The 144,179-nt window shown below is 47.5% G+C and overlaps 2 protein-coding genes across 5 annotated transcripts; one reads left to right on the top strand and one right to left on the bottom strand.

Annotated features, from left to right (window-relative positions):
- The first annotated feature begins 23,883 nt into the window (after window positions 1-23,883).
- Window positions 23,884-62,626, top strand: LOC143808016 (deoxyribodipyrimidine photo-lyase-like). Of its 3 annotated transcripts, none has more exons than XM_077290215.1 (11): window positions 23,884-24,109; window positions 35,330-35,409; window positions 42,281-42,750; window positions 42,958-43,103; window positions 43,183-43,365; window positions 43,501-43,659; window positions 44,003-44,201; window positions 46,543-46,695; window positions 54,760-54,881; window positions 56,477-56,636; window positions 62,220-62,626. In XM_077290215.1, exons 3-11 carry the CDS (start codon window positions 42,342-42,344, stop codon window positions 62,372-62,374), a joined length of 1,686 nt encoding a protein of 561 aa, XP_077146330.1. In that variant the 5' UTR covers window positions 23,884-24,109; window positions 35,330-35,409; window positions 42,281-42,341; the 3' UTR covers window positions 62,375-62,626. The 3 variants fall into 3 exon arrangements, with proteins under 3 accessions (XP_077146330.1, XP_077146333.1, XP_077146332.1); XM_077290218.1 differs by having other exon boundaries at window positions 23,992-24,109; window positions 42,286-42,750; XM_077290217.1 differs by lacking the exon at window positions 23,884-24,109 and adding an exon at window positions 24,183-24,204.
- Window positions 62,627-85,413: 22,787 nt separating this feature from the next.
- On the bottom strand, window positions 85,414-143,906 carry RUBCN (rubicon autophagy regulator). Of its 2 annotated transcripts, XM_077290213.1 has the most exons (21): window positions 143,767-143,904; window positions 132,540-132,693; window positions 131,113-131,196; window positions 124,435-124,591; window positions 122,431-122,537; window positions 113,649-113,802; window positions 109,200-109,652; window positions 108,638-108,682; window positions 106,936-107,019; window positions 106,612-106,727; window positions 103,291-103,486; window positions 102,592-102,693; window positions 98,988-99,036; window positions 94,609-94,741; window positions 92,112-92,257; window positions 91,961-92,025; window positions 91,286-91,524; window positions 91,131-91,192; window positions 90,888-91,041; window positions 88,722-88,812; window positions 85,414-88,519 (listed from the first exon to the last, which is right to left on the bottom strand). In XM_077290213.1, the coding sequence occupies exons 1-21, from the start codon at window positions 143,802-143,804 to the stop codon at window positions 88,359-88,361; spliced, it is 2,790 nt and encodes a 929-aa protein (XP_077146328.1). In that variant the 5' UTR covers window positions 143,805-143,904; the 3' UTR covers window positions 85,414-88,358. The 2 variants fall into 2 exon arrangements, with proteins under 2 accessions (XP_077146328.1, XP_077146329.1); XM_077290214.1 differs by lacking the exon at window positions 108,638-108,682 and having other exon boundaries at window positions 143,767-143,906.
- Window positions 143,907-144,179: the final 273 nt, after the last annotated feature.

Raw genomic sequence — 144,179 nt, 5'->3', positions numbered from 1 at the left:
GGGGTACTGTTGTGAATTCTGTTTTTGGGCTCCCTCTGGTGGTTACTGGTGGTACTGGCTGACTTTTGTCTTGCACCTGTTCCCATCAGGAAACTGGGAGTTTCCTATTTAGTCTGGCTTCTCAGTCATTCTAGTGCCGGCAATCAATGTTACCAGAGCACCTCTGTTGCTTGCTACCTGCTCCAAGTCTGCAATTCAGCTAAGTTGGATCTTTGGCATTTTTTGTGTTTGTTTGTCCAGCATGCATTTATATTTCTCTTGCTGCTGGAAGCTCTAGTGATCTGAAATTACTACTCCGGTGTCATGAGTTGATAACGAAGTTAAAGTAATTTCAGGATGGCTGTTTAGGGTTTTGAGGTGACCGCGAAGTCCTCTTTTGTATTTTCTGCTATCTAGTCAGAGGGCCTCTCTTTGCTGAATCTATATTCATACTGCGTACGTGTTTTCCTCTTACCTAACCGTTATTATATGTGGGGGGCTACTATCACTTTTGGGGTTTCCCTGGAGGCAAGCCAGGTCTGTGTATTCCTCTACTAGGGGGTAACTAGATCTCCGGCTGGTGCGAGGTGTCTAGGGATAATCGTAGGCACACCCCCTGGCTACTATTAGTTGCGTGTTAGGTTCAGCGTCGCGGTCATCTGAGATTCCATCATTCCTAGAGCTAGTCCGTTTTTGCCTGAGTCCCTGCCATTGGGAACCATGACAACCTGTCACATTCACCCAAGTTTATTGTGACATTCAAACCACTCCCCTTTAATTTCTCAGTGCCACACGCTTGCTCCTGCCAGAAGGCCCTGGTCACCACGACTACTCGTCCTTTCAGCGTCATCCTCCCCTCCTACATCAAGGTTAGTTTGACTGCCTAACCACTTCCCCTGAATTTCTCAGCGCAGCCGGCTTGCTCCAGCCAGTAGGCCCTGGTTGCCGCAGCTACTCATCCCTTCAGCGATGTACTCCCCTCACACCTCTTGATACGTCAGAGGTGGGTGGTGACAGATGACATGGGATGCTGAACCCACCGCTTCCGTTTCTCAGCATGGTGTCCACAAGCGCCCACAATTTGCCGATAGGTAATAACGCCTATTTAAGGACTGCATCACCCCCTCCTCACATGCACACCTCCAGGAAGAAGCCATTAAGCGAAAAGTATGTCTGGGTTTCCTACCCTGTGAATAAATCCCACTAAGGTAGATATCTAGTCTAATATATAATTGCCTAGAATTGCCTACTTCCTGCAATTTGTGCCAACTTCCGTGGCTTTGTCCGGAGCTAATGTCCGGAGCTAATGTCCGGAGCTAATGTCCGGAGCTAATGTCCGGAGCTAAGTGACGTCACCAGTGTCCTACAACCAGGCAGAGCACAGGGGCCCCAGGCAGAGCACAGGGGCCCCAGGCAGAGCACAGGGGCCCCAGGCAGAGCGCAGTGGCTCCAGGCAGAGCGCAGGGGCCCCAGGCAGCATATGGGGCCCCAGGCAGAGCGCAGTGGCCCCAGGCAGAACGCAGGGGCCCCAGGCAGAGCGCAGGGGCCCCAGGCAGAGCGCAGTGGCCCCAGGCAGCATATGGGGCCCCAGGCAGAGCGCAGTGGCCCCAGGCAGAACATGGGGCCCCAGGCAGAGCGCAGTGGCCCCAGGCAGAGCGCAGTGGCCCCAGGCAGCATATGGGGCCCCAGGCAGAGCGCAGTGGCCCCAGGCAGAACGCAGGGGCCCCAGGCAGAGCGCAGTGGCCCCAGGCAGAACGCAGGGGCCCCAGGCAGAGCGCAGGGGCCCCAGGCAGAGCGCAGTGGCCCCAGGCAGAACATGGGGCCCCAGGCAGAGCGCAGTGGCCCCAGGCAGAACATGGGGCCCCAGGCAGAGCACAGTGGCCCCAGGCAGAGCACAGTGGCCCCAGGCAGAGCACAGGGGCCCCAGGCAGAGCACAGGGGCCCCAGGCAGAGCACAGTGGCTCCAGGCAGAGCACAGTGGCCCCAGGCAGAGCACAGGGGCCCCAGGCAGAGCACAGGGGCCCCAGGCAGAGCACAGGGGCCCCAGGCAGCATATGGGGCCCCAGGCAGAGCACAGGGGCCCCAGGCAGCATATGGGGCCCCAGGCAGAGCACAGTGGCTCCAGGCAGAGCACAGGGGCCCCAGGCAGCATATGGGGCCCCAGGCAGCATATGGGGCCCCAGGCAGAGCACAGGGGCCCCAGGCAGAGCACAGGGGCCCCAGGCAGCATATGGGGCCCCAGGCAGAGCACAGTGGCTCCAGACAGAGCACAGGGGCCCCAGGCAGCATATGGGGCCCCAGGCAGAGCACAGTGGCTCCAGACAGAGCACAGGGGCCCCAGGCAGCATATGGGGCCCCAGGCAGAGCACAGTGGCTCCAGGCAGAGCACAGGGGCCCCAGGCAGCATATGGGGCCCCAGGCAGAGCACAGGGGCCCCAGGCAGAGCACAGGGGCCCCAGGCAGAGCACAGGGGCCCCAGGCAGCATATGGGGCCCCAGGCAGAGCACAGGGGCCCCAGGCAGCATATGGGGCCCCAGGCAGAGCACAGTGGCTCCAGGCAGAGCACAGGGGCCCCAGGCAGCATATGGGGCCCCAGGCAGAGCACAGTGGTCCCAGGCAGAGCACAGGGGCCCCAGGCAGCATATGGGGCCCCAGGCAGAGCACAGGGGCCCCAGGCAGCATATGGGGCCCCAGGCAGAGCACAGTGGCTCCAGGCAGAGCACAGGGGCCCCAGGCAGCATATGGGGCCCCAGGCAGAGCACAGGGGCCCCAGGCAGAGCACAGGGGCCCCAGGCAGAGCACAGGGCCCCAGGCAGCATATGGGGCCCCAGGCAGAGCACAGGGGCCCCAGGCAGCATATGGGGCCCCAGGCAGAGCACAGTGGCTCCAGACAGAGCACAGGGGCCCCAGGCAGCATATTGGGCCCCAGGCAGAGCACAGGGGCCCCAGGCAGCATATGGGGCCCCAGGCAGAGCACAGGGGCCCCAGGCAGCATATGGGGCCCCAGGCAGAGCACAGTGGCTCCAGGCAGAGCACAGGGGCCCCAGGCAGCATATGGGGCCCCAGGCAGAGCACAGGGGCCCCAGGCAGAGCACAGGGGCCCCAGGCAGCATATGGGGCCCCAGGCAGAGCACAGGGGCCCCAGGCAGCATATGGGGCCCCAGGCAGAGCACAGTGGCTCCAGGCAGAGCACAGGGGCCCCAGGCAGCATATGGGGCCCCAGGCAGAGCACAGGGGCCCCAGGCAGAGCACAGGGGCCCCAGGCAGCATATGGGGCCCCAGGCAGAGCACAGGGGCCCCAGGCAGCATATGGGGCCCCAGGCAGAGCACAGTGGCCCCAGGCAGAGCACAGGGGCCCCAGGCAGAGCACAGGGGCCCCAGGCAGAGCACAGGGGCCCCAGGCAGCATATGGGGCCCCAGGCAGAGCACAGGGGCCCCAGGCAGCATATGGGGCCCCAGGCAGAGCACAGTGGCTCCAGACAGAGCACAGGGGCCCCAGGCAGCATATGGGGCCCCAGGCAGAGCACAGGGGCCCCAGGCAGCATATGGGGCCCCAGGCAGAGCACAGGGGCCCCAGGCAGCATATGGGGCCCCAGGCAGAGCACAGTGGCTCCAGGCAGAGCACAGGGGCCCCAGGCAGCATATGGGGCCCCAGGCAGAGCACAGTGGCCCCAGGCAGAGCACAGGGGCCCCAGGCATAGCACAGGGGCCCCAGGCAGCATATGGGGCCCCAGGCAGAGCACAGGGGCCCCAGGCAGCATATGGGGCCCCAGGCAGAGCACAGTGGCTCCAGGCAGAGCACAGGGGCCCCAGGCAGCATATGGGGCCCCAGGCAGAGCACAGGGGCCCCAGGCAGAGCACAGGGGCCCCAGGCAGAGCACAGGGGCCCCAGGCAGCATATGGGGCCCCAGGCAGAGCACAGGGGCCCCAGGCAGCATATGGGGCCCCAGGCAGAGCACAGTGGCTCCAGGCAGAGCACAGGGGCCCCAGGCAGCATATGGGGCCCCAGGCAGAGCACAGTGGTCCCAGGCAGAGCACAGGGGCCCCAGGCAGCATATGGGGCCCCAGGCAGAGCACAGGGGCCACAGGCAGCATATGGGGCCCCAGGCAGAGCACAGTGGCCACAGGCAAAGCACAGGGGCCCCAGGCAGCATATGGGGCCCCAGGCAGAGCACAGTGGCTCCAGGCAGAGCACAGGGGCCCCAGGCAGCATATGGGGCCCCAGGCAGAGCACAGTGGTCCCAGGCAGAGCACAGGGGCCCTAGGCAGAGCACAGGGGCCCCAGGCAGCATATGGGGCCCCAGGCAGAGCACAGTGGCCACAGGCAGAGCACAGGGGCCCCAGGCAGCATATGGGGCCCCAGGCAGAGCACAGTGGTCCCAGGCAGAGCACAGGGGCCCCAGGCAGAACATGGGGCCCCAGGCAGAGCACAGGGGCTCCGTGTGCCCCAGGCAGAGCATATGGGGCCCCAGTTAGAGCACAGTGGCCCAGGCAGAACATGGGGCCCCAGGCAGAGCGCAGTGGCCCCAGGCAGAACATGGGGCCCCAGGCAGAGCGCAGGGGCCCCAGGCAGCACACGGGCCCCAGGCAGCATATGGGGCCCCAGGCAGCATATGGGGCCCCAGGCAGAGCGCAGTGGCCCCAGGCAGAGCGCAGTGGCCCCAGGCAGAGCACAGTGGCCCCAGGCAGAGCACAGTGGCCCCAGGCAGAGCACAGGGGCCCCAGGCAGAGCACAGGGGCCCCAGGCAGAGCACAGGGGCCCCAGGCAGCATATGGGGCCCCAGGCATAGCACAGTGGCCCCAGGCAGAGCACAGGGGCCCCAGGCAGCACACGGGGCCCCAGGCAGAGCACAGGGGCCCCAGGCAGCATATGGGGCCCCAGGCAGAGCACAGGGGCCCCAGGCAGCATATGGGGCCCCAGGCAGAGCACAGTGGCCCCAGGCATAGCACAGAGGCCCCAGGCATAGCACAGGGGCCCCAGGCATAGCACAGGGGCCCCAGGCAGCATATGGGGCCCCAGGCAGAGCACAGGGGCCCCAGGCAGCATATGGGGCCCCAGGCAGAGCACAGTGGCCACAGGCAGAGCACAGGGGCCCCAGGCAGCATATGGGGCCCCAGGCAGAGCACAGTGGTCCCAGGCAGAGCACAGGGGCCCCAGGCAGAACATGGGGCCCCAAGCAGAGCACAGGGGCTCCGTGTGCCCCAGGCAGAGCATATGGGGCCCCAGTTAGAGCACAGTGGCCCAGGCAGAACATGGGGCCCCAGGCAGAGCACAGGGGCCCCAGGCAGCACACGGGGCCCCAGGCAGAGCACAGGGGCCCCAGGCAGCACACGGGGCCCCAGGCAGAGCACAGGGGCCCCAGGCAGCATATGGGGCCCCAGGTAGAGCACAGGGGCCCCAGGCAGCATATGGGGCCCCAGGCAGAGCACAGGGGCCCCAGGCAGAGCACAGGGGCCCCAGGCATAGCACAGGGGCCCCAGGCAGCATATGGGGCCCCAGGCAGAGCACAGGGGCCCCAGGCAGCATATGGGGCCCCAGGCAGAGCACAGTGGCCCCAGGCAGAGCACAGGGGCCCCAGGCAGCATATGGGGCCCCAGGCAGAGCACAGTGGTCCCAGGCAGAGCACAGGGGCCCCAGGCAGCATATGGGGCCCCAGGCAGAGCACAGTGGCCCCAGGCAGAACATGGGACCCCAGGCAGAGCACAGGGGCTCCGTGTGCCCCAGGCAGAACATGGGGCCCCAGGCAGAGCACAGGGGCCCCAGGCAGAGCACAGGGGCCCCAGGCAGCATATGGGGCCCCAGGCAGAGCACAGTGGCCCCAGGCAGAGCACAGGGGCCCCAGGCAGCATATGGGGCCCCAGGCAGAGCACAGTAGCCCCAGGCAGAGCACAGGGGCCCCAGGCAGCATATGGGGCCCCAGGCAGAGCACAGGGGCCCCAGGCAGCATATGGGGCCCCAGGCAGAGCACAGCGATATTTTGGACCACTGTGCGGTGTTTCAGACCCCCTGTGTGATGTCTGGGGCCCCGTTCTTAAGTATATTAAAGATTAAAGTAACGTATATTAAAGTATATTATAGATCAAATTTGACACGTTTATGAGCACCATTGAGTGATATACTCAAGAATGACATAATTTTTCAACATTTTATGGTTTCAAACTGTAAACACTCAGAGTTTTTTTTACTTCAACCAGAAAACCTTAACGGTTCATAAAAAAACTTGACTGTTCAGGATATGATAAAAGTCATAGTATTCTGAATCTTTAACTTATAAAGATACCTTTACATGGGGTGATTATTGGTTCCAGAGAGGCTTTCGGCCGATAATTGTACACATGGCTGGTGACAGGACAATACAATATAAACGTTCAAAGGTAAACACTGATAACATTAAAATCTAATATATAATTGCCTAGAATACTACTTCCGGCAATTTGTGCCAACTTCCGTGGCTTTGTCCGGAGATAATGTCCGGAGATAAGTGACGTCACCAGCGTCCTACACCTGCTCAGGGTGGACAAAGATATATGCCTTCGTGGTGCGCGGCACTTTTCTGATTGGTTGCCGCCTGCCGCGAGCGACCAATCAGAAACGTGCCGTACTGTGACACACTCCGCCCGCCATTTTGGTGTGATTTTTGAATATTTACCTCACAGCAAGTTTGTACTGCGTGGAGGCGGTCCCAGTGACGTCGCTCTTCAAGCTCCTGCCGAATTTCGTCAAAAAAATGATAATACCATTTACCAAAACTATATATATTTAGTTGTGAAGTGGTTCAGTGACATTTTCACACCAATTTTGAACTTTTGTTTGGTGTTTTCTCTATATACTGCCTATTATTCACTGACTGTTATACTGAGAGACTGCCGTTTATTAACCTCTTCTTTGCCACACTGGGTATATTGCTCTATTATTTGCCACATAAGGACATTGTCCATTATTGCCCAGCAATTTCTCTGCAATATAAACTGCCTATTTATTAATATCTGCATTCCTGCAAAGAACTATTGCCTATCATTAACTGGCTATTTTCCTACTACCTGACACTGCCTCTTATTAACCTGTTGTTTGCCACCACCACGTTTAAAGCTGTTTAGCTTAGCCAACATGAGCTCTAATAGTAAGGATACTAATGACACACAGCCCAAAGCTGCTGATGGTGCACGTAAGATTAGGTCTGATATAAAGTATACTAATAATGCAGAGCAAAAAGACGCCGATGCCGCACGTAAGCGCAAACAGCGTGCTAACAAGAGTACAGAGGATAGATGCAAGCGCCTGGATACTGTTAAGTATACTAATGACACAGAGTCCAAAGCTGCTGATGGCGCACGTAAGATCAGGTCTGATATAAAGTATGGTAATGATGCAGAGCAAAAAGCCGCTGATGCCGCACGTAAGCGCAAACAGCGTGTTAACAAGAGTAAAGAGGATAGATGCAAGCGCCTGGATACTGTTAAGTATACTAATGACACAGAGTCCAAAGCTGCTGATGGCGCACGTAAGATCAGGTCTGATATAAAGTATGGTAATGATGCAGAGCGAAAAGCCGCTGATGCCGCACGTAAGCGCAAACAGCGTGTTAACAAGAGTAAAGAGGATAGATGCAAGCGCCTGGATACTGTTAAGTATACTAATGACACAGAGTCCAAAGCTGCTGATGGCGCACGTAACATCAGGTCTGATAATAAGTATACCAATGACGCAGAGCGAAAAGCCGCCGATGCCGCACGTAAGCGCAAACAGCGTGCTAATGAGACTACAGAGGACAGACACAAGCGCCTGGACACTGTTAATGCTGCTTGCAATAAACGCATTACTAATGAGTCTTTTGAGGACAAAACTAATCGATTAAGTAATAAAGCTGCTGCTGCACGCTCTCAACGTTGCAAACATAATATTTCCACGTCCTCAGTTATAGATTCTGCCCACAATACAGCTTCGTTGTCTCCATTCATAGAATGTGTGCAGCCTGAAGCTCCTTTAACCATTGGTAAATCTGCACATAAGCGTAAACACTGTCCTACTTACACTCCAAATGATAAACGCCGTCGCCTGCACACCGTTAAGTCTGCTTATAAGACATGCTTCACACCTGACTCTTCTAAGGCAACAAACAAACCATTACCAAATGCAGCTGGTGCACGCCGTGAACGGCGCAAAAAAAACGCTTGCACCTCCATATTAATAAACCCTGACCACGATACACCTTCCAACTCCTCAGTGATTGAATCTGTGGACAGTGAAGATCCTCTACCAGGTCCACGTTTTATATATGTTGGCTTACAGAAACATTCCAATGCTCCGTTACCACAACCTGTACCTCAACATCCTACAGGTTTTACTAATGATGACAGTACCATAGTAGAACACTCCTGTCCTGTGTATTTATGTGAACATTGTCAAGCATTACATTTTAATGCTGAGATACCAGCAGATAAAAATTTTACTCTGTGTCTTCACAAGAGTAAAGTGCATATACCTATACCCCAATATCCCGAGGTCTTTAAACGATTGCTGACAGGGGAGAGTGAGTTCAGTAAGAATCTCATGGAAAATATTCGTAGTATTAACAGCTCATTTGCTTTCGCCTCCATGGGTGCCAATATATCCCCTCCACCTGGACATGGCCCTTACTGTTTCCGTATACATGGACAAATATATCATCGTACTGGAACCCTACATCCCAGTGATGATCAAGTTCCAGCTTATGCCCAACTGTATATTTTGGATACCGCTACCGCGAATGAACAACGTTTAAACTGTGAACAAAATCAAAAATGTCATCCCACTTTGATGAGTATAATTGCTCTTCAGTTAGACAATGTGAATCCCTTTGTTGCTGCCTACAAAATGTTACGAGATGTGGAACATGAAGAACATCTTAAAGCTGAAGCTAATGGCACTCTTATGCCAAATATCATCATGGCCCTTAAACAAGATCGGAATCAAGACCCTCGCCGATATAATAATCCAACTGTCAATGAAGTTGCTGTCGTATTTGAAAATGACAATGGAGAGCCACCATTTAATCGTGATATTTTAATACATTTACAACCGGACCCCAAAAATCCTTTGGCGCCAAGAACACAACAGGTCAGCATTCTACACAGTAATTTAGATGCTTTACTCTATCCTTTATTTTTCCCTTACGGAGACCAGGGCTGGCATGATGGCCTCAAGCAACAAGGGCAAAGTCCACGCAGAGTTACACAACTGCAATATTACTGCTATGTGCTGTCTGTCCGTAATCAGTTTAATCCACTCCTGAATGGTGGCAAACTCACTCAGCAGTACTTAGTGGATGCTTATGTGAAAATCGAGGCAAATCGCCTAAATTATATCCGTCAACACCAAAAGGATTTGAAAGTAGAGGATTATTGTGTACTCCAGGAACATCTCCAGAAAAAATCCATTGAGAAGGGCATCCCCATTGGAAAAACGGTCATTTTACCATCTTCGTTTGAAGGCAGTCCCAGGAATATGCAGCAGCGGTACCAGGATGCCATGGCTATTGTGACTAAATATGGTCGTCCTGATCTATTCGTCACCATGACCTGTAATCCGAAATGGAATGAGATTACTGAGAATTTGGAACCTTGGCAGCGTGTGGAACATAGACCTGATTTGGTGGCACGTGTTTTCAAAATAAAACTGGAAGCACTATTAAAAGACATTAACAACGGATTATTTGGGAAAGTTTGCGCTATGGTTCATGTAATTGAATTTCAAAAACGTGGCCTTCCACACGCTCACATTTTGATTATTATGGACAGCAACTCCAAATTAAGGACTGAGGAGGACATAGACAATACAGTGTGGGCTGAAATTCCCAATCCTACCCACTACCCTCACCTCCATAAAATTGTTCTCCAGCATATGATTCATGGTCCGTGTGGAGAACACAACCCAAATTCTCCCTGTATGGATCTGGGGAAGTGTACAAAAGGTTTCCCTAAAGATTTGCAACCAAGAACCATCATAGCTAAGGACGCCTATCCTACTTATCGCAGACACTTTGGCCCATCTTTTCAACACCATTCTAACATGATTGACAATTCGTGGGTGGTTCCATATAATCCGTTCCTGCTATTAAAATACAAGTGCCATATAAATGTCGAAGTTTGTGGTTCCATTCAGGCTGTGAAATATTTATTTAAATACGTCTACAAAGGACATGATAAAGCCAATCTTGAAATCTGCCAGACTAACATCCAACATGATGAAACACACCAATTCATGGATTCAAGATATGTCAGTGCACCAGAGGCAGCTTGGCGAATATTCTCATATCCAATGCATAAACAATCTCATAGCATCATTCGCCTTGCTGTACATCTACCGCATTCTCAGCTACTCTATTTTCATGAGGATGACTCTATTGGAAACATCAAACAAAAGCTCCATCAAAATTCTACACTTATGGCCTACTTCAAGCTTAATCAGAACGACCATCATGCTCATATTTATTTATACCGTGAAATTCCCGAAAACTATGTTTGGAAAGAAGGTTCTTGGGAAGTTAGAAAGCGAGCAGGTGATTCTGTGATTGGACGAAAGTATACTGTCAGTGTGAAAGACCAAGAACGCTACTATTTAAGATTGTTATTGTTACATGTGAAAGGTGCAACCAGTTTTGACAGCATAAAAACTGTACACGGAGTCACACATGAAACCTTTAAAGATGCGGCATTAGCTCTTGGCTTACTATTTGATGATAGGCTGTGGAGAAATACATTACTTGATGCCAGTATTCTCAACATGCCAGCACAGCTACGTGACATGTTTGCCTACATTTGTATTTTTGGTCCTCCAGCTAAACCTCGGGACTTATGGGATGAATTTAAGGAACACTTTGTAGAAGACTACTGCCATGCATACCACTCCGACACTCTGGAGTGTGTCAATTGTGAAGGCTATGCTATGACAGATGTCCAACATGTTCTTAAAGCTCATGGCAAAACTTATACTGATTTTAATTTGCCACGTCCAGTCAAGAAACAACACCTCCTCCCACAGTATGATAAAGATTATGAGTTATCAGCAGCTGCTGAAATGAAAGCTACTCTAAATGAGGACCAACTTTTTGCTTTTGATGCTATCACTCAAGCTTTAGAAGACACTAATTCTACAGCAAAGTGTTTTTTCCTTGATGGTCCTGGTGGCAGCGGAAAAACGTACCTATATCATCTACTCCTACATCAGCTAAGAGGACAAGGAGACATTGTGTCACCTGCTGCCACTACTGGAATTGCCGCCAACTTGCTACAAGGTGGACGAACCATTCATTCTCTTTATGGGATTCCAATTCCTGTGAATGAAACATCTGTTTCCAGGATTAAGAATGATACCGATGCAGCAAAAGATTTGCACAGCACTAAACTTTTTATTATTGATGAGTGCACAATGCTATCCAAATATGCATTGCATGTCATTGATAGAGTTTTACGTGATGTCATGACAACAAATGTAGCTCACAAAGAAAAAACACCGTTTGGAGGTAAAGTGATTGTTTTTGGAGGCGACTTTAGACAATGTCTTCCTGTCATCCCTCATGGGACAAGAACTGATGTTGTAGAGAGCTGTATAAAATATTCACAACACTGGCAACATTTTCCTCGCCTGCCACTTATTAACAACATGCGCTCCATTGATCCTCACTACAGCAGTTGGTTGCTTCAACTGGGAAATGGTGAACTATCTAATGAACATAATCTTGGAGATGATGTAATTGAAATTCCTCCAGACATGGTATGCACTGGCTGTTTAATAATTGAAATTTTTGGAGATAATCTTTGTATTGATGTGAATGACACCGAAAGCATAAATACAGCTGCATCTCATGCAATTTTATGTCCAAAAAATGAGGACGTTGAGAAAGTCAATTCCCAAGTCATGGATTTATTGATAGGTGACTATACTGAATATATCAGTGATGATTCCATCGATCCTGATGAAGCTGATGACCTCGATCAATACCCACTTGAGTTTTTGAATTCACTAACACCAACTGGAATGCCTTCACATCGGCTGAAACTTAAAATTGGCACCATTGTCATGTTATTACGTAATCTGAACATGAACAAAGGTCTCTGCAATGGTACGCGGCTCATTGTCACTGCCTTACATGCCAATATCATACTGGCTAAAGTAATTAGTGGGTCAGCAGCAGGAAATGTGGTATTCATTCCACGAATTGATTTGTGTCCATCAGAGACTGGATTACCTTTTAAATTAAGACGGAGACAATTTCCCATCAAGCCCGCATTTGCAATGACCATAAATAAATCTCAAGGCCAGACCCTCCATCGAGTTGGCATTTATCTACCAGAACCTGCTTTTGCCCATGGTCAATTGTAAGTTGCTTTTTCCAGGGTGAAGCAATGTTGCAATGTGAGGGTTAAAGTGGTTAATACACCACTTCAAGGACAATTATTGGCTGATAGTACTAAAGTCTTCACACGTAATATTGTGTACAAAAATATTTTTGTTTAAAGTTACTTTTCTTTTTTTTCATTATTCAGTTTTTCTAATAACATAGACAGCAATAGGTAAATTCTATGTATAGAGATAAGGAAAAAAAACAAAAACAAAAAAAAATTAGTGTAGCCATAGACATATAGATTTTAAGTACTTATGTAGGAAATATGTATATAACATACGTACTCATTAGCATATAGGGTTAATAACTATATCATATCTACATAAATTTAGAAATATGATATATCAATACATATTTTTATAGGTAAGTAGAACACATATTAAGTACAAGATGTAAGATGTGTATCATCCAAATGCCTGTATTTGGTGATAGGAACCTGTATTTGAAGCTCCAGCAGTATAGCTGCTGAGAGATTTCATTTTGTTTTTAAAAAGGGTGAGGTTTTTGTGAACAGGTAAGAGACGGGTGGGATGGCTGTTCACACACATCTCTATCTCCAGGTGTGTTCTGTACATAGAAATAGATATATAGATAGGTACATATTTAGATAGATAGGGAAAGAATAGAGATTTTGCTTTCACATCAACATTTTTCTGCTATTTGGAGAATTTATGGTGGAAAAAAGGCTATTTCTGCACTTCCTGCCTAAGGGCTGACCCACGCCACTCTTGCTGTAAGTTGCATGCAATGTATACGGAATTTGTACTTCACTTGCGGCAGGTGCGGCACATGTGGTTTCTGCAGTTTTCGCCACAAAATCTCAACTTACCAGTGTTTTTGTTGTGGCTGCATTTAATGCAATTGCCGAAGCCGCGTTTGCCGCATTTACTGCAAGTTAACTCCAAGCTTCATCTACATTGCATGGCACTTGCTGAAAGTGTGTTGTAGGTCAGTTGTTTGGTGCCAAGTGTGGAAGTTGTATTGTTTTTAACATTACTTCTGCAAATATCAGAAACATGCAGATGTGAAAGAGGTCTGAGTATTAAGAAATAGGAATCAGTTAGTTAGGACCCATCAGTTCAAAGGCTACCGTGACGTGGTTGATGGGCATGTTTATATTAGCCCATCGGTGTACTATGAACGTTGATTTCTTAAATTTTACACTTCTGTAAAAATAAACACAAAAAATTTGGGTACACAAAAAGGCTTTTATTTCTGTTGTACCTATTAGAATTATTTAAAATGAAGTCTTAGCTAAGCCCAAGAGATGATTAAAAACGTTTCATACCAACCCATCAGATGTAAAATTACTGTGAAAATACCTCATGGGCACACAAGTATGCGCCAGTATGGGTACTAAGAGCCCTTCCACATAATAATGAAATATTTTAAAATGTCATAGAACATACCAATATGCATAGTTATTGATACATATTATTTATTATTTACATTATTGTTCTTAAGCAAAGAACCGTTGTTGTGGCATTTGCCACAACACGCAAAGTTGTCGTCTGATGTCTTTCATCCCTCTCCTCATAAGCATGTTCATGGATCCTGTGTAACTGTACCTTAAATAACAAGAATTGTCAAGAGCTGGTGAGTGCAGCCATTTTTTGTTCTTTCTTACTATTATTTATTAATTGTATTATTCTTACATTTGAATAAATAAAGTATATATGGATTCTAGACTCCCGATTCTTTAGAATCGGGCTGCCATCTAGTCAAATATAAATGGTTCACGAGACTTTCCAATACTTGCCTGTTTATATGAATGAAGCAGCAAGCTTTTTGGTTAAATTTCCCCTTTTTCTGCCTTTTATTACGTTTATACATTTCTCCATTCTACACAAGCAATCTCACTGCATGCAGGTTATATTGATATATCCTATCTTTTTCTAATGCACTGGCACTGTATTATGTATTTTCCTTGCTGCAATAGCTGATTCTGGATATACCACCTATTTATCCCTGTTTGCTTGGTTGTGTATTATTATTTCACTCAAGGTATCCTTTGGCTGTTCTTTTTCTTCTCTATGGATATGCTCAACTATATTTGATTGCACTTGCACTTTATTAATCTTGGAGTTCCTGTATGCACTTGGACTGCATTTAACTAAACTAATTGTAACTGACGACTTGGGGTTGCTTACACTCCTTTGCACATGTACTCACAATGGTGAAATCTATTTCTGATACCTCTTAGATGTACAGTGAAGAGTAAAAGGGTAACAATGTTTTAAACTTTTGACTTTCAGGCTCCATATCTCATTATCCACTTCTGCTTTGAACTTGAGACTGACATAATTTTCTAGACAATCACCTTGGGGGTATCTCATATTTAAATTTGACTTGCAACGATTTAGCATATGATTATGGTTATGCAGATTCTTGTCATGTTGCTGCATTGTTGCTGGTTTGCTCCTCAAGATCTAAATTAAAATTTTTATTATTTTGTTAATATTTTGTAAATCCACTTTTGGCTTTCAACACCGCCTGAATCCTTCTGGGCATGCTCTAGATCACATTCAAACATGTGTCAAACGAAATAAATTTGATCTCAGGTCTCTTCTTTACGTTCCCAAAGTTTGTGCATACTGGTCGACTCGGGTATGTATACAGTTTTTTCTTCAATTCTACCCACAAGTGTTTGATTGCCTTGAGGTCTAGGGACTGTGAGGGCCATTCCAGCACCTCTACTTCATTGTCATTGAACCATTTATTCTCTAGTCTCGAAGTATGATTCATGTTGTTAGAACACTATGTCATCCTTTTCACAACCATAGTACTTGAGTGTACGAAGTAACTCATTTTGTAGGATACTCATATATAGCTCAGCATTGAGACCACCAGCGATCCTGGTCAAGTATCTAATGCCTTTGGCTGTGAAACAACCACATATCATCAGGCTTCCTCCACTGACATTTCCTTCAATTTCTCAATCCCTTAGCCCAGGGGTGTCAAACTGCATTCCTCGAGGGCCTCAAACCATGCGTGTTTTCAAGATTTCCTTCTCATTGCACAAGGTGCTGGAATCATTCTGTGCAAGTGATTAAATGATCACCTGTGCAATACAAGGAAATCCTTAAAACATGACCTGTTTGCAGCCCTTGAGGAATGCAGTTTGACACCCCTGCCTTAGCCCCTTTTTTCCGTGTTTCTTTCAGATCCATTTGCACCTAAGTCTATTGACTTTTGTGTCATCTCTCCAAATCACCCATTTCAAATCTTTAAATGTCCACTTTTCGTATTTGTTTGCATACTTGAACCAAAGCTTCTTATGACAATATTGAAGTTGAAGCTTCTTCCCCTTTTTCAGGCCACCATTCCAGACTTGTGTAATGTGCGTTGCATGGTGCTTGCATTGACGCCTGTGATTTCACCATTATGAAGCATACAAGCCACCACCACTGTCGTGTTTGTCGCGCCAGAACTGATAGACCTTGGGATGAGCTGACTTGTTGACTCCTATATTTTGTCTGGATATCCACCTTTTGGCTTTTGAATGGATGGACGGGCTTCATTTTGCATTCTTTCCACTGTCATGGTACTGGCCAAAAGAAGGCTATCGATAAGCTGGCTAATGCTGTTTCTCTTTTCTTTGGAAATCGTCTTCATGGCTGCGCCTTGATTCAAACCAATGACCTTTCTCTTGGGAATCACCCTAGTAATACACTGAGCTATTAGGGAATTTGAAAACAGGTTGTAATTTGTAGTATTCAGTAGAGATGGGCGAACCTGAACAGTAAAGTTCGGCGTCTGTACCAAACACCTACTGTACGGGCACAGACACCAAACATGGACTTCACCAGAAAGTCTGTGTTAATGTTCGGGTTCGGCTGCCTGCACACTGCTTCTGATCGGCAATTAAATCATCCCCGCCCGTCAGAGAGCCACGATTCCCATGCTGTCAAAAGCATGTATCTCTTGCTCATGTGCTCTAACTAATCACCATCTTCTTAATAAGTGACTCCTATAGGCTCTATGTGACTTTTTGATTGATGATTTTTTATATGGTATATATATTGCCTAATACGTCTAATATGCTGTCCATATAGGAGGCTTAGGACTGTTTGCATTTTTGCACACCCAGATTATTTCTATTTTTCCCCCCATATGTATACAGGCACATGCTTTATTGTTGGCACTGTTGTTTCTAAACTGCTTTTAGATGTTTTTAATGTTTTTGTCCAGTGTTACACCATAATAAAGTTGTATTTTTTGCACCAATCCATGCTGTCTGGTGATCCCCATTTTATATGGCCTTGCTTTTTCTTTCTTTTCTTCATATGTTGTCCATTTAAGGTCAAGGTTGGATCCCAGTTCTCTATTTATTCTGTGGTGCCCCCATATTATATTATTTTCCCATGCTGTCAAAAGACAGCGCAAGTGCTTAGCTGTGAACCGAGGTATAAAGTTTATATCCAGTCACTGGTATCCCACTGCTCCCATCATCCGAAACCTGCTGCCGCTAATAACAGCGAGAGCAGGAGCGGCAGATGGGAGTATTCATCAGCCGCTCCTGCGCTGTAAATAAATAATTTTTAAAAACCCAGCGTGGGATCCCCCTATTTTTGATAGCCAGGCAGGCAAAATTCACAGCTGGGGGCTGCAACGCTCAGCTGTCAGCTTCAGCAAGGCTAGCTATCAAGAATAGAGGGGTCCCCACCTGTATTTTTTTACTTATTTAAATAATTTTAAAAAATGGCGTGGGTTCCCTCCGGTTTTTGACAACCAGCCTTGCTAAAGCAGACAGCTGTGGGCTAGTATTCTCAGGCTGGTAAGGGGCCATCAATATTGCCTCCCCAACCTAAAAATAGCAGCCCGCAGCTGCCCAGAAAAGGCACATGTATTAGATGCACCAATTCTTGCTCTTTGCACAGCTCTTCCCACTTGCCCTATAGCGGTGGCAAGTGGGGTGATAGTTGGAGGGTTGATGTCACCTTTGTATTGTCCGGTGACATCAAGCCCCAAGGATAGTAATGGAGAGGCATCTATAAGACACTGCCATTACTAACCTCTTAGTCACATTGTATGAAAACACAGACACCAAGAAAAAAGTCCTTTTAATAAAAAAATCGACAGACTCCTTTAATAATCTCAATTAAACCATACTTACAACCTTGCCTAATTCCTCCGAAGCCCTCATTCTCCTGTCATAAAACAAAAATAATAAACCAACAATATACCATACCTGTCCATCATTCTGTCCCACACCGTAATCCATGTCTGGGGGAAAACAGTTTTCAACCTGGACGTTGCCAAGATGTGACCGTCCAGGCTGAGGACCACTGGTGACTGAACTGCTGCGAGCACAGTGTCAGTGAATAGCGGTGACATCACTGAGGCTGCGTTCCCAGTCGGGCTGAACTGGCGTGCCCTTGAGACATCCCTGCTAGCACCGTGAGAGTTCTTCTCACAGTGCTAGTGGGCATCTCACTGAGGTCATGGCAGTTCAGCCCGGCTGGGAATGCAGCCTCAGTGACGTAGGTGAACAAAGGTTACTTCAGGTTGTAGGTCAGAAGAGGTAGGTCTTTAGGTTCCTTTCGAAGTTTTCCACAGGTGAGAGTCTGATATGTTGGGGAAGAGAGTTCCAAAGTAGGGGAGGTACATGGTAAAAATCTTGTATGTGAGTGTGGAAAGAGGAGACAAGAGGGGAGTAAAGAAGGAGATCTTGTGAGGATCGAAGGTTGCGTGCAGGTAAGAACTAGGATACTAGGTCACAGATGTATGGAGGAGACAGGTTGTGGATAGCTATGTATGTCAAGGTTAGGGTTTTGAACTGGAGTCTCTGGGCAATGGGGAGCCAATTAAGGAATTGACAGGAGAGGCCGGGGAATAGCGGGGGGATAGGTGGGATTAGTTGGGCAACAGATTACAGGATAGATTGGAGAGGTGCGAGAGTTTTAGAGGGGAGGCCACAAATCAGAAGTTTGCAGTAATCAAGGTGGGAGATGATGAGGACATACACTAGTGGTTTTGTTGGTTCTTGGTTGAGGAATTTCCGGATCCAGGAGACATTTTAGAGTTGGAGTGAAAAGGGCTTGGATTTGTGGTTTGAAGGAGAGATCAGAGTCCAGGGTTACTCCGAGGCAGTGAGCTTGCGGGACTGGGGAGAGTGGGCAGCCGTTTACGTTGATGGATAGGTTTGTTGGGGGAATTGAGTGAGATAGTGGAAATATGATGAATTGTGTTATGTTCGTGTTAAGTTTTAGAAATCTAGTTCAGCATAAAGATGAAACAGCTGACACACATTGTGGAATTCTTTTTAGTAAGGAGGTGATATCTGGTCCAGAGATGTACTGTATATCTGTGTGTCATCAGCAAAGAGGTGATACTGAAAGCCGTGGGACTCTATGAGCTGTCCCAGGCCAAAGGTGTAGATGAAGAAGAGCAGGGTTCCTAGAACCGAATGTTGGGGACACCGACAGAATGGGGGCAAGATGAAGAGGTGGTGTGTGAGTGGGACATGCAGAATGTCTGGTCTGTTAGATATGAGGAGATTCAAGATAGGGCCAAGTCTGTGATGCCAAGAGATGAAAGAATCTGTAGTAAAAGGGAATGGTCCACTGGGTCGAAGACAGATGACAGGTCCAGGAGGAGGAGGACGCAGTAGTGTCCCTTGGATTTAACAGTTAGCAGGTCATTGGTGACTTTCGTTATCACGGTTTCAGTGGAATGGTGAAGTCGGACCAGATTGTAAGGGAAGAGGGAGTGGGAGGAGAGATGAGAGGATAGTTCAAGATGGACTTGTTGTTCACGTAGTTTTGAGACATAGGGTAGAAGTGATATGGGGTGATAGCTAAACAGAGAGGATGGGTCAAGGGAGGGCTTTTTGAAGATGGGTGTGATTGAGGTATGTTTGAAGCACGAGGGGAAGACACTAGATGTTAGTGATAGGTTGAAGAGATGGGTAAGGGTTGGGATGAAGACTGTGGTGAGGTTTGGGATGAGGTGGGATTGGATTGGGTCAAGTTCACAGGTGGTGAGATGTGATTTGGAGAGCGTACTCTTTGGAAGTGCCCCTACTGAATTATGGGTTGTATATAGGTTCTGACTGACATAGAAGAGGAATGCGATGGCGCTGGATACCGGAGGAGATGGCAATCAATGAGTATATTAACACACTGACACTACATCATTTACACAGGTTTTGGTAAGAAAATAGTAAATGAACGGCTTCTTTATTGGTAATGCAAAATTACACTTAGGCCGGCCTCACACTTGGCGTAAGACAATACGCCACGTATTATACGTCCGTACTACGGCCGTAATACGGAGAAATGTTCCCAAAATAGTGATCCGTAGTCAGGGTGTGTCAGCGTATTTTGCGCATGGCATCCTCCGTATGTAATCCGTATGGCATCCGTACTGCGAGATTTTCGCGCAGGCTTGCAAAACCGACATCTAATGGATTTATGTGCTCAAATGTTCGGGAAAACATATATACAGTATATATATATATATATATATATATATATATATATATATATATATATATATATATATATATATATATATGTCATTGAGACACATATATATATATTCTGTATTTAGATTTCATTCAGCGCGATATCTGTGAACAGCCGGTAATTCGATTGCCGGCTTTTCATTTCTCCTGCACAAACCCGACAGGATATGAGACATGGTTTACATACAGTAAACCATCTCATATCCCCTTTTTTTTTGCAGATTCCACACTACTAATGTTAGTAGTGTGTATGTGCAAAATTTCAGCGCTGTAGCTGCTAAAATAAAGGGTTAAGTGGCGGAAAAAATTGGCGTGGGCTCCCGTGCAATTTTCTCCGCCAGAATGGTAAAGCCAGTGACTGAGGGCAGATATTAATAGCCAGGAGAGGGTCCATGGTTATTGGCCCCCCCGTGGCTAAAAACATCTGCCCCCAGCCACCCCAGAAAAGGCACATCTGGAAGATGCGCCTATTCTGGCACTTGGCCACTCTCTTCCCACTCCCTGTAGCAGTGGGATATGGGGTAATGAAGGGTTAATGCCACCTTGCTATTGTAAGGTGACATTAAGCCAGATTAATAATGCAGAGGCGTCAATTATGACACCTATCCATTATTAATCCAATTGTAGGAAAGGGTTAAAAAACACACACACACACATGATTACAAAGTAGTTTAATGAAATAAACACAGCGGTTGTTTTAATAATTTATTGCTCTCTCAATCCTTTTGCAGGCCCTCGCTTGGCAAAATAATAAACGCACAAGATACATACCCTCAGCTGAACCGTCACGTCCCACGATGTAATCTATCTGAAGGGGTTAAAATAATTTACAAGCAGGAGCCCTGCTAATGCAGCGGTGTGCTCCTGCTTGTAATTCCCCGGCGAATGAATGAAATGTAGGTCATTGACCTACATTTCCTTCAGTCGCGGTGATGCGCCCGCTGGTGGATGTCCTCATCTGACCTGGAGCGTGGGAAAATGTTCCCAGGCTGCAGTTCATGAGAACATCCAGCAGGGGCGCATCACCGCGACTGAATGTAAGTATAGATCACTGCTTTCCTTTCAGCACCCGGGGATTACAGACACGAGCGAGTGGTTTATCGCAGCTCGTGCCTGTAATATTAGTTAACCCCTTCAGATGGATTACATCGTGGGAAGTGATCGGACATCAGAAGGTATGTATCTTGTGCGTTTATTATTTTGCCAAGCGAGGGCCTGCAAATGGATTGAGAGAGCAATAAATTATTACAACAACCGCTGTGTTTATTTCATTAAAATACTTTTAAATCATGTGTGTGTGTGTGTTTTTTAACCCTTTCCTACAATTGGATTAATAATGGATAGGTGTCATAATTGACGCCTCTCCATTATTAATCTGGCTTAATGTCACCTTACAATAGCAAGGTGGCATTAACCCTTCATTACCCCATATCCCACCGCTACAGGGAGTGGGAAGAGAGTGGCCAAGTGCCAGAATTGGCGCATCTTCCAGATGTGCCTTTTCTGGGGTGGCTGGGGGCAGATGTTTTTAGCCACGGGGGGGCCAATAACCATGGACCCTCTCCTGGCTATTAATATCTGCCCTCAGTCACTGGCTTTACCATTCTGGCGGAGAAAATTGCACGGGAGCCCACGCCAATTTTTTCTGCCATTTAACCCTTTATTTTAGCAGCTACAGCGCTGAAATTTTGCACATACACACTACTAACATTAGTAGTGTGGAATATGCAAAAAAAAGGGGATATGAGATGGTTTACTGTATGTAATCATGTCTCATATCCTGTCGGGTTTGTGCAGGAGAAATGAAAAGCCGGCAATTGAATTACCGACTTTTCACTAACACCGCTGCGTATTTCTCACAAGTCACACTGCTGGTCCGTGTGGAATACGTATTTTTCTCGCCCCCATAGACTTTCATTGGCGAATTTTTTGCGCAATACGCTGACAAACGCAGCATGCTGCGATTTTGTACGGCCGTAGAAAGCCGTATAATACTGAACCGTAATATACGGCTAATAGGAGCAGCCCCATTGAGAATAATTGTGCCGTTTATTTTGCGAGTTTTACGGACGTAATTTCTGCGCTCTTACGTCCGTAAAACTCGCTAGTGTGAGGCCGGCCTTATAGAGAGCAGTGCAGTGTAATGTAGTTCCATAAATATTTCCTTCCAGGTGGAGGGTATAAAGCTGATCAACAGAGGTGCTGGGTGTCAGACCCCCATCAATCATTTTGATATATCCACTGGATCAGTCAACAATGTAATTTGCCCAGAGAAGTCACTTGTGTCTTGTTAGACTGTGGGTCACTATATCACCCTCTTCATACCATGTGATGTTCCTGTGTAACTATAATAAGAAGCAATGAAATCTCTCAAGAGCTCTTGCAGGATGTGCCATTTATGAGAGACTGCCATCTGCTGGACACACTAAATTAAGCAGAATCAAATTGTCCTGGAAGATTTGCAGGGGTACCGACTTTGTGTGCTGGACCTGATCACGTGAAAGCTCACAGACACAAAAAGAGGACTTAAAAATCCTCCAAAAAATTGAAAAAAGTCACAGAGAAAAAAGCAGAGATGATTGCCTGCTGAAGCATCCAAACAAATGCACTATCAGGGTGCAGCGGACCCGATTAACTAATACCTTACATACATTGATATGTTGTTGTTTTTTTTTTTTTTGCACTTTATCTAGCAGGGCGCAGTCGGACCAAGATGGCTCTGTAAACTGTAGGCCTCTATTCACACAGCATGCATTTTGTAGCACTGGGCGGCCAGCCTGTATGTGCGTTAGTAATAGGCTGTAGACCAGATGCTCTGCATTGCTTGTGTGAACAATGCCACATACAGACTATTATCGCTTATCTTTTTGTGCATTAATGCCAAACAACCAACACTGGATTGAAAGTGGTTGTTTCATCGGTATTTTTTGCACCTGTGTTGTTGCCATCATTAATCGGGTCCGATGCGCCCTGCTGGTGCATTTGTTTGGAGGCTTCAACAGGTAATCATCTCTGCTTTTTTCGCTGTGACCTGATCACGTGACCCACAGGAAGCACTTTTTTATTTTTATATATATATAAAAGCCCTGCCTGACAAACTGCAGGCAGATTTGGCGCCAGAGAAGAGAGTGGAGCAGACGTGCTCCAGGGAGGTCACTGAGGCCAGCGTAACAGGCCTCAACGGAGAGTCCACAATATTAAGGTGTCGGCCATCGCCTGACAAGTCCCGGAATCCGCATAGGAGCACTCCGAGTTCTGCCTATGCTAGATGGCACCAGGTTTCATGTCCCACTTCAGTAAAGCTCAAGTGACCGGAGGTCACCCATCAAGAGCTGAGGCCTAGTCCATGCCATTCCAATCTTAAGAGACTTGCGTCGATGGTCAAGACTAGAAATTCCATGAGGAGACTGCAACAGGCAGGACGCGCCTGCGACTGTGGAAGGACAGTGTATGTGAGCAGGGCCATCACTTCCATCTATCCTGTATGGTACTGGGGTCTGCTGGGATTAGGGTCTCAGGTTGGAGGGGGCTGGTTGGTGTGTGGGAAGCTCAACGGGCTTTGAGAAACTACACCAGAGAGACACTTGTGGCTTAACAGGATGAACCGGTGACCTCTGCTGGGGCCAGATTTGCAGAGAATTAGCTTACGTGGTGGCTCCTATGACTGGGCGCACCACTGTTGTGAACAGAGCATTGATGTTTAATAGAGAAAGACTTCCTTTGCTTTTCCAAATGTATTGTTATCCTTGTTTGAATGTTGATCTGCCTAGCTACTAACAATAATTGTTTAGAGTTACTTTAAATCACTGTATATAAATAGTACTACAATCATTCCTGACTGTTCCTCCTTGTGCCTCTGTGAGTGGCATCCAGACACCTGCATTACATAACCAAATGGCATTTACAATCGGTGAAAAATCTGGCCCTGGATGGCCCACAGGTGAGCCCATGGTCTGGTGCAGCTCCAGCTTACAGGTACAGACTATCAAAAATACATAGGTTCCAAATTTCCAATGGTGAAACTTGGAATACACTGGTTTCATCGGCACGGCTGCCACCGGGAATTCCAGGACCCCATACAGGCAAAATTTTTGGGCCCCCTACGCAGCGTAGTCTCCTCATGAGCTTCTCTCTTTCACCGGCAGGTGTCGCTGTCCGCCCATCATTTTCCGGAAATGAGTTCACATGACGTCATCCTGAAAGCCCCCTATCCTTCGCGTTATGTAAGGTGCTGTGGCGCCGCCGTGTGAATGTTACACAAGGAGGAGCAGCGCGGACGGTAAATACCGGGGACGGGAGAGAGGAGCGCACGGCTGCGGGGCACAGAGACCGTGCATAGAGACGTGCGAGCCTATTCCTGCAGCGCTCCGCACGGTACACGGGGATGTGCAGTGTCCCCTGTCACCACACACACAGCAGCCTGCTCTGCTCCGCCGGCGGGGTGTACACGGGGATGTGCAGTGTCCTCTGTCACCACACACACAGCAGCCTGCTCTGCTCCGCCGGCGGGGTGTGCACGGGGATGTGCAGCGTCCTCTGTCACCACACACACAGCAGCCTGCTCTGCTCCGCCGGCGGGGTGTGCACGGGGATGTGCAGTGTCCTCTGTCACCACACACACAGCAGCCTGCTCTGCTCCGCCGGCGGGGTGTGCACGGGGATGTGCAGTGTCCTCTGTCACCACACACAGCAGCCTGCTCTGCTCCGCCGGCGGGGTGTGCACGGGGATGTGCAGTGTCCTCTGTCACCACACACTCCGCAGCCTGCTCTGCTCCGCCGGCGGGGTGTGCACGGGGATGTGCAGTGTCCGCTGTCACCACACACACAGCAGCCTGCTCTGCTCCGCCGGCGGGGTGTGCACGGGGATGTGCAGTGTCCTCTGTCACCTCACACACAGCAGCCTGCTCTGCCGCCGCCGGCGGGGTGTGCACGGGGATGTGCAGTGTCCTCTGTCACCACACACTCCGCAGCCTGCTCTGCTCCGCCGGCGGGGTGTGCACGGGGATGTGCAGTGTCCTCTGTCACCACACACAGCAGCCTGCTCTGCTCCGCCGGCGGGGTGTGCACGGGGATGTGCAGTGTCCTCTGTCACCACACACACAGCAGCCTGCTCTGCTCCGCTGGCGGGGTGTGCACGGGGATGTGCAGCGTCCTCTGTCACCACACACACAGCAGCCTGCTCTGCTCCGCCGGCGGGGTGTGCACGGGGATGTGCAGTGTCCTCTGTCACCACACACACAGCAGCCTGCTCTGCCGTCGCCGGCGGGGTGTGCACGGGGATGTGCAGCGTCCTCTGTCACCACACACACAGCAGCCTGCTCTGCTCCGCCGGCGGGGTGTGCACGGGGATGTGCAGCGTCCTCTGTCACCACACACACAGCAGCCTGCTCTGCTCCGCCGGCGGGGTGTGCACGGGGATGTGCAGTGTCCCCTGTCACCACACACACAGCAGCCTGCTCTGCTCCGCCGGCGGGGTGTGCACGGGGATGTGCAGTGTCCTCTGTCACCACACACACAGCAGCCTGCTCTGCTCCGCACGGTACACGGGGATGTGCAGTGTCCCCTGTCACCACACACACAGCAGCCTGCTCTGCCGTCGCCGGCGGGGTGTGCACGGGGATGTGCAGTGTCCTCTGTCACCACACACACTGCAGCCTGCTCTGCTCCGCCGGCGGGGTGTGCACGGGGATGTGCAGTGTCCTCTGTCACCACACACACAGCAGCCTGCTCTGCTCCGCCGGCGGGGTGTGCACGGGGATGTGCAGTGTCCTCTGTCACCACACACACAGCAGCCTGCTCTGCCGTCGCCGGCGGGGTGTGCACGGGGATGTGCAGTGTCCTCTGTCACCTCACACACAGCAGCCTGCTCTGCTCCGCTGGCGGGGTGTACACGGGGATGTGCAGTGTCCTCTGTCACCTCACACACAGCAGCCTGCTCTGCTCCGCCGGCGGGGTGTACACGGGGATGTGCAGTGTCCTCTGTCACCACACACACAGCAGCCTGCTCTGCTCCGCCGGCGGGGTGTGCACGGGGGTGTGCAGTGTCCTCTGTCACCACACACACAGCAGCCTGCTCTGCTCCGCCGGCGGGGTGTGCACGGGGATGTGCAGTGTCCTCTGTCACCTCACACACAGCAGCCTGCTCTGCTCCGCCGGCGGGGTGTACACGGGGATGTGCAGTGTCCTCTGTCACCACACACACAGCAGCCTGCTCTGCTCCGCCGGCGGGGTGTGCACGGGGGTGTGCAGTGTCCTCTGTCACCACACACACAGCAGCCTGCTCTGCTCCGCCGGCGGGGTGTGCACGGGGATGTGCAGTGTCCTCTGTCACCACACACACAGCAGCCTGCTCTGCTCCGCCGGCGGGGTGTGCACGGGGATGTGCAGTGTCCTCTGTCACCTCACACACAGCAGCCTGCTCTGCTCCGCCGGCGGGGTGTGCACGGGGATGTGCAGTGTCCTCTGTCACCACACACACAGCAGCCTGCTCTGCTCCGCCGGCGGGGTGTGCACGGGGATGTGCAGTGTCCTCTGTCACCACACACACAGCAGCCTGCTCTGCCGTCGCCGGCGGGGTGTGCACGGGGATGTGCAGTGTCCTCTGTCACCTCACACACAGCAGCCTGCTCTGCTCCGCCGGCGGGGTGTGCACGGGGATGTGCAGTGTCCCCTGTCACCACACACACAGCAGCCTGCTCTGCTCCGCCGGCGGGGTGTACACGGGGATGTGCAGTGTCCTCTGTCACCACACACACAGCAGCCTGCTCTGCTCCGCCGGCGGGGTGTGCACGGGGATGTGCAGTGTCCTCTGTCACCACACACTCCGCAGCCTGCTGTGTGCCGCCGGCGGGGTGTGCACGGGGATGTGCAGTGTCCTCTGTCACCACACACACAGCAGCCTGCTGTGTGCCGCCGGCGGGGTGTGCACGGGGATGTGCAGTGTCCTCTGTCACCACACACAACAGCCTGCTCTGCCGCCGCCGGCGGGGTGTGCACGGGGATGTGCAGTGTCCCCTGTCACCACACACACAGCAGCCTGCTCTGCTCCGCCGGCGGGGTGTGCACGGGGATGTGCAGTGTCCCCTGTCACCACACACACAGCAGCCTGCTCTGCTCCGCCGGCGGGGTGTGCACGGAAATGTGCAGAGTCCTCTGTCACCACACACACAGCAGCCTGCTCTGCTCCGCCGGCGGGGTGTGCACGGGGATGTGCAGTGTCCTCTGTCACCACACACACAGCAGCCTGCTCTGCTCCGCCGGCGGGGTGTACACGGGGATGTGCAGTGTCCTCTGTCACCACACACTCCGCAACCTGCTCTGCTCCGCCGGCGGGGTGTGCACGGGGATGTGCAGTGTCCCCTGTCACTACACACACAGCAGCCTGCTCTGCTCCGCCGGCGGGGTGTGCACGGGGATGTGCAGCGTCCTCTGTCACCACACACACAGCAGCCTGCTCTGCTCCGCCGGCGGGGTGTGCACGGGGATGTGCAGTGTCCTCTGTCACCACACACACAGCAGCCTGCTCTGCCGTCGCCGGCGGGGTGTACACGGGGATGTGCAGTGTCCTCTGTCACCACACACTCCGCAGCCTGCTCTGCTCCGCCGGCGGGGTGTGCACGGGGATGTGCAGTGTCCCCTGTCACCACACACACAGCAGCCTGCTCTGCTCCGCCGGCGGGGTGTGCACGGGGATGTGCAGTGTCCTCTGTCACCACACACTCCGCAGCCTGCTCTGCTCCGCCGGCGGGGTGTACACGGGGATGTGCAGTGTCCTCTGTCACTACACACACAGCAGCCTGCTCTGCTCCGCCGGCGGGGTGTGCACGGGGATGTGCAGTGTCCTCTGTCACTACACACACAGCAGCCTGCTCTGCTCCGCCGGCGGGGTGTACACGGGGATGTGCAGTGTCCTCTGTCACCACACACACAGCAGCCTGCTCTGCCGTCGCCGGCGGGGTGTGCACGGGGATGTGCAGTGTCCTCTGTCACCTCACACACAGCAGCCTGCTCTGCTCCGCCGGCGGGGTGTGCACGGGGATGTGCAGTGTCCTCTGTCACCACACACACAGCAGCCTGCTCTGCTCCGCCGGCGGGGTGTGCACGGGGATGTGCAGTGTCCTCTGTCACCACACACTCCGCAGCCTGCTGTGTGCCGCCGGCGGGGTGTGCACGGGGATGTGCAGTGTCCTCTGTCACCACACACACAGCAGCCTGCTGTGTGCCGCCGGCGGGGTGTGCACGGGGATGTGCAGTGTCCTCTGTCACCACACACAACAGCCTGCTCTGCCGCCGCCGGCGGGGTGTGCACGGGGATGTGCAGTGTCCCCTGTCACCACACACACAGCAGCCTGCTCTGCTCCGCCGGCGGGGTGTGCACGGGGATGTGCAGTGTCCCCTGTCACCACACACACAGCAGCCTGCTCTGCTCCGCCGGCGGGGTGTGCACGGAAATGTGCAGTGTCCTCTGTCACCACACACACAGCAGCCTGCTCTGCTCCGCCGGCGGGGTGTGCACGGGGATGTGCAGTGTCCTCTGTCACCACACACACAGCAGCCTGCTCTGCTCCGCCGGCGGGGTGTACACGGGGATGTGCAGTGTCCTCTGTCACCACACACTCCGCAACCTGCTCTGCTCCGCCGGCGGGGTGTGCACGGGAATGTGCAGTGTCCCCTGTCACTACACACACAGCAGCCTGCTCTGCTCCGCCGGCAGGGTGTGCACGGGGATGTGCAGTGTCCCCTGTCACCACACACACAGCAGCCTGCTCTGCTCCGCCGGCGGGGTGTGCACGGGGATGTGCAGTGTCCTCTGTCACCACACACACAGCAGCCTGCTCTGCTCCGCCGGCGGGGTGTGCACGGGGATGTGCAGTGTCCTCTGTCACCACACACACAGCAGCCTGCTCTGCTCCGCCGGCGGGGTGTGCACGGGGATGTGCAGCGTCCTCTGTCACCACACATAGCAGCCTGCTCTGCTCCGCCGGCGGGGTGTGCACGGGGATGTGCAGCGTCCTCTGTCACCACACACACAGCAGCCTGCTCTGCTCCGCCGGCGGGGTGTGCACGGGGATGTGCAGTGTCCCCTGTCACCACACACACAGCAGCCTGCTCTGCTCCGCCGGCGGGGTGTGCACGGGGATGTGCAGCGTCCTCTGTCACCACACACTCCGCAGCCTGCTCTGTGCCGCCGGCGGGGTGTGCACGGGGATGTGCAGTGTCCTCTGTCACCACACACACAGCAGCCTGCTCTGCCGTCGCCGGCGGGGTGTACACGGGGATGTGCAGTGTCCTCTGTCACCACACACTCCGCAGCCTGCTCTGTTCCGCCGGCGGGGTGTACACGGGGATGTGCAGTGTCCTCTGTCACTACACACACAGCAGCCTGCTCTGCTCCGCCGGCGGGGTGTACACGGGGATGTGCAGTGTCCTCTGTCACCACACACACAGCAGCCTGCTCTGCCGTCGCCGGCGGGGTGTGCACGGGGATGTGCAGTGTCCCCTGTCACCACACACACAGCAGCCTGCTCTGCTCCGCCGGCGGGGTGTGCACGGAAATGTGCAGTGTCCTCTGTCACCACACACACAGCAGCCTGCTCTGCTCCGCCGGCGGGGTGTGCACGGAAATGTGCAGTGTCCTCTGTCACCACACACACAGCAGCCTGCTCTGTTCCGCCGGCGGGGTGTGCACGGGGATGTGCAGTGTCCTCTGTCACCACACACACAGCAGCCTGCTCTGCTCCGCCGGCGGGGTGTGCACGGAAATGTGCAGTGTCCTCTGTCACCACACACTCCGCAGCCTGCTCTGCTCCGCCGGCGGGGTGTGCACGGGGATGTGCAGTGTCCTCTGTCACCACACACACAGCAGCCTGCTCTGCTCCGCCGGCGGGGTGTGCACGGGGATGTGCAGCGTCCTCTGTCACCACACATAGCAGCCTGCTCTGCTCCGCCGGCGGGGTGTGCACGGGGATGTGCAGTGTCCTCTGTCACCACACACACAGCAGCCTGCTCTGCCGTCGCCGGCGGGGTGTACACGGGGATGTGCAGTGTCCTCTGTCACCACACACTCCGCAGCCTGCTCTGCTCCGCCGGCGGGGTGTACACGGGGATGTGCAGTGTCCTCTGTCACTACACACACAGCAGCCTGCTCTGCTCCGCCGGCGGGGTGTGCACGGGGATGTGCAGTGTCCTCTGTCACTACACACACAGCAGCCTGCTCTGCTCCGCCGGCGGGGTGTACACGGGGATGTGCAGTGTCCTCTGTCACCACACACACAGCAGCCTGCTCTGCCGTCGCCGGCGGGGTGTGCACGGGGATGTGCAGTGTCCCCTGTCACCACACACACAGCAGCCTGCTCTGCTCCGCCGGCGGGGTGTGCACGGAAATGTGCAGTGTCCTCTGTCACCACACACACAGCAGCCTGCTCTGCTCCGCCGGCGGGGTGTGCACGGAAATGTGCAGTGTCCTCTGTCACCACACACACAGCAGCCTGCTCTGCTCCGCCGGCGGGGTGTGCACGGGGATGTGCAGTGTCCTCTGTCACCACACACACAGCAGCCTGCTCTGCTCCGCCGGCGGGGTGTGCACGGAGATGTGCAGTGTCCTCTGTCACCACACACACAGCAGCCTGCTCTGCTCCGCCGGCGGGGTGTGCACGGGGATGTGCAGTGTCCTCTGTCACCACACACACAGCAGCCTGCTCTGCTCCGCCGGCGGGGTGTGCACGGGGATGTGCAGTGTCCTCTGTCACCACACACACAGCAGCCTGCTCTGCTCCGCCGGCGGGGTGTGCACGGGGGTGTGCAGTGTCCCCTGTCACCACACACACAGCAGCCTGCTCTGCTCCGCCGGCGGGGTGTACACGGGGATGTGCAGTGTCCTCTGTCACCACACACACAGCAGCCTGCTCTGCCGTCGCCGGCGGGGTGTACACGGGGATGTGCAGTGTCCTCTGTCACCACACACACAGCAGCCTGCTCTGCTCCGCCGGCGGGGTGTGCACGGGGATGTGCAGTGTCCCCTGTCACCACACACACAGCAGCCTGCTCTGCTCCGCCGGCGGGGTGTGCACGGAAATGTGCAGTGTCCTCTGTCACCACACACACAGCAGCCTGCTCTGCTCCGCCGGCGGGGTGTGCACGGAGATGTGCAGTGTCCTCTGTCACCACACACACAGCAGCCTGCTCTGCTCCGCCGGCGGGGTGTGCACGGGGGTGTGCAGTGTCCCCTGTCACCACACACACAGCAGCCTGCTCTGCTCCGCCGGCGGGGTGTGCACGGGGGTGTGCAGTGTCCCCTGTCACCACACACACAGCAGCCTGCTCTGCCGTCGCCGGCGGGGTGTACACGGGGATGTGCAGTGTCCTCTGTCACCACACACACAGCAGCCTGCTCTGCTCCGCCGGCGGGGTGTGCACGGGGATGTGCAGTGTCCCCTGTCACCACACACACAGCAGCCTGCTCTGCTCCGCCGGCGGGGTGTGCACGGGAATGTGCAGTGTCCTCTGTCACCTCACACACAGCAGCCTGCTCTGCTCCGCCGGCGGGGTGTGCACGGGGATGTGCAGTGTCCTCTGTCACCACACACACAGCAGCCTGCTCTGCTCCGCCGGTGGGGTGTGCACGGGGATGTGCAGTGTCCTCTGTCACCACACACACAGCAGCCTGCTCTGCTCCGCCGGCGGGATGTGCACGGGGATGTGCAGTGTCCTCTGTCACCACACACACAGCAGCCTGCTCTGCTCCGCCGGCGGGGTGTGCACGGAGATGTGCAGTGTCCTCTGTCACCACACACACAGCAGCCTGCTCTGCTCCGCCGGCGGGGTGTGCACGGGGGTGTGCAGTGTCCCCTGTCACCACACACACAGCAGCCTGCTCTGCTCCGCCGGCGGGGTGTGCACGGGGATGTGCAGTGTCCCCTGTCACCACACACACAGCAGCCTGCTCTGCTCCGCCGGCGGGGTGTGCACGGGGATGTGCAGTGTCCTCTGTCACCTCACACACAGCAGCCTGCTCTGCTCCGCCGGCGGGGTGTGCACGGGGATGTGCAGTGTCCTCTGTCACCACACACACAGCAGCCTGCTCTGCTCCGCCGGCGGGGTGTGCACGGGGATGTGCAGTGTCCTCTGTCACCACACACACAGCAGCCTGCTCTGCTCCGCCGGCGGGGTGTGCACGGGGATGTGCAGTGTCCTCTGTCACCACACACACAACAGCCTGCTCTGCGCCGCCGGCGGGGTGTGCACGGGGATGTGCAGTGTCCTCTGTCACCACACACTCAGCAGCCTGCTCTGCTCCGCCGGCGGGGTGTGCACGGGGGTGTGCAGTGTCCTCTGTCACCACACACACAGCAGCCTGCTCTGCTCCGCCGGCGGGGTGTGCACGGGGATGTGCAGTGTCCTCTGTCACCACACACACAGCAGCCTGCTCTGCTCCGCCGGCGGGGTGTACACGGGGGTGTGCAATGTCCTCTGTCACCACACACACAGCAGCCTGCTCTGCTCCGCCGGCGGGGTGTGCACGGAGATGTGCAGTGTCCTCTGTCACCACACACACAGCAGCCTGCTCTGCTCCGCCGGCGGGGTGTGCACGGGGATGTGCAGTGTCCTCTGTCACCACACACACAGCAGCCTGCTCTGCTCCGCCGGCGGGGTGTGCACGGAGATGTGCAGTGTCCTCTGTCACCACACACACAGCAGCCTGCTCTGCTCCGCCGGCGGGGTGTACACGGGGATGTGCAGTGTCCTCTGTCACCACACACACAGCAGCCTGCTCTGCTCCGCCGGCGGGGTGTGCACGGGGATGTGCAGTGTCCCCTGTCACCACACACACAGCAGCCTGCTCTGCTCCGCCGGCGGGGTGTGCACGGGGATGTGCAGTGTCCCCTGTCACCACACACACAGCAGCCTGCTCTGCTCCGCCGGCGGGGTGTGCACGGGAATGTGCAGTGTCCTCTGTCACCTCACACACAGCAGCCTGCTCTGCTCCGCCGGCGGGGTGTGCACGGGGATGTGCAGTGTCCCCTGTCACCACACACACAGCAGCCTGCTCTGCTCCGCCGGCGGGGTGTACACGGGGATGTGCAGTGTCCTCTGTCACCACACACACAGCAGCCTGCTCTGCTCCGCAGGCGGGGTGTACACGGGGATGTGCAGTGTCCTCTGTCACCATACACACAGCAGCCTGCTCTGCTCCGCCGGCGGGGTGTGCACGGAAATGTGCAGTGTCCTCTGTCACCACACACACAGCAGCCTGCTCTGCTCCGCCGGCGGGGTGTACACGGGGGTGTGCAATGTCCTCTGTCACCACACACACAGCAGCCTGCTCTGCTCCGCCGGCGGGGTGTGCACGGGGATGTGCAGTGTCCTCTGTCACCACACACACAGCAGCCTGCTCTGCTCCGCCGGCGGGGTGTGCACGGGGGTGTGCAGTGTCCTCTGTCACCACACACACAGCAGCCTGCTCTGCTCCGCCGGCGGGGTGTGCACGGAGACGTGCAGTGTCCTCTGTCACCACACACACAGCAGCCTGCTCTGCTCCGCCGGCGGGGTATGCACGGGGATGTGCAGTGTCCTCTGTCACCACACACACAGCAGCCTGCTCTGCCGCCGCCGGCGGGGTATGCACGGGGATGTGCAGTGTCCTCTGTCACCACACACACAGCAGCCTGCTCTGCTCCGCCGGCGGGGTGTGCACGGGGGTGTGCAGTGTCCTCTGTCACCACACACACAGCAGCCTGCTCTGCTCCGCCGGCGGGGTGTGCACGGGGGTGTGCAGTGTCCTCTGTCACCACACACACAGCAGCCTGCTCTGCCGCCGCCGGCGGGGTGTGCACGGGGATGTGCAGTGTCCTCTGTCACCACACACACAGCAGCCTGCTCTGCCGCCGCCGGCGGGGTGTGCACGGGGATGTGCAGTGTCCTCTGTCACCACACACACTGCAGCCTGCTCTGCCGCCGCCGGCGGGGTATGCACGGGGATGTGCAGTGTCCTCTGTCACCACACACACAGCAGCCTGCTCTGCTCCGCCGGCGGGGTGTGCACGGGGGTGTGCAGTGTCCTCTGTCACCACACACACAGCAGCCTGCTCTGCTCCGCCGGCGGGGTGTGCACGGGGGTGTGCAGTGTCCTCTGTCACCACACACACAGCAGCCTGCTCTGCTCCGCCGGCGGGGTGTGCACGGGGGTGTGCAGTGTCCTCTGTCACCACACACACAGCAGCCTGCTCTGCTCCGCCGGCGGGGTGTGCACGGGGGTGTGCAGTGTCCTCTGTCACCACACACACAGCAGCCTGCTCTGCTCCGCCGGCGGGGTGTGCACGGGGGTGTGCAGTGTCCTCTGTCACCACACACACAGCAGCCTGCTCTGCTCCGCCGGCGGGGTGTGCACGGGGGTGTGCAGTGTCCCCTGTCACCACACACACAGCAGCCTGCTCTGCTCCGCCGGCGGGGTGTGCACGGGGATGTGCAGTGTCCGCTGTCACCACACACACAGCAGCCTGCTCTGCTCCGCCGGCGGGGTGTGCACGGGGATGTGCAGTGTCCGCTGTCACCACACACACAGCAGCCTGCTCTGCTCCGCCGGCGGGGTGTGCACGGGGATGTGCAGTGTCCTCTGTCACTACACACACAGCAGCCTGCTCTGCTCCGCCGGCGGGGTGTGCACGGAAATGTGCAGTGTCCCCTGTCACCACACACACAGCAGCCTGCTCTGCTCCGCCGGCGGGGTGTGCACGGGGATGTGCAGTGTCCCCTGTCACCTCACACACAGCAGCCTGCTCTGCTCCGCCGGCGGGGTGTGCACGGGGATGTGCAGTGTCCTCTGTCACCACACACAGCAGCCTGCTCTGCTCCGCCGGCGGGGTGTGCACGGGGATGTGCAGTGTCCCCTGTCACCACACACACAGCAGCCTGCTCTGCCGCCGCCGGCGGGGTGTGCACGGGGATGTGCAGTGTCCCCTGTCACCACACACACAGCAGCCTGCTCTGCCGCCGCCGGCGGGGTGTGCACGGGGATGTGCAGTGTCCCCTGTCACCACACACACAGCAGCCTGCTCTGCTCCGCCGGCGGGGTGTGCACGGGGATGTGCAGTGTCCCCTGTCACCACACACACAGCAGCCTGCTCTGCTCCGCCGGCGGGGTGTGCACGGGGGTGTGCAGTGTCCTCTGTCACCACACACACAGCAGCCTGCTCTGCCGCCGCCGGCGGGGTGTGCATGGGGATGTGCAGTGTCCTCTGTCACCACACACACAGCAGCCTGCTCTGCGCCGCCGGCGGGGTGTGCACGGGGATGTGCAGTGTCCTCTGTCACCACACACACAACAGCCTGCTCTGCGCCGCCAGCGGGGTGTGCACGGGGATGTGCAGTGTCCTCTGTCACCACACACACAACAGCCTGCTCTGCCGCCGCTGGCGGGGTGTGCACGGCCGCAGCCAGGTCTCCTATGTTGTGGTGATGAAGTTCCACATCTTTCTAATAGACGTTGTGTCTTGTTTTTAAGATCTCTGCTTCCTGTCAGTGACTGGGACCTTGGTGACATCCAGAGGCTGAGAGATCAGTGACGTCCGCCTGACAGCCCAGGTAATGCCGGAGTGTACCTGTAAGGGTGGGAAGAATGGCCTCTAAGGGGCCGCTCACCAGATAATGCCGTCCATCATCTAAAAAGAACATGTCACCAGAAATAACGCTATTGACTGGCAGAGATGGGGTTAATCTGCAGGGTGGTAGTGTGACTAACCTGCCTGGCGCCTTCATGTAGCCGAACGCTGCGAGAAGAACCTAAATGTTCTGCCCCCGGAGTGTTCCAGATTCAGGCAGGGGGACGGCATTGGCGCGGGTTCAGACACTAATCTGCTGCTGTCTCCCCCCGACCCTGACTGACACCCCCTCTGCATTAGGGACAGCTGTCAGACAGGGCAGGGGGGCGCCATCACAGTGGTGACTGAACCCACGCCGCCCCTGTGACTCAAACAGGAACACGGGACAAAGTTTATTTCTCCCTGCAGCGTTCAGGTACATTCAGGTTAGTAACGCTATTAACCTGCAGATTAACCCTATATCTGCAGGTTAATAGTATCTTTTTCTGGTGGCCAGTTCCCTTTAAAGGGAACCTGTCACCCCCAAAATCAAAGGAGAGCTAAGCCCACCAGAATCAGGGGCTTATCTACAGCATTCTGTAATGCTGTAGATAAGCCCCCAATGTATCCTGAAAGATGAGAAAAAGAGGTTAAATTATACTCGCCCAGGGGCGGTCCCGGTCCGGTCCGATGGGTTTCACCGTCCGGTCCGATTGGTGTCACCGTCCGGTCCGGTGCCTCCCATCTTCATCAGATGACGTCCTCTTCTTGTCTTCACGCTCTGGCGCAGGTGTACTTTATCTGCCCTTTTGAGGGCAGAGCAAAGTACTGCAGTGTGCAGGTGCTGGGCCTCTCTCACCTTTCCCGGTGCCTGCGCACTGCAGTACTTTGCTCTGCTCTCAAAAGGGCAGATAAAGTGCGCCTGCACCGGAGCCGCAGCGTGAAGACCAGAAGAGGACGTCATTGTAAGAAGATGGGAGGCCCCGGACCGCGACGCCGATCGGATCACACCGCCCGCCCAGGTGAGTATAATCTAACCTATTTTTCTCATCTTTCAGGATACATCGAGGGCTTATCTACAGCATTCCAGAATGCTGTAGATAAGCCCCTGATGCCGGTGGGCTTAGCTCACCGTCGATTTTGGGGGTGACAGGTTCCCTTTAATGCACAACTACAGTATTTTTTATTTCAGTACTTGAGTGGTGCCACTACTCTAAGGTCCCTGCCCCTAGTTTTATCCGTACTAGCCTCCATCTTCATCTCATCTTCTGCAGATTATGACCTGACAGGTGGCTCAAATGTTTGCTGGGTGAGCGTCACTACTAGTGATGAGTGAGCGTGCTGGGATTAGGTGTTATCTGAGCATGCTCTAGTGCTAATCGAGTATTCTCTGAGTGCTGGAATAATATGTTCCAGTCCCTGCAGCTGCATGTCTCCTGGGTGTTCAATAGAGGCAACACATGCAGGGATTACCTGTTTGTTAGACATGCAGCCTTGACAACTCAAACATATTATTTGAGCACTCCTGTAGTGAAATGTTTAAATATATATGTGTGCAGTGAACTATGGGTTTATTGTCTGACTAGTAATACTTTAACATCTGTCCTGAAGGCTGCAGTTCTCACCCAGGTGTTAATATGTATTTTCCTGAGACAGCAAACTTCTGTCTCCAATCTCACCAGGGGGTCGTGCTGGGAATCAAGAAAGAGAGGAAGCGCTTCACACCTTTGGCTCTTTGGAAGAGAGATGTCAATTACAGCTTGACACTACCTGTGGGAAGCTTTACACAAAGAATCTCAGAGAAAATATATTCATTGGGGGCGCGGCCATGGTCCAATTAAAAACAAGCAATTAGAATATCAACTTGAGGGGCTGGTCTAGAAATATGACCTCCAGGGTGACTATAAATTTGGCTTGTATACATTCAAAATTGTTCACATGTGAGGACAGCCTGGGAAGCTGATGTGATCCAATCCGTATTCACCCCCCGTCAGGGAGCAGAAGTAGACTACAAGTTAGCTATTTCTGTATGTTTTCTCGTGTTTATTTTAGGCTACTTTCACACTAGCGTTAACTGCAATACGTCGCAAATGCGTCGTTTTTGCGAAACGCCGCATCCAGCAAAAGTTTTTGCTGGATACGTTTTTTCGTCATAGAGTAACATTAGCGACGCATTTGCGACGCATTTGCGACGCATTGCCAAACGGTGAATCCGTTTTGCGACGCTTGGGCGTATGGTAGCGGACCGTCGGGAGAAAAAAACGCTACATGTAACGTTTTTTGCTCCCGACGGTCCGCTTTTTCCGACCGCGCATGCACGGCCGGAACTCCGCCCCCACCTCCCCGCACTTCCCCGCACCTCACAATGGGGCAGCGGATGCGTGGGAAAAATGCATCCGCTGCCCCCGTTGTGCGGCGGGGACAACGCTAGCGTCGGGGACCTCGGCCCGACGCACGGCGACGGGCCGAGCCCGACGCTAGTGTGAAAGTAGCCTTATACTGTTTTGCATACCTGTATGCATACCATATTTTTATACCTTTTTCTTTACTGTAAGCACTGAACCTTTTTGTATTAAAGCATAAAACTTTAACAGTTGAACCTTGTATGTTCTAAAGAATCCATAGCCTAAGGTGTGTGAGCCTTATGAGTGGTAGACAGTATTAGTAATATTTCCGGGACTCATCACCCATGTATTCGGTGAGTGGTGGCAACATGTAGGAGCGGGTGTGTGACCTGGGTCGGTGTGTGATTTATGCTCCCATTACAGCATAGGACAGAGGTTGAATGCTGGACTTAGAGTGGGGAGATAGATTAACCCTTGCAGGCACAACCCCAAGTCACGTGCTGAGAGCGGGCACGTGATAAATTAGTGACAGCACGGAGAGGGATCCGTGACAACTCCGAAGACACTCTATTAGCACTTGAGCATGCTCAGATAACACCTTATCTCAGCACACTCACTCATCACTAGTCACTACTCAATGTAAGTGAGAACCAAATCGAGTCTCCCATAAACTTGCATTGAGAGCTTGCGACCATTACCTCTGACTTCTGGTCAGTTAGAAGCTGTGGCCACAAGATGGCATCACGGGATCGTAAAGGCGCTGGGCAGTGGCGGACACTGACAGCTTTGGGTCCCTGTGCAAGAAATGTGTCTGGGCCCCCCTCCCTGCCCAGCATCATACCTCCCAAGTTTTGAAGATGGGAAAGAGGGGAAAAGTGTGCGGCGCGCCGTGGCAAATTTTAGGCCACGCCTCTGGCCACACCCATTCATAACTAGTCACACCCATATCCACGTCCCAACCACATCCATTTAGCACTGCTGATCACACTGTTTTATAAAGAATAATTATAAACAAAAAAATATGGCCACACAGTGCTCCATACTGTGTATTGACCGCACATGATGCTCCATACTGTATATTGACCGCACATGATGCTCCATACTGTATAATGACCGCAAATGATGCTCTATACTGTATAATGACCCCACATGATGCTCCATACTGTATAATGACTGCACATGATGCTCCATACTGTATAATGACCGCACATGATGCTCCATACTGTATAATGGCCACACATGATGCTGCATACTGTATAATGACCGCACATGATGCTCCATACTGTATAATGGCCACACATGATGCTCCATACTGTATAATGGCCACACATGATGCTCCATACTGTATAATGGCCACACATGATGCTCCATACTGTATATTGACCGCACATGATGCTCCATACTGTATGACTGCACATGATGCTCCATACTGTATAATGGCCGCACATGATGCTCCATACTGTATAATGACTGCACATGATGCTCCATAGTGTTTAAAAGTTTAAAATGGGGCCCCAAATGCTAGCATATTGCACATCATACAGAAGCATTTCGGTTGTATTTACCTGCGCTGATCTCAGGCCGCTAAACGAGTGTGATCGACAATACTGAAGTCATGGACGCTTGTTTGCCTGCCTCTTTCCACCATCTGAGAAAGAATGAAGGGCACAGAACGATCACTAATAGATTACTACAGATCACCATACAGCATCATGTTATCAGCAGCATATCTACAGTTTACACCAGGCGATGTGCTGCTGAGAACAAGGATTTTTATTCCAGCATAAACAATCCAATCACCCAATGAATATGCAGCATTTTGCTGGTTTAGTATAATACACCCCATAGTCCTCCATATAGTATTATACACTTCCCATAGTCCTCCATATAGTATTATACACTTCCCATAGTCCTCCATATAGTATACAGCACTGACCACAGTAGTATACAGCACTGACAACAGTAGTGTACAGCACTGACAACAGTAGTGTACAGCAGAGCCCACAGTAGTGTACAGCAGAGCCCACAGTAGTGTACAGCAGAGCCCACAGTAGTGTACAGCAGAGCCCACAGTAGTGTACAGCAGAGCCCACAGTAGTGTACAGCAGAGCCCACAGTAGTATACAGCAGAGCCCACAGTAGTATACAGCAGAGCCCACAGTAGTATACAGCAGAGCCCACAGTAGTATACAGCAGAGCCCACAGTAGTATACAGCAGAGCCCACAGTAGTATACAGCAGAGCCCACAGTAGTATACAGCAGAGCCCACAGTAGTATACAGCAGAGCCCACAGTAGTATACAGTAGAGCCCACAGTAGTATACAGCAGAGCCCACAGTAACAGCACAGGGCTCAGTAGTATACAGCGCTGCCTACACAGTAGTATACAGCACTGCCCACAGTAGTATACAGCAGAGCCCACAGTAGTATACAGCAGAGCCCACAGTAGTATACAGCAGAGCCCACAGTAGTATACAGCAGAGCCCACAGTAGTATACAGCAGAGCCCACAGTAGTATACAGCAGAGCCCACAGTAGTATACAGCAGAGCCCACAGTAGTATACAGCAGAGCCCACAGTAACAGCACAGGGCTCAGTAGTATACAGCAGAGCCCACAGTAGTATACAGCAAAGCCCACAGTAGTATACAGCAGAGCCCACAGTAGTATACAGCAGAGCCCACAGTAACAGCACAGGGCTCAGTAGTATACAGCAGAGCCCACAGTAGTATACAGCAGAGCCCACAGTAGTATACAGCAGAGCCCACAGTAGTATACAGCAGAGCCCACAGTAGTATACAGCAGAGCCCACAGTAACAGCACAGGGCTCAGTAGTATACAGCAGAGCCCACAGTAGTATACAGCAGAGCCCACAGTAGTATACAGCAGAGCCCACAGTAACAGCAGAGGGCTCAGTAGTATACAGCACTGCCCACAGTAGTATACAGCAGAGCCCACAGTAACAGCAGAGGGCTCAGTAGTATACAGCACTGCCCACAGTAGTATACAGCAGAGCCCACAGTAGTATAAAGCAGAGCCCACAGTAACAGCACAGGGCTCAGTAGTATACAGCACTGCCCACAGTAGTATACAGCAGAACCCACAATAGTATACAGCATGCCCATCCCCCCTCCCCTCCTCTCCTCTCCTCTCCTGAGAATGGCCCCACAGTCCAGTAAAAAAAAAAAAAACACAAGCTACTCACCTCTCCACACGTGCCCGCGCTGCTCCCTGCTCCTGTGTCAGTGGCTGCCGCTGCTCTGCCTGGGACACAGTGAGTGCGCGCGCACCCGCTGTGTCAGAGGCAGAGCGGGGAATGATGGGAGAGGGGGCGTCGTCAGGTGACGCTCTTTCCTCCATCATTGCATTGAACTGTACCGGCAGACGCGGCGCCGGTATAGTTCAATGCGGCGGGGGAGTCGGCGCTGGCGGCAGGCGGGCCCCCCTGCCTCACAGGGGCCCCATAGCGGCTGCGTGGCTTGCCGCTAGCTGGGGGCCCCTGGGGAAGTGGGGGCCCCAGGCAGCTGCCTGGTCTGCCTGCCCCTAACGCCGGCCCTGCCTGCAAGGGCCCCCCTCCACCTCCGGGCCCCGGTGCGGCTGCACCGGTTGAACCGGCGGTAGGTCCGCCCCTGGCGCTGGGAACAGATGAACACAGCAGCTGGTGAGTATAATATCCCGGAATTTCCACTCCAGCCCTGAAATAAAAAAAACCCAACAAAACACTGGCAATATGCTTTAAACCTCGGCATTTTCTGCTCTATGATATGGTGCCTGTATGGTGACAGGTTCCTTCTAAAGGGTTTTCTTACAAGGTATAAGATTTGTGATAATTGTTTGGCTCTGTCCCAGGACCCCATACAGCTGTGGAAGCTGGCACATTAGATTACTATTGTGTGTGTACAGTGGGGTGGGTACCTGCGGAATATGTGCAACATGCAGGGCTCTTTCACCTGGGAACCATTACCCTACATGTATATGTGTTACATTTCTCCTAATGCTTATTCCTCCAGATGACTAAGACCGACACATTTATACTGCAAATTCCAGGAGATTATTTTTGCCCAGTTTGATCTGCTGAATCTGACTAGTTGATCTCAGGGGGCCATATTGTTAGGACCCATGTTATAGATGGGGGACGCCGGTGCTGAATTCCTGCTTCTTATGGCATCCTGATATAATTGTTGGCCATCTATTAATTTCAGCAGCCATTCGTTTTGGTCTGTAGGACTTTTCAGGATTTTCTTTGTCTGGGCCTGCCAGTCATACATGTATTTAGTCTTCTGTGCTTTTTATGGATAAATTGATATGATGAAACTCTCCGCCCAGTTACTGGTTAAATGTGTGTCAATGATATCTGCATCGGTATCATGGTCTACTCGATCTTTTAATGTTTTTTTTAGAGATTTCCCCTCCCCCTAGTGAATGAATATCTAAATTACGGTATCTAATGTACAGAAATTGCAAATGTAATATTTAGGAGAATTTTCCTTTTAAATGAATGTGTTTTTTGTTTGTTTTTTCATTTTCTACTAGAAAAGCCAAACTGTTTCCACGCTATTGGCATCTTATTCTTCCCTTGACAAAAATCCGAACCATGTCTCAGAAGGCAAAGGCTCCAAAGGGAAAAAGGGGAGGAAGTGAAAGCGAGAAGTCTGGTGCCAGCCAGGAAGATGACGCCAAGACCAAATCAAGCGCTGCATCCAAAAATCAAGGAAAAAGGAAACCCCAAGAAAATAAGAGGAAGTCTAAAGTAATAGCTGATGCGAGTACCAGTGAGGCCCCAGATGGCGATGCCAAGAAGAGGAAGACGCAAGAGAAAAAAGCTGTTAATATAGATGGAGATCTGCTGGAGGCAGTGAAGAAGGCTCGCTTAGGTGTTGCGAACTCTGTGTCTGACTTTAAATTTAACAAGAAGAGGGTACGGTTGGTGTCTCCAGAGGCGGACCTGAAAGATGATGCCCTGGGCATAGTGTATTGGATGTCCAGGGATCAGAGAGTTGAAGGTACATTTATTATTTCCCTGTAGCAACCATTAGATCTTATATTTAGAAGACTCGAGAAATGACCGCATCCATCTCATGGGTTGTAATGAGTAACTCTTCCACTTTTTTTCTTAGTGTGGACACCTCTCCCTTTAAAGTGTTTAATTGTTCCTAACTTGAGATGTTCTGAAAGACACTGACAATTTCTACTTGTATCCCACTTTTCAGATAACTGGGCCTTTCTGTATGCTCAGCGCCTGGCCCTGAAGCAAAAGCTCCCACTGCATGTCATCTTCTGTTTAGTTCCAAAGTTCTTAGAAGCCACCATTCGACACTATGGCTTCATGCTGAAGGGGCTGCAAGAGGTGGCGGAGGTATGACTAAAAGGAACATGAGTAAGGGGGATTTCAAATATGGTGGACATCTTAATCATCCAGAATTTCTTTGTTTCAGAATTGTAAAGGTCTCAACATTCCCTTCCATTTGCTTATTGGATATGCAAAGGATGTTCTCCCAAGTTTTGTGAAAGAACATAGGATTGGTGGGGTGGTGACTGACTTTGCACCGCTGCGCGTCCCCTTGCAGTGGGTGTCCGATGTCTCTGAACGTTTACCGAAAGATGTTCCTCTTGTGCAGGTAAAACATTTTTTTCTTTAGATGTAGTGATAAATGCACTTAAAAAAAATAATGGTCAAACAATAATCCATCACACTTATAATGTGTGAACCCACCCTAGTAGTTGTATGTGTAAAGACTTTGGTTCATTTCCAGGTGGATGCCCATAATATTGTCCCCTGCTGGGTTGCTTCCAATAAACAGGAGTATGGAGCTCGTACCATTCGGAGAAAAATCCATGACCAGCTCTCTCAGTTCCTCACTGATTTCCCTCCAGTCATTACTCATCCATACAACTCTAAGCTGGTGGCTGAGGTTAGTATTGACGTTGGGAGGTTCACAAAGAAATAACCAATGCACCCAGGGACACTTATTTCTAGTATTCGGCAGAAGGTGGTATTTCCTACATTGAATGGTATGGGAAAAGTATCGAAAAAAAAAAACACAACCCCAGTTACAACCTGGTATTTTTTCTACTTTTTTGAAAATATATCAGAATAGATAACTGTAACCTTTTCCTCTCGTTTTGTTGGCTTTCCTTATGATGTGCTTACAATTCAGTAGCTCTTTTATTGATAAATTGTGTACTTAATACATGGCAATCAGGGTTAGGAGTTAATTATGTGTATATGCCTTACCGGTCATCTTTCTCCTCCAGCCCATAGACTGGGATAAGTGCTGTGCCAGTTTGGAAGTAGATCGTACAGTTAAAGAAGTAGAATGGGCAAAACCAGGCTCCAAGGCGGCAATGACCGTGCTCCACTCGTTTATATCGGAACGGCTAAAATCTTTTAACGCTGACCGAAACAATCCGAACTGTAAAGCTCTCAGCAACCTGTCTCCATGGTTTCATTTTGGTGAGTTATTTAAAAACATATTGTATTTTCTTTTTATTGCCATTTTACAGCAGGGGCATTGCTAGTGTTCTTATAAGATCCCAAATATAGAATGTATATCAGACAGCACATATCTACAGGACAACTTTGATAACGCAGCAGGGTTAGCAGCTCGGCTATGTGTTTGATAGCATACCTCTAAATAATGCCCAGATGCAGTGATTTACAGGGGGCACATTGTCTGCTTAGCAATACCTTCAATATCCGAGTCAAGATTTCCATCCATGATTGTTGTACATGCACAACACCCTGTCCTTCTGCTTCCCCTAAGTTCCTTCTTGATGCCACTACACTTCTTGATAGTACTAATGCCTCTACAATACAGTAATATTTCCTTCATTGTGGCAATCACAAAGTAAAATTCCCATTTTTGTTCCTGAGTTATAGTGCTCTGCCCCAGAGACCTAGTACCCTTCTTTTTGTCTCTGCCAGTAATTCCCCCTACAGAGTAATATGACCCTTTGTCCATCAAAATAATAAAACATTCATTGTTCCCTGCAGTAATAGTTTCCCCATACAGTAACAATTTGCCCCCTTTCTTGTAGTTATCTTTTACCAATGGGGATGGCATGAGAGCACTTCAGGCAATAACTGGCTGCAGCGGTCACACGTCCATGTGACAAGATTTTTCCTTTAAGGGGTTTTCCTACAAACAAAATTCATTTTAACTAATAGATCTTGGAATAAAAAAATTTCCACAATTGGATGTGTGTAAATAAAATGTTGCAGTGCTGAAATCCCATCTCCACTATGCGTACAAAGGCGCAGGTGGCAGACCTGCGTATACGCACATGCGGCGCATCTTTCTAGACCGCAACATGTCTATTTATCTTGTGGAGACGCTCAGTCTCCGCAAGATAAATAGCAGCATCCTATGTATAAGATGCGGTTATTCTGCATGTGTTCAATGAACACAAGCGGAATCACTGCGTGTACAAAAGCCAACAGCGCTTTGGATGGAGCAGGTATCTGCTGTGTCCAAAGAGCTGCCTTTATGAAACGTGGAAACATCGGAACTTGCAAACATACCCTAACAGTGTTACGCTATTATCATAATGTGGAGCTCCACGAAGGCTGGTTTCACACTAGCATTCGGCAGGGCTGCGGACGAAAGCCTTCTTCCTCCGTGAAGCCCCGCCTACTGCCGCGCCTGTTCCTTCAGCTCCGCCTACGTCTGCATACGTCCCCTATCACTAACATTGGGTACGCAGGCCATACAGATGTATGCGGATCCCTCGCATGCGTCATCTTGGCGCTGCGCTGACCTGCATCAATCGCAACATGTTGCATTTTGTTGTGGTCTGCGCAGCTTCATTGGTGACCATCTTGCTGTCTGTATCCAGTAGTAACAAGTAGAATTGTTAATAAGCTGCAGGCTATGTCTCAATCTCTGACTTGGTACCAGTACAAAGTAGGTAATACTATGTATTTCTAAAGCCGCTCTGTTGCTCATGTGCACGGTATGTATCACAATATAACACAATGTTCAGCTTTTCATGAATATAGCAGCTTGTAGATGATTCACCACCCCACAAATTTTGTATTTCACAAGCTTTTGCTTTAGGGCTTCATCATTGATCATAACTTAACCCAAGTCCCTGTATTTCCTACATGAAGCCCCCTTCAGACTGTTTGGGACATCTGGAAGAATATTTGTCCGGAGAAAAAAAGTGGGTGCAACTGTTAGTCCTGTAAACGTATGTGCCCACAATCGAGAATAGCAGCGTTTTGGATACCACACTTGCACTGCGTCCAAAACGGCGTGTTCTACATAAGTGCCGACTGTGCTTCTATTTGACGCTGCGTAAACTCACCCGCTGTGCGGATTTACGGGCCGCAGCATGACCATTTCTGTTGCGGAGACGCTAGTCTCCGTAGCAGAAATATCCACAGTAGAATATATTGGATGCAGTAAATTCTCATTGTTCAGTGAACACGTGGATTTAAACCAGCGTTTTGGATTCAGCGAAAATACCCTGCATCCAAAGTACTGCTATTTCCTGATCGTGGGCATGAAGCCTTAAGCATCCTGAGACCATTAATGTCTGTGGTTGCTTTTCATCCAGGGCAGTGGGCTCCATCAGGCCTATCTTGCTGTGTAAACAACTAACAACCACCTAATGAATGAGCAAAACGCTCACGTGTCGTCCTGTGCATTGCGGTGCATCATCCTGTGTATAGTGGACTTGCACTGCCAAGATGTATGGCAGGCTGTATGCGAGCTAGTATGGATTGCCTAGTGCGCATTGTTTGCTTCTGCCTGTGTACTGTATACATGCATATTTCTATGGTTGTTCCTCAGGTCAGCTGTCAGTGCAGCGAGCTATCCTGGAGGTGCAGAAGTACCGCAGCAAGTACAAGGAGTCTGTGGACAGCTTTGTGGAGGAAGCTGTAGTGAGGAGAGAGCTGGCCGACAATTACTGTTTCTACAACAAAAACTATGACACGGTGCAAGGTACGGATGTACTTCTGATATCAGACGATATCACTTTGTTACATGTTGTGTGTAGGGGTTTCCATTAAAGACACATGAAATAATCTGGCTCGCAGCCCTGTACTGATGTGAAATATGAAAGCGCTATGTAAGCATAATAAATAAATTTAAAAAAAAAATACAATCACTGATAACATTTCAGGATTTTACAGTGATTGCAAAGTGGTCATATTGTATTCTGTGCCACCCTAATGTAGATCCCTATCTACACACTTCTCGGGAATCTAGGGAATAAAGTGTTGCGTTGTCCTTATGTCTTTCATTTTATGGTCCATAAGAGACTTCATACCAACTTTCATATTTTTTTTTTATAGTTAATTAATATGTTTATTATGTCACTTTACCTTTCAAAAAGTCAACTTATTAAAACTATTTTTGTCCTTTTGTATAGAAGTTCAGACAGTCTTGTCTTGGTCGGATGACACTAAAATACACGTGGAAGGTCTTAGCAAAACCCCATCCACATGTAGCGAAAAAATCAAGTATAGAAATTGAGTCAAGAGTCTGTTTCGGATCTTCCTCCTGTAGTATAGAAGAGTGAAATACATGTAACACATGGAGACTTTGGATTGGTGGCAGGATTTGTGTTAGCGTTCTCTCTGGCCCGCTATTGTGTATGCAGTGTTCAGCAGGGTGTGACGAGGCATTTATAACTTTTATTCTAGGAAGTGCCCACTGTATGTATAACGGGCAATACAACAATCTGACATGTTACGTATAAGAGCTAAAATGTTGGGGATAAATCTGTCAGTCTACTGTTGATTTACTCCAGCAGGACCAGAATTATGAATACAACTCTGAGATACAAAATACCAAGCTAGGATCAGTAGTAGATTAAAGAAATACATTTAGGGTATGTGCACATGTCCGGAATGCATGCAGAATTTTCCTGAGATAGACCTGAGGTTTTCCGCAGGAATTCTGCATGTGTTTTTTTTTTTTTTGCGGATTTTTTGCGTTTTTTTCCGGACACTCCAAAACAATGGGAAATCCGCAAAAATAATGAACATGCTGCTTCTTGTCCCGCAATGCGTTTTTTTGTGTGGAAAAAAATGCATCATGTGCACAAAAATTGCGGAATGCATTCTAAATGATAGGATGCATATGTATGCGTTTTTTATAGCGTTTTTATCGCTAAAAAACGCAAAAAATCCTGAACGTGTGCACATACCCTGAAAGGGTTATTTAAATGCTATCAGTGTTTTGCTACCCCACCAGCTATGTATTACTTACTGGGCTCTTTGCTGTAGGTTTGATATTTTCCTGCTAGTAAAATAAAATCACTATCAGTTGTAAAGCTGTTTCTATGTAGTCCTCCATATTCAGGAGCTCTGTATAACCCGGCGCCTACAACTGATTGTCAGCTTTCTGCCTATGCACAGTGTACACAGACAGCTGCCAATCTGCACTTTTTAACGGGGTTATACAGAGCTCAGCATTTAGGGAACTGGTAGATCTGCAGATGAAATGCTGATCTTATCAAAACTGCAGCAAGCAGCCCAGTGAGTGACAGTGCTGTAATCAGTGTTTCTGTCCCTACATAATGCTGCCCTTAGAGAGGTAAGCAATATACTGGTGATACATTCCTTTAACCCCTTAACGACCGCCGATACGCCTTTTAACGGCGGCCGCTAAGGGTACTTAAACCACAGCGCCGTTAATTAACGGCGCTGTGGAAAAAGTGAATAGCGCCCCCCAGAGTCGGATTTTCTCTGGGGTCTCGGTTGCCGAGGGTAGCCGAGACCCCAGAGAACATGATTCGGGGGGTTTTTACCGACCCCCGAGTTGCGATCGCCGGTAATTAACCGTTTACCGGCGGTCGCAACAAAAAAAAAAAAAACGCGATTTGCCGTTTAATTTCTCTGTCCTCCGATGTGATCGCACATCGGAGGACAGAGAAATGTGGTCCCCGATGGCCCCCAATAGCCCCCCAATACTTACCTACCTCCCCCGGTGCTCCTCGTGTCTCCCCATGGGCGCCGCCATCTTTTTTCCGGGAAAAAATGGCGGGCGCACGCGCAGTACGCCCGCCGCCCGGCACCCGGATGTTCTTTGGGGTCTCGGCTGCCGGGGGTAGCCGAGACCCCAAAGAACATGATCGGGGTCGATTTGCACCGACCCCTGCTTTGCGATCGCCGGTAATTAACAGTTTACCGGCGACCGCAAAAAAAAAAAAAAAAAAAAAAAGCGATCAGTTATTTCTCTGTCCTCTGATGTGATCGCACATCAGAGGACAGAGAAATAGGGGGATTCGGGGACCCTAAAATACTCACCCGGGGTCCCTGGGTCCTCTTCTGTCTTCTCCTGCCAGCCGGCTTTTTCATCATGGCGGGCGCATGCGCAGTGCGCCCGCTATCTGCTGCCATCTGCCGGCCGGCAGGAGAAGACAAGTTGGGGCTAAAATTAGGGTTAGGGTTAGGGTTAGAGTTAGGGTTAGGGTTGGGGCTAAATTTAGGGTTAGGGTTAGGGCTAGGGTTAGGGTTAGGCTACTTTCACACTAGCGTTTTTTGGCTTCCGTCGCAATGCGTCGTTGGAGAAAAAACGCATCCTGCAAAAGTGCTTGCAGGATGCGTTTTTTCTCCATTGGCTTGCATTAGCGACGCATTGCGACGGATTGCCACATGTCGCATCCGTCGTGCGACGGATGCGTCGTGCTTCGGCGGACCGTCGACACAAAAAAAACTACATGTAACTTTTTTGTGCGACGTGTCCTACATATTTCAGTGCCACGTGCCACGTATTTAAGTGACACGTGCCACGTATCAAAGTGCCACGTGCCACATATTTCAGTGCCACGTATCAAAGTGCCACGTGCCACGTATCAAAGTGCCACGTGCCACGTATCAAAGTGCCACGTGCCACGTATCAAAGTGCCACGTGCCACGTATCAAAGTGCCACGTGCCACATATCAGTGCCACGTGCCACATATCAGTGCCACGTGCCACATATCAAAGTGCCACGTGCCACGTATCAAAGTGCCACGTGCCACATCTTTCAGTGCCACGTGCCACGTATTTAAGAGACACGTGCCACGTATCAAAGTGCCACGTGCCACATATTTCAGTGCCACGTGCCACGTATTTAAGTGACACGTGCCACGTATCAAAGTGCCACGTGCCACATATTTCAGTGCCACGTATCAAAGTGCCATGTGCCACGTATCAAAGTGCCACGTGCCACGTATCAAAGTGCCACGTGCCACGTATCAAAGTGCCACGTGCCACGTATCAAAGTGCCACGTGCCACATATTTCAGTGCCATGTATCAAAGTGCCACGTGCCACGTATCAAAGTGCCACGTGCCACATCTTTCAGTGCCACGTATTTAAGAGACATGTGCCACGTATCAAAGTGCCACGTGCCACATATTTCAGTGCCACGTATTTAAGTGACACGTGCCACGTATCAAAGTGCCACGTATCACGTATTTCAGTATTTATGGATCGGGTTGAGATTAGGGTTAGGGCTGTGTTGGGGTTAGGGTTGGAGTTAGAATTGGGGGGTTTCCACTGTTTAGGTACATCAGGGGGTCTCCAAACACGACAGCCAATTTTGCGCTAAAAAAGTCAAATGGTACTCCCTCCCTTCTGAGCTCTGCCGTGCGCCCAAACAGTGGTTTACCCCCACATATGGGGCATCAGCGTACTCGGGATAAATTGGACAACAACTTTTGGGGTCCAATTTCTCCTGTTACCCTTGTGAAAATAAAAACTTGGGGGCTAAAAATCTTTTTTGTTGGAAAAAAATATATTTTTTTATTTTCACTACTCTGCATTATAAATTTCTGTGAAGCACTTGAGCTTTCAAAGTTCTCACCACATATCTAGATAAGTTCCTTAGGGGGTCTAGTTTCCAAAATTTGGTCACTTGTGGGGGTTTCTACTGTTTAGGTACATTAGGGGTCTGCAAACGCAACATAACGCCCGCAGACAATTCTATCAAAGTCTGCATTCCAAAATGGCGCTCCTTCCCTTCCGAGCTCTGCCGTGCGCCCAAACAGTGGTTTACCCCCACATATGGGGTACCAGCATACTCAGGACAAATTGGACAACAACTTTTGGGGTCCAATTTCTCTTGTTACCCTTGTGAAAATAAAAATTTGGGGGCTAAAAAAATCTTTTTTGTGGGAAAAAAAATATTTTTTATTTTCACTACTCTGCATTATAAACTTCTGTGAAGCACTTGGGCATTCAAAGTTCTCACCACATATCTAGATAAGTTCCTTGGGGGGTCTATTTTCCAAAATGGGGTCACTTGTTGGGGGTTTCTACTGTTTAGGTACATTAGGGGTCTGCAAAGGCAACATAACGCCCGCAGACAATTCTATCAAAGTCTGCATTCCAAAATGGCACTCCTTCCCTTCCGAGCTCTGCCGTGCGCCCAAACAGTGGTTTACCCCCACATATGGGGTACCAGCATACTCAGGACAAATTGGACAACAACTTTTGGGGTCCAATTTCTCTTGTTACCCTTGTGAAAATAAAAACTTGGGGGCTAAAAAATCTTTATTGTTAAAAAATATATATTTTTTATTTTCACTACTCTGCATTATAAACTTCTGTGAAGCACTTGGGCATTCAAAGTTCTCACCACATATCTAGATAAGTTCCTTGGGGGGTCTATTTTCCAAAATGGGGTCACTTGTTGGGGGTTTCTACTGTTTAGGTACATTAGGGGTCTGCAAAGGCAACATAACGCCCGCAGACAATTCTATCAAAGTCTGCATTCCAAAATGGCGCTCCTTCCCTTCCGAGCTCTGCTGTGCGCCCAAACAGTGGTTTACCCCCACATATGGGGTACCAGCATACTCAGGACAAATTGGACAACAACTTTTGGGGTCCAATTTCTCTTGTTACCCTTGTGAAAATAAAAATTTGGGGGCTAAAAAAATCTTTTTTGTGGGAAAAAAAATATTTTTTATTTTCACTACTCTGCATTATAAACTTCTGTGAAGCACTTGGGCATTCAAAGTTCTCACCTCATATCTAGATAAGTTCCTTGGGGGGTCTATTTTCCAAAATGGGGTCACTTGTTGGGGGTTTCTACTGTTTAGGTACATTAGGGGTCTGCAAAGGCAACATAACGCCCGCAGACAATTCTATCAAAGTCTGCATTCTAAAATGGCACTCCTTCCCTTCCGAGCTCTGCCGTGCACCCAAACAGTGGTTTACCCCCACATATGGGGTACCAGCATACTCAGGACAAATTGGACAACAACTTTTGGGGTCCAATTTCTCTTGTTACCCTTGTGAAAATAAAAACTTGGGGGCTAAAAAATCTTTATTGTTAAAAAATATATATTTTTTATTTTCACGACTCTGCATTATAAACTTCTGTGATGCACTTGGGCATTCAAAGTTCTCACTACACATCTAGATAAGTTCCATGGGGGGTCTAGTTTCCAAAATGGGGTCACTTTTGGGGGGTTTCTGCTGTTTAGGCACATCAGGGGCTCTCCAAACGCGACATGGCGTCCGATCTCAATTCCAGTCAATTTTGCATTGAAAAGTCAAATGGCGCTCCTTTGCTTCCGAGCTCAGCCATGCGCCCAAACAGTGGTTTACCCCCACATATGGGGTGTCGGCGTACTCAAGACAAATTGTACAACAGCTTCTGGGGTCCATTTTCTCCTGTTACCCTTGGTAAAATAAAAATTTGGAGGCAAAAAGATCATTTTTGTAGAAAAAATGCGATTTTTTTATTTTCACGGCTCTACGTTATAAACTTCTGTGAAGCACCTGGGGGTTTAAAGTGCTCACCACACATCTAGATAAGTTCCTTAAGGGGTCTAGTTTCCAAAATGGTGTCATATGTGGGGGGTCTCTACTGTTTAGGCACATCAGCGGCTCTCCAAACGTGACATGGCGTCCGATCTCAATTCCAGCCAATTCTACATTGAAAAAGTAAAACGACACTCCTTCTCTTCCAAGCTCTGCGGTGCGCCCAAACAGTGGTTTACCCCCATATATGGGGTATCGACGTACTCAGGAGAAATTGCACAACAACTTTTGTGGTCTAATTTCTCCTGTTACCCTTGTGAAAATAAAAATTTGGGGGCAAAAAGATCATTTTTGTAGAAAAAATGAGATTTTTTATTTTCACGGCTCTACGTTATAAACTTCTGTGAAGCACTTGGGGGTTCAAAGTGCTCACCACACATCTAGATAAGTTCCTTGGGGGGTCTAGTTTCCAAAATGGTATCACTTGTGGGGGGTTTCCACTGTTTAGGCACATCAGGGACTCTCCAAACGCGACATGGCATCCGATCTCAATTCCAGCCAATTCTGCATTGAAAAAGTCAAACGGTGCTCCTTCACTTCCAAGCTCTGCGGTGCGCCCAAACAGTGGTTTACCTCCACATATGGGGTATCGACGTACTCAGGAGAAATTGCACAACAACTTTTGTGGTCTAATTTCTCCTGTTACCCTTGTGAAAATAAGAATTTGTGGGCGAAAAAATCATTTTTGTGAAAACAAATGCGATTTTTTATTTTCACGGCTCTACGTTATAAACTTCTGTGAAGCACTTGGGGGTTCAAAGTGCTCACCACACATCTAGATAAGTTCCTTGGGGGGTCTAGTTTCCAAAATGGTGTCACTTGTGGGGGGTTTCCACTGTTTAGGCACATTAGGGGCTCTCCAAACGCGACATGGCGTCCGATCTCAATTCCAGCCAATTCTGCATTGAAACAGTCAAACGGTGCTCCTTCACTTCCAAGCTCTGCGGTGCGCCCAAACAGTGGTTTACCTCCACATATGGGGTATCGGCGTACTCAGGAAAAATTGCACAACAAAATTTGTGGTTAAATTTCTGTTTTTACACTTGTGAAAATTAAAAAAAATGGTTCTGAAGTAAAATGTTTGCAAAAAAAAGTAAAATGTTAATTTTTTTCTTCCACATTGTTTTAGTTCCTGTGAAGTACGTAAAGGGTTAATAAACTTCTTGAATGTGGTTTTGAGCAGCTTGAGGGGTGCAGTTTTTAGAATGGTGTCACACTTGGTTATTTTCTATCATATAGACCCCTCAAAATCACTTCAAAGGTGATGTGGTCCCTAAAAAAAACATGGTGTTGTAAAAATGAGAAATTGCTGGTCAACTTTTAACCCTTATAACTCCCTAACAAAAAAAAAAATTGTTTCCAAAATTGTGCTGATGTAAAGTAGACATGTGAGAAATGTTATTTATTAACTATTTTTTGTGACATATCTCTCTGATTTAAGGGCATAAAAATACAAAGTTTGAAAATTGCAAAATTTTAAAAATTTTCGCCATATTTCCATTTTTTTCATAAATAATCGCAAGTAATATCGAAGAAATGTTACCACTAACTTGAAGTACAACATGTCACGAAAAAACAATCTCAGAATCAGCGGGATCCGATAAAGCGTTCCAGAGTTATAACCTCATAAAGTGACACTGGTCAGAATTGTAAAAATTGGCTCGGTCATTAAGTACCAAATTGGCTCTGTCACTAAGGGGTTAAAGGAGTTTGAAATAATGGAATAAATCCAGCGTGTCCGTCTTCAGTAAAAATAAGATTCTTTATTGGTAAGCCATAAAAGTCGCAACAGTGTGCAAGGGGTTAAGAAAATGTGCAAATGGAGCGGTCATGCTCAATCCACTCAAGAATCCTACCTCTGCACGCATCATGAGAGCTCATAAGTCTGCAGTCACATAGTGGCAAAGTTTATACAACCCCTTTAAGTGGTATTCTAACTAATGGCATGTTCATGGGAGTCTGCAAACTTCCCCCAACTCTTGGGATTCTCCACTTTCTGGAGGCTGAGTACATACAATGTATAGTAGCCCGTGCACGGAGATGATTGTGCACATCACTTTCCATTGAGGCCTATAGGAGCAATAGGAAGATGAGACCCCCCATCCCCCTTTAATTTTTAATAACATTGTTAAATGATGTTAAAAAAAACTTTGAACTCGGCATTTTGATGTTAGACAGATGGTCACTGTTAGTAATGTACAGTTTTAGTCTTTTGCTGAAAGTGCTGCACATTGATTTTAACAAGGTGCATATGACTGGGCCAAGAATACTCTGAAAGATCACGCAAAGGACAAGCGGACACATCTTTATACTCTAGAGAAACTGGAGAGTGGGAAGACTCATGATCCTCTGTGGAACGCAGCTCAGGTATTGGATTAGTCTTTTGATTGTATTTGTCAAAAATAAATTAATTTGATGTTTTGAAAATCTAATCATAGATCTGTAATTTATAAAACATAAATTACCGTATATACTCGAGTATAAGCCGAGATTTTCAGACCATTTTTTTAGGCTGAAAGTGCCCCTCTCGGCTTCTACTCGAGTCATTGTCGGCGGGGGAGGGGTGCGGCGGCTGTCACATACTCACCTGCTCCCGGCGCATCTCTGCTTATCCCTGCTTCTCCAGCTCCCGCAGCTTTTCCTGTGTTCAGCGGTCACATGGTACTGCTCATTACTGTAATGAATATGGACTCGACTCCACTCCCATAGGGGTGGAGCCGCATATTCATTACTGTAATGAGCAGTACCAGTGACCGCTCAACTCTGGAAGAAGCTGTCAGCACCCGGAGACCATCTGTAAGAAAGAAGCAAGAAGAAGCTGTCAGCACCCGGAGACCATCTGTAAGAAAGAAGCAGGGACCGCGCCGGGAGCAGGTGAGTATAATGGGCAGGGTGAGCGCGGCCCAATATTCACCTGTCCCCGTTCCACCGCCGGGCGCTGCTCCGTCTTCCGCATTCTCTGCAGTGACTGTTCAGGTCAGAGGGCACGATGACGTTTATAGTGCGTGCCCTCTGCCTGAACAGTCACTGCAGAGGACGCGGAAGACGGAGCGGCGCCCGGTGGTGGGACGGGGACAGGTGAATATTGCAGGTGTTTTTTTTTAATTTTTTGTTTTTAAATCGCAGCAACAGCATATGGGGCAAATGTTTCTATGGAGCATCTTATGGGGCCATAATCAGCATTTGTGAAGCATTGCATGGGGCAAATGTCTGTATGGAGCATCTTATGGGGCCATAATCAACCTTTATGCAGCATTATATGGGACACTTTCTATGGAGCATCTTATGGGGCCATTATTAACCTTTGTGCAGCATTATATGGGGCATATTTTAATATGGAGCATCTTATGGGGCCCATCATAAATTTTATGGAGCATTATATGGGGCATATTTTGTATGTAGCATCTTATGGGGCCCATCATGAACTGTATGGAGCATAATATGGGGCTCCTGATTCAATATGGATATTCAAAAACGCTTAACCTACTGATGTCTCAATTAATTTTACTTTTATTGGTACCTATTTTTATTTTTGACATTTACCTGTAGCTGCTGCATTTTCCACGCTAGGCTTATACTCGAGTCAATAAGTTTTCCCAGTTTTTTTATTTTTTTTGTGTGCAAAATTAGGGGTCTCTGCTTATACTTTGGTCGGCTTATACTCGAGTATATATACGGTACTCTAAATTAAATGTCACATTAGTTTTAAAATGTTATTCTATACTCGTATGTTCTAGTTTTATTTCATTCTTAAGTCCAATTACCGTTTATAGGAAACAGGTTGTTATATAATGGATCTAGTCTGTGGCAATTATGAACAGGCTTAAATTAAAATGGCATAACAATTCTTCATAGTGAGCTACGTTTTGCATTTTCAATTACATTTTATATATAATGTGTGTGGCTTTGAGTTCAGGACGAAAATGATCTAACTTTGGGTTACCCCACTTTCCTTGAATCAGTTGCAGATGGTGCATGAGGGTAAGATGCATGGCTTCTTGCGCATGTACTGGGCTAAGAAGATACTTGAGTGGACCAGTTCCCCAGAAGAAGCCTTACGTTTCGCCATTTATCTTAATGATCGCTTTGAGTTGGATGGACGTGATCCGAATGGCTATGTAGGCAAGTACAGAAACACACCTAGATTTGTTGTGTTGCTTGATGTATGCAAAGCTTTGTCACTTGGAAAGATATTCTCATCTCATAATGTAATGTCCTATTTCTGAGGCGCAGGTCAGACTTGTGGGATCCCCACCAATGCTGGAAATCAATGTCCATTGACTTTCCCTGCCTATCCCTGTTCCCTGTACAGAGAACAGGCTTGTGGGTGTACTGGGAAAACTGAAGGTGTCACATCACTTAACTTGTGATTTCCTCCCCGCTCCCCCCTTTATTCGTGGGTTTGCGGCAGTCAAACCTCTGGGAAGTGTGCCGATCACTTGAGTGTGCTGCATCTTTCATTTCCACATTGACAATTCAAATACAGCCCATAGGAGGGGAGCATAATGGTGTCCGCTGTGCTTATATATGTGGCCCCCAACAATCTGCTCATAGAAATGCTGGTCTGTGTTTGTTGGCTTCTGTCATGTGCATTCCTTGCCCGAGAGAAGCGGTGTAGTGTAGAGCAAGGATAGACAAGTTCCTATGGTTCAATATGTTTTCCTCTCTGGAACCTCCAAATATTTGCAGAATAGGAGTCTGCTGACCCCTATGTAGCACTCCAGAAATGAGATGATGACTTGAAGTGGTGGCCATACTAGTATCAGGCTGTCTGCAATGTAGTTTATGGAAGGAATGAAACACACAGGAACTGTCAAACTGTGAAATCAGTAGTTCAAACAAATATTTTAAAAAAACTTCTAACTACGGTATATTATCCACTCTGAGCAAGACCGGTTTTAAGCTGGATTGTCAGACCGGAGTCTCTGCAGGTGTCAGATGATATAACCCATTATATTCCATTGAGAGTAGAGAGGAACAGATTGGTGAACATTCTAACAAGTATTTTACTGTATCCCAGATCTTGATTCACATCTACACAGCAGAGTATAGCAGTATAGTTTCCTCCATTCTGCTGCTACTTGTCTCTTCACATTTAAAAAAAAAAAAAAAAGAGACTAGATGGTGGCCCGATTTCTAACGCATCAGGTATTCTAGAATATTCTGACTGACAGAACGTGTTCAGTAAACGTGACAACTACGTGGCAATGTGACCGACAGAACTTGTTCAGTAGACGTGACTGAACTAGAGCCGGACTGCGCCTGTCACTGATTGGTCGCGCCAGCCGCCCACGACTAATCAGCGACGCTAGATTTCCATTACAGACAAACAGACAGAATTAGACAATTATATAGTAGACTAGATGGTGGCCCAATTCTAACGCATCGGGTATTCTAGAATATGTATGTAGTTTATTTATGAAGATTTAAGAATAATGCAGTGAATACACAGGATTCGGCTGGCCGGCCGCAACCAATCAGCAAAGCGTGGTTCAAATCCCGCGCCAATTCGCGGCCGGACTGCGCCTGTCGCTGATTGGTCTCACCTGGCCACGTAGTATATTGCACAGCCACATAGTATATAGCACAGCCCACGCAGTATATAGCACAGCCCATGTAGTATATAGCACAGCCAAGTAGTATATAGCAGTGTGGGCACCATATACCTATTAAAAAAAGAATTAAAATTAAAAAATAGTTATATACTCGCCTTCCGGCGGCCCCCGGATCCAGCCCAGGCCTTTAGCGATGCTCCCGCCAGGTCCGTTCCCAGTGATACTTTGCGGCAATAACCTGTGATGATGTAGCGGTCTCGCGAGACCGCTACGTCATCTGCGGTCATTACCGCAATGCATTCTTGGGACCTGAGCGTCGCAAGGAGCAGGAAAAGCTGCCGGGGAGGCCGGAAGGTGAGAATATCACAATTTTTTTTTCACTATTATTATTTTTAACATATCTTTTTACTATTGATGCTGCATAGGCAGCATCAATAGTAAAAAGTGAAGCGGTGTTTAAATCCCGCCCCAATATCGCTGATTGGCCGGCCGGGTGCGATCAATCAGCGACGCGGGATTTCTGTTACAGATAAACAGACGGAAGTGGACCTTAGACAATTATAGATATAGATTCCTACTTTTTGTGTGACGAGTGGTGGACTCCGCGTCAGGGAGCACGTTTGCTCCAGGTACTAATACCATTAACTCTCCTATAGCGATCTGCATTGCGCTTGAAGCCCCATACTTGCCTTATACAAACGGCACTACTTATCTACAGTCTACTTCTGCTATTGATCATTATGTAACTGATGAAGGTCACCACGGACCGAAACGTTTTGTTGTTCATGCTACAATAAACCTTGCTGCAATATATACTTAAGTTGAGTGCTGGGTTTACTATCTTGCACCTAGTGGATTACAGACAGAGCAGGCAGAGAGGAAAACTGAATACAGCCAAAGATCCACACCCAGGACAACTTATTCTAAAAAGTACTCTTACCCTTTAAGTAGAGTTGAAGGTGCAGCTTGCATAGTCTCATCCATTTTGGATGTAAACCCGTGAGATGGTGACTCCTCAATTTTGTGATAGGTGGGAGTTCTGGAACTTGCATGTATCTGACCTATATCACATTTAACTTTTCAACCTTTTCCCACATATCATGCTTCAGGCTATGTGCACACGTTCAGGAATTTTCACCTTTTTTTCGCTATAAAAACGCGATAAAACCGAGAAAAAAAGGCATGCATTAAGCATCCTATTAGAATGCAATCCGCATTTTTTGTGCACATGCTGCGTTTTTTTCCGCCGCAAAATCACATTCCGGAAAAAAACGCAGTATGTTCACTCTTTGTGCGGCATCGCGGGGATTCCGCACACATAGGAAAGCATTGATCCGCTTACTTTCCACATGTGGCTATGCCCACCATGCGGGAAGTAAGAGGATCATGTGCGGTTGGTACCCAGGGTGAAGGAGAGGAGACTCTCCTCCAGGACCTGGGAACCATATAATTGTAAAAAAAAAAAAAAAAAAAAAAGAATTAAAATAATAAATCGTAATATTCTCACCTTCCGGCGTCCCCGGCAGTCTTCCCGCTCCTCACGATGCTCGCGTTCCCAAGGATGCTTTGCGGCAACGACCCGTGATGATGTGCGGTCATCTGGGGTCATTGTCGCTAGGCATTACTGAGAACGCGAGCATCGCGAGGAGCGGGAAGACTGCCGGGGCCGCCGGAAGGTGAGAATATCACGATTTATTATTTTTTTTTTTTTTTTTTTTTTTTTTTAACATTAGATCTTTTTACTATTGATGCTGCATAGGCCGCATCAATAGTAAAAGGTTGGTCACACTTGTCAAACACTATGTTTGACAAGTGTGACCAACCTGTCAATCAGTTTTCCAAGCGATCCTACAGATCGCTTGGAAAACGATAGCATTCTGCAAGCTAATTACGCTTGTAAAACGCTAGTGTTTAGCAGGAAACCGCATGCCAATTCCGCATGCGTTTTTCCCGCGGCAGGGAGTTCCGGAATTGCCGCGGAAATTTCCGCGGCAATTCCGGGCGTGTGCACATAGCCTTAAAAATGTAAATTTATTGGTTATTTGAAATTTTTGTGGAAATTCAAAAACTGAAAAGTGGGGCGTGCAATATTAATCGGCCCCTTTACTTTCAGTGCAGCAAACTAACTCCAGAAGTTCATTGTGGATCTCTGAATGATCCAATGTTGTCCTAAATGCCTAATGATGGTAAATATAAACCACCTGAGTGTAATCAAGTCTCCGTATAAATGCACCTGGCTCTGTGCTAGTCTCGGGGTATGTGCACACATTGCGGATTTTGCTGCGGCCAATCCGCTGCAGATTCGCAACAGTGCCATGTAAACCTATTGAAAACAAAATCCGCAGTGCACATGCTGCGGAAAAAAACGTGCCGAAACGTAGCGTTGTTTATTCCGCAGCATGTCAATTCTTTGTGCGGATTCCGCAGCGGTTTACTCCTGCTCCATAATAGGAATCCACAGGTGTAAAACCGCAGGTGGAATCCACACAAAATCTGCAAAAAAAATCACGGAAAAATCAGTCTGGAAAAATCCGCAACGTGTGCACGTGGCCTCAGGGTTCTGTTTGAAGCACAGAGAGCATCATGAAGGCCAAGGAACACAACAGGCAAGGTCCGTGATACTGTTGTGGAGAAGTTTTAATGCTGGATTTGGATACAAAATGATTTCCAAAACTTTAAACATCCCAAGGAACACTGCAAGCGATCATATTGAAATGGAAGGAGTATCATACCACTGCAAATCTACCAAGACCCGGCCATCCCTCTAAACTTTCATCACAAACAAGGAGAAGACTGATCAGAGATGCAGCCAAGAAGGCCCATGATCACTCTGGATGAAGTGCAGAGATCTACAGCTGTGGTGGGACAGTCTGTCCATAGGACAACAATCAGTCGTACACTGCAGAAATCTGGCCTTTATGGAAGAGTGGCAAGAAGAAAGCCATTTCTCAAAGATATCCATAAAAAGTGTTGTTTAAAGTTTGCAACAAGCCACCTGGGAGACACACCAAACATGTGGAAGAAGGTGCTCTGGTCAGATGAAACCAAAATCAAACTTTTTGGCAACAATGCCAAACGATATGTTTGGCGTAAAGGCAACACAGCTCATCACCCTGAACACACCTTCCCCACTGTCAAACATGGCGGTGGCAGCATCATGGTTTGGGCCTGCTTTTCTTCAGCAGGGACAGGGAAGATGGTTAAAATTGATGGGAAGATGGATGGAGCCAAATACAGGATCATTCTTGAAGAAAACCTGTTGGAGTCTGCAAAAGACCTGAGACTTGGACAAAGATTTGTCTTCCAACAAGACAATGATCCCAAACATAAAGCAAAATCTACAATGGAATGGTTCACAAATAAACGTATCCAGGTGTTAGAATGGCCAAGTCAAAGTTCAGACCTCAATCCAATGGAGAATCTGTGGAAAGAGCTGAAAACTGCTGTTCACAAACGATCTCCATCAAACCCTGCTATAGACATCTACGGCGCATCTAATAAACAGCCAGGGTCAATGGCACTGACTGCGGTTAATATTACTGGAGTTCTAATGTCAGTTAAAGTGGCTACCAGCTTCTGTTCCCCCCTGATCAGTTTATGGAGAGAAAACTGGAAAGGATAAAAAGTGCAATAGGGTCTTATCTGGGTGGAAATTTGATTAAACATGCACAGTGGTACTCACCTGGTTGGGTCATGTTTACTCAACCATTGAAGGAGATTGGGCTGCTGCAGACGCGCAGGAGAAATCAAGAGGGAAAAAATGGAAACAAAATGGGTTAACCTGTGCTGACATCGAATGAAGATGAGAATAGCCAGAATCCAATTGTATGCTTGTTAAATGGTAAAACACGTTTCAAAGTATACAATTTGTTCATCAGAACACCATATAGTTCAAAACACGTTGACCATTAAACCGCATACAAATGGATTCTGGCTAGTCTTATCTTCTTTTGAAGGCTACGCAAGTTAACCCATTTGTTTCCATTTTTCCCCCCTGATCACAGTGATGTACATGTACTTAAGATGTACATGTTGGGAATTACTTATGTCGGAAAGGAGTTAAATAAATGATTTCTTAGAATACATTCCCTATGGCCTGCATATGTAGATTCCTGTACAATCCTCACTATTGTGTACCTCTCTTACACAGGTTGCATGTGGTCTATTTGTGGAATCCATGACCAGGGTTGGGCTGAAAGAGCTGTTTTTGGAAAAATTCGCTACATGAACTACGCGGGATGCAAAAGGAAATTTGACGTGGCTCAGTTTGAACAGCGCTATCACCCCAAGAAATTTACTTCGTAGCAACCTAATAGGTCAAGTGATGCATGTTGTACTCAGGATCAGGGGCTGCACTTATACCACTGTCCAAGTGCCCTCTTCTGCTAGTAGCACTGGAACTCAGGGGCATTTCATTTTATAATTGTGTCTCTATAAACTGTTTGTTGTTTTTCTCTGCTTTTTTAATATATTTGTATGTTTTTACAAAATAACCAGTTTCTACATGGTGTCAAATATATTCTGCAAGGAAATAAATGGGTAAAACTGTTTTTATACAAAAGTTTTATACTTCTTACAATGTATATCCTTTTATTTACACACAATAGAAGTACAAAATTCAGTGATTTAATGTATTCACAACAATGGCCCTGCATAGTTAAAAGTTGAAGTGTTCTGGACAGCAGTTCTCTTACTACAGAATTAACATTGAGTGGAGTGACCATGCTACACGCCTCTGAGGACAGTTGCCAAAGTAATATCTGTTTGAAATCGTGCATTGTAAATGTACCCTAATATATGTGTAAATGGCTGCTGATCACCTGATGAACAAGCAAACCAAGTTCATCGGATGGAATATCTTTGGACTCCTACTCATCTGCGAGAAAAAAGGACAAGTGCAATCAATCAGAAGAAAATCGGATTGCACTCTGCTCATCTGCTACTTCTTTTCCTCAGCTCAGATCGGACTTAGAAAAAAAAAAATTGCAGCAGGCTGCTATTGTCCTCGTATCTCGGACGAGATTCGCCAATGCAAGTCCATGGATTCGATTTAAAAAAATAGCACGGCCTTCGGACCATGCGAGTGATGTCCGTTTTTTTTCATGCATCCATGTCATTGAAAACCTGACATTTCATCAGCAGTGTCCAGTAAAATCACAGCTTCACCACTGCAGACGGTATAAACACGGGGTAGTGACAATCACGAGACAGACAAGGAAAGAGAACAAGAAACTTAGCTCCAGCAACCTCTGCCAAGCTCCACACAGCAGAGGACATGGAATCAGGAAACTAAACTCCACAGAAGTAGCAGATAAACTACTGGCACCAGAGAGCTGCAATCTCCTAGGCTGGTCTTCATAGAATAACTCTATTACCAACAGTCAGCTGATGCGTCATATGGCTATTTAAAGGATGGTGAGAGTGGTTACCAACCACATTAGCTGACCTAGCAACAAAGCAGCTTCCAGCAAGAAAAATTACATTAACCCTTGCTGGCAGGAAATAAAAAACCAATGTTTAAATTAAAGCAGAGCCAGAAGTGTCACGAATAGAGATGAGCGAATTTGATTGGGACAGGGCTTATTCGGCAAGCGAAGGCGCTTACTGAATAAGCTGCAAAGGGAACCCGGCTTCCTGGATCACTCTGGCTGATCAGCTGTTCGGATCAGCAGCTGCATGCGTCATGCCTGGGTGACAGTCATGACCCATGCATGGAGAGCCCAACAAACCGGCTCTCCATGCACGGGTCGTGACTGTCACACAGCCGCGATACATGTAGCTATGGAGCTAAACAGCTGATCGGCCAGAGTGATCCAGTAAGCTAGGTTCCCTCTGCAGCTTTTTTGGTAAGCACTATCGCTTGCCAAATAAGCCCTGACCCGATTAAATTCACTCATCTCTAGTCACGAATCCAAAAATGAATCGTGACAAATAACCAGCAAAGACTAGACAAACAGCTGCAGGGTGATATTAATAGGGTAGGATGGAGCCATGGATTTTTTTGCCCCTTCCCAGAGTAAAAACATCAACTCTCAGCACCCCAAGAAATGGCGCATCCATAATATGTGCTAAATCTGGCACTTGGCCTCGCTCTTGCCACCACCACAGGGCTAGAAAAGAGAGCCTAAGGCTAGGTTCACATTGCGTTAGGGCAATCCGTTTAGCGCTAGCGGATTGCGCTAACGCAATGTTTATTTAGGGGCCGCGTTCAGGGGTCGCGTTAACGTCCCCGCTCTCGCAGATCCCCGATCTGCGAGAGCGGGGAACGGACCTCGGGCGCGCCGCGGACGCTGCAAGCAGCGTCCGAGGCGCGTCACAGAAGAACGGCACATCACTAGCGCGAGCCGAAAAAGGCACGCGCTAGTGATGCGCTGCTGGCGAAATTTACATTGCTGTCAATGGGTGCGTTAACGGACCCGTTGCACGGCGTTAATTGCGACATTTTCGCCGTGCAACGCTGTCCGTTAGGGATCACCCACTAACGCAATGTGAACCTAGCCTAAGTGCCAGATTTGGCGTATCTTATGGATGTGCCATTTCAGGGGCTGATGTTTTCAGTCTGGGAGAGGGCCAATATCCATGGCCCCTTCCTAGCCTATTAATATCAGCTCACATCTGTCTGCCTAGCCTTTGCCAATTATTAAATCTAGGAGGACCCTATGTATATTTTTTTGGCAGGGGGGCACTCCATTTTAATACTCCCTATAGGCTTAGATAGATGTGAGCTGATATTAATAGCTTGGGAAGTTCCATGTATTATCCCCTTCCCTGACTATAAACATCAGGCCACAGCCATCCATGTTCCCTCTTCTGGTTAATAACATTTCTTTAGTAATAAAATACATGTCCTGTAAGCTACACAAAAAGCACTGATTATACATCTCACACACATTGATATCTATCTGTATTTAAAAAAAAAAAAACATGCTCAAAAAAAACCCAAAAAAAATCCCACATCCTAGATATCACTGAATGAAATATTTCAGTTGCAAATCTTTATTCATTACATAGTGGACTGTGTTGAGAACAATAAAACATAAAAATGATCAATGTAAATCAAAATGAATATCCCATGGAGGTCTGGATTTGGAATGATACTCAAAATCAAAGTGGAAAATCAAATTACATCAGTGGTAATGCCTCCAGACAAGGTAATGATGTTTAGTTGTGTGTTGCCTCCATGTGCCTGTATGACCTCCCTACAACGCCTGGCCATGCTCCTGATGAGGCAGCGGATGGTCTCCTGAGGGATCTCCTCCCAGACCTGGACTAAAGCATCCTCCAACTCCTGGACAGTCTGGTGCAACGTGACGTTGGTGGATGGTGCGAGACATGATGTCCCAGATGTGTTCAATCGGATTCAGGTCTGGGGAACAGGCGGGCCAGTCCATAGCTTCAATGCCTTCATCTTGCAGGAACTGCTGACACACTCCAGCCACATGATGTCTGGCATTGTCCTGTATGAGGAGGAACCCAGGGCCAACCGCACCAGCATATGGTCTCACAAGGTGTCTGAGGATCTCATCTCGGTACCTAATGGCAGTTAGGCTACCTCTGGTGAACACATGGAGGGCTGTGCGGCCCTCCAAAGAAATGCCACCCCACACCATTACTGACCCACTGCCAAATCAGTCATGCTGATGGATGTTGCAGGCAGCAGATCGCTCTCCACAGCCTCTCCAGACTCTGTCACGTCTGTCACATGTGCTCAGTGTGAACCTACTTTCATCTGTGAAGAGCACAGGGCGCCAGTGGCGAATTTGCCAATCCTGGTGTTCTGTGGCAAATGCCAAGCGTCCTGCACGGTGTTGGGCTGTGAGCACAACCCCCATCTGTGGACATGAGGCACTCAGACCATCCTCATGGAGTCGGTTTCTAAACGTTTGTGCAGACACATGCACAATTGTGGCCTGCTAGAGGTCATTTTGCAGTGCTCTGGCAGTGTTCCTCCTTGCACAAAGGCTGAGGTAGCGGTCCTGCTGCTGGGTTGTTGCCCTTCTACGGCCCCCTCCACGTCTCCTGGTAGCGCCTCCAGCCTCTGGACACTATGGTGACAGACACAGCAAACCTTCTTGCCCCAGCTCTGATTTTTCAGAAACAATATTGGACCATTGTTTGTTTGTTTGTTTGTTTTTTTACGGTGATGGGGATGAGCCCTTAAGCTGGCTTAAAAATCAAATGTAACAGCAAACCGGTTTTTACGTACCGATAATAGGATTTTACAGAGTCCACGACAGCACCCCTACGAGAGAGGGGATCCGCCCACCATCCGGACAGGAACCTACAGGATTTAAAGGGGCGGTCCCCCTCACCACTCCAGTTTGTGTTTCAGAGTATAAGGGACACCGCCATTGAGTTAGTACACAATTATATATACTTAAACATTACTAAATACCATCACCTCTAAAGAGTGACAACTAAAGGCACACCTTCCAATAGAGTGCAGGAATCTAGTGATTAACTACGGGGGGGAATGTGCGGGTGCTGTCGTGGACTCTGTAAAATCCTATTACCGGTACGTAAAAACCGTTTTTCCTATCGCCACGACAGATCCCTACTAGAGATTTTCAAAGATCAATCACCTGGGCGGGACTACAGCACTAAGTACTGTACGGCCAAAAACTAAATTGGCCTTGGATGATAAATCGAGACGGTAATGTCTATAAAAGGTGGAAGGAGATGACCACGTTGCCGCCTTACATATTACATGTATGGGGACATCCGCTCTTTCCACCCAGGATGAGGCCATGGCTCGAGTGGAGTGGGCCCTGATGCCGTCTGGTGGTATCTGGTCTTTGGCAGTATAAGCAAAATATATCGCATCTCTTATCCATCTTGCGATAGGCCGCTTTTGTTACACTCGCCCCTCTCCTGGGGTTCTGAAAGGAGACAAACAGAGCCCTACTCTGCCTCCCTGGTTCTGTTTTGTGCAGATATTCTAACAATGTTCTTCTAACATCTAGCATATGACATTTCTGCTCTTCAGCTGAAACCGGATTGTCACAGAATGATGGTAAAATTATTTCCTGACTTCTATGAAATTTGGAAGCTACTTTTGGTAGATATGCTGGATCTGGTTTTAACACTATCTTATCCTGAAAAACCATTAAATAAGGAGGGTCTATCGATAATGCTTGTAAATCACTCACTCTCCTAGCGAAGGTCAGGGCCACTAGAAAGGCTGTTTTTAAAGTTAAATATTTAATGGAGACAGAATCTAAAGGCTCAAAGGGGGGTTCTGTTAAAGCATCTAAAACCAAATTTAAATCCCACGGTGGTAATTTAGGAACATACACTGGGTTACTACGTTCGGTGGCCTTAATAAATCTGGATGCCCATCTATTTCCCGCCACATCACTGTTATATAATGCCCCCAAAGCTGATACTTGGACTCTAAGGGTATTTACCGCCAAGCCCAATTCTTGGCCTTTCTGTAGAAACTCCAAAATAGCCGGAATTGGAACCTTGCCTGAAAAGAGATGTTGGTAGAAGGCAAGGAACTTTTTCCAAGTTATAGAATAGATTTTAGTGGTAACTTCTTTTCGGCTATTTAAAAGGGTAGATATCAGAGCCTCTGAAAACCCTCTCCTCCTCAGTAACTCCCTCTCAAATTCCACGCCGTCAGATGCAGGGATTCCACATTTGCGTAACGGAATGGACCCTGAGAAAGAAGCTCCGGACTGACCGGCAATACCCAAGGGTCGGTCACAGACCTTGCCCTGAGTAACAAGAACCATGCCCTCCTGGGCCAAAAGGGGGCAATCAGGATCACTCTCGCCCTCTCTTCCCTGATTTTTCTGAGGACTATAGGGATCAGACACATTGGGGGAAAAGCATATGCCAGAGGGAAATCCCATAGAATTTGAAGGGAGTCTATCACCCAGGGTTTGCCTGCTACCTGAAGAGAGGCAAACTTCCTGGTCTGTCTGTTCTTTCTCGTTGCAAACAGGTCTATATCGGGTAACCCCCACAGGTCTACTATCTGTTTGAACACCTGTCGACTTAGAACCCACTCTCCCTGACGAAGAGAATGACGGCTCAGGTAATCTGCCTCTGTATTGAGCTCTCCTCGAATGTGAACGACTGAAAGAGAGAAAGTGATCTTTGGCTATGTCAAGTATGTCTGTGGTGGTGTTCATTAGAGACCTTGATCTTGGCCCCCCTTGATGGTTGAGATATGCTACTACTGTCATGTTGTCCGACTGGACCCTCACATGCGAACCTCGCAGAGACGGAAGCCACCTGAGTAGAGCCTTTTTTACTGCCATAAGCTCTTTCCAATTCGAGGACTCTTGAGCCTCTAAGAGAGACCATTGCCCTTGAGTCCAAACATCTCCTATATGAGCTCCCCATCCTATTGGACTGGCATCGGTTGTGACCGTGATGTCTGGTACTACACTCCAGTGTACCCCTTTTCCTAAATGTTCCATATTTAGCCACCATCTTAGACTGTGTAGAGTGGTGGTGGATAGCCTGAGTCTTCTGCCTAACTGACCCTGAAGACTCCTCTCTGCATCCAAGACCTGGGCCTGTAATACTCGAGTGTGGAATTGAGCCCACTGGACGGCCGGTATGCAAGAGGTTAGGGATCCCAGAAGGGACATAGCGTCTCTCAGAGTCAGATCTGGTTTTTTTGTCACAGTACTGACTTTGTGCACAATCCTCTGCTTCTTTTCTTCCGGAAGGAAACATAGTTGATCTTCCGAATTTAGCAGAATACCCAAGAAAGTCTGAGTCGTTGATGGCTCCAATCTTGATTTTTCCATATTGACTAGCCAACCCAAGTCCTGTAAGGAAAATATTACATGCTTTAGGCGACCTTTACACTGAAAAAACGAATTTCCTACTACCAGGAAGTCATCCAAGTAGGGTATAATTAACGTATCATGTTCTCTGACATAGGCCATCACTTCCGCAATGATCTTAGTAAACACCCTCGGTGCCATAGATAGACCAAATGGCATTGCAGTAAACTGAAAGTGTCTGACCTGATTGTTTAAGCGCACCGCCATTCTGAGGAATTGTTGATGATCCTTGTGAATGGGCAGATGGTAATACGCATCTTTTAAATCCAGGACTGTCATATAGCATCTGGGAAAAAGAAGTTTAGTCGCCGTCTTAATTGATTCCATCTTAAAGGCATGGTACTGTAGATACTTGTTCAATCTCCGTAAATTTATGATGGTTCGGAAGGATCCATCTGGCTTGGAGATCAAAAATAAAGGGGAATAGAACCCTTCCCCTTGTTGATGTTTCGGAACCTCTACTATAACCTCCTTCTGTCTTAACATCTTAACCTCCTTTTCCAGGGCCCTCTGTTGGTCTAAGGAATCAGGGGCAGTCAAAACAAAAAAATCAGAAGGTGTTTCCCGGAATTCTAATCTTAAACCCGACTTAACTATACCCAGAACCCAATTGCTCGAAGTTATTCTGGCCCACTGAGTATAGAAGTATTTTAACCTGCCCCCTACTGGGAGATTTGTATCAATGGTAATTTCTTCTGCGTCTTGAGGAAGATGATGAGGCATTAAAGTCCGAACCTTTCTTTTTCGGCTCCGTTGATTCCCAGTCTCAGTTTTGGAAAGGTCTCCGGTTTGGGAAGCGTCTCCTGAAGGTATTCCTAAAGGTAGGATTGAACACTTTAGGAAAACCCTTCTTCCTATCTTCAGCTTTAGCTAGGATATCGTCCAATACAGGGCCAAATAGGTACTCACCCCTACATGGAATTGTACACAGTTTAGCAGCTCTTGCCTGAGCATCCCCCTTCCAGGTCTTAAGCCATAGAGCTCGGCGAGCAGCGTTCGAGAGACCTGCTGATCTGGCTGCCAGTGTCAGGGAATCTACCGATGCATCTGCCAAATACACCACACCCTCACGTATTTGCGAAAGGGAGCTCAGTATCTTCTCTCTAGGTACCTTGGATTTTAACTGTTCCTCCAGCTGGGTAATCCAGACCATGACAGATCTAGCTGTACAAGTACTGGAGATCGCTGCTTTGAATGCTCCAGCCGATGACTCCCACACTTTCTTCAAGAACATATCCGCCTTTCTATCTGACGGATCTTTCAGAAGACCTACATCTTCCAGAGGCAAGGTACCGGCTTTGGATGTAGATGCCACCGCTGCGTCCACCTTTGGGACTTTCATCCATTCCACCAAGTCCTTATCGTCAAAGGGATACCTCCGCTTTGCAGATGACGGCAGGAACCCCTTTTCCTGTTTATCCCATTCCCGTTTAATAAGGGTTTTAACTGTATCTACTACCGGGAATGACTTACGACTCTTCTGGCACAAGCCCGCAAACATTATGTCTTGTGCAGACATTGGTTCCCTGTTTTCTGCAAGGCCCATGGTTGTTCGGACTCCTTTAACTAACATAGCCATATTTTCAACCGAAAAACATGGCCTTCCCTCTTCATCTGAGGACGATGGTGATGAGGAGCGGGAACATCCACCTTCTTGCAGGGACGGGCTAGATCCAGGAGATATGTACCTGACCGACCTTTCATGGCAGCTGCCTCTCAGGGAATAACTAATTTCCTCCCTGATGACTGCTCTGAGATCTGATGAACGAAGGGGAACTTCCTCTTCTAAGGTCCGACAGATGCAAGCCTGGCAAAGCCTTTTAGTATAACTGTCAGGCATTGGAGTCGTGCATAGAGCACATTGCTTATGCTTAGATTTAGATGTATTTTTTCCCTAAAACAAAGCACAAAATAACGGACCATATCAGCATCAGGTGTACTGTTATCACTCACCATAAGGCTGATCCCCTGAATACCGGCTTTGGAGGAGAAGAATCCCTCTGTGACGCTGGGGCGCCTGTTATGACCTGGTGGTTAAGGAGCAACACTGATATGACCTGGTGGTTAAAGAGCAACATGGGACGAGCTCTGAGGAGGTGGTATCTTTACTGACCGCAGTTCCTAATCCTAACACCAACACTAGTAATAGCCGTGGGATGTTCCTGTCATTCCCTAGACATCTCGTCACAGCCTGAGAATTAACTACCCCTAAAGATGGAAACAGAAAGCTATCTTGCCTCAGAGAAAACCCCCAAAGGAAAGATAGCCCCCCACAAATATTGACTGTGAGTGGAGAGGGAAATGACATACACAGAAATGAAAACAGAATTTATCAAAGGAGGCCAATACTAATCTAGATAGACAGAATAGGAAAGGTTACTGTGCGGTCAGTATTAAAAACTAAAAATCCACGCAGAGTTTACAAAAATGATCTCCACACTGACTCACGGTGTGGAGGGCAAATCTGCTTCCCCAGAGCTTCCAGCTAGCCTGAATATATCATGATGACAAGCTGGACAAAAGGAAACATAACATGGCTGAGAAATAAAGTCCACAGCAAATGGACAACCGAAGAACTAGCAAAAACTTATCTTTTGCTGAAATGGACAGGCCATAGGAGAAATCCAAGGAGAGATCTGAATCCAACCCTGAAACATTGACAGCTGGCATGAACTGAAGACCAGAGCCAGGTTAAATAGCAAAGCCAGGAGAAACGATCAGTGAAAGCAGCTGCTACAGCTAAACTCAAGGAGCAGCAGGTCCACTCGAAACCACCAGAGGGAGCCCAAGGGCAGAACTCACAAAAGTACCATTCACAACCACAGGAGGGAGCCCAAGAACGGAATTCACAACAGGCGCCCACATGCTGCTACCCCCGTACCACTCTGCTGCTGCTTCCTGAGCGGCCGCTACCGCTCTTGCTGCGCTGCTCGGGTCCCTCTCCCTGAGGGTGCTCCGCGTCCCCTATTGAGGACATGTTGCTGTACACCGCATTCCATAGCCGCCGGTCTTTCATATCTGCAGCAGCACTCCTCCCCCGGCTTACCCCGGAAGTGTTACAACTACTTCCGGGTTCACTAGCGCCGGTGAGAACGCTGAACCGCGCGCTCTATCTGCGGATCAGGACGGCACTGCCCGACTCCTGGGACGCACTCCACATGGCCAGACGAGGGGGGGTCTGCGCGCAGGACACCCCCGACACTGCTTCCGGGCCCCCGATTCTGCCGTTCCCAAACGGATACCGCACAGAGGCATGGCGGACCCGGGTAAGATCATCCTGCGGGCTCCCGCCGTCCGGACAGGAACCCAAACTGGAGTGGTAAGGGGGACCGCCCCTTTAAATCCTGTAGGTTCCTGTCCGGATGGTGGGCGGATCCCCTCTCTGGTAGGGGTGCTGTCGTGGCGATAGGAAAATTGTCCTGTGTATAAAGAGTTCTGCTGAGAATTGTGAATCAACTCTCCTAAGCCGTTTATAATGGGTATGCAGGTTATAGAAAGTTGAATGTACTGATACTTTTATATTTGCAATCAGTTGAATTTTTTCCCTAGAAATCCACATTTTAACATTTAAATGAGTTTTTTTAAATCTGAAGGTGGGACAGATCTTCCTAAGAGTCTGCCTGCAGATCTGCTTCTTCATTTTTTTTTAATTTACATACTTAGCGACGCCTCTATGTAAATTTATCCTGTCTCTGCCTGTATAACACTAGACTCAAATTCTGTAGTCGTGTGTGACACTGGTCTCATGAAAGCTCTGGCTTGCAGATTGTCACTGTCTTCGCCTCAGTGCAGTGTTCTGCTCTTCTGTAGGCACTGATTTCAATGTCCTGCATAGGTGCAACCCAGCCACATAGAGGAAGTTAAAGCCAGTGCACATAGGAGAGCAGAATACTGCAGAAGCAAAAACAGTGGTGATCTCTTCACACCAAACATTTCATGAATGAAACCTGACGTCACACATTCAGCAAGGGCATCATTATACATATAGACTCATCACTAAGTATTAAAATACGTTCTGGAGGCAGATTCTCGACTATCTTACATAGTGTGTGATATCCGAGCCTCGTTCCTCCTTGTTGAGGATATCACACACTATGTAAGTTAGTACTGTTCATAAATGCATATGTGAGTCTGAGGGAGTGTGGCACATAAGGATCTTTCCTTCACATAGGGGATAAGTATAGCAGCCATAAAGGGTATTGTTAGTGCCTTTTAACCAATGGGTTGGATATTGTATACACAGCACAAGATATTTTTGTGCCAACTACCACATGCGTGGGCTCTGGAATTAGATCCCCTTTGCCATGTTATTGTGGTGTGATCAATCTGCAAGCTCCTTAAGATATATCTCCTCTGCATGTTACGCTTACTGTAGGTATACATATAGATATTACTTGCAAATTGTGTTCCTCATAGTGGAGGTTATTCCTTTTATGTAAATTGTTGGCGGTTTAATTAAATTTTGTAAATAATAAAATTGAATTTTCTTATAATATACATGGAATTGTGCTGAATTGGTTTTTCCTCATGAGAGCGATTAGTGGCTGGTTTTGGATTTTGATAGTTTTGGCATAGCACAATATTTGTGGGATCAAAATATTGTTTGATTTAAATTTAGCCATAAAAGAATTACACAATTTTCTGGTGTAGCATTTTAGGTACGTTGATGCTGTAGAGGGGTTGTCCACTAGTGGACAATGTCAATCTAAAATTCCCTAGAATTGCGCTGTTGCAGCGATGTCGGCACTGTGTCTACCAGAGCTTATGTGACATTATCAGCGGTCAATAATGGATTGAAGCATTCACAGAGCAGTCAGATGAACTTCATTTGGCGTACGCCGCAGCCCAGCGTTGGACCAAGAAAGGAATTTTTTTTTTTTTTTTTTTTTACTTTATATGGAGCATTAAAAGGTCATACTATTTCATGTTTTACTCCAGAGAAATCCACTTTTTTCTTAATATGTAAACAAGCTGTTAAGATCTATGAGCCGGACACAATTTTACCTGCAATTTGCCTCCAGAGCTTATTTTAAGTGAATAAAACTAGGAGGAAAAAGACAGTGCAATAGGGAGATGTGGCTGTTTAATTAAGGTTATACTAACCTGATATACTTGTGTATACACAACATTTCAATCACTTATACATCCAGCTGCTGCAGGTTCAATGGGTCATTGAACCGGAAAAACACAGATGAGGAAGATTTGTGGATAATCTGCGCTGCTGGTATCCCATATAAAAAAATCCAATTCCAGAAAGAAAGCACATGTGGTTATTCTTTATTTAGTCAACGCGTTTCGGAGTGCTACAGACTTCTTCATCAGGACAAGAAAAGCAGAGCTCACACCACAATGCAGTTACATTTATAGTGATAAAAGTTCAAATATTGCAGCCAAGTAAACACCTGATGTGTCAAAGTTCATCCAAGTTCATCAGGGAAAAAAAAAAAAAGGAAAAATAATTCTTTACAGGTTGGTAGTATAGACTTATCCTTTCCATTGTATTTATTTCTAGCCGAAGAAGACAAAAACAATGTTTATCTACATAAATATATGTTACTTTTTAAATACAAATACATTTTTTTCATTTTATCTTCTTCGGCTAGAAATAAATACAAACAAAAGTACAAAGTCTATACTACCAACCTGTAAAGAATCCTTTTTTCTCTTTTTTTTTCCCCTGTTGAACTTTAACAAATCAGGCTGCAATATTTGAACTTTTATCACTATAAATGTAATTGCATTGTGGTGTGAGCTCTGCATTTCTTGTCCTGATGAAGAAGTCTGTAGTACTCTGAAACGCGTTGGCTAAATAAAGAATAACCACTTGTACTTTCTGTATGGATTTGGATTTTTTATATGGGATACCAGCAGCGCAGATTATCCACAAATTCTCCTTATCTGTGTTTTAACTGAAAGTGGACATTAACAGATCTGCTTGTCTCGCACAGTTAATATCAGCTTTCATTTAAAAATCTCTGGAGGCAGATTCTCAGGGAGATCTATGTCCGGCCCATAGATCTTAACAGCTCATTTATCTATTACGAAAAACATGAATTTCTCTGGCATAAATCATTGCATTACTGATATCAAGGTATCATTTCATTCAGCTTCCTATGACCTGCAGGCCTATATAGACACCTTGGGAGGGTTGCTCCTACTGACAGATTCCCTTTAATCCATTACTTTAAGGGGATATGCGGGACTTTATAAAGAAAAACAAATGTGCCTAAGCACTAACAGACAGGTAATTGCAACTTACCTGCCTGTTGTGCATGGCATCATTCTTCTCCGGCACAGAGTGGTCTCAAACTGCTCCTGCCGGTGATTCAGAAGCTTCTGCTGATGTCACATCTACAGAGCGGAGGCTTTTCCGTTCCGCTCTGTTGACGGGATGGGACTTCCTACCTCATTAGAATTGACAGCCGGATTCCTGCTGCCTAACTGGGGGAGCCAGCTGTCAATCAGAATGATGCCATAAGTCCGGCCCCTTCGCGTCAGCAGAGGCATCTGTGACCGCTCTGCGCCGAAGAACGGTGTCGGGCACATCGGGCAATGTATCCATACATTCAGGTTGGCTGGTACTTACAGACCTTGAATGTATGGCTACATCATGGCAATTTGCGAGCACAGAGCTGTCACATGACTCCGTGGGCAGAAAAATGAAAAAAATTCTCTCTCAAAATATGGGGATGCAAAAACTTGAATTAGCAAAAAAGAAAGCATCTTTTAGTGTGTGACTGCAGCCAAACATAAAAACCCAGTATCAATCTGGTATTGCTGTAATCTCACTGACCCAAAGAATAAAGTCACCTAATCACTTATATCATGCAAGGAACGGCGTAAAAAAATAAATAAAACCAATTCTTCACCTGCTGTTAATTTGTTCATTCTGCCTTCCAAAGTGCCGTCAGCCAGTTTTGTGCACCTCTGAAAAGGACAATGCTGAACAGAAGCCAGACAGAGACCAGAGTAACTGCTGCCTCATTACAGTGAACGGATACCTTGGGGGTTTCATCTGAATCATGTCACTCGGAGATTTAGATGTAAACTCTGATGTAAGTGCTCAGCGTAGAGTGCCGGATAAATGTGAGACCAAACGTTATGTAAAATGTTCCTAACAAAAGCTGTAACTCAATCCATAAAAAAAAAAGTCCTCAGGTCTGTCATCTGTCAATGGAAATATAGGGGGCTACCACGTTAATGGAAGTACAAAGGCTCACCAAAATCCAGTGAGTTCTACGCTCCCAAATCCAAATGCCCCCTTACCGTCTGAGCCCCTAAACCACATTTAGAGTCCACAGTTGGCATTTCTGTAGCGTTGAGAGCCCGACTAATTTACGGGTGCATGCCTCGAGAAGCATGAGCTGGACATAATGTACTGGGCATTATAACACACTGTGCACTACAATGTACTGGTCATTACAACGGCAGTTTGCAATTTTCACTCAGCAACTTCCACTCCTGTTTGCGTCTGGAAAACATGCATGGAGTTAAAAATTGTCACTATACCTGTAGATACATTTCCAAAGGGGTATAATTTCCAAAATTGGGTCACTTGAAGGGGGACTCTGCTCTTCTAGTACCTAGGGGCTCTGTATATGGAGTTCGCAAACTATTCTAGGAAAAGTTGTACTCCAGGAGGCAAAGAGTGCTCCGTCCCTCCCGAGTTTCACTGTATGGTTAAAGGGAACCTGTCACCACGTTTTTGGAAGATGGGATAAAAATAGCGTTAAATAGGGGCAGAGGTGGGCGTTACATTAGTGTGTGTGTTATGCGTTTATTACCCACCTAAGTTGCCGAAATAACTTTGCAAAGTCTCCGTTTTCGCCTGTCAATCAGGCTGGTCAGGTCGCATGGGCGTTGTCTTCCCCCAGATTTGGCGTAGTTTTCCGTTGGTGGCGTAGTGGTGTGCGCATGCCCAAAGTCCGGAATCCTCTTCCAGGGGATTTAAAATAGCGCGGTGTTCGTTATTGCATTGGTGATCGGTGGGCGCGGCCATCTTCCTTTGGCCGCGCGTGCGCAGAAGCGGCGCTCTGCTGGCCGCGGCTTCAGGAAAATGGCCGCCGCGATATCCATCTGCGCACGCGCGGCATCCCACGGCCATTTTCCTGAAGCCGCGGCCAGCAGAGCGCCGCTTCTGCGCACGCGCGGCCAAAGGAAGATGGCCGCGCCCACCGATCACCAATGCAATAACGAACGCCGCGCTATTTTAAATTCCCTGGAAGAGGATTCCGGACTTTGGGCATGCGCACACCACTACGCCACCAACGGAAAACTACGCCAAATCTGGGTGAAGACACCACGCCCATGTGACCTGACCAGCCTGATTGACAGGCGAAAACGGAGACTTTGCAAAGTTATTTCGGCAACTTAGGTGGGTAATAAACGCATAACACACACACTAATGTAACGCCCACCTCTGCCCCTATTTAACGCTATTTTTATCCCATCTTCCAAAAACGTGGTGACAGGTTCCCTTTAAGCAGTAGTGCACAGCCACATGAGGTATTTCTACATTCAGCAGAAATTGTGGGACAAATGTTGGTGCTATTTTTACTAGTGATGAGCTAATAGCATTGTTGCTCGGGTCTCCCCGAGAATGCTCGGGTGATCTCCGAGTGTTTTGTAGTGCTGGGAACATTTAGTGTTTGTCGCCTCAGCTGCATAATTTACGGCTGCTAGCCAGGCTGAATACATGTGAGGAATGCCTGTTTGTTAGGGAATTCCCACATGTATTCAGGCTGTCCAGCAGCTGTAAATCATGCAGCTGGGGTGATGAAAACAATGTCGGAGCACTACAAAATACTCGGGAGATCTCTCGAGCATGCTCGGGGAGACGCGAGCAACAATGCTATTCGCTCATCACTAATTTTTACCCATTTCCCAGTGTAAAAATGTAAAATCTGGGGCTAAAACAAACTTTTAGTGGTAAAAATTTAATTATTTTTTCTTCACTACCCAATGGTATAAAATTCTGTGACACACCTGTGATGTCACTATGATTAATGCATCCTTAGATGCATCCTTAGATGACTTAATGGCGCTCCTTCCCTTCAGAGCCCTGCTATGTGCCCAAACAGTGGCTTTCCACCACATACGGGGTATTGGCATGAGCAGAAGAAATTATTGTGAAAATAAAAAAAAAATGGGTCCAAACTAAAATTTTTGTGACAAAGTTAGAATGTTAATTTTTTTCCTTCCACATTTCAAAAATTCCTGTGAAGCACCTGAAGGGTTAATAAACTTGAATGTGGTTTTGAGTGCAGGTGCAGTTTTTACAATGGTGTCACTTTGAGGGATCTATATGACAGAAAATACCCAAAAGTCATTTCAAATGTAATGCAGTCCCTAAAAAAAATGATTTTGTAAATTTGGTTGAAAAAAATGAGAAATCGATGGTCCACTTTTAAAAGATATAATTTCTTAACAAAAAAAATTATGTTAAAAAATTGTGCTCATGTAAAGTAGACATGTGGGGAAAAAAAATCTCGGAATCAGCTGGATCCATTGAAGGGAGTTATTAGCACAAAGTGACAGTGGTCAGAATTGTAACATTTGGCCTGGTCATGAAGGTGCCAACAGCTTTGGGAGGTAAAGGAGTTAAAATAATCTATGGAGGCAGATTCTCAGGGAGATCTGTGTGGACAATAGATCTTAACTTATTTACATATTAAAGGGAACCTGTCACCCCCCCAGGGCCTATTAAAGTAGAAGAGCCACCTTCAGCAGCACTAAGGCTGCATTCTGTGAAGGTGGCTCTTATGTTTATTATCTCTAGGAACACTGAAATAAGGAGATTTTTGTGTACTCACCATAAAATCTTTTTCTCCGAGCCAATCATTGGGGGACACAGGACCATGGGTGTTATGCTGCTTGCCACTAGGAGGACACTAAGTAAACAGAGTTAACTCCTCCTCTGCAGTATACACCCCTTGACTGGCCAGTTCGGTAGTAAAGCAGTAGGAGTAAAACCAAGACAAGTAAACTATGTCCAAAACTAAGGAACAAAGAAACGAACAACAACCAGCCAATAGGCTAACAGGGGTGCTGTGTCCCCCAATGATTGGCTCGGAGAAAAAGATTTTACGGTGAGTACACAAAAATCTCCTTTTCTCCTACGCCTCATTGGGGGACATAGGACCATGGGACGTCCTAAAGCAGTCCCTGGGTGGGGAGCAAATTGCACTGCTAAAACCCCATGTACTACTGGCTTACTGAGGTACCGCTGTCTGCAGAATGCGCCTGCCGAGGGCAGCATCTGCCAAAGCCTGGGTATGGATGTGATAGTGCTTCGTGAAGGTATGCAGACTGGACCAAGTCGCAGCTTTACAAAGCTGTTGTGCGGACGCCTGGTGCCGAATGGCCCAAGAAGCACCGACCGACCAAGTCGAATGCGCCTTAATCCCTGCTGGGACAGGGGTATTCCTGACGCAATAGGATTCCTGAATAGTGGAGCGAATCCACTTGGCTAGAGTGGCCTTTGAGGCAGGTAGACCTTTCCTATGTCCCTCCGGAAGCACGAACAGGACATCCGACTTACGGAAGGGAGCCGTGCGAGATATGTACCGCCGAAGAGCTCTAACCACATCCAGAGTATGGAGAGCTTTCTCGATACGATGGGTTGGTGCCGGACAGAATGACGGCAAGACAATGTCCTCATTCAGATGAAAGGAGGAGACGACTTTCGGTAGGAAAGAAGGAGAGGTTCTCAAAACTACCTTGTCTGGGTGAAAAATCAGGAAGGGGGATCAGCAAGAGAGCCGCCAACTCAGAAACTCTCCTGATTGACGTAATCACCACGAGAAAGACCACCTTCCATGAGAGGAGGGTGAGAGAGATGTCCTGCAATGGTTCGAAAGGGGCCTCCTGAAGAACTCCGAGAACCAAGTTAAGATCCCATGACGCCAAAGGCATTCTATAGGGAGGGACCACCCGGGAGACTCCTTGGATGAACGTCTTAACCGGCAGTCTGGAAGCGATCTTTCGTTGGAAAAGAACAGACAATGCGGACACTTGGCCCTTGAGCGAGCTTAGGGCAAGGCCTGACTCTAAACCTGATTGGAGAAACTCCAGAATGGACGGAATGGAAAAGACCAAAGGAGAACGTCCATGGGTATTTCACCATGAAAAGAAGATGCGCCAGGTGCGATGATAAATGCGCATGGACACGGGTTTCCTAGCGCGAATCATGGTAGAAGAAACCCCTGGAGAGAATTCGGCTTGGGCTAAAATCTAGGATTCAACGGCCACGCCGTCAAAGACAGGGCCCCGGAGTTCTGGTGGCCAATCGGGCCCTGTGAGAGAAGATCTGTGCGATCTGGGAGGCGCCAGGGGGTGTCGGCGACCATTTGGACGAGTTCCGCGTACCATGCTCGGCGCGGCGAGAATCACCGGTCTCTCCTCTGCTCTGATCTTCTTGATGACTCTCGGGAGCAGAGGAAGAGGTGGAAATATGTATGGCAGCTGGAACCGATGCCACGACAGGACCAGAGCATCTGCCCCGATGGTGCAAGGATCGCGGGAACGAGCAATGAACTGGGGAACCTGGTTGTTGAACCTCGAGGCCATGAGATCCACATCCGGCGTCCCCCAGCGAAGGCAAATCTGCTGGAAGACTTCCGGATGGAGGGACCTCTCGCCCGAGGCAAGACCTTGGCGACTGAGGAAATCTGCTTCCCAATTCTCCACTCACGGTATGTGGATCACTGAGATGAGCGAGTGATTGGTCTCGGCCCAGCGCAGAATGTGGGAGACTTCGCGCATGGCTGACCTGCTGCGGGTTCCCCCTTGTCGGTTGATGTACGCCACGGCTGTGGCATTGTCGGATTGAATTCTGATGGGATGGCCTGCGAGAAGGTGGTAAAAGTTGCGCAAGGCAAGAGTGATCGCTCGAATTTCCAAGATATTGATTGGGAGACGCGACTCTCTTGTGGACCAACGACCCTGTGCCGTGTGGTGATTGAAAACTGCGCCCAGCCCAAAAGGCTGGCATCGGTGGTCACCACTAACCAGTGCACTGGAAGAAAGGACTTCCCTTGGTTCAGGGAGGACTGTAGCGTCCACCACCTGAGAGTCTGCCTGACCTGTGGGGGCAGGCGAAAACGACGGTCGAGGAAAACCGGGCTCCTGTCCCAGGCTAACAGGAGCGCCTGTTGCAAGGGACGGAGATGGAACTGCGCAAACGGAACGGCTTCCATTGCCGCAACCATTTTCCCGGGGATGCGCATTGCGAAGCGAATGGAGTGAAGGACTGGGCGGGAGAGCTTGCACGCTCCCTGTTGTAAGGATAAGACCTTCTCCGGAGGGAGAATGACTAACCCGCGGGAAGAGTCCAAGATCATGCCCAGGAAGCAGATTTGCTGAGCCGGCACTGGAGATGATTTCTCGAAGTTGATCTTCCAACCCAGGCGAGAAAGAGAATCCACGGTGATGCTTACCGACTCCTCGCAGGCAGACTGGGACGGACCTTTGATTAATAGGTCGTCCAGATAGGGCAGGACTACCACTCCCCGAGCATGAAGAATGTCCATGACAGCCGCCATGACCTTTGTGAAGACTCTGGGGGCGGTGGCAAGTCCGAAGGGCAAGGCCACAAACTGGAAGTGTTCTTCTTGGATTGCAAAGCGCAGGAACTGCTGATGAGAGGGAAAAATTGGATTATGTAGATAAGCATCCTTGATGTCTATGGATGCAAGGAACTCTCCTTTTTCCAGGGACGCGACAACAGAATGGAGCGAGTCCATCCTGAAGTGTCGGACCCGTACAAACTTGTTTAGCAGTTTGAGGTCCAGTATGGGCCGTAAGGCCCCGTCCTTCTTTGGGACCACAAAAAGGTTGGATTAAAACCCCTTGAACCTTTGGTCTCGAGGGACCGGAACAATGACACCGTCCCTTTGAAGGGCCTGTATGGCTTGAAGAAGATGTGATGCCCTTGCTTTGGGGGGAGAAGACTGGAAGAAGCGCGGAAGGGGGATGGAAGAAAACTCAATTTTGTATCCGGAAGACACGAGCTCTCTGACTCACTCGTCGTGAACGACCGAGAGACAGTTTTGACGGAACGAAAGAAGGCGTCCGCCTACTTTGTCGGTGTCCGCCGGACACGCCAACGAGTCATTGTGTAGAAGGTTTAAGGGATGCGGACGGCTTAGGGGCAGACAGTCTCGGTCTGGGTTTCCAGGAACGGTTTGGTCTGTATGAGACCTGGGAAGTTCTGTTTTCCCGTCGTCCCGAACCAGGGGAGGAGGAGGACCAACTGGAGTTGTTACGAAAGGACCGGAATCAAAACTGCTGTTGATTCCGAAAAGGCCGGGCCGGTTTTTGCTGGGGAAGAAATTTACTCTTCCCTCCGGTAGCCTCAGAAATGATCTGGTCTAGTTTCTCCCCAAATAAACGGCCCGCTTGGTAAGGTAGAGAAGTCAGCGACTTTTTGGAAGCAGAATCTGCTCACCAATCGCGGAGCCATAATGCCCTCCTGATGGAAATTGCGTTTGCAGCCGCTTGCGCTGCGCAATTAGCCGCATCTATGGAAGTGTTGACAACGAAATCTCCGGCCTGAGCTATCTGGTTAGCTAGTCTGGCCGTCTCTGGGGGAAGATTACTGCCATGGACGGTAGAGGTTAACACCTCTGCCCAGGCCACCATTGCTTTAGCTACCCAGATAGCTGCAAAAGATGGAAGGAGAGCTGCTCCTGAGACTTCAAAGACTGAGCGAGCCAAAAAATCAATTTGGCGGTCAGAAGGATTTTTGACTGATGAACCGTCTGACAGGGATAAGACTGTTTTAGATGCGAGTCGCGATATGGCAGGATCTACAGAAGGAGAGAGAAGCAACTCTTTCACCAGATCCTTTGAGAAAGGATATTTAGCTTCCGTGGCTTTTTGAGCCGTAAAACGCTTTTCCGGGTGCTCCCTGTGTTTTTGGATAATGTCCTGAAACTCAGGGTGATTAGCAAATATCTTTTGGACGCGTTTAGTCTTTTTAAAAGATACCACGTGTTCCTGAGAGGAAACAGATTCGTCGTCCACCATTAATGTTTTGTTGACTGCCTCAATAAGGGAGTCAAGTGTCTCTTGACCGATAGAGGAGTCTTGGGTTAAAGATTCCTCCGACTCGTATACTGTGTCCTGTACGCTGCGACCCTCAGGGGAGGGGGAGCGAGAAGATGAGCTCGCAGAAGCTGAAGCTCGAGCATGTACGGGAGATGAGGGAAGGGTCCTTTTCCTGGACCCCCGAGAGTCCCGTAGAACGGCACGCCCCCTGTGGTCGGACGGCCCCGCACCGTCGCCAGATTCCGTCGCAGCCGACGGAGGTGAGTTCTGGCTTAAGGAGGACCCTCGTAAAGAGTCCAATGCCTTGACCAAGGACTCCATTGAACGTGACAGGGACGCGGCCCACTCAGGAGGGTTAGGCTCAGCGGGATCGGTGGCGACATTGGTGGCGGCAGAAGGCGGCTGCACACAGGCCGGGTCACAGTTCTGGCACAAAGGGGTATTGTGGGCACGTGGCAAAGAAGAATTGCAAGTGGCACATGCGGTAAAAAATACAGTGTGCTTTTTGTTGCCCCTTTTTGCCTCCTTAGATTGAGACATAGTGTATGTCTGTGCCTCCAAAATACTGCACTAGCCGGGATGTGGATGCAGAGAAGGGGTTAAGCGTTTCCCTATAGGAAAGGGCAGCTTACCCACGGTCCTGTGTCGGTGTCCCCAGGGAGGAAGAGGAAGCGTTTGCTGCAGAATCCCACGCAGGAGAGGAGACCCAAGATGGCGGCCGAGATTTGCAGGGCTGTTCTCGTCCAGAACGAGAAGCGCCTGAGCGGTGGGCGGGGCTCCAGCGGTGGGCGGGAATTACAAACGCGGCCTAGTCCGGCTGAAAAGCCGGGGACTTAATTTGCAGGCTGCCGGCGGCATGCGCCTGCGGGCGCGGTTTAGCGCCAAACGATCACCGCTGCACCAAACAGCGGTGCCTCTCCCCAGGGACCCGGACCGCATCCTCCAACGCTGCAGCGTGAGGAAGGGACTACTCACCGAGCCTCGGTGCGGCCTCCAGCTCAATCTGTCCTCCCTGTGCCGGGGGATGGAGAGCGTCGTATGTGCCTGCCGTAGGGAACTTATGGCTGTGCCACCGTGCAGATGTGCCTGCCGCAGGGGACTTAAGGCTACCGTGGGGACTACAAGACGCCGAGGTGAGGGCTTGAGTGCGGTGGAGCCCGGGAGATGCACATGAGAGGTATACTCTATGTGCTCGCCCTCCTATAATGGGGGAGATCGGGACCGAGTAGGAACAGTCGCCCTGGGTTTAGGTTAGCCGTGCCCCATACGTCGCAGGAGAGGAACGGGGAGGTATACTCGCCGTGCTCGCCTGTTGATGGTTCGGGGGAGAGCGGACCCTGGAAAGGAGTCCGTCGCTCCCTTCACTCCGTTAGATAAAAAATAAAAATTTACAGAAAATAAAAAATAAAATAATAAATGGTGGGGTCTGAACAGACCCAAGTGCCTCCTACAGACACTAAGCAAGAACTGAGTCGTTACTGGCCAGTCAAGGGGTGTATACTGCAGAGGAGGAGTTAACTCTTTGTGTTTACTTAGTGTCCTCCTAGTGGCAAGCAGCATAACACCCATGGTCCTGTGTCCCCCAATGAGGCGTAGGAGAAAATGAGTTTTAGAAATTTCCCGCCATACCTCTATTGAGTCAGAGAGGTATGTTTGCTCCCCCCGACTCAACCTCGCAGTCGTTCATCATCCCCCTCTGGCCTCCCGGCGCCGCCTCCTCTCTTTCTCGTGACACTGTACGCGCTGCCCGGGAACTTACATCAGGTGGAGCGGGTCAACGAGCTCCATTGAAGATAGTGCCGATGTCTCGCGAGATTTGTGAAATCTCGCGAAACTTCAACATTTCTATCGAGGAGCACGGTGACCCGCTCCACTGCACAGGCGCTAAATTCCCAGCCCTGCAGTGTGAATACATCATAACACACTGCGGGGTGGGATCTGGGGTCTCCGCTACACGCAGGCACGATATCCTTACATCACCTGATGTAAGTTCCCGGGCAGCGCACACAGCGCATGCCCGGGAACTGATTGCAGAGCGCAGGCGCCGGTGATGTCACGAGAAAGAAAGGAGGCGGTGCCCGGAGGCCAGAGCGGGATGATGGGATGGCTGCGAGGCAGTTCAGTCAGGGGGAGAAAACATACTCAATAGAGGTATGGCGGGAAATTTATAAAACTCATTATTTCAGCGTTCCTAGGGATAACAAACATAAGAGCCACCTTCACAGAATGCAGCCTTAGTGCTGCTGAAGGTGGCTCTTTTACTTTAATAGGCCCTGGGGGGGGTGACATGTTCCCTTTAAGTAAGGCATGGCTTTCTCTGGTATACATCATTGCATTACTGATATCAAGACATCGTTTTATTCACCTTCCTATGACCCCAATGCCCATATAGACGGCTTAGGAGGGTTGATCTTATAGACAGATTCCCTTTAATCCATTACTTAACACACGTTTTTGCATATTTCAGTGACTACAAAAGGACTTAATCAAAAATATTAATTCAGGACGGATTTATTTTCCAATCATTCTGTGCAGTGGACTAGAAGCATTATACAATTGGACCAATTAGTATTTACATCATATTTTTACAGTGTTAAGATTTGAATTCGTCGCCTTCATGACCAAGGTGCTGATTTATTTAGCTGGAGCCTGGAGCAGCAGTGCAAAATTGTGATTGGAGTGTATAGATAGTGATAAGGCAACCCACCCAAAATACCCATTAACACTCGTCATCTCTGGAATAACCAACTTGCTATGCAGCAAAAAATCTACTATTACAAGTCGAAAAGGTAGTCACATACAAAAGAAAAAAAAAAGAAAAGGGAAGCAACGACTGACTAATACAATGATGGGACTATCAGCTTTGCAGTCTCCATTAGGCAGCCTTCTTATAGACAGCAGTAGCATGCGGCACCACTTAGGTCACCTTCACATGTTCAGTATTTGGTCAGTATGTTGTGACGTGCTTCTATTATAGTTTTCCTCTGACTGTTCCACTCCTGGTTTTGGCTGACAAATACTGATGTAAAAAACTGACCAAATACTGAACATGTGAACGTGGCTTTAGTGTTTAGAATTTAGAATTCACATGCAATGGACAAACATCAGCACAGAACTTCAAATCTACCTTATAGATTGCTGTGGATTTCAATCATTGTAGGAAAGTGCTGAAAAATAAACCTGTAGGATCTTAAAGGATAACTCCAGAAAAAATCACGTTATCCCCTAGGATAGAGGACAACCCTCTCATCGCTGGGACCCCCAGGTGTTCATGGTAGACTTTTGCTCCATCTATTGTCTATTGGACTTCTGGAAATAACCAAGTGCTGAGCTCCGCTTTCTTAAGGAGTCCCAATGATTTGAGTGAAGGCCAAGCATGCACACCACCCCTATATAAAGAACAGAGCTAAAGCCTTATTCCCTACGGATAAGGAAACATTGCTCCTTTTTATTCTGAATTACCCTTTAAAAGTTATTGGATACAATGCAGATTATTTGTATCCTATCTCAGACATTTTTCCTACTTTCCTCTGGAAATTTACTTGCGATTCTTGGCAAAAAAGGACATATACTGCACATGCATGTAGCTGTAGCAAATTTGGCCACACTAGATAAAAGTCCCCTGGGCAGTAGGTTCACAGATGTTTTTTACGTGGATTTTGAAGCCGATTTTGATTTTAACAAATCCACACAAGACCCACTTTCAAACACTTTGAAGAAGTATCCTACGCCCAAACACAAGCAACGAGTCAAAAGAAAAAAAAAAAATCTGGCTGAAAAGTTAAAACAACTTTCAATCCTCTACTTATTCATATGGAAAACTAATATATATCCATTAAACAAACTCTAGTAAGAATTGGGTGAAATTAGAGACTGGTGCAGATAATACAGATTTACAAAAGGTGAAACCCGCTGTGAAAAATGTTGGCATAAATTGGCGGGATGTGTGTGAAGTTCTCAGTGCGGATCACTTTACTCTGCAATTTTTCTCCGCAGTGTGTGGATGTGACTTTAGAAAATCATAACACGCTGGTACTGTAATATGTAATGGAAAATACACTGTATACCCAACCACTGCGAACATAACCTTAGTCCATTTTGCAGGTACTGGGGGGATGCCTCTGAGTATTACCTGTTTAATGGATAAAGACTGCAGGCACTATAGCCTTCATACGAGAGATGCCACCATGTCATCCAGCACTCGGCCTTTGTCTTGTGGAAGGTTGTAGACTACAGAGATGATCACAGCTCCTCAGTGTATAATGTATATGTGAAGGATCCATCATTCTGCACTGACGCCTTCATGCCAACAGTTAGTCCAGCTCACGTGCAGGCAGGAGAAAGTGCATAGGATAGCATCCGAGAGCTGCCATCACATAGAACCAATTCGGCACACTCTACCCCTCATACATTTGACCGGTAGGTCACGTACATACAGGCCATCCTCGGCGAGGCTCCAGCTAAATAATCACCTTTAGATATTCATGAAGAAGTGCATATACTTAAATAACATGAAATATACTGGAAGAGACACGACGCTAAACACTTAACACATCAATACTGGAGCTAGGCATACAATCAGTTAGTACATTAGTGCAATACAGTGGGACACTCTCGTGACCCGAGGACATAAGGGTAATGCCAGTTCTATCACGTTAGATCACTGTCTGGAAAAAAAAATGGTTAATCAACGCTTCTTGTTATTCCTCCTCAGCTAAGTATATATAATGGTGCCACAAGATTTGCAACCAGGCTTAGGCAATGTCTTAGGTAAACTGGAAAAGCAGTAAGGGAAGGGACAGTCAAAGGCAACTAGGATTACATAATACCTAAACTTTCTGCATTTGTGGCCGCTGCCCAGACAAATAGCAAAAATTTGAACGCCTAGTTACCAGTTGCGACCGAGATGGCATTCTTTCTAGTTACGCCCTGGAAGAATACAGAGCTTCTAGAGATAAAGCACTTCTTATAGGAGGCTAACATATCAAGAAAGGATATGAACACTGGTGTATTGTCCTGAACCTGCCTACTAGAATGCTATGGATGTTTTGGTCACATCTGTGTCCAGAAATCTACTTGAAGGTTTACACGTCAAGTTGTAGATCTCTCTGTACCCTCGAGAAAACGTTTCCGTCCTTCATTGACACAAGTTTTTCTAACTACATAAAAAACTGTCCAATGGGCGGTAGCATTCCATGAAGTAATCAGTTTGGATATCGGTGGTCCCAAAGCCAGAGATGAACTATCCAACAGCAATTTTTTTCAAAATGGATGATGAGAAGCCTATAACTGGAAATGTCAACTCTTGTGGGGGGATCTTTTCACAAAGCCTGATCCGCAGTGGAATGTCGCTGATGAGATTCTTACAAGGCCTAGGGATTTAGGATGCAGCTGGTTTCCTACTCTCGATTATGCCTCTGCTTGTGACAGTCACATCAGTCAGCTTCCTTCTCCTGAGAGGTTTCCTTTTCTTCCTGTTCAGAGTTGTATGACTCGAGGCTTTGTCTGGCCATCTGATCCCTCCTCACCCTCAACCGTTCACACTTTGGGCAGTGGTCCGATCGAAAACAAGACTTATGATAACAGGCCTTACAGTCTGTAAAGTGACAAGAAAGATTTATAATGTGGTTATTCATCAGCCAACAGTGAACTTCATCAATCAAAAACCAAATGATCATCTATAAAGTAGAGAAAAATCTAGATCTCCAGGTCAAGAAAGGATGTACAGAGTTTATTCTCACACAGAAAAGATACATGCTTTTTGCACATATACTGGCATCCATCTGATAGCCACATACCTTCACATCTTCGGCATTTTGCCAATTCAAAAGGGAAGATGATGTCTTCACCTTGACAGAATTCACATATGAACCCTTTTGCTTGGCACAACTGGTGAGCAAGTTAAGCAGACAATGGGTTAATACATTACAAAAATACTTTTCTTTAACAAATCATTAAACACTAAGGGGCTCATACATTAAGACCACCGTTGTACATACCACTCTTAATAATAGACGTGCATGAGTAAGATGCTCCCAGTTCATTAAGAGGCACATGCCACTTAATAAATCGGCACATCTTATAAGTGCTACGTGTCCCCGCAGGAACTGGAGTAGCTTTCTGGAGTAAGTTGCGCAACGAGAGTGGTGTACCTTCTCATTAATTAAATGGGCAGGATTTGTACCGCACTGTCCCTCCAATGCACCACCCATTTTGCAGAATTCTGGCATAAACACCTTATTTAAACAAGTCCTTAATGTACATTTTTGTGCATGCCTACCATATATATCCTAATACAGTACATAATATGTGGGCTAAGTGAGGTATGCGATGAGGTTGCCCTAGACTGCTAAATTAGACTTCCATGCCCTCCATCGTGTTTTGTGGAGATCTCAGGAGCCTCCAGTCACAGCCCTGCGAGCACCCACACAGCACGTTCTCCGGCCATGATCTCAAGAGTTGCAAGCACCTTCACAGAGACACAAGGTCAAACCCAACCGTCCACCATCTCTGGACATATAGTACCTTCTGCAGGCTTGACTCTAGCCACAGGCATACAGAAAAGTGAAAAATATCAAACACTACATAAAGAGATTACTAAATGCATTACTAAGTTGCTTTGGAGGCGAGCTTTAAAGCCCATGTTCCTAGCAATAGGAGAGGGTTATCAAAAGAAATCTGACAGTTAATCTATTAAAGGATCATCTAAGGATAAGATCCTGAATAATTGGATTACCCTGGCACCTCTTTTCCCCCCACATTGGTAAAACTCCTTCTTAATGCACATAGATTAGACGTGTTATATGCCATACTGTTTCCAGTGGGGGGAGGGGGTTTTGTAATTCTTGGATTTCCTCATAATTGCTAAGTGGGACTGACTTAAAATCAGACTTGTGCAGAACCTGGAGGTGAGGCAGATCACTTCTATGTGAGGAGAATGCTAGGCAAACTGTAGTACGGCAGTCATCAGAGAGAAGTCTTTAGGTGCCTTCACACTGCACGATGATCAGGAATGAGTGCCCCTAGGAACTCTCTTTTCCCGGTAATCGTGCACCAAGCAAAGCACTCCTCTATCAAGTGAAATGATCTTTGGGATTGCACATCATCCAATATAAACAATGGCAGCCTATGGCACTGAGATCTATTGTTGATCATGCTGTGTGAATATTAAAGGGGTTGTTCAGTCTTCCGCAGTGCGCACACTGTCAGTATTCACCGGTATGGTCATGTGATCACATGTATGGGATTTGCATACTTCCAGTCACGTGCAGACTAGACGTGCTCAATTCACTTTTAGTGAGCGAAGCCACACACGTCTGGTCTGAATGCGACTAAAAGTATGCAAATCACACGACAACCTGCTCTCACCAGCAAAATCAGTGAATCCTGAGTGTGAGCTCAGCATGCTGTCAGGATTCATAACTATTCACTCAAACAGAGTGAACTGCAGATTTATTAGAAAACCAGACAAGCCCTTTAAATGCAACTTGACTGTTTAAAAGATATAATTGAAAGAAAGCAGGTTGGCAAATATGTACTGATCGGCGATCATTTAACGCCGTAGATGGCATAATGTAAATACATCCTTAGTCTACGTTCACATTAGCGTTCGGCGCCGCAGCGTCACCGCATGCGTCATGCGCCCCTATATTTAACATGGGGGCGCATGGACATGCGTTGTGCTGCGTTTTGCGACGCATGGCCGCAAGCGTTGGGCGCAGAGAACGCAACAAGTTGCATTTTTTTTTGCGTCCAACTTTCGGTAAAAAAGGACGCATGCGTCGCAAAACGCAGCGTTTTAGCGTGCGTTTTGTTGCGGTTTTGTTTGCGTTGCGTCGCCGACCCAGCGGCGCACAACGCAAATGTGAACGTAGCCTTAGCCTTTCATTTCCACTGAGCAAAGCAGAAGAAGTTGACAGCCCCTCTATAAGGTATGGCTCATCTTAGAAGTCATAAGTGTTTACCATGCATTTATCCACATGTAACGTTCCGAGTCTCACTAACTCCTTCAGCCGTGGCACCAGTTCTCCCTTCTTTATGGCCATAAGGTCGTTCAAGGAGAAGAGCTGTAAGTCTTCAGTCAGATGTCCTGGGACACTGTCATATGACTCCAGTATACTGTGATGGGAGGGAGATTCAGAAAAGGTATTAATCGTCTTTTCTTATGTTCCCGCATTCAGCACTGAAGAGTAGAATTGTGGACTCACCCTTTGGCCAGTCTACAGGTTTTAAACATGTTTTTCAGGTGAACCAGTTGTATTCGTAATAGCTGTAAACAATCAATGAAAAGCCTTATTAACGGGGATGGGAAAACTACCCCTGGGCTAAAGGTTCTGCATACAAGTTAGCAATGGCCACCTACCCGGACTTGCTCCAGAGCCTTCACCTTCTTGTACATTGCATTGTTGATATCCTGCAGATTAAAGAGTGGGTCGCTCCAGATCTTGGTGAGAAGGTCTTTGGAGAAGTTACTGACATAATATCTGCTGAAGTCCCATTTTCGTAAAATTCTGCCAGGGATAACAGACTGGGCATTCTCATGGCAACACTGGCAGAAATACTTACCCAGGTACTCACAGTACCGGAGCCTTTTAATGTAATCTGTTGGGATCAATAGAGAGAATTACACACCTCCACTATACCACCTATATGGCACCAATAGTAGCGAATCATTAAGGCCCCCATACACATTAGATGACTCTCGGCTAAACGATGCTTCAACTGATTGTTCTGCCGACAGCCATCTCAGCCGGCTCTCCCAAACAGAGCGGTCCTTGTTCAGCTTCAATCGCTGTTGTGTTCTCCAGAAGAACAATGCCATCAATAGTCCGAAATTGAGCATATATGAATGACATCACTCCCAACCTTCAGTTGGTTGGTGCCTCCATACACAATGGATGGTCAGTCAAACCCCTCGATATTGGTTGGTTGGGCCGACATTAGTCTAAAGTGTATGGAGGCCATAAGACTTTCCTAGAAATGTTGTAGTTGACCAACAGATCCAAATAAAAAGGTAGGGACATTACATGCCACTTACCAGGCTCAATTCTAATGCCGCAGCCAGCACATCTGTAATTCTGCTTTGTGACTGCCACTTTTTTCCTGGTAAAATAGAACACCAGATGTGAGGGATGGCACAGGGTAAAGACCACTCTAATTTTCTAGGCTATCTACAATTTGTAAATTACGTAGGAGCTGTGTGGATATTGAAGATGATCTGTGGCCTTGGAGGTGCCCATTCCAAATTGCCACGAACACGAATTCGTAACTTATAGATGTCAGCATGTTCTCCATCATCCGGTGAAATTGGCATGGAATCCGGGATTGGCAGGAGCTAAAGCAAGGAGCAGCACTTCTTAATACAGAACAAGACTATTCATACGCAGCGCAATGAAGAAGCTCATTCCACATCAGATCTAAGAGGTTCACCAAACTTATACCTCCATAAGAACCGCTGTATCGGCTAGATCCTGGCACGTCATACACCGCTGTATCTGCTAGATCCTGGCACATCATACACCGCTGTATCTGCTAGATCCTGGCACGTCATACACCGCTGTATCTGCTAGATCCTGGCACGTCATGCACCGCAGTATCTGCTACATCCTGGCACGTCATACACCGCTGTATCTGCTAGATCCTGGCACGTCATACACCGCTGTATCTGCTAGATCCTGGCACGCCATACACCGCTGTATCTGCTAGATCCTGGCACGCCATACACAGCTGTATCTGCTAGATCCTGGCACGTCATGCACAGCTGTATCTGCTAGATCCTGGCACGTCATACACCGATGTATCTGCTAGATCCTGGCACATCATACACCGCTGTATCTGCTAGATCCTGGCACGTCATACACCGCTGTATCTGCTAGATCCTGGCACGTCATACACCGCTGTATCTGCTAGATCCTGGCACGTCATACACCGCTGTATCTGCTAGATCCTGGCACGTCATACACCGCTGTATCTGCTAGATCCTGGCACGTCATACAATGCTGTATCTGCTAGATCCTGGCACGTCACACACCGCTGTATCTGTTAGATCCTGGCACGCCATGCACCGCTGTATCTGCTAGGTCCTGGCACGTCATACAATGCTGTATCTGCTAGATCCTGGAACGTCACGTCATACACCGCTTTATCTGCTAGTTCCTGGCACGTCATACATAGCTATATCGGCTAGTTCCTGGCACGTCATACAATGCTGTATCTGCTAGATCCTGGCACGTCATACACCCCTGTATCGGCTAGATCCTGGCACGTCATACACCGCTTTATCTGCTAGATCCTGGCTCGTCATACACCGCTGTTTCTGCTAGATCCTGGCACGTCATACAATGCTGTATCTGCTAGATCCTGGCACGTCATGCACCGCAGTATCTGCTAGATCCTGGCACATCATACAATGCTGTATCTGCTAGATCCTGGCACGTCATACACCGCTTTATCTGCTAGATCCTGGCACGTCATACAATGCTGTATCTGCTAGATCCTGGCACGTCATGCACCGCTGTATCTGCTAGATCCTGGCACGTCATGCACCGCTGTATCTGCTAGATCTTGGCACATCATACAATGCTGTATCTGCTAGATCCTGGCACGTCATACACCGCTTTATCTGCTAGATCCTGGCACGTCATACACCGCTGTTTCTGCTAGATCCTGGCACGTCATACAATGCTGTATCTGCTAGATCCTGGCATGTCATGCACCGCTGTATCTGCTAGATCCTGGCACGTCATGCACCGCTGTTTCTGCTAGATCCTGGCACGTCATGCACCGCTGTTTCTGCTAGATCCTGGCACGTCATACAATGCTGTATCTGCTAGATCCTGGCACGTCATGCACCGCTGTATCTGCTAGATCCTGGCACGTCATACACCGCTTTATCTGCTAGATCCTGGCACGTCATACACCGCTGTTTCTGCTCAATCCTGGCACATCATACACCGCTGTATCTGCTAGATCCTGGCACGTCATACACCGCTGTATCTGCTAGATCCTGGCACGTCATACACCGCTGTATCTGCTAGATCCTGGCACGTCATACAATACTGTATCTGCTAGATCCTGGCACGTCATACACCGCTGTATCTGCTAGTTCCTGGCACGTCATACACCGCTGTATCTGCTAGATCCTGGCACGTCATACACCGCTGTATCTGCTAGTTCCTGGCACGTCATACACCGCTGTATCTGCTAGATCCTGGCACGTCATACACCACTATATCTGCTACATCCTGGCACGTCATACAATGCTGTATCTGCTACATCCTGGCATGTCATACACCGCTGTATCTGCTACATCCTGGCACATACAAGCCTCTGTTTTCTATCAAAAAATTTTTTTTTTAAAGTTTTCAGGGAGCCAAAATCAAAAATGAAGGACTGGACTCCCAACAGGTGGGGGCAAGTACAAACTATACCAATGATATGCCATAATTCCACAAAGTACTTGATAAGGTCACAAGAAATGCAAGTCACATTTCACAGTCATGAATAACATTTAATACGTAGCACATCAACCAATTACAGTTATATATTTCTTTCCCCTATAGGTCTCCCTGATGTGCTGGAGTCTATATAGTGAGGTTATAGGCAAGACAGAGTTCATTTCTTGTGGCTATGATGTATTTGGTAGTTTACTTTATGCGAGGGATCTCCAGGGCTTTTAATCCTTACCTTCTGAGGAGCATCATGTTCTGGAACCAGCCAGTCCAGCTCAGAGGCCGCGGGCAGCTGCATGCCCTCAAACTGTTTCAGTAGGCCCATGGCCACGGCTTCAGCAGAATTGGAGTGAAGGAAGGAGTAAGATCTGAGAGTAAATGAAAGAGGAAATCAATATAGGTCTTGGGCATTAAAAGGTTTATGGTCTGAACGATTTATTTCAGAAGTATTGCATACACTTGTTCCAAGTCTCGTATCTTTAGTCATTTAACAATCACCACTTATACTCACATGGAAACAGCCAATTTGGTGAGGTTTAATTAGTAAATCAATGTGCTTCCTTATAACACTCACTCTATGGCTAGAGCTAGCTCAAAACCTACACTCTGTTTCAAATTATTATGCAAATTGGATTTAAGTGTGATAAAGATTTTATTATTTTGTTTTTCAAATAAACTCATGGATGGTATTGTGTCTCAGGGCTCAATGGATCACTGAAATCAATCTTAAACACGTGATAATTAGTTTTCCAGGTGATTCTAATTAAAGGAAAACTACTTAAAAATGATGTTCCACATTATTAAGCAGGTCACAGTTTTCAAGTAACATGGGAAAGAAAAAGGATCTCTCTGCTGCTTAAAAGCATCAAATAGTGCAATGCCTTGGTGAAGGGGTGAAAACATTAGAAATTTCCCAAAAACTTATGCGTGATCATCGTACTGTAAAGAGATTTGTGGCTGTATCTGAGCACAGATGTGTTTGTGCTGATAAAGGCATAATGAGGAAGATTTCTGCCAGGCAAGTTCATCTGATTAAGAGAGCAGCTGCTAAAAAGCCATTACAAAGCAGCAAACAGATATTTGAAGTTGCTGGTGCCTCTGGAGTCCCTCAAACCTCAAGGTGTAGGATCCTTCAAAGGCTTGCTGTGGTGCATAAACCTACTATTCGGCCACCCTTAAACAGTGTTCACAAGCAAAAATGGTTGCATTGGGCCCACACATACATGAAGACTAATTTCCAAACAGTCTTGTTTACTGATAAGTGTCGAGCAACCCTGGATGGTCCAGATGGATGGAGTAGTGGATGGTTGGTGGATGGCCACCATGTCCCAACAAGGCTGCAACGACAGCAAGGAGGTGGAGGAGTCATGTTTTGGGCCGGAATCATGGAGAAACAGCTGGTAGGGCCCTTTAAGGTTCCTGAAGGTGTGAAAATGACCTCTGCAAAGTACATAAGAGTTTCTGACTGACAACTTTCCTCCATGGTATAAAAAGCAGCAATGTGCCTTCAGGAGCAAAATCATCTTCATGCATGACAATGCCCCATCTCATGCTGCAAAGAATACCTCTGAATCATTGGCTGCTATGGACATAAAAGGAGATAAACTCATGGTGTGGCCACCATCTTCCCCTGACCTCAACCCTATAGAAACTTTGGAGTATCATCAAGCAAAAGATCTATGAGGGTGGGAGGCAGTTCACATCAAAACAGCAGCTCTGGGAGGCTATTCTGACTTCATGCAAAGAAATACAAGCAGAAACTCTCCACAAACTCACAAGTTCAATGGATGCAAGAATTGTGAAGGTGATATCAAAGAAGGGTTCCTATGTTAACATGTAACTTGGCCTGTTAGGATGTTTTGGAGTTAAATAGCTTTTTTTTCAGTGAATGTGACCTCCTAAAGCTGCAAATTCCACAAATGAGCATTTTCAGTTCTTTAAAACATCAAATGTTTGGAAATTCTACTGTGCCTAATAATTTGGAACAGTGCATTTTAAGTTTTTATTCATTTTGGAAATTATACTGTTATCATTGGGAGGTTTCTTCAATAAAATTCGATGTATACTTCAACGGGTGATTACTTTTATTAGACTGACTGTCATTTGCACCAACCATTTAGGAAAAGCCGAGAAAAATGTCATTTGCATAATAATTTGGAACATAGTGTATGTTAAAACTATAATATAGCACACAGAGAAATGTATGGGATTAGCTAGTAAAATAAGTTATCAATCTGACACAAGGAATAATACAATGATAAATCTATGTAAATGTGTATCTCACAGTAATGTCTCCCCCTAGTGGGGTGGTTAAAAAAAACACCAGTGTACCTAAGCAATGATCCAACAGATGTATATTAACATAAGTACAATAATATGTTAATAGAATCCAGGCACCAAATGCTAAATAAGTATTGCAACTATAGAAGAGGATAATGAGCATAAAAGGTAAAAATAGAAGAAGAAGAAGCCATAGTGCGAAACGCAAATCAGGGAGTTCGGTGGTAACTACTGTGTGTTTATTTTTTTCCTTTTATGCTCAGTATCTTCTTTCATGGTTCCAATTCTGATTCAGCTTTCAGTTGTGTCTGTATGCTATTAACATATTATTGGAAATCAATCATTGCACTTATATTAATGTACATCTGTTGGATCTACTATGAACTCCATTGAATCTGTGTGTCTATATACACTGCTAAGAAACAATAAAGGGAACATGTAAACAACACAATGTAACTCCAAGTCAATCACACTTCTGTGAAATCAATCTGTCCAGTTATGAAGCAACACCAATTGTGAATCAATTTCTCCTGCTGTTGTGCAAATAGAACAGAAAACAGGTAGAAATGATAGGTAATTAGCAAAACAACCCCTACGCAGGAGTGGTTCTGCAGGGGGCGACCACAGACCATTTTCTCTGTTCTCATCCTTTTTGGCTGCTTTGGTCACTTTTGCATTTTGTCATTGTTCTCACTCCTAGAGGTTCTGTACAGTAGGATGAGGTGGTGTCTACAACCCACAGAAGTGGCTCAGGTAGTGCAGCTCATCCAGGATGGCACATCAATGTGAGCTGTGACAAGAAGGGTAGCTGTGTCTGTAAGCACAGTGTCCAAAGAATGGAGCAGATACCAGGAGACAGGCCAGTACATCAGGAGACGTGGAGGGGGGCAGTAGGATGGAAACAACCCAGGAGCAGGACCGTTACCTCCTCTTTTGTGCAAAGAGGAACAGGTGGAGCAGTGCCAGAGCCAATACAAATAAAGCCATGTACCAATCCATAATGAATGGCAAAAGACCCTGACATGTAGAAGCCTGGGGGCTAAATAGACATGAGGAGACACAAAAGGACACCAACCTGTATATGGACGTGGGAGAGGAACCCCAAATAAGATAAGAGCAGGCTCACGCTGAGCAGTCTTGAGACGTCGTGGAGAAGGTTCTGCTGCCTGCAATATCCTCCAGCATGACCAGTTTGGCAGTGGGTCAGTAATAGTGTGGGGTGGCATTTCTTTGAAGGGCCGCACAGCCCTCCATGTGCTCACCAGAGGTAGCCTGACTGCCATTAGGTACCGAGATGAGATCCTCAGACCCCTTGTGAGACCATATGCTGGTGTGGTTGGCCCTGGGCTCCTCCTAATGCAGGACAATGCCAGACCTCATGTGGCTGGAGTGTGTCAGCAGTTCCTGCAAGATTAAGGTATTGAAGCTATGGACTGGCCCGCCCGTTCCCCAGACCTGAATCTGATTGAACACATCTGGGACATCATGTCTAGCACCATCCACCGTCACGTTGCACCACAGACTGTCCAGGAGTTGGCGGATGCTTTAGTCCAGGTCTGGGAGGAGATCCCTCAGGAGACCATCCGCCGCCTCATCAGGAGCATGCCCAGGCTTTGTAGGGAGGTCATACAGGCACATGGTGGCCACACACACTACTGAGCATCATTTCCTTGTCTTGAGGCATTTCCACTGAAGTTGGATCAGCCTGTAACTTAATTTTCCACTTTGATTTTGAGCATGGTTCCAAATTCAGACCTCCGTGGGATATTAGTTGTGATTTACATTGATCATTTTTATGCTTTATTGTTCTCAACGCATTCCAGTATGTAATGAATAAAGATTTGTAACTGGAATATTTCATTTAGTGATATCTAGGATGTGGGATTTTAGTATTCCCTTTTCTGACAAGTGTAGCATCATTGCTCAGGTACACTGGTGTTTTTTAACCACCCCACTAGGGGGAGACATTGCTGTGAGATACACATATACATAGATTTATCATTGTCTTATTCCTTGTGTCAGGTTGATAACTTATTTTACTAGCTAATCCCATACATTTCTCTGTGGGCTACATTACATTTTTAATATATATTCTGAGATCTCTCTAACCATAGAGTAAGTGTTATAAGGAAGCACATTGATTTACTAATTAAATATCACCAGGATATTTGTCTCTGCGGTTAACTTAATTAATTGTATTTTTTGTATATATGTTTAATAAATATTGATTACTATATACTAATTCTGCTCAGAGGAGTTATTTAGTATTGGCTGTGTGTCTATTTTGTATACTAGTACTAATATGTATGATACATTTTGGGAATTCATACTCACATGGACTCGGCGCTTTGCTGACAGATTGAGGACTTCTTAATATTGGCATCTGGATAAGAGGAGAAAACCACAATGATAAATGCAGTATATTATCCAGCTGACAGTATAGGCCTATGGAAATAAATGCACTTTAAGAATGTGTGTAATTTCAAGAGTGACGCCATAACAGTCGTACGCAGCCAAACTGCACTCACATGAAGTGGTCGAAGGCTGCAGGACAGAAGGGGACGCCCCAATTTACCAGCAGAACTGTGTAGACTTTGTCCCCCATATTGGGCAGCCACAGCATACAATACTAGCCTTAGGGCTTGGCAGGTCCAGATATTGATGTGAGTAAAGCGGGCCATAAGCTTCAGCTGAGGAGTAAGGCTACAATTACACAGCAATGTACCATGTCCTAGCGCGGTCTGTTTTTTTCTTGGCCAGCACACGGATCCATAGAGCTTCACTGATCCATACATCAGTTTTAAAACTGGCTCCATGTCCGTTCTGTGGAACTCAGCAGGTCCTGTTCTCATCTGCTTTGCTGATCAGACTCGGCCATTAAATATACATAAAACAGATGAAACACAGCAGACAGACATTGCACTGCAACGTTCCAAACTTGTTCACGGATCTATTGTTAGGAGTCGGTGTATAAACAAAGTATAGGCAATGGAGAACACTGATGGGTTACTTCGGCGCTGCCGGAGGAAGAAGAATGACGGATGGCAATCTAAATAGTAAGTGGTTTATCCATCAACGTGTTTGGAAGCATACAGAATCTTCATGAAATGAAAGCTGTCCTGATGAGGAAGCTGTATGCTGCGAATCGCGCTGATGAATAAACCACTTACTATTTCGATTAGCATCCGTCATTATTATTAAGTAACCCATCTGATTTTTCCATCGCCTATGCTCTATTCCCTCGTGGATCTGCAGCAGGCTCAGGCGGTTTTAGTGGTGGTGCGTACACAACCCAAACCTCCAGATCCGATTTCACAGATATGACCCCACCTGCACTTTGTCTCCTAGTCTGTCTTGGAGAGTATAAATAAAAGCTCAGTTTAGCAACTTCAGTTTTTAAAAAATGGATGAGAAAAAAAAAAACAGATGTACAGTGGATGTGGTGTGAAAGAAAAAAGGTCCATTTCTCAGGGATTTAAAGGTAAACATGGATGTGAGCATGTAGCCGCACAATCAGAATCATCCCTGGGAACAAAGTGCACTTTAGCTTTAGTCCAAATCTCAGGTTTAACTCAGTCTAGGAAAGCCACAGCCAGATTGCACCATAATGGCGTTAATCAGCCATGCAGTTTAGCCACACGTTTGATTAGATTGAAAAAAATTAAAAAAAGAGATTGTAAAGTGCTCAGTGTGATGGGAGCAGAAGGTACTCGACTATGAATACAGAATGACACATGGCATCGCCGGTCAGTACCCAACCACACAGAACGCTCTATAGGACGGTGCGTGCGCTGGGGGGTCACAGACTGCAGACTTCGCCCCCCCTGTTTGGTGCGGGTTCCAGCGATGAGCCCGCACCTTTTTCGACACAGGACAGCTGATCTGATCGCAATCCACCCGCAGCTGTTAACATGTTAAATGCCACTGTCAAACTCTGACAGCGGCATTTAACATGCACGTGCAGCAAGCGAGTCATTCACCCCGCCCATCGGCGCCCGTGTCACATGACCGCGGGTTGCAGATGGGTTGACATGACAACCCGGGGTCTGCAGGAGACCCCTGTGGTTGTCATAGCCGGATAGCTATGAGTGTCGCAGCGATTGGCTCTAATAGCCTAATAGCAAGTTAGCATTTCTGCTACATAGAGCTGGGCTGCTGGCAGAGGAAGGGATCGGGTGATCGCAGCTTCTAGTCTCCCATGGAGATTATTATTATTAATTTATATAGCACCATTAATTCCATGGTGCTGTACATGAGAAAGGGGTTACGTACAGTTATAGATATCATTTACAGTAAACAAGTTTACAATGACAGACTGGCACAGAGGGGAGAGGACCCTGTCTTTGCGGTCTTGCATTCTACAGGACTATTGAAGCAAGTAAAAAAAATGGTGTCTTATTTTTTAATTTTACAAACGTCAGATTTTTTTTTCAGATTATAAGACGCACTTTTTTCCCCCCAAGATTGGTGGGGAAAATGGGGGTTGAACTTATAATGCGGATGTACCTTACTGGCCGTGGTGGAGCAGGGTCCCAGGGTCGCTGCTGGAGGAGGAAATAGTGGAGCATTGTTGCAGGCCGCAGGCTGGGATGAGGGGGTTTTCGGACATGCGGCGCGCCTCTGCGGGTGCTCGGTGCTGCGGGGGCTCTGCCGACATTTTGTAAAAGCCCAGAGCCCCGCAGTTACATGGTTTCCTTTGAGGTGGACTCCGGGAAAATGGCTGCCGGGGAGGTGCATGCGCAGATGGACATCTCGGCACCAAGATCTCAGAAGATGAGATTTCAGAGCTGAGGTCTCATCTCCCGAGATCTCGGTGCTGAGATCTCCATCTGCGCATGCGCTGCCTCCGGCAGCCATTTTCCCAGAGTCCCCTGCAAAGGAAACCATTAGTGATGAGCGAGTGTACTCGTTGCTCGGGTGGTCTCCGAGTATTTATGACTGCTCGGAGATTTAGTTTTCATCTCGGCAGCTGAATGATTTACAGCTACTAGCCTGCTTGATAACATGTGGGGATTCCCTAGCAACCAGGCAACCCCCCACATGTACATGTACTCTGCCTGGGTAGTAGCTGTAAGTCATTCAGCTGTGGTGATGAAACCTAAATCTCCGAGCAGTCACCCGAGCGTGTTTGAGAAAACCTGAGCAACGAGTACACTCGCTCATCACTAGAAACCATGTATCTGCGAGGGCTCTGGGCTTTCACAAAATGTCGGCAGAGCCCCCACCCGCATGTCTGATAACCCCCTCCTCTCAGCCTATGGCCTGCAACAACGCTCCACTCTTTCCTCCTCCAGCAGCGACCCTGGGACCCTGCTTCACCGCAGCCACCACCCCCGGCAAGCAATAAGACGCATGGATTATAAGAAGCACCACCAATTTATTTAAAAAAAATAAAAAAATAAAAAAATTTCCCATTTATCTCCTCAAAATTTGGGTTGCGTTTTATAATCCGGTGTGTCTAATAATCCGCAAAATACGGTAAATAAAAATAAACACCTAGACCTGTTTGGTGTCTGTGAACTCATAGTGACCTGGAGAATCATAATGGCAAGTCAGTTTTAGCATTTAGTGAACATGGTCAAAAAAGATCCAAAAAAACAATTGTGGAATTGCCCTTTTGCAATTTCACGGCACTTGGAATTTTTTTCCCGTTTTCCAGTACACGATATGGTAAAAATCAATGGTGCCATTCAAAAGTACATTTCATCCCATAAAAAACAAGCCCCCACATGGCCATAATGATGGAAAAATAAAAAAAATTATCCCCGTGGGAAGAAGGGGAGCAAAAAATGGAAACGCAAAAATGGAAATACCTCCGGTCTTGAGGGGTTAAAAGCATCCTCGCAGTTTGTTTTTTTTTACCTGTCGGAGAACCCATTTCAATCCTGCTGTAGTACTGGGGAGCAGTTTTATCCTGCTGTATTTGCTGACTATTTACCTCTGACTTCAGTTGGAGGCATCTCATCTACAGAGCCAGCATCGGACGGATGTGTGGAGTCCTGCGAACTCATCTGGGAACTGCTGTCCGTCACATTAAAGCCTGGAACACACAATCATTGGGAAAGTCGGATTTTAGATTTTTACATTCATTTACCAGCAGGATAACACGCATGTACAGCCCCGACTTAGATAAGGGTGGGCTTACACTACAAAACGGTCACCGTTACACCACCACCTACACTTGCTGATCTTTAATACCAGACAGGCTGTCCGTGCTTATGATGAGCACAGAACAATCAATAATAGATCATTCTGTGCACAGGCAGTTATTGTTCTCAGCACATCCTGTTTACACAGGATGATGTGCTGCTGAGAACAATGATCTTTGGAATGGTCATTTCACCTGCAAGTTCCAAGGAACAGATCATTCCTGACAACCGTCCAGTGTAAATGCACCCAGACTATTGTCAGATCTGACAGCGGTCACTATCTTACGCTTCTTACACGTGTTTACATGGAAACATTTTAATACATCTAGAAAGATTTTCCTAAAACCACATTATAGCTAACAATTGTTCACGCAGGCATAACTGCATGTAGTAAGTCAGCATTAGGCAAGTTTGTATGGTGAGAACACTTCGGCAGGAGGCCCGGTACCGCACCTTCATAATGGCCATGTAAACCGGCTGTTACTTACTGCTCGACGGCTCATCGTTACTGGGCATCTTCCCAGTTCGGATCTGTTGACGGCGCAGACGGATCTTCTTTTTTAGTTCTCGGATCTCCCGGTCACTGTCTTCTTCCTCCTCCTGCAGCTGACGGATCCTCATGTTACATTTCATCAGCTCAATAGCCGCAATCAGAGACTCGGAAATGCTGAAGTGGGCATTCTCCTGTACCAAGAGAACAGCTTGTGTAAGATAATGGTCTGCCTAATGAATTAAAAGGCGTCATCTCACCCCAGACATCACCTGTAATAAGTCTCCATACTTAAATACATGTTTGGGTGGTAGGTTATCTGCCAATACTGGCTGGGTGTCCTTGGCTAGGTCTACCAGCTGGTCAGTAATAAGGTGCATACCCTGTACTCTGCGGGTGCAGCTTCCTTCCCTCCCGCTTCTTCTGAGACAGTACCACCTGCAGTGGTCACATGGCAGTCATGTGTCACCAGGCTAAATGTCCATCCTCCACTCATACAGCGCCAGGCTAAATGTCCATCCTCCACTCATGTGTCACCATTCTAAATGTCCATCCTCCACTCATACGGTGCCAGGCTAAATGTCCATCCTACACTCATACGGCGCCAGGCTAAATATTCATCCTACACTCATACGGCGCCAGCCTAAATGTCCATCCTCCACTCGTGTCACCAGGCTAAATGTCCATCCTCCACTCATGTGTCACCAGGCTAAATGTCCATCCTCCACTCATGTGTCACCAGGCTAAATGTCCATCCTCCACTCATACGGCGCCAGGCTAAATGTCCATCCTCCACTCATGTGTCACCAGGCTAAATGTCCATCCTCTACGCATATGGCCCAGGCTAAATGTCCATCCTCCACTCATGTGTCACCAGGCTAAATGTCCATCCTCCACTCATGTGTCACCAGGCTAAATGTCCATCCTCCACTCATGTGTCACCAGGCTAAATGTCCATCCTCCACTCATGTGTCACCATTCTAAATGTCCATCCTCCACTCATGTGTCACCAGGCTAAATGTCCATCCTCCACTCATGTGTCACCAGGCTAAATGTCCATCCTCTACTCATATGGCCCAGGCTAAATGTCCATCCTCCACTCATGTGTCACCAGGCTAAATGTCCATCCTCCACTCATACGGTGCCAGGCTAAATGTCCATCCTCCACTCATGTGTCACCAGGCTAAATGTCCATCCTCTACTCATATGGCCCAGGCTAAATGTCCATCCTCCACTCATGTGTCACCATTCTAAATGTCCATCCTCCACTCGTGTCACCAGGCTAAATGTCCATCCTCTACTCATATGGCCCAGGCTAAATGTCTATCCTCCACTCATGTGTCACCAGGCTAAATGTCCATCCTCCACTCATGTGTCACCAGGCTAAATGTCCATCCTCCACTCGTGTCACCAAGCTACATGTCCATCCTACACTCATACGGTGCCAGGCTAAATGTCCATCCTCCACTCATGTGTCACCAGGCTAAATGTCCATCCTCTACTCATATGGCCCAGGCTAAATGTCCATCCTCCACTCATACGGTGCCAGGCTAAATGTCCATCCTCCACTCATGTGTCACCAGGCTAAATGTCCATCCTCTACTCATGTGTCACCAGGCTAAATGTCCATCCTCTACTCATATGGCCCAGGCTAAATGTCCATCCTCCACTCATACGGTGCCAGGCTAAATGTCCATCCTCTACTCATGTGTCACCAGGCTAAATGTCCATCCTCTACTCATGTGTCACCAGGCTAAATGTCCATCCTCTACTCATATGGCCCAGGCTAAATGTCCATCCTCCACTCATACGGTGCCAGGCTAAATGTCCATCCTCTACTCATGTGTCACCAGGCTAAATGTCCATCCTCTACTCATGTGTCACCAGGCTAAATGTCCATCCTCTACTCATATGGCCCAGGCTAAATGTCCATCCTCCACTCATGTGTCACCAGGCTAAATGTCCATCCTCCACTCATGTGTCACCAGGCTAAATGTCCATCCTCCACTCATGTGTCACCAGGCTAAATATCCATCCTACACTCATACGGCGCCAGGCTAAATATCCATCCTACACTCATACGGCGCCAGGCTAAATGTCCATCCTCCACTCATACGGCGACAAGCTAAATGTCCATCCTCCACTCAGATGGCCCAGGCTAAATGTCCATCCTCCACTCATATGGTGACAAGCTAAATGTCCATCCTCCACTCATATGGTGACATGCTAAATGTGCATCCTCTTCTAGGGGAGGAAATAAGGCGGATGAGAGAGTAAACAGGTGAGAGCGAGTAATTCTATTTAAAAAATCCTGCAAGTGCTGTAAAGTTGTACAATGTGTTGATTTGGCCATTTTTACAATTAAAAAGCTTTAGAAATAAATTATACAAATAATAAAGAGCTCTTAGTTGTTTATACCTTTTAATGGCCAAGTGAATAGGTGATGTAAACTGGCAACGTTTCGTAACTACTCAGGTCTATTCGTCAGGCACAGTCTAAGTCTGAACAGACACAATTATATGCTGCAGGACATACAATAGTGCCGTAATAAGGCAAGTGACATGAGCAGAACTAACAATGTGGGAAGGGGAGAAACAGTTGTGGCGGTAAATATTGATGAAATTTATATTAATGTTTTATTGTCTGCTGAGGCCTTGTCCATGGTTGTGATGGTGATGCCTTGTGGGGGCAGATAGGTGTCTTCATCAGGTATAATGTACTAAGTAGTCATCAATGCTTGCTATATATCTTTTCAGTTATTTATTAAAAAGGTATCAACCACTGAGGACTCAATTTTTATTACTTTTTCTAATGACTGACTAACAGAGTTAAAAAAAAACATTTTCCTGTAATAAAAAGCCTTACAAGACAATCCCTTTAAATATACAGAGCTCCTACAAAACAATATAGGCGCTGCCACAGAGTGATAATGGACACGCTAAGTTCACACTGGGAGTTTTTTTTTTCCTGCAGCAAAACCTGAATGCTTGGCAGGAAAGAATCTGCTGCAAAAAAACAGGTTTAGTTGCTTTTTTATGCTTTTTTTCAACTCAATTCAATGGGTGAAAAACACTGATAAAGAGCATGTCACTTCTTTCGGCGTTATGTCCAAAAAATGCGGCAAAACACAAAATACTGATGACAAAAAAAACCAAAAAAAACTACAAGCTGTTTGCATGAGATTTCTGAAATCTTATAGCCATAGCTGGTACTGTCAAATGCAGTAGAACATTAGCATTAAAAAACACAAAAAACGTCGCAAAAAAGCCCAGTGTGAACATAGCCTTATAGAGCAGGGTCACCCAGATTCCTGCCGTACCTTCTCTAAGTCAGCGCAGCTCCCAAAATCCTGCTCAGAGAGATAACTGATTAATGACTGTCCTTCTGAAGGCCTCCGAAATATCCCGTCTGGGGCATTCAAGTACTGGGTGCTGTCTGTAAGAAAGAAGGATTTTATACATAGTTACTGGTGTAAAGAGCCAGAAGGAGAGATCTGCAAGCCACGGGGTGCACGGAGCATTTCCCATGGAGGGCCGCCTTAGCTGCTATAGACTGATTACATGCATGTGATTTTGTATAAAAATGTCAGAGAAAAGTAGAACAAGGCGAGTAAATCTAACGACGAGAACCCCAGACCACTCACCGTAATCCACATAAAGGGAGTTAGGAGGGTTTGATCTTCCATTAAATGTATTATTGCTTCTTCTGTAAATATCTCCGTGGGATTCTATGGAAAGCAGATAGATTATTACCAGACACATACGGCATTGTACACTCACAAATACTGACGCCATATTGTACATGCACGGCACTTATAAAACAAGGGAGGAAGAACACAAGAACTGACCGATGAGAAAGCCACTGCTATGGGGGATTCGGATGATGCATCATGTCAGCGCTTCACAAGTACAATCCAATGACAAATAACTAAACGACGACCCACGATATATAATAAACGTATGAATAAAAGCTTACACGACAAACAGTAATGGATCTAATAGAGCAACACATGCAACATATACACGGGTAACGAGGGAACAAAAGCACTGGTCCTGCGCACCGTACAACGATTACACAGACTGACCCATACTCCCTCCTATGCCTCCGGGCAGTAGATTTGTAGCATGCCTCCAAAGCAGGTTCCCCTATAACTAGTTATTGCAGAACTGCTTATACAGTAACTTCCTAAAACATGTATTACATATGTACAGAGCCCGGGGACCCGCACAGAGCCCGGGGACCCGCACAGAGCCCGGGGACCCGCACAGAGCCCGGGGACCCGCACAGAGCCCGGGGACCCGCACAGAGCCCGGGGACCCGCACATGTCAGAGGTAGAACTATAGCTGAAGAGAAAGCACTAAAGCACAAGATTAAAATAATCTGAATATGGCGGAATGAGGCATGACTGGTGTGACTGTGTGGGAGTGTAATACACACAAGCACAAAGACTTCAGCACATGAGCAGTACTCTATAGGATTAAGGGGAAGTTCACACAGGACTTTTTTGCTGCGTATTTTTACTGCGTATTTTTGCTGCTTTTTTATGCTAATTTTCAGCTGCTATAGGTGCGTTTTTGGTGCGTTTTTTGTTGCGTATTTGGTGCGTTTTTTTTTTTTTTCTCTTTTTCCAGGCTAATGTCCTTGGATTTTCAGCAGCAAAAACACAACAAATAATGATATCTGCATTTTGCTGCGTTTTTTTTCAACACCCATTCAAGTCAATGGGTGAAAAAACGCAGCAAAAACGCTGAAAGAAGTGTCATGCTCTATGTAAAAAAAAACGCAGCAAAGCACAAAATACTGATCAAACAAAAAACCAATGTGTGTGCATGAGATTTCTGAAATCTCATAGGCTTTGCTGGTACTGTAAAAAGCAGCTGAAAATTAGCATAAAAAAACGCAGCAAAAATACGTAGCAAAAAAGTCCTGTATGAACTTACCCTAAAGGGGTTGTAAGGGCGAAAAAAAGCTTATATAGGCAATACAAGAGTAAAATCTCAATATCCAGCACCCACTTGCATCCATTGCTGGTCATTTCATGCTTTGCACCAGCAAAAGGAGGTGGAGAAGAAAAAAGCCACCAGACCACTGAGACTTTTGATTGGCTGCAGTAATCGGTGACTGAGTGGTGCTTATCTGATGATGCGCTAAGTCAACTGACCGCTGCAGACAATGAAATGCTAATGCTTATTAGGCCAATTCCAGAATTTCCAGCACCATCATAACAGCCAGTTGTCCGGTATCTCCCCCGTCACGCATACGCCTAACTACTGGGACTTCCTGTGTAACCACTGTATCGGTATCACCGGTGCTTTTGCTTTTCCAATGAAAATAGATGCTAGACCTGCTATAGGGTCCTCCATTATACTAGTGATACTTCGCTCAGCTCCTGGTGCCAGCAGTCAGAGGTAAAGTAAGAAAATGCATTACAGACAGCAGAAAAATGCAATATAACAGGACATTTACAGACATGGTACACACGGTCCTATAACCACAGGTCCGGGGCATCGGAGTAATTAAGGCTACGTTCACATTTGCGTTGTGCGCCGCAGCGTCGGCGCCGCAGCGCACAACGCAAACAAAAACGCGGCAAAACGCACGCTAAAACGCTGCGTTTTGCGCCGCATGCGTCCTTTTTGGCCGAAAGTTGGACGCAGCAAAAATGCAACTTGCTGCGTCCTCTGCGGCCGGACGCGGGCGCCGCAGCGACGCATGCGGCGCAAAACGCAAGTGCGACGCATGTCCATGCGCCCCCATGTTAAATATAGGGGCGCATGACGCATGCGGCGCCGCTGCGGCGCCCGCCGCTGCGGCGCCCGCCGCTAATGTGAACGTAGCCTAAATGTACCGTACTATGCACACTGGAAATTAACAGTGCGATTAATGCACCAGAGCATTAAACTTACCCTGATTTTTCCCAATGGCCACATGAGTATCTGAATGTGAGCGCATGTGGCTTTTTTTGAGGTGGCTTGCTCCATGACTTATTTGACCCTCAGAGAAGCTGGAGCGGCGAGGCACAGACAGCAGGGTGAGGCTTGGTACCACTGGTGTTGTTGGAAGTGGAGAGTCGGTTTTTTGAGAGCTGGAGAACAGATTAGAGCTGCTGCTGCTCTGAGTAGACGCCCTGCGGCTCATGTTTCCTATCGCCAGGTACTCCGGGCCATCGTCTGTCTCACTGGTCGGGTCTTCTGGACTGGCGATCTCTTCACTGTGGCTGGTCATGGTGCTGATGCTCATTTCACTTACAGGAGAAAAAGGCTCATGGGGAGACGAGTCTCTGCTGGGGGGAATGGACTCATTCACAGGCAATGATACACGCACGTTGTTTTTCTGGTCTACCAGGCTGGAATTAAACCCTGGAAGAGAGAACAGAGCGGTAATTATAAAGGATAGACCTAATCCGGCATTGACTGTGTGGACCAGGTGCCAAAAGGCAGCACATTCCTCAGGTGGACCGGCCCGATCACAGGAGTTATCAGAGAGCCTCTCCATAATCATCCTCCACCAGAATGGAGTAGACAGTGGCACAGATGGGGAGAGGGGCTCACAGTAACCCCTGTCGGCAGGAGCATAGTAAGCTCCTACTAGGAGAGGACAGAGAGCTGACCATTATGGTGGCACTGTGGGCATCACTGTTATAGAGGACCAAGTGGCCGCTACGGTTTATATTCCACCAGATCAAGGCGCACTCATTTAGGAGGTGCTGATATTGCTTTATTTTAAGAAAGTGTTCCCTTTCTGAATGTTTAGCCAAAAAAAACTAAATTTGTACAAAATAAAATTTTTCTACTGATAAAAGTATCAGTGTGTGCCTAACCTGTACCCCTGGATGAATAAGGTCCTCTGGGTCCACAGCTGCATCTGTCATGTGGCATGCAACGTGGACCATTCATCATGGCTGAAAATCAGACAACATAGTGACTATACAGAAAATTATCTAAAAGCAACAAGAAGTGTCTACATTGCCAAACCCAATTATGAAATGACCCAATTACGTCTCCAGTATAGAGTCTTTACAGGTTTTTTTTTTATCACAAGTGCTTCTTGGCCATTTACTTCTTAGGGTCACTGATTTTTAAACATATTGCAAATCTGTAATATAAGAAACTGTATTTGGTCTAGTTTGTTTTTTTTCTTCTTTTTTTATAACTGTTGTTAATGTGTTAAAACCATATGGAAGAGAAATGAGCTTTCTACGCAGGTGTGAACCAGGCCTTGGACTCTAAAACCAGGACTGGCGCATAGCAAATATTCAAAAAGGGGTGAAAATCTGAGCCTGAAAATGACAGGCCTGTAAGTGGAACCTCAAATCACTAGTGCAGCCACAATTAAAATATTGTGCACAATTTAGGGCTCCAGTGCACAAGAGTGGGTGCAGAGAAGAGCCACCAAGACAGGATATCCAGTTTGAAAAATGAAGGCTTAGCGACGATATTACAATATCTACAATATATGAGGGGACAGAACTGACATGTTTCTAATTATCTTTTTACACTTAGGCCTGCAACGATGACAAGGAGGCATCTTCTACGTATAGAGGAGAAATGTATTCATAATCAGTGGCGCAGATTCTTTACTGTAAGAGCAGTGAGATTATGGAAATCTCTGCCAAATGATGATGCAATGGCTGATTGACTACAAAAGTACAAGTACGGGGTGGGCCATGTATATGGATACACCTAATGGGAATGGTTGGGGATATCAACTTCCTGTTTGTGCCACACGTATATGGGAGGGGGAAAACTTTCAAGATGGGTTGTGACCATGGCGGCCATGTTGAAGTCGGCCATTTTGGATCCAACTTTATTTTTTCCAATGAGAGGAGGGTCATGTGACACATCAAACTTACTGAGCATGTCACAGGAAAAACAATGGCGTCCTTGGTTTTAACGGAACTTTAGTCTTTCATGAGTTATTTACAAGTTTCTATTTGTTTACAGCCATTGACATGTCTCAGAGGTTAACATGTGAGGAGCGGATAGAAATTGTGTTGTTCTGCAAATTCAGGGTGCCGATCTGGGTCATCCTCGTTGAGATGCTGCAGCAGCTGGATTTTGTAGGGTGCCATTTGTGAGTAGCTAATATCCGCCGAAGGGATGTTCGACTGATGCCAGATCGGCACGCTGAATTCGCAGAATGGGCAAAACAAAAATTGGAACAGGACCCTCAGTTTACACAGAACATTATGTTCAGTGATGAGGCAAACTTTTTTGGGTGGGTCATTTATATGGATACACCTAAGTAACATGGGAATGGTGACAGTTTTCTTGCGTAGGGTGTCTCGCATTGAAATCTGCTGCAATGACCAAGATGCTGCATTCACCAGACATCAACACAATTTCTATCCGCTCCTCACATGTTAACCTCTGCGACATATCAAAGGCTGTACACAAAGAGAAAAGTGTAAATAACTTATGAAAGAATAAAGTTATATTAAAACCAAGCACACCATTGTTTTTCTTGTGAAATTCTCAATAAGTTTGATGTGTCACATGACCCTCTTCCCATTGGAAAAAATAAAGTAGGATCCAAAATGGCCAACTTCAAAAGGGCCGCCATGGTCACCACTAGTGTTGAGCATTCCGATACCGCAAGTATCGGGTATCGGCCGATACTTGCGGGTATCGGAATTCCGATACCGAGATCCGATACTTTTGTGGTATCGGGTATCGGTATCGAAACAACATTAGTGTAAAAAAGTGTAAAAGAGAGAATTAAAATAAAAAATATTGCTATACTCACCTCTCCGACGCAGCCTGCACCTTACCGAGGGAAGCGGCAGCGTTCTTTGTTTAAAATTTGCGCTTTTCTTTCCTTTACGTGAAGTCCCGGCTTGTGATTGGTTGCGTCGCAGTCACATGGGCGACGCAACCAATCACAGCAAGCCGTGACGTAATTTCAGGTCCTTAAGGATTTTAAAATTACGTCCCGGCTTTGTGATTGGTTGCGTCGCAGTCACATGGGCGACGCAACCAATCACAGCAAGCCGTGACGTAATTTCAGGCCCTTAAGGATTTTAAAATTACGTCCCGGCTTTGTGATTGGTTGCGTCGCAGTCACATGGGCGACGCAACCAATCACAAGCCGTGACGTCACGGGAGGCTGGACACGCGCGCATTTTAAAATGCGCGCTTGTCCAGCCTCCCGTGACGTCCCGGCTTGTGATTGGTTGCATCGCGGTCAACCAATCACAAGCCGGGAGGCTGGACACGCGCGCATTTTAAAATGTGCGCTTGTCCAGCCTCCCGTGACGTCCCGGCTTGTGATTGGTTGCGTCGCGGTCAACCAATCACAAGCCGGGAGGCTGGACACGCGCGCATTTTAAAATGCGCGCGTGTCCAGCCTCCCGTGACGTCACGGCTTGTGATTGGTTGCGTCGCCCATGTGACTGCGACGCAACCAATCACAAAGCCGGGACGTAATTTTAAAATCCTTAAGGGCCTGAAATTACGTCACGGCTTGCTGTGATTGGTTGCGTCGCCCATGTGACTGCGACGCAACCAATCACAAAGCCGGGACGTAATTTTAAAATCCTTAAGGACCTGAAATTACGTCACGGCTTGCTGTGATTGGTTGCGTCGCCCATGTGACTGCGACGCAACCAATCACAAAGCCGGGACTTCACGTAAGGAAAGAAAAGCGCAAATTTTAAGCAAACAACGCTGCCGGTTCCCTCGGAGAGGTGAGTATAGCAATATTTTTTATTTTAATTCTTTCTTTTACACATTAATATGGTTCCCAGGGCCTGAAGGAGAGTTTCCTCTCCTTCAGACCCTGGGAACCATCAGGAATACCGTCCGATACTTGAGTCCCATTGACTTGTATTGGTATCGGGTATCGGTATCGGATTGGATCCGATACTTTGCCGGTATCGGCCGATACTTTCCGATACCGATACTTTCAAGTATCGGACGGTATCGCTCAACACTAGTCACCACCCATCTTGAAAAGTTTTCCTCCTCCCATATACTAATTCGCCACAAACAGGAAGTCGATATCCCCAACCATTCCCATTTTATTTAGGTGTATCCATACAAATGGCCCACCCTGTAGAGCCTAGATGCCTTTCTTGATAAATATTACAGGTTATGGGCACTAAATTCTGTGAAGGGACGTTGATCGAGGGAACTAGTCCAATTGCCGTATGTGGAGTCAGGAAAGAATTGTACCAATAATATGGGGCACTTAGCCTCTGCATCATGGGATTTCAGTCTTCCACTGGATAGTTTATCTCGCTGGACTTGTGGCTTCTTCAACCTTACGACTATGAAACGGTATATTCCCGTCACAGCAATCATTAGCACTGAGTCACATCATTTAGTCAGCGTAGGCCGCACTCTTACAGGTCTTACCATTGCTGGGTACACTGCCTGGAACTTGCAGACTGCTATAGGACCTACAGTGGGACTGCTGAGGATTTTCAGTGTATGGGATGACTGGAGTAATCGGTAGAGAAGTAAGACTTAAACTTCGTCCTGTAATGGTGAACTCCCTTTTTCCTGCAAGCTGGGAAAGAGAATGTATATCTTTTAAAAATATTTATTGTAAAATAGATTAGATAGATTAGATGTACAATTCCAATTAAAATTATTCAACCCCGATTTGATATTAGGATTATTAACAATATGTACAGACAGGAACAATGTAAATAGCTCTATACAACTAATAACAAGTGGTTTCTCCAAATTCAAAGTGTTTACTTCTAGCGTAAAGGACATTGAAAAGTAGCAAATATTTTGCACAACGTGAAGCAGCACAAAAATTTAGCAACTTTTGGGATTTTCACACCAGTTTCACTGGGATGTAGCGTGACTCAAGCTGCGACCTAAGACTTAGGCCACTTGTCAGACGCTCCCGATTCATAATGTGGAGTGTGCCTCTTCATGAATTGGGAGCATTTGACTCCAAAACAACCCCTCACCAAGACTGGCATGATAGAAGTCAGACGCTTCTATGTCACTTTTAATGGCTGCTGCAGTCTCAGAATTTTTCAGCCCACAGAATAGAATATCCCATAAGAAAACATCTACATATTTGGTGTTGTCTCAAGCACATCTGATGCTAATAATCAAAATGCAAACCAATCATGAGATAAATTACATCAAATACCTGGACTGACTAGGGATTCATTGATCGGGACAATTGACTCAATGTTAGATATATGACTAATAAGTCAAGAGAGTGGTCCAAAAATGTAAGATCATTGCCTTGCACAAACAAGGAAAAGTATACAGTAAGATAGCAAAGGCATTGCATGTTCCTAGATATAGTATGTCAGGGATCAGAGTCCCAAAGGAGGCAGACAGTCAAAAACCCTTGAGTGACAGTGAAAGACCCTAAGCAAGATTTGGTGTCAGCAGACCCTGAGGTTTCAGCTTGCACAGCAAGGGATATGCTGAAGGTCTCCATGCCTGAACTCCAAAACGTATGTCTCTACTGACCACAAAGCTGCAATATGCACAGATATTTTGTTTAGTAATGAAACAATACTGGACCATTTCGGGGCTATGGGTCAGTGGTATGTCAGGAGGAGGATGATTGGAGCAATATGTTGAAAAAAGGAGATTTTTGTGTACTCACCGTAAAATCTCTCTCTCTTAGCCTCTAATTGGGGGACACAGGACCATGGGTGTTATGCTGCTGTCCACTAGGAGGCGACACTATACATAATCTGAAAAAGATTAACTGTGGCTCCTCCTCTGCAGTATACACCCCTGGACGGCATCAGCCTTCTTCAGTTTTGTGCAAAAGCAGTAGGAGGAACGTAACATGAGTAACATAATTATGCCTGTAAGAAGGCAACTATGTACGAGCTCAAGAAAATATGAGAACTCAACAGTTACAACGGCCCGGAAAGGGCAACAGGGTGGGAGCTGTGTCCCCCAAATAGAGGCTAAGAGAAAGAGATTTTACGGTGAGTACACAAAAATCTCCTTTACTCTGTCGCCTCATTGGGGGACACAGGACCATGGGACGTCCTAAAGCAGTCCCTGGGTGGGAAGCAATGGACGAATATTGTGCAGACAGGCCCCTATACTTAGGGCACCGCCGCCTGAAGAACACATCTACCCAGGCTCGCGTCCACTGAGGACTGGGTATGAACCCTGTAGTGTTTAGTAAACGTGTGTAGGCTAGTCCAAGTGGCCGCCTTACACACTTGTTGTGCCGAATGGCCCAGGAGGCCCCTACCGCCCGTGTAGAGTGTGCCGTAATACCGGCTGGAAGAGAATTCTTAAGGCGGTAGGCCTCTTGTATGGTGGATTTGATCCACCTGGCAAGGGTAGCTTTGGAAGCTGGCAGACCCTTGTGGCCGCCTTCCGGAAGGAGGAAAAGAGAATCAGACCTCTGGAAGGATGCAGTCCTAGACACGTATATACGCAATGCCCTGACGAGGTCAAGGGTATGCAGAGCCTTGTCCACTCTATGAACCGGACAAAGGGATGGTAGTGAAATTTCCTCATTGAGGTGGAAGTTGGACACAACCTTCGGAAGGAAGGATGGGACCGTACGAAGAACTACCTTGTCCTGGTGAAACGCCAGGAAGGGCCATCTGCAGGAGAGTGCTGTCAGTTCAGACACCCTGCGTAGCGAGGTGATTGCCACCAGGAAAGCCACCTTCTGGGAGAGAAGGCGAAGCGGGACCTCCTTAAGGGGTTCGAAGGGTGGTTCCTGCAATGCTGTCAGGACCAGGTTGAGGTCCCACATTTCTAGTGGTCGTCTGTAGGGGGGAACCAATCGGGAAACCCCATGAAGAAAAGTCCTTACTTGCGGCTTGGTAGCAATGCGCCTTTGAAAAAGCACTGAGTGGGCTGACACCTGGCTCTTAAGCGAGCCCAATGACAGCCTGGCCTCCAGACCCGATTGGAGAAAACGAAGTACTTTGGGTAGGGAATAAGGGAGTGGGGTCTGGCCACGAGATTCGCACCAGGTAAAGAAAACTTTCCAGGTACGGTAATAAATCTTGGCAGAGGCTGGCTTCCGTGCCCTGATCATGGTTCCAATGACGTCCGGCGAGAGCCCTGCCTGGGTTAGAACCCAGATCTCAAGGGCCACGCCGTCAAATTGAGAGCCCCTGAGTTCTGATGGTAGAACGGGCCTTGTGATAGAAGATCGTGGCGGTCAGGGAGACGCCAGGGGGCGTCTGCTGTAAGTTGTACGATGTCGGCGTACCATGTACGTCTGGGCCAGTCCGGTGCAATTAGGATGGTTGGAACTCCCTCTTGTTTGATCTTCCTCACCACTCTGGATATCAGGAGGAGAGGTGGAAAAATGTACAGAAGCTGGAACTGGGTCCAGTCTTGAACCAGAGCGTCTGATCCGAGCGACCGCGGATCGTGTGTTCTGGCCATGAAGTTGGAGACCTTGGCATTGAAGTGGGATGCCATTAGGTCCACATCCGGGGTCCCCCAGCGATGGCAGATCTGGCGAAAAATTTCGGGATGGAGAGACCACTCTCCCGAGTCTATTTCTTGTTGGCTGAGGAAGTCTGCTTCCCAGTTGTCCACACCTGGAATGTGGACCGCCGAGAGAACCGACCCTGTGTCCTCCGCCCAGTGGAGGATATGTGACACTTCTCGCATCGCCTGTGTACTGCGGGTCTCCCTTGGTGATTCACATATGCCACAGCCGTGGCATTGTCCGACTGTATTCTGATGTGAGAGGCTGCCAATAAGTGATGAAAGACCCTCAATGCCAGGAGGATGGCACGAATTTCCAGGATGTTGATGGGCATGGTCACTTCCACTGGAGACCACTTGCCCTGTGGTGTAGGTGCACTGCACCCCAACCCGTCAGGCTCGCATCGGTGGTCAGAACTCTCCAATGACTTGTGAGAAAGGATTTCCCCTTTGCTAGCGAGGTTGGCTTGAGCCACCAGTGCAGCGACCTATTGGTTGACGACATTAGCCGGAACTCCCTGTCGAGAGAGAAAGGGTTCTTGTCCCAGGACTTGAGGATGGCTAGTTGGAGAGGCCTGAGGCGAAACTGAGCAAATGGGACGGCTTCTATTGCTGCCCCCATCCTGCCGAGGACTCTCATGGCAAACCGGAGAGATCGAGGGGGTTTGTGGAGGAGGGTGCGAACTCCTAGACGGAGAGCCAGTGCCTTGTCCTTGGGAAGGAGCACTAGACCCCTGGAGGTGTTGAATAGCATTAACAGGAAGGTCAGAGACTGACTCGGGGTTGGTGATGACTTTTGTAGGTTGACTAGCCAACCCATGCGACTCAGAGTGTCGATTGTGATTGAGACGCTGAGCTAGCAGTCCTTGAAGGTAGGAGTCTTGATGAGCAGATCGTCCAGGTATGGAACGACTACTATGCATCTGGAGTGCAGGACGTCCATGGTGGCTGCCATGACTTTGGTAAACACTCTGGGAGCCGTGGCGAGTCCGAACAGAAGAGCCACGAACTGGTAGTGGTCCTGGTCGATTGCGAACCTGAGATAACTCTGACGAGCAGGTGCAATCGGTATATGCAGGTATGAGTCTTGTATTTCTATGAAGGGGAGATATTCTCCCTTCTCCATGGACGCAATGATGGACCGAAGGGGACTCCAGCGGAAGTGACTAACCCGTACATATTTGTTGAGTTGTTTTAGGTCCAGTATGGGCCGTACGCTGCCTCCTTTCTTGGGGACTATGAATAGATTGGAGTAGAACCCTCGGAAGCACCCGGTCGTGGGAACCGGTACTATGACTCCTGCTTGAAGAAGCCAGGGAACCGCTTGGTGGAAGGCACGAGCCTTGGCTGGCGGTTTTGGGGAACAGAGAGGAAGAATCGGTCCGGTGGGTTGGAGGTGAAGTCTATTTTGTATCCGGAAGACACTAGTTCTCTGACCCACCTGTCTTCTGTAGTAGGCATCCAGACTTGCTGGAAGAGCAAAGTTGGCCGCCTACGGGTGGATATCTTCCGGGGTCCGTGAGTCATGAGGGTTTACCTCCTTTGGGCTTTGACTGGCCTGCTTTTAGCTGCCAGGTCTTGTCCGACCTTTGCGTCGACCTTGAGTTGTCCCTGTGTGGGGAACGGTTACGATTTTATGCTGGACGCGAGACGGACCAGGCCGAGGAATTCCGAAAGGATCGGAATCGGTTTTGTTACACTTCTTGTAAGTGCGTATAGGTTTCAGTTGAGGGAGAGAGGTACTCTTCCCCCCCGGTGGCGTTGGATATCATTGTGTCCAACTTTTCACCGAAAAGTCACCCACTGAGAAACGGGAGGTGCGTGAGGGACTTTGAGGCTGCGTCCGCTTTCCATTCCGCAGCCAGAGGATACGCCGAATCGTGATGGCGTTTGATGCTATCCCCGCTACGCCCCTTGCTGAATCCAGAGCTGCATGAAGCATATAATCTGCTACAACTGCTATTTGAACCGCTTGGTCCGACAGCTCAGGAGCAGATGCTTGGAGGCCAGCTTATAAATTTTTGGCCCAAGCCAGTATGGCCTTGGCAGACCAAACTGAAGCGAACGCGGGAGCCAGGGAGGCACCTGCCGCCTCGAAAATTGAACGAGCCATGCGTTCTAACTGCCGGTCTGCTGCTTCCCTGAGGGTTGAGCTATCTGGCAGTGAAAAGGAGAGTCTGTGCTGCTAGTCTAGAGACTGGGGGGTCCACTTCGGGTGGATCTGTCCATTCCTTGGTGTCCTTCTGTGGGAAAGGGTACCTTGCCTCCAGATATTTGCGATTAGCGAATTTTTTCTCAGGCTGTGAGAGCTGCTCTATAAGGGTCGCTTTAAACTCTGGGTGGTTAGACAAAACCTTAGGCGGCTTCAGAGGTCCTTCAAAGGAAATCCTCTGGTGGCAGATTAGAAATGTCCGGCACCCGATGGATGGAAGAGATTATGTCCTCGACTAGCGCTGTATTGCTAGGGGGGATTGGGATCAGGGACCCCTCCGTTTCCCTGTCTGAGTCGGAGTCGCAGATGCCTTCCGAATCCTGTGTATCACTGAGGCGTCCCCTGCTGGGTGAGCTGGGGAGGAGGCCTTCTCTGGTCGGGGAATGCGGAGATCTGCATTGTCTGACCCTGGAAGGGGACGGTCTAGATGACTTGGAACTACGGTGTCTCTCCCTAGAAGGGGATGACCGTGTGCTATGGGATGACGCAGATGGACTTGACCTATGGGTCCGTTTGCGTCCTGACCTAGACGTGGATGTGCCGGGTCGTTCTTTTCCTGAGTCAAGCTCTCCCTTTGCTGGGTAGCGGTCATAGCCGAGGCATGACTTTGCTTCGGGCTCTGCAATGTGGAGGTTTGGTTATCTATAGACTGCGTCATAGATTGCAACCTCTGAGTGACCCATTCCGGCGTGGCATTAGACACCGAGGCATTGGCAGGGGCTTCTTGGGGCTCTGACGCAGTAGTCTGGATGCAGTCCTGGCAGCACGTTACATTGCCAATGGGGAGAGCGGTCCTGCAGGCTGTACAGAATGCATAATAGCAGTCCTGCCTGGTTCTCTTGGACCTTGAGCCCGGCATAGTGCACAGAGTGCAGAAGGGCTGGCTGCAGAGGACCTTACAGGGGTAGAGAAACCTATAGAGGAGCCTTATAGGTAATATGGATTCACAGCCTGAGTAAAACAACCCAGCTGTGATCTGACCCCACCATTATGCCCCTAGGTCCAGCGCCGAAGATCCACAGTCTTGCACCCCCCGGAGACTGGCTGGCATAGTCCTGCTGACCGGGAGTGGCAGGGTTAATCCTTGCTGCAGTAGAAATGGCAGCCGAGGAGAAGAGGCAGGGGGAGAAGAGGGCGGAGAGCAGAGAAAAAAGGCGACAAAGCTGTGTAAAAACACGCCCTTTCTGTCTCGATCCACCCCCTTTATGACACTGTAGAGTGTCATATTTGTCATCCGGGGGGCGGAGAGGAGGCAGCGGCTACAGCAAGGCCGAAGCCGGGGCCTAAATTAGATGCCTGATGCCCAGAAAGGCTCCAGGCCGGCGCGGAAGTCCGGGGGGGGAGGGGGTCGGATCTGAACCGGAACCCCCCGGATTTAAAGGCAGGATAGCAGTGGGGCTGTAATCGGAAGGGGGGGCCCTGTGAGGGGTCCCCATGAGGCAGTATAGAGCTGGTGCTGCCGCAATGACAGGGGCGCAGGGAGCCCTGTGTCTGTATGTGCCATGCCTGCCTGCACTCCCCCCGGCCCCGACAGGAGCCCGCAGCTGGGCTGGAGTCCCTGGATGCAGGCGCAGTGTGCTGGCCCATTGCTGGGAGCTGTAGAATGCTGCCTGTACAGGCCCTACCTGAAGTGTCTCAACCTAATACCCCCAGAGGGGTTTAGGGAGGGTGCTGTTGTCACACCTTCAGGGGCCTTTATCCTCGCCTCGAGCTCAACCCAGTAACCAAAAGGAATTGGGGAAGGAGGGGGGGGGGGGGTCTCGACTTCGAACCAGCACCCGAGTGACTGGAGAAGGAGCGGCATGGGGAATAGCCATCTCCACTTCAACCGGGCACCCCGTAATAGGGGGCCGAGGAAGGAGCCATGCCGGGAGTCTCACAGGAGACCCACTTTTCTTCATCTGTAATCCGTCGGAAAAAAACGGAGTAAAAAATCTTAGGTGTGCCTCCTATGCGACACTAAGCAAAAATTGGAGAAGGCTGACGCCATCCAGGGGTGTATACTGCAGAGGAGGAGCCACAGTTAATCTTTTTCAGATTATGCATAGTGTCGCCTCCTAGTGGACAGCAGCATAACACCCATGATCCTGTGTCCCCCAATGAGGCGACAGAGTAAAACACCGTGCCTACAGGGAAGCATGGCAAAAGCTCAGATGATCTGGGGCTGCTTTGCTTCCCCTGGAATTGGAAACCATTAGTGCGAAAGGTAGAAATCCTGACATAAAGAGAAAATGTCATGTCTTCTGTGGGGAAAGCTGATGCTTGGACATTAATGGACCTTCCAACAGGACAATGATCCCAAGCATACCTCAAAGTCACAAACCAAAAAATATTAGTCGACTGGTAGATATCGCCCATGAGGTATGGCCTATGATTTCTCACTTCCAGAAGCTGGTGTCTAGCAATGCATCACATTTTTATCAGGTTATAACAGTCACGCATCACGTTTGTATCAGGTTATAACAGCTAAAGTGCTCTAGTAAAGACTCGCCATGAAGGAGCTGAATAATTCTGAAACTGCAGTGTTCATTAAAACTGACATTTTGCATTGATTTTGGAGGAACAACTTGTTATATTAGCTGTGCTAAGCCATTTCAAATTGGATAATTGCAAACAGCACAAAATTTCTAACTGTGGCTAGTAAAAAGTGATGAGTGAACATGCTCAGATAAGGTGTTATTCGAACATGCTCATATTTACTAACTGCTTGACTTTGGCGTGCTCGAATAATATGTTCGAATAATATGTTTGAGTCCCCGCGCCTGCATGTCTCACGGCTGTTCAACAGACGCGAGACATGCAAGGATTGCCCAACAAACGGTCTTACAGCCCCGAGACATGCAGCCGTGAGGACTAGAACATATTTTTTGAGTACTCAAAAGACACTTGGTTAGCACCGAACATGCTCGGATAATGCCTTTTCCGAGCACGCTCGCTCATTACTACTATTAAACTTAAGGCCCCTTTCACACATCCGTTTTTTGCCATCAGTCACAATCCGTTGGCTCGACGGATCAGTCGCAGATTAAACTGATGCGACGGATCCGTTTTTTCACTGGATCCGACTAGCGGATCTGGCTAATTAGATCCTAAAAATAAAAAAAAATAAAATCAGAGCATGCTCAGTTTAAAAAAACGGAATCGGTTGACGGATTCCGTCATTTGACGGATCCACCGCCCATAGGCTTCCATTCGAGCAAACGATGGACAGCGACGGATCCGTTGTTGTCCATTTTTTCGACGTACACAAAAAACATTACTTTGTCTGTTGTCTCCGGCCAAACAATTTTAGACGGATCCGGCAAACGACAGATGAAACGTGAGGCCATCCATCGCTAATATAAGTCTATGAGAAAAAAATGGATCCAGCGGCATTCAGTTGCAGGTTCCGTTATTTTTTTTCAAAATTCGACGGATTGCGACTGATAGCAAAAAACTGATGTGTGAAAGGGGCCTTATTTGGAATTGGGGTTGAATACTTTTGATTGCAGCTGTAGCTAGATACAGACAGATCGGTATGCTCACCACTGATGGGTCAATTTGTGCTAGTAGTCTAGGGTTATTCTGTTCAACAGCTTCCAGACACTGAAACATGGCTGTGACATGAATGTCACTCATCAGAAAGGCAGAATCTTCAGGGGTGAGAAAATATAGTGTACGGTTACATTACTTGGGACATTTAACATTTTTCACCAGTTTATCTTGACTGCTTGAACCACTATTATGCATAACCTACGTGTATACAGCAAGGCCAAATTAAAAAGTCCGTGAGGCACGGGCTGTGCTGGATCGCAATACCTGACCCGACCCTTGGTTCTCTTGACCCGAGACAAGTTACTGTATTCTGTGGATTACAAGACGCACCCTAAATTTTGGGGAGGAAAATAGAAAAACATTTTTTTTTTTAATAAAAATGTTGGTGCGTGTTATAATCTTTCACGGTAGCTTCCCTGAAGGGTGACGGAGGAGGGTCGCTGCTGCAGAAACTGGGGGAGATGCTGCAGGCCTCAGGCTGGTAGGACGGGGTGAGTACATAAAGTATTTTTCAGCTCACCTGTCCACTCTGTGAATGGCGGCCATCCCAGGAAAAGGACGGGGTGTTCGGCGATGCTGGGGCTCCATCAACATTTTGTGAAAGCCTGGCACCTTACATACTTTTTATTGTGGTGGACTCGGGGAAAATGTCCACCATAGGCAGCGCATGTGCAACTGAGGTATTGGGAGCCGAGATCCCAGTGTGTGCATGCGCCGCCTCTGGTGAACATTTTCCCGGAGTCCACCACAATAATGAATATGGAAAGTGCGGGGCTCAGGCTGTCACAAAATGTCGTCCAAGCCACCACATTGTTGAACACCCTATCCTACCAGCCTGGGGCCTGCAGCATCGCCCCACTCCTTCCTCCACCAGAAGCTTTTTGCAGCAGCGACCATGGAACCCAGCTCCACCGCAGCTACAATTTGGATTGAGGGTGGGGGAGTGAGTCTTATAATCCAAAATATACGGTATTCATATACGCCTATAGAAATGAGCTCAGGTCAGGAGACCCAGTTGTCGGACCATGTTTTGCAATCCGAGTACTGCACGTGTTTCACAGACATGGGCATTCAGCCTTACTAGAAAAATCAGTGTTGATTTCTTTCTCTATGAAGAGCCTTCATCTTCACAGAGAAAAAGAAAGGCACTTATCTTCTACAGTGGCATGAAAAAGTTTGGACACCCATCGTCAAAATTTCTGTTATTGTGAACAGTTAAGCAAGTTGAAGATGTCACCAAACCCACACAATACTACTTGCCACAAGAAAAGGCTGAATTTACACTGGCCAACCATGGGCATTAAATGATCCTCAATTGGCTACTCTTAAGCCAATTGGCAGTGGTTATATCACCTTTATAGGAAGGCCGACCACGATCCCATGGGCACAGAATGATTGTTAATTGCATAGCCTGTCATGGTTCTCGGCAGCACAGGCTCCGCTTACAGAGGTTGATGTGCTGCCGAGAATGAATTTTTGAGCAAGCATTTTCTGCTTTTCTTGGGTAGTTGGTGACCTATTTAAACAGGTTTATAATCACGAAATGAGAGTTCCTATGGTAGAGGCACCATAAGTGGGAAACTGTGCTGTATATAGATGTCTGAAAGTTACCGCAGCTTGTCCTCCATGGGAACTGTGCACAGTATATACTGTATACTCTAATAGATACAAATAATGATTCCACCTAATATCAAAATCAGTGACCCAGCAACACTGGTCTTATCACGTATAATAGTCCTGGTTGCTCCTCCATCAGTCTCTGCTGGCAGAAACCAATGCAGAAAGCTAGACTCAGTCCATGCCAATAAGCATCTCATATTAGCCTACATCCCGGGAGCTGAAGGACATAAATATGTGTGGAGCTGCCGAGATGACTGGGAGGGGCGAAGTGAGGCTAGAAATCTGGAGAAACTCCTTGCTGACCAAGTTGGTGGAAGGTGGCAGACTGATCACAGGTGGAGACCCAGGGAGGTACTACGATACCAGGCTTATTACCGGAGTAGAACTTCTTGGTGTACTGTCGGTTACCAAGAAGGACCTTGAGTTGTGCCGAGAGACTGTGAAATTGCAGGCTATGCTGTAACCATAACTTGCCGCTGTCCTCACAGGTTCCATCGCCATTCCTCTGGCTGTTTTCACAGTATAGGAGAAACTAGATAAAGAAGCAAAGAAACCTTTTCAGACACAGAAAAATCACTTCTCTGCCTTAAACTTTGAGGGTTGTGATGACTTTCATCCTATAAGAATGACCAAATTCTTTGAACTAGCCGAGGAGTAGAGGATAGAATAAAGAAACACGCTTTGTCTCCAGACACCCCTGCAGCTTCAATACAGCTAGTACTGCCAGTGATGACACCTTAGCAATCATTTATGTGACCGCTGCTGTCAATCACTGGCCTCATCAGTCATAAGTTGTACATGTAAGCGTCACCACGTAGGCCACAGATTGGCTACCTTAGGCGAACGATGGACGGGAAGCCATCACCTTCAGAAACAAATAGACTTGCCCATCTTGGCTGCTTTCTTCCAAAAGGGTCATTCCACATCAAGTGGACCAGTTTTAAAAATCGTCCCCACTCGACCTTCTCCGATTTTGCTGAAAATTTATAAGGATGTACATGTATGTTTGAAAAGAGGTTCTGTAAATTTTTAGGGCCAGATCTCAAATACATTGGGCACTGCTGACCTTTCACTGGAGGTTCCACCAAGCCTGTGGCTTCAGCTAAGAGGATTTTGCAAACTTTGGCACATAGCCATTAGAGTTCTATACTGGCTATGATGCTGAAATTTGGCATACTAGCTCAACTTTTGCTGCTAAACACGATAAAATTATTACCGGCTATGACAAAACAATATTTCGGCCACAATTTTGTGTCAAAGTAGCTTGAAAAACGCGTCGCATAAAATTTATGCCAAACTTTGCCCATATATAACTCAAGACCAAAAACCAATAGTAACTGGTGATTTGCCCTGTACACCAAACATCTACATGACTTTGCATTGGTGCAATATCACGGTCAAAGCATATGTATTTGTGGAAATATTCACACCCACATATGATGAAAAACTTAAAAAAAACGAATTTTACCTATTTTTAGGTCAAATTTCTCAAAAAGGGTACCCCTAAAATATATTAATTCTGATATCATTAGAAAGAGCACATTTTTCTCTACAAGGATCATTGGGGTTTTTTTTGGAGTCTCTCAGTTTAAGAAATGAAAAATGCCACTGAACATGGTGTTATTTATTAATACGCAATGAATGGTAACTGCACTATTCAAACCCTTGCGTTGGTCCATGGTGGTTATACCACAACCAATTCCCTAAGAATTGGTATTATAATCCTATTAAGAGTTGTAATAATGCTGTATTTCGAGAATTTGCAGCCCCATCGCCTAGGAGCCATGGCCGATAGCCGTGCAAGGCGAGCCTCGGGCGGTATCTTTATCGCAGGTTCCGAAGCCTGAGGGTGGGTGTCTTTGCCTAGGATCCCAAGCCTAATATTGGGTATCTTTTGTTGGTTCCCAAGCCATAATGTTCAGTCTAAGTGGTCTGGAATTGTTGCTGAATTTGCAACATAATTGGTTCACAGAAGCTGTATTGTCGGCCCATTGCTGTCCAAAAAGGTCCAAATCTTGACATTGGCACCTAAAAGTTGGTCCATTAAGACTATATCAGACGAATTCGGTGTCTCTGAACGAATGGTCAAACAAGCTCGAAAGCTTAAATGTGAACATGGGATCTTAGCCTTACCTAGAATCAAGTGTGGCAAGAAAGTTTCCGAGGAAGTGAAGAAAAAGGTGCAGGCATTTTTTGAGGATGATGAATTCAGTCGAATGTGCCCTGGTAAAAAAGACTATGTATCAGTGCGAATAGCAGGAGAAAAAAAGCAGATGCAAAAGTGACTATTACTGAGCAATATGAGGGAAATGTTTGTTGCCTATCGGGATCGGAATGGCCCTGAAATTGGATTTTCCAAGTTGTGTGAGCTTCGGCCAAAGTGGTGCGTAACCGTTGGATCTGCTGGAACACATTCCGTTTGTGTGTACCATTCACCAAAATGTCAAACTAATGCTTGCAGCATGCCCAATCAATGATGACTACAAAGAGCTCATATGCAAAATGGTCTGTGGAATTGAATCCAAGGACTGTATGCTTGGCCGTTGTGATAAATGCCCGGGTCCTGAAGTTTTAAAAGAATTTCTAGTCAATGTGTTTGTCAACAGGGACCCTGAAGATATTATTGAGTTCAAACAATGGATTCACACTGATCGAGACACGAAACAACTGGCTATAGAAGATTTAATTGAAGAATTGGTTTTGAAAATTTCTAAACTTTGTAGCCATCACTACATCGCCAAGCATCAAAGTTGATATCTGAAATCGTTGAAGGAAAATCTGAGACCTGGAGAGCTTGTGATCCTTATGGACTTTGCTGAAAATTACTCATTTATTGTTCAAGATGCCATTCAAGGTTTTCACTGGGAAAATAGTCAAGCTGCAGTACACCCATGTGTAATTTACTTCAAGGAGTTAAATGGTGAAGCTGTGCAGAACATCAGCTTGTGCATAATCAGTGATTGCTCACAACATGACACGGTTGCAGTCCACACTTTCTTAACAGTAGTTGTGGAGTATCTCAAGACTCATCTATGGGATTCGTCATATCCACTACTTCAGCGATGGATCTGCAGCCCAGTACAAAAATTTCAAAAATTTTCTCTACTTGTGCCACCACAATGCTGATTTCAATATCAGCGTTGAATGGAATTTTTTTGGTACTAGTCATGGAAAGTCGCCCTGTGATGGGATTGGAGGGACAGCAAAGAGGTTGGCAGCTCGTGCCAGTCTTCCAACGCCCAACTGAAAACCAAATACTGAACCCGGTGGATTTATTCAACTTTTGCAACGAGCAACTGCATGGAATCAAGTTTTTTTTTTGTTCCAAAAGAAAAAATTGACGAAATACGGGTAGTTCAAGAGGAAAGGTTCAAAGATGGACATACGATTGCTGGAACAAGAGAAAATCACCAGTTTGTGCCAATTGATGACAAAAAAAGATTTGCATTTCAAGGGTGTCAAATGACCCATCATCTTTCATTGCCCATGTAGATAGATCTGTCAGATCAGAAATGCCTTTTGTGCCAATTGCTAACCTCCAGCCAGGGCAATACATTGCCTGCATTTACGATATGAACTGGTGGATTGGAAATATTTCTGAAATTTCAGTCGACAAGCATGATGCATTAATAAATTTTATGCATCCTCATGGACCAGCTAACTTCTTTCACTGGCCTGTGAGAAATGATACATGCTGGATTCCCGAGCAGTCAATCATTGCAATAATTTCAGCACAGCTGCAACAGCAATGGGCCGACAATACAGCTTCTCTGAACCGATTATGTTGCAAATTCAGCAACAATTCCAGACCACTTAGACTGAACATTATGGCTTGGGAACCAACAAAAGATACCCAATATTAGGCTTGGGTTCTTAGGCAAAGACACCCACCCTCAGGCTTCGGAACCTGCGATAAAGAGACCGCCCGAGCTCGCCTTGCACGGCTATCGGCCACGGCTCCTAGGCGATGGGGCTGCCAATTCTCGATAGACAGCATTATTACAATTCTTAATAGGATTATAATACCAATTCTTAGGGAATTGGTTGTGGTATAACCACCATGGACCAACGCAAGGGTTTGAATAGTGCAGTTACCATTCATTGCGTATTAATAAATAACACCATGTTCAGTGGCATTTTTCATTTCTTAAACTGAGAGACTCCAAAAAAACCCCAATGATCCTTGTAGAGAAAAATGTGCTCTTTCTAATGATATCAGAATTAATATATTTTAGGGGTACCCTTTTTGAGAAATGTGACCTAAAAATAGGTAAAATTCGTTTTTTTTTTAAGTTTTTCATCATATGTGGGTGTGAATATTTCCACAAATACATATGCTTTGACCGTGATATTGCAGCAATGCAAAGTCATGTAGATGTTTGGTGTACAGGGCAAATCACCAGTTACTATTGGTTTTTGGTCTTGAGTTATATATGGGCAAAGTTTGGCATAAATTTTATGCGACGCGTTTTTCAAGCTACTTTGACACAAAATTGCGGCCGAAATATTGTTTTGTCATAGCCGGTAATAATTTTATCGTGTTTAGCAGCAAAAGTTGAGCTAGTATGCCAAATTTCAGCATCATAGCCAGTATAGAACTCTAATGGCTATGTGCCAAAGTTTGCAAAATCCTCTTAGCTGAAGCCACAGGCTTGGTGGAACCTCCAGTGAAAGGTCAACAGTGCCCAATGTATTTGAGATCTGGCCCTAAAAATTTACAGAACCTCTTTTCAAACATACATGTACATCCTTATAAATTTTCAGCAAAATCTGAGAAGGTCGAGTGGGGACCACTGGTCCACTTGACATAGAATGACCCAAAAGCAAAGCAAAAACTGTAGGTTGTAATTCAGCCTCATTCACTTTAAAAACAACCAGAACAATTGTAATATTTTATCTTGTGGTATGGTTGTGTTGTAATAATTTGATGTGCGCTGAGAGATGAAGCCACATGTTAATTAGCCTGGCAGTGCATTGGGGTGTGATTAACTGTACTGACATGTCCTTAAAGGGAACCTGCCATGTAAAAATATAACATTATTAACCTGTAGATGAGGCCCATATCTGCAGGTTAATAGCGTTTTTTTTTTTTTTTTTACATGACAGGTTCCCTTTAATGCACTTCCAGGCTAATTTTGCGAGGCAACATCAAAGATTTATTTTCTCAGTGCTGGCCTGAGTATAAAATCATTTTTCTTGTTGTTCCATGACTTATAACCTTACCACCAGTTTAATAAATCATACTGACAATCTCTAATTGAGGAGTCAATAAGGGCTCATTCAGACATCAGTTCTTCGACGTAGGAGAAAAAAGGACCACGTTTCATTAGGCCTTATTCACACATCAGTATTTGTATGGAAAAACCAGAAGTGTCTCCAAAACACAGAACAGGTGTAAATCTTCAGTTTTCTCTAAGCTCCATTCCTGGTTTTGGCATACAAACACTGGTGTAAAGTAACAGACACGTGAATGAGGCCTTGGGGTCCGTTCCCACGATCAGTTTTAATGAAGCTGAATTTCCGCATCATTTTGACATTTTGTGACGAATGCGTTTTTGTCTCTCTTTGGTATGTTAGCTAAATATGGGGTGGATAGATAAATAGATATCAGTCAGATAATTTGTGCCTTGGATGTGTTTACAGTACTTGGTAATAAAAAAAAAAACGATGTGCGGTTCCCACCTATTTTTCATAACCAGCAAAGATAAAGCAGACAGCTTCGAGCTTATATTATCAGGCTGGGAAGAGCCATGGATATTGTGCCCTCACCAGCCTAAAAATACCAGCCCTCAGGAGCCCGAGCGCTTTGCCCGACACTTCCAGACTTCCCTGGTGAAGTGGCAATTGGGGTAATGGGAGATGGGGTTGATGACAGCTGTGATCTGTCAAAAATCACATTTGCCTTCAAACCCTGGTGTTAGTAATGGAGAGGTGTCTATCACACACCCCCATTACTAACCCAGTAATGAAAAGAAACAGAAAAATAGTTTATTTGAATATATTTGTATTAATCCCATCTATTTGCTTGTACTGTAAATGCAGCGTTTTGGATACAGCGAAAATACGCTGTGTCCAGAAAGCTAGTAGCACTGATCGTGGGAACGTACCCTTGGTGATTTTCAATAGTGCCATCAGATTTTCAGCAGCTTTTTTTCCACTAATAACAAAAAAAAAAAAACACATTTTCTCCACATTTTCCGCTCAGTCAGTGAAAAACAGAGAGCACAAGGATGGCATCCGAGTGCAGCCAATATTTTACATGGACCCATAGACTTTAATTGCAGAGTTTGATACAACACTCATATCATTATCAGACATGTCTGCACAACGTTGCATTGACCACTCAACTTCATTATATAACGTGCTGAAAAATGTGGAAAGAAATTCCAAGTCCAGTGACATGGTGGTGGGTTGGGGCAGGGGCGTACAGAGAAGTCATGGGGCCCCATAGCAGAAGTTCTAATCCCCTCAGGGGACCTGAATCTGTGATCATATGATTGTTCTATATACTGCTGAACTATTGTATTGTAGTATATAGACAAAATGGCACTCGTATGAAGCTCCGGCCCAAGCTAGACTTCTCAGGAAGACAAAGATGGCAGCCATCAGGGCTTTTAGCAGGCCGATGGCACCTTAACAACCCATTGGCATCCTGTAATCCTAAGTGATCGCAGGGGGCTGAGGAGAGATGGTGTGTGCAACTATCGGCAATCGTATCATTTAAATGGTTAAACAGCAGCTGTCAGAGAAAGCTCTGGTTGCTGCTGCTACAACCGGCATCTGTAGCATATGATGCAGGCTCAGCTCCTGAGACCGCTCCCATCCATGAGGGCCTGCCATAGGAAGCACTATTACATCTGATGTCGGGAAAGGGTTAAGAAACACAGGTAAAATTCAGGAGTATAATATGGATCATTATAATAAATATACTTTGGACTACATGTGGATGACTTCTATTATAATTATTCTATACACATAAGAATAGCATCTGGTGAACTGTGGACACCAACATTTGTGACCATCTGCTCAGGTAACATATTGCTTTATTCTTACCTGCTCCACCTGAGGAGACGATCCAGGGAAGAGTCGTGGGCTGCTCTTCACAAAATTCCAGTAGTTCTGCTGCTTGTTGTAGACCTGAAACAAAACAATGGGATAACATCCATCTAATGGCTGCAGTCTGGAGCTGGTGCTGGGCTAAGAAGTAGTGAAGAGCGAACGTACTCGGATAACGTATCATCTGAGCATGCTCGGATAGCGTATCATCTGAGCATGCTCAGGTGTGATAAGAGCACGTACAAGATAGTCGGATAACAAGCTTGAGTCCCCGCGGCTGCATGATTCACGGATGTTAGACAGCAGCAACACAAGCAGGGATTGCCTAACCAGCCACTGGGTGGCGCTCATAGAAAATTGGCTATGACAACCACAGGGGTCTCCTGCAGACCCCGGATTGTCTTGCCAACCCATCGGCGACCCATGGTCATGTGACACGGGTGGGGTTTGTGACACGCTTCCAGCGAGTGCATGTTAAATGCTGCTGTCAGAGATTCACAGCGGTATTTAACATGGTAACAGCCGCAGGTGGATCGAGATTCCACCCGCAGATGTTAAGGGACACATGTCAGCTGATCAAATCAGCGGAAAAGTGCCGGAACCCACATCAAAAGGGGAGACACGACATGCGCCGTATATATATGCAAATGTGGTGAAGGGGTTAAAGGGAATTTGTCACTAGGTTTTTGCTATGTGTCACTTATTGGGCTGCTTGCTGCAGTTTTGCTAAAATCACGATCTTCTCTGCTGCAGATCAACCAGTTCCCTGAATGCTGAGCTCTGTATAACGCGCCCACATCATTGCTTGGCAGCAGTCTTTGTACACTGTATATAGGCAGAAAGCTGACAATCAGGGGTGGTGTGGGGATATACAGAGCTCATGAATATGGAGGCTTACATGGCAAGTTTACTATTTAACAGTCCTCTGGTGATAATCTCCTGCTGATAAAACTGTGATTTTATCTAAACTACAGCAAGCAGCCCAGTAAGTGACAGCACTGGAATCAAGATCTCTCTCTACACTATGTTGCTCTCAGATTAGGTGGCAAAAACCTGGTGACAGATTCATTTTAAGTGGTTAGAAAGCGTGAGAAAGCTCCCTGTGTCACCCAAGCTCCCTTTCCACGATGCGATATAGCAGCCATGGACATAAGGTTTCTCTTGGAGTAACCCCATTAAGATTTCGCTGGCGATATAGTTGTGAAGCTAGGTTCACACTTGTCCCATCACTGAACAGTATCATTGAATGCTGAACTCTAGTGTGACCCTAGCCTAACAATTCCCGAGTACTGCTCCGTTCTGCACTAGCACACTAGTCATGGTTACACCTGGCACACCAGATCAGTACCCCATTTTATCTAGATTCCATCCAGACAGATGGGATAGCATTGTTCCATTATTATGTTTAAGGGACGCGATATTACCTGATCACACATAAGTCCATGCTGAAGGATGCTGCTCATGTCTCGGCAAAGTCTCTGAAGACCACCATACTTCGACCACACATTTCGGCTGTTGCCCGATACCAGACCTTCCACGGTGGTTTTCAGATTGTCCAGGAGCCACCAGTGCTCATCCCTGTTGAAGATTGGCACAAACGCGTTTTATCATCATGAGTAAGAACAAAGGAAAAAAGCCAAGCTGCACAGGAACCTAGAGAAACCCTGGCTGACCACAACAATTTCTGAGCAACTAACGTCGCTAGAAATGTAATATGCAAATTGCCTCTTCTGAGAAAAAGAGGACTTAAACTCTATAGCGCCACCTGTTGGAAGTAGCGATCCTACAAGTCACAATCAACCCTTTAATGAGTCATGCAATATGACTTAGTCACTCATCTGAAGGTCTTCTACAGAATCTACGGGTGTGAAGTCAGGGCGAAAATACAAATGCCAGCTGCTTACTGCATATCTGACATGTGGAAGGCAGCTCGGTCAAGTGTCTGTGACGAAGGTCTGCAGACGAAGGTCTGCAGATATCGGTCAATGGAAATCCAATACAACAGGCCAATTCTCGCCTTTCCCTGGAGTTTGGTTTGAGTTTTTAGGTCTGAAAATAAGGTGAAAACCCCAAAGTATGGCGTCAAAAAGCACAAACAGAAAACGTATGGTCTATCTGTAATGTATATAAGGGAAATAGCAGTAACTTTATATTGTCTGCCGGTGGGTTTCCTGAATTATCGGCTCTGCTTTGGTCCTTTTTGACCTGGACAATGACTTACTGAATTGTGAGGTGAGAAGTCAGTTCCTCTTCATTTTCAATCCCAAGGGCAGATGCAGGCGACTGTATTTTCGCTCATCCAAGAGAATCGGGTCAATTGTGCAAATCACACTATGATCCAACTCTGCTCAGAGTTCGATTATGAAATTGGATCCGATTCTCTCAGATGATAAGATAAAGAGGGGCAGCACAGTGGCTCAGTGGTTAGCACTGCAGCCTTGCAGAACTGGGGTCCTGAGTTCAGATCCCACCAAGGACATCTGCAAGGAGTTTGTATGTTCTCCCTGTGTTTGCGAGGGTTTCCTCCAGTTTCCTCTAACACTCCAAAGACCGAGATAGGGAATATAGATTATGAGCCCCAATGGGGATGGTGTTGATAATGTATGTGAAGAACTGTGGAATTAATGGTTCTGTATGAGTAAAATTGCTTTGTTGACTGATAGTAATAAGTCACTTGGCACTCAAATGGTTTATTTCAGATGGGGTCATTCCATATCAAGTGATCCAAATATGAATATTGTTTTTACCTGACGTCTTTAGATTTTTTTTATTTTTTGTTTTTATGAAGTACAACTTTAGTTACCGTAATTACAAATTAAAAGTTTAGAATTTTTTTCTTCATCAGTTAATTTTTTACAGATTTTTAAAGTTTTAAAAAAGCACAGATTTTGGCCTGGTATGGCTTTACATTTTTTATCATATCTTGGGCTATCATTAAGATATAGAGGTGGGAGAGGCATCATTTTTCTCAGAACGGTACCGGCTTTCATTTGATATGTCACAAGACTATGTTTCTTTATATTTTGTTTTGGTGAAATCAAATTAAACATTTTGATGCGCAATTCTGAAAAAAACGTATGTTTTAAAATTGTGAAAACATGCATGTGTGTTACTTGTGTCCTTGTTTATATTTGTACAGGGATTCATCTTGGGACCTATCAAATTTGTATTTTTTTTTAAGCCTTGAATCATCTGATTTTATGTTTGTGTGAGCTTCTTCCCTTTTTCTTTTCAAATTACAACTTATTGCATTCAGCATTTATATGTAACAATAAAGAAACACAAAAAACAAATACCGAAGTGCCAGAATAAATACATCTTAATCATCATAACAACTGGCTCAGCATTTTCAACCTGAATTCATTGAACAAGCCAAAAGAAAAAACGTGATCACATCCTCAAGTGTGATTTTCTAAATACAGTCTCATCCTAATTATGTTAAAAACAAGATTAAAAGAACCAATATTTTTACCACCTATTTATACATGGAACAATTTTTTTTCTACTATATCACTAAACATGTCATTTCTGAAGTGTTTAAGAAGAATAGTACAGTAGTTAAATCCTCGTACTATAAAATATGAACTAATCAAACAATTAGTAGTAGGCTTTTGCACTGGTCTTCTATCATCAATGTGTCCCTTCTAGCGGATGAAATGTCATCTTGCCCATAAGTGCTCACTAGCAATGGCCGTTTCCTTCTGTGTCAGAGTATGTGCGGCTGTCATGGTGCTCGGCTCCACCTGAGTTATATCTGTTTTTTGTTCACTTTTACAATGTCTGATTTTCTTGGATACACAAAGGACGGCGCTGGACCAGAAGGTGCAGAAAAGTCCTTTCTACGTCTTCATTTTCACAATCTTTGGAGAGTCCAGTAGCCGTCAGTGCTAATTATATTCACAGGTCACATAGGCAGTTGTGTCATCCATTGCCGATCTTGTGCCGCCTTCTACCACGTCATGGACGTCACTGTCTTTATTTCCACTACATGGGATGACAGTCCGGTATTGCTGAGTCCCTGTGATGGGTTCTGATTCCTGTACAATACATGAACTGGATGTTAAGAGTATTTTTCTCCCTCCATTTGAGGAGTTGCCTGGGTGATAAGACTTGGTGTGAATCTGGCCTGTGGAGGCCGGAGCTGCCGGCCTGTCATCTGCTCTGCAGTCACCGTCTACCCCTGGTCATCCTCAGCCCTAACAAAGCTTCTCCTCTGTCCTCTCCTGCTTCTATGTGGTAACATAATAAAATAATACAGGAATATCTAACAATCATGGATTATTTGGTAAATCTAGACCCCACACTTCTACACCACAGGCTGAACAGACCTGAAATCAAGATTTTTGAACTGACACTGTAATATTTTTATTTTTTAAAATATGATCCCATCACGATCCCAGCTTGTATTTTGGTGCAGAAGTGGCTAGGAGCATAACAGGCACATGTGCAGTTTTTGAAATATTTAAATTAAACGTTTTTTTTCGGAAATGGGTTTTAAAGTTTTGCGCTTGCGTTCACATAGGTAAAATATTATCAAAGATACTCTTGTGACATATCTGGTGAAAGCATGTACAGTTCTGAGTAGAATGGTGTTTATTTTGTTTCTCTATCTCTTTTCTAGCCTGAGTTATGGGGAGAAATGTAAGGGCAGGCAACACCGAAATTCACACTTTTTCCGAACTTTGAAAATCAATAAAAAATAAAAAAAAATATCTAGAATTTTTTTTTCTTCACATTTTGCATTCTCTGACAAACTATTACCAAATACCAAAATCTCAAAAGAATTAAAAATATAGTGGTAAAAATCATTGGTTCACTTGACATGGAATGACCCGATGAAAAAAGTGAACATCCCATTTATTTGTGCATCCAGTTCAAAGATTATTTAAACGTTTTCGGTCAAATCACAAGACCTTCATCAGAAATATCTTTAACAAAACTGGAAGCATAGGACAATGAGGTATATGAGCCTAGGCAACCCGGGATGGAAAGCGCACCTGGAGCGTCTCAGATCCTTGAAGAGAGAGGGAGGGCGTGTATCCGCCGCTGCATATGGCACTCATAGACGTCCGGTCCGTCACGCTGTGTGGAGTGATCCCGGGGGCTCCAGGTGCGCTTTCCATCCCGGGTTGCCTAGGCTCATATACCTCATTGTCCTATGCTTCCAGTTTTGTTAAAGATATTTCTGATGAAGGTCTTGTGATTTGACCGAAAACGTTTAAATAATCTTTGAACTGGATGCACAAATAAATGGGATGTTCACTTTTTTCATCTGAAAGAAACCATTTGAGTGCCAAGTGACTTATTACTATTGGATTGACGGGCTGGAAACCTGACTTGGGCACCACACAGGATCCTTGAGTGCCGTGTGTTTTGTCTTTATCTGCTTTGTTGACTGGTCTGGTCGAGTGTGATTCGAATATCGTATCAAACTCGGGCATGCTGCAATTTTTTATTTTATTTTATTTATTTTTTTACCAGACAAGTTCTGTTTAAGGACAAAAAAAAAATCTTACGTGCACGGCCCCATAGCATAACATTGGTCTGAGTGCGATCAGATGTTCAGTTGGATCACAGTCGAATCGATAATACTGTCACATGCACGAGCCCTTAATGTTACTCTCATAAGAATACATGAAGTGAACCCACAGCCCACACAAAGTACACCACACACATTAGACCAATATTGGACGAACCTGCGGGTTTTGGTTGGCTGAGCCAACAGTCTCATTTGTATGGGGGCATCCCAATTCTCCCAGGACAGATGATGTATAGAGAAATAAGGATCTTGCTTGTCTGGTTTCGGAATGTCGATCCTTTCGTTCTCTAGAGATGAGCAGTTGCCAGAGGAGTCTGACAGCGGGTCTCTCGTAGAGTAGCTAGGACACTGGCCCTCTCAGCGGCTGACTAAAATAGGAGTTGGGGCTCATGGGTGGGCCTCATACTTGGCCATAGCGTACACCTTTCTGTAAAGTACATCTTTGTAACTGCACAGCCCCTTCCTCATAATACAGTGGGACTTTTTTCTGCCCATTTGATGTGCAGCAGCTGGGGCTGTGGTTAGCCAGGCATGTCTCCTGGATACACGCTTCCGTTACTGCATCAATAAGGAAAATGCACAAGTAACAAAGTGATAAGAAAGCAGAGAACCAAAGTGCCAAAAAGAGTCCGAGTGTTCTGTCATCCAATGCAGCATCCATGGATCCGCCCGGCCTGCTGAGCTGCAGCCAGATTAATGAGGCATCACAGCAGCACTCCTGCCTTCACTGTAGGCTTCACCTTGGGAAGTCAGTCAGCCGTGGTGGATGAAAATAGCATCAGAAGCTAAAAACTAAGTGAACCCAGCGTGCTGTCGTGCGTGAAGTGCAAGCACATTTTCAGCCCACTTGTGAGGAACCTTGTATGGCAGCATGTAGAGAAGATCTTCAGGCTCACACAGAACATTTCGGGCAGCTTGGTTTCCTTGTTTGGCGGTCATGATGTTAGCACCTCTATTTATTCGGTTTATCGGTGGTTTATTGTCCTGTTTAGACCGGCCAACCACAATCCTATCAGTGGTACAATTGTTCTGTGGCCAGAAAACATCACGTTATCGGCAGCAAGCATCCACGTACTGCTGAGTCTTACCAGCTTATTTAGACTGGAAGATAGTCGGGTGCCATCATTCCCTGATCTACGGCCTATGTAAGTGGCTACACATGCCCATGTGAATTTTTACATCCATGTAAAAAGAACTGTTTTTCTCTGATGTGTCTTCTGTTTTGTATCTATGTCCATTTCTTGGTTTTGTCACTGAAGCAAGGAGACTGTGTGAACTATTTATCCCCTGATTCTTAAAGGGGCTTTCCACTCTTAGGACAACCCTTTCTTGAGCTAAATGTTTGGCCTCAATAAAATAAAAAAACCTATACCCACCTCCCATGATGGCGCCGTTCCTGCGGTGTCCGCACTCGTGGTCCAGGAGCTCTGGCCCCACTTTCATACAAATAGAACATGAAGAGGATGTCCAGGCTGCAGCTGATCCCCAACTTCCTCTTCATGTTCAATCCGCACGGGGCCAGGGACGCCAGGTTGGGCGCCAGGCACCACATGTCAAAACAATCACACGGTACTCTCGGGACCGCGAGTGCTGACACCAGGGTCAAACATTTAGTTCAAGAAGGGGCTGTCCTAGTAGTGGACACCCCCTTTAGTGTATCAGTTGAAAACAGATCAAACTTGTATGGTAAACTGAAGTACCAAGTCTGTTTCATGTGTGACATCCATTTTACACGGATCCTCACAGACTTTAATGACTGAAATAGGACTTGCTACGTGTCTCACGGACCGGACACAAAAACTGATCTGTGTATGGATCACTGTAACTATGGGTGTGTGGGCTGTCTGAGAGAAAAGGACAGCATTAGTTTGTGTCACGTTGCGTGAATGCAGTTCTGCCCCGGCTGCAGTCTGTTAAAGTAACAAATAACTGTACTCCCCTTCCTGGTGTCTGACGTCATAGCGGTAGCATGGCAGCCAATCATTAGGACTGCAGCTCTGCCAGTGTAGACGGGACAACCCCTTCAGAGCCGCTGGTCATCGACTGGCTGTTGGTCCCGGCAGCACCGGGGCAGTACCACACATGGTACAGTGTTCTAGGGAAGTCCATTTTTTCTAAAATGTTTGGGTCATCCACCAGAACCTGAACTTCCACCGATCCAATCCTTTTGTCATTTTCAATCTGGCTACTGGGGCTTTTCTAGTCTCATACTTTTTATTAATATCATGTACATAGCCACAATTGCCCCCAACTATCTTTTATATAGAAGCATCTAATGTTAGCCCCCCCCCCCGTCCATAATTTTACATTATAGGGGGGGTCTCATGGCATCACAGGCCCTGAAGGAAATTTATTATATAAATATTTGGCTGAGGTAATGTTTTGGCTGGTTGCCAAGAGCAGGTTTAAACTGGTTTGTTTTATTTTGGCGGTGAAATTTAAAAGAATTTCATTGGTGGTTACGGTTTTGGCGGGCTTTTTCTGTTGATATAAAAAGCCCTACAGTTTGAATTCTCTTCAGTCAGCGGTTATTCTGAAGAAACTGAAGCTCCCGCCCACCCTCCCCTATTTATGGACTACCCTGTCGTGTTCATTTATTTTGCTAGGAAAATCGCCCGTTGGGTGGATTGGTGGTATAGTGGTTAAACTTTCAGTTATTTAAGAGTTATTAATTTAAAGAAATTGAAATGTGTTTTATGGTTCTTAAAGTTACTCAAAATAAATGACACGGCCTTTACTTCCACCTATTGTCTCTGGTGTCTTTTATTGTATGAATGGGCCTTCTGTGGCCATGAGCCTGGGTAAAAGTGATCGTGAAAGCTGTGACATCATATACTGTGATTGGTGGATCCTGTGTCATCAGCTGCTTGCAGGGGAGTTATCAGTTATTGTAATCCTGCCTCTGCTGAAAAGGAGTCTTGCTGAAAACTTCCTTAAAGGACCAGAAGTACGGTCATGATTCACCAAAGCGTTTGCGCTACAATTCTGGCATAAGTCGCTTTTTATAAATTGCTAGTTTTTTACGCAACATAGGAGTTGCACAAAAAAATTCTGCTTTGGTATTTTCATGTTAGTCTTGCCCAGCTGTACCCAAGTGTGTGGAGCAGGGAAGGGGCAGGGGCGTGACGCCATAGCCCACCTAATTTACTCTAATCCCTGACTGGAGTACATGGCGCTGCACGCCACTTTATTAATTAGGAGGGGTCACGAGCTTCTCCAACACGCCAAGACTGGAGTGATCAATGCCGGTCATCACAAATCAGAGCCTATGACTCTAAAAAAAAAAAAAAACTTGATTGAAACTACAACTCATTTTCTGATTCTATTAATCCACTTAAAGGGAATATAAAAGATTGGATGATTTTGCATGAAAGCTGCTAGAAAACCACCACGTCATCACTATGAACCGCATCGAGGCCACATCACATTTCTAGACTTCCGAGTGCTTCTTCTTGGAGGCGTCCAGAACTCTGCCAACCATGCTTGATGCCCAATGGCATCCAAATTATAGGGCCAGTGGGCACAGTTCCGGATGCATGCACGAAGATGCAACGTGGGCAACCACCCCGCCATGGAGATGTTTGAGATAGACAAATCAGACAACTATTTCAAGAGGAAACAGTTGCGGAAAATTCTACATTTTTAGGAGTTTTTCCTTCTCCTCCAGGGTATGTGCACACAGCATCTTTTAGCTTTTCAGGAAAAACATGCTTCAGGAAATGTCTGCGTCCATTTACTCAAGGTGTGCACATAGCCTTAGATTACTTGTGTTTTAAATAAAGCTGCTTTGTTTTTGATACTTCCTGATGTTTGGCTTTGAAAAAATGTAATTGCTATACGGATTAGCTGCGTTTTTAGTGTGCATCTTCAGCGGAGTCGCGCTAAGGAAGTATGAGCGCTTTTTACCTCAGGAGTTTCCGCAAGTAATTTAAGTCTGTGGTAAAAATCCACACAGAAAACTCAACATACCCACAAGAGAAAGTGAGGTGTTGCCGCTTTCACACAAGCACCACAGGTCAGTTTACGCTGCGTAAAAAAAGCACAGTGTGTATGGGACTTCTAATACTTTGCTGAACTGTAAGATACTGCTTTTGTTGCACAGCACAAATCTGTAATGTCGCCCTCAGAAGAGCGCAGCAGTACACGGCAGAGAGCGATGGCCGTGACGTAGGGAGCAAAGGTTGCTGTGACTGGATTATCTGTGACATCCTTTTACAGCCTGGCTTATCAGGCCAAGGAGCCGCCATTACACATTCTCAGGACTGGAGACACCGGCTGCTATTTATATACTATGTTCTCACATCGTCCCATCATGGATGACCTACACACCAGTAATAAGGCCGCTCCCATGTCTGCGCATCATGCACTGCTATGGAGGACCGTGTACATGACTAAAATATGACTGTGTAGTAAATGGGTGCATCACCCCGAGCTCAATATAGGACACAAGTCCTCAGCGAGGACACATGCTGCTCACTGAGCCCGCCCTCAGGATTTAGAGGGGCTGTCCCGTGAAAACAAGTTAGCAGCCAGACAGGATAGATGAGAAATGATTGGTGGGGGTCTGACTGGGGTCTGCAGGTACTGTTATCCATGCACAGCTACATTCCCACAATGAGTTTCTGACATTGCAGAATTTCTGCACCTATTATGTAACTTCGGTCACTTGCGTTTTTTTCATTGTGCTTCTTAATGCGACGGTTTTTGTCTCTTTTTGGGGTGTCCTGCTTTGTTTTTGATACGTCCTGATATTTTATTGAAACTTTATTGATGCAATCCTATGCAGATTACATGCAGGTTTTTTTTTTTTAATGCGTTTCCACTGCGGAAATGGGGCTAAAGATGATTGTGCGATTTTTACCTGTGGACTTTCCACATCTAATGGAAGTCTGTGGGGAAATGTGCACATAAAGCTCAGTGGACCCGCAGGAGAAATGGACACATTGTGGATCTGAAACAAGCACAGCAGTTTATGCTGCGTAAAGAAAAAACAGCGGGCCTGAGATTTCTAGTCGTTCCCTCCACTTTGCTGGAACTGTTTTTACTGCTGTAAAATGCAGCAAAAATACGCAACATCAAAAGCAAAAGTGCACACAAAGATCATGGTGGGAACAAGGCCCGACAAAAGGAGGAGCCGGCCAGACGCCCACCATCACCCCAGCACCAGTTCTGTGCGGATTCTCTGCTGCAGAACCGCAATGGAAACTCCTGTGTTTTACTCGCAGATTTTTCTCATCTCATTCAAAAGTATGAGGAAAGCACGCAAATAAAACGTACATTTTCCTGCATGAGAGATAAGCTAATTAGACTACGAATTAAATATGACATTTCATTACATTCAACAACACATCCGTCATCAGTCTCCTTACCTAAAGACCCCCATGCATATAGGTTGAACCCCCAATTTTGGCTAGCCTGTGTGACTATCTGATGGGGGGTGCAGACTGTCCCTCCAACAGATGCAGGGAGAGAAGAATCAGACATGTTGGGTTTCAGCATCAGTCTCATAGGAGACAAGCTGCCCCCTGAGGTCCCTTGCAGACCCCCATCGAGGAGATGGGCACACGGGCCGCTGACAATTGTGACTAACGCCCACAGATCTACAACTAGGCCTTACATCGCGAGTACTAATCATTTACTGCAGAAGAAAAATACCCGGCTGAGGGCGGCAAACAGGCACTGGAGGAGCGAACGCTCGCATGGCACTTATTAGAGTAATGTTACACAGCATGACGGCGGCAATCACCACACTAGGTCTTTATTTCTACTCTCCGTTGGACAGGCGAGAGCAGTATACACCGCCACCCCATGTCTATGCACGGACACAGAGGCTAGCACACCCGGCGGCTGTCTCACCGAACATCTATTACATAACTCCGAGATTGTGATCAACCGACTACTGAGTGATGTGCAATAAAAGCCGCCAAACCCACAAGGTGTTAATGTGACCTAGTTAGAGCAAGGCAAGCATGAGCAGGAGGTGAGGAATGTCACCCATCCAGCCATCTGTGGGGCAGCGGGAACCATAGGGGGACATGCGGGACAGAGGAACTTTTCACTCCATAGTTTACTGCTCGTCGCCCTGCACATTATCTTAGGAGCACAACAGTGACAACCTCTGCGCCAACACGTCAGTGACCTTGTGCTCTCCTGATAGCGCAGAGGCAAGGCTACCTCTGCTTGCGGCTCAGGGGGGTGCACAATGCAGGCCAAAGAGATTAGACCACCCCTATCAAGGGGTCTGCCAGCTATGATATTGATCACCAATCTTTAGGGTAGGTCATGAACATCAAATCGGTGGAGGTCTGACACCTGCACCCCCCCCTTCCCCCCAAAAGATCATCTGTTACAAGCTTCAGTGGGGCTGGATGTTAACATTGAACAGAGCAGAACAGCGCCATCTACTGTGAGGTGGCAGCTCCAGGTACTGCATGTCAGCTCCTACAGAGGATACCAGCTGAAAGGTGGGAGTGTGGGGGTCTGCCCCAACCACCTGATATTGACTGACTGACAGGTCTGTGCATTTCAGTTGTTTTCATGCCGAGATCTATGACAGATCGTCTAATGCCGGGTTGGCACAGAGCGGCCGCTGACACCATCCAGCCACAGTCTGTGTGATCCACTGCTCCATGGACACCAGTGGCACCAGCCCAGCACACCAATAATGGGGCCTACTGGGTTCCACCAATGGGTCAATTGTTCTGATGGGAAAAATGGGGAAAACGACAAACAACCGTCACAATGCAGACGTGTCCAGTCCTCTATCATTATTATGGCGTCCCATATCTGCTGAGCGCCAGTAACCCCTCATTTACCAGTGACTCCGTACATATTAATGATCCCCATCTGTCACTGACCCCCTACCTCTCAGTAACCCTCATCAGTGACTCCGTATACATTAGCGGTCCCTTCAAATCAGTGACACCCCCCCCCCCCATCCCATCCCATCTAACACTGACCCCACACCTCTCAGTAACCCCTCATTTATCAGTGACTCCGTATGATAGCGATCCCCTCATATCAGTGCCCCCTACCCCATCTGTCACTGCTCCCCCACCTCTGACTGATCCCCTCATATGTCACCGCCCCCACAATCAGATGCAGTGCCTTACCCCGCGGGTACTTCTCGGTGCAGGCCGCTGATCTCCATGTCCGTGCCCGGTGCAGAGTGCAGACACTTTCCATCTCACACTCACACCTCAAAACACAAACCAGCCCTGCCCAAGCCACGCCCACACCACTCGAGCGTCCTACTTCCGGCACACATGAAGACTACAAGTACCATGAGCCACCACTGGTGAAGCGTGTGCTGCGCACATGTCTGCCTGCAGGGGGTGCCTGGGTGCACGTGACCTTTGTGGAGATAGCACGGATGGGACGCTACAACGTCCTGTCTCCTCTACCTCTATTCTTCTCAAGTTTCCATTGACGTTGGAGCTGAGGCAGAACCTGGTGTTCCCAGTTTTCCTATATGGGGAAGCAGCTCTGCAGTTCAGCTGCCTCCATCTTGAGCTCAGTCTATTCT

The sequence above is a fragment of the Ranitomeya variabilis genome, chromosome 2 (genome assembly GCF_051348905.1).
Source record: "Ranitomeya variabilis isolate aRanVar5 chromosome 2, aRanVar5.hap1, whole genome shotgun sequence".
Classification (NCBI taxonomy): domain Eukaryota; kingdom Metazoa; phylum Chordata; class Amphibia; order Anura; family Dendrobatidae; genus Ranitomeya; species Ranitomeya variabilis.
Note: the sequence above shows the minus strand (reverse complement) of the source record. Positions and strands in the feature narration are given on the sequence as shown.

Bases quoted from the DNA above. Each gene is read 5' to 3' on its own strand.
- LOC143808016 (XM_077290215.1), top strand. From the start codon at position 42,342: ATGTCTCAGAAGGCAAAGGCTCCAAAGGGAAAAAGGGGAGGAAGTGAA. The intron at 43,660-44,002 runs GTTAGTATTGAC...TTTCTCCTCCAG, and splicing joins ACTCTAAGCTGGTGGCTGAG to CCCATAGACTGGGATAAGTG. The intron at 56,637-62,219 runs GCAAGTACAGAA...TCTCTTACACAG, and splicing joins TGATCCGAATGGCTATGTAG to GTTGCATGTGGTCTATTTGT.
- RUBCN (XM_077290213.1), bottom strand. From the start codon at position 143,804: ATGGAGATCAGCGGCCTGCACCGAGAAGTACCCGCGGG. The intron at 109,653-113,648 runs GTAAGACCTGTA...TCTCTCTTCCAG, and splicing joins AGGCAGTGTACCCAGCAATG to GGTTTAATTCCAGCCTGGTA. The intron at 99,037-102,591 runs GTAAATAGTCAG...CCTCTTATCCAG, and splicing joins GCCTCCAACTGAAGTCAGAG to ATGCCAATATTAAGAAGTCC.